Raw genomic sequence first — 134,091 nt, forward strand, 5'->3', positions numbered from 1 at the left:
GCCTAAGTTAAACTATTTTCAAGCATTAATATAGTGGATTATCAATACAAATTACAACATATCTTCTTAGCTGAGTATCACTTTCTAAAGGATGTCATTAGGCACACTCAGATTCATTTTCCCCAGTAGACAGTAATTTGGTATTGCATTTCTAATAGTCTACCACATTTTAATTATTTTTCATTCATATGAATGTTGCTAGCTTTCCCTAACAATGCTAGTGCTGCCCTTCAGAAAACCATGACAAATTTGTATAATTAGTAAGGCTAGGACCTGAAGAAGTAACAGAAACTTATTTATTAGGCCCCATAGAAAATCAATACCATCTTACACATACAATGCAAGTTTTGCTCACTGATATCCAACGTCCATCTGCTAATGAAGGACTAAAGCCAGACATGCCCTGGAATCAATCACAGTTTATTACTGAATTCAGAGGAGGTAGATTTGGGCCTATACCAAGTAAAAGAGAAACCTAATTTTTCTCTGAGGTGCAATTAATTCTGCAGTGTGATGTGGACCAGCTCAATCAGCTCTGCCTGTTTCCTAGACATGAGAGTGCCCATGACCATGCTGTAAGTACCAGCTAACAGTGTGACAGCTGAACAGTTTGTTAAGCAACAGCCAAAGCAGGAAATGCACAAGGCTATATCCTGGTGATATGACTGGACAACATAAATAGCCAAGCTGGAATTAAACTAGGCATTGTATGTTTATTACAGAAAGCACCGAGGCTTTCCTACTAGCCACAGACAGGGTTTGTGCCTCACTCCAGGCAGGTATTGTGGCTCATGATGCATTTGTACTGCATCTGGCAGAGAGAGTCTGTCGTGTCACTGTGACCTCTGTAAGACTCTGTGACAGGATCCTTGGAGAGATCCCTGCCACCAGCACAGAAAGCTACAGAAAGGACAAACTGAAAGGCTGAACCAGGAATCAGGAGTGCAGTAGAGTACTGGCACGTGCTTCAACCATGGGATACTAAATAGACACAGTGACTGAGGTTTTCAGAGGACCATGAGAAAGTCAAACACTTAGATATATTTTTGTATTGTTTTTTGCCTGCAAAAACAGGGAAGGACTAGTGGCTGATATTCCACTTCAGGCCAGAGCCTCACACTGAAATAATGAAATTCTTGCTTCACTACTCAAGCAAACAGACCCAAGAGCATTTTTTCTAAACACAAACAAAAGTGATGGAAATGCAATTTTGTTGCTGGCACACAGCCTTCATGTGTATTGCACCCATTACTTGTGCTTTTACAGGCTAAAAACAAAATATATATAAGCCTACATAGCTGTTTAAGGTCAATCCTGCCAGGCTAACAGCAGGGTTTTCTCTGACCATCTATTTACCACCTATCATTGTCATCTGTATCACCACAGGAGAGTATCTTCTCCTCTCTGCTCTAAGTGCTTGCTGTTATCCTCTGCAGCACCAATTGATTTCCCAGTACAGATAATAATAAACACCCGTAACAGTTACATAATCCACCCGCAATTTTCCAAGAGAGGACATAAAAAATTATGCCTGTGAAAAGCAGAAACTTTAGTCTTCAAAAAATACTGTGTAATTTTGGTAAATAGCCCTAAATGTATAATTCAAGTGTAGAAATGGGAACTATGCAATTCCAAAGATTCGATAGTTGTTATGCATCTTTTAGCTCCAGGCCACTGAGTGAATGTGGACTGGGTGAGTAGTGACAGAAAGTTACTGTTGTTACTGCCTGGCAGCCAAGGGGAGAAGAGGTGGTAGTCCATCCCACTCAGGTTTGCCACAGGCTGCTGACCACAATACAAAGACCCTGGACTGAACAATGTGCACAGATTAATCATCTGACATCACTCTGATCTGGGAATTATCCCTTTTGAGTGGGGTAGATAAGCAATTGCCCTGCATGGCAAGTAGTCTTACTATTGCTCTTTCTATATTTATCCTAAGAAAAATGAGTACAGGCAGACCTGTAGCCAGTCCAAATTGTCAGAGTTTGGGTCATTGATTTCAGAGTGTTTATCATTGCTTATGCTGCTGAGGAGATGGCCCAGCAGGGTTTATATACATTGATGGAAGCCAGATTTTTTGTGAGCGTTACCTATACTTATATCTCTCTGCTGTAGATTAATTCTGCCATCTTTTAGTCATAAAATAGGTTTCTCAAATTACTTGAAATCAATCAATCAATATCCAGTGCACTGGATTCTTTTCTACCCTCTTACTATACTAGATTTTATTAATTTTACAGCACACTGGAGTAAAACACATGGGTTTAGATTTTTGAGATTGCCTTATGGTATTTTTGCTGGGAAAGTTGGGTAAAGGTTTTTTGTTTGTTTGTGGGGTTTTTTGTCAGTTTTCTTTTGTTTTGTTTTTCTGCATTCATGAATCCAGTCTCAAATTCTGATATTCCTGTCCTTTTCAACCTTTAATAGATAAGAACAGGACACACTATAGTATATTCAGAGTTCCCATTTCACTGCAAACTACTAACCTGCTTCTATAAACCACGTAACTCATTCTGCTGCTAGTGGAAGGTATGTGTCCCCAACAAATGATATACCAGGTATTAGTGGTGCTAAACTCTAACTTATAAAAAGTACACCTGTCATTACATATTTCAAGATATGGGCAGAACACCTTTTTTAACTGCCTCGAAGGAAGCAGCACAGGTGCAGTGCCATGCTTAAGAACAGTCATTTCTGCTTCTTCACATCACATGAACAGCCATAAACAGCCAGTGTAATTAATGAAATTAACTAAAACCTTCTCCAACCTGATTTGAGTATTTAGTTAGTCAAAGCAGTTGTTTACTTCCCATGTGACAAAGCAATGGCAGTTGCTATAATTGATAAAAAGTAATAATAAATAATTTTAAGAATATGAGCTTTATGAATGCTTACTGTATGTCTGAACAACAGATTTTAAAAACCCCAGCTCCTCCAAACATGAATGTATAACCGCATGTTTCCCTGCCCTGAGTTTCTGCATGCGAGCCGTAACGCCCCAGTGGCTCAGCTCTGCTCCGGGCTTGAGGAGGGGACACGAAACCCACGTGAGTGATGCTCTGGCCAAACTCCCCATTTGTGGCACACACCTGAGGCATGCACACACACAGAGGTGTGGCTGTGTTTTCAGCGCTGTAGGGCACCCGAAGACAAACTGGGGAAAGGGCCTGGGGAAGTGGAAGATTTGCATCTCCTCGTGGAGGACGTGGGGTGACGACAGACCCAACACAGAGGCCATGTCTCATGGCTGGCTCGTGGTCTGCACTGTTATCAACCTGAGCAGCACAGGTCAGCCTGGCAAAACAGCACCATGTTTACCCTTTGGTATTCCTAAATGAGATGTTCCAATGTCCCTTTTCCATCTTTGCAGCTGCCATTTCCTATTTATGCGGTGCCACACGTTTCTCACCTGCCAAGGGCCTTTAACTCACAAAACATAAAATAAAACCACAAAGCATCTCAACCCAGCTGCAGCAACATGCATTTTTTCATCATTTACTTGGTTCTATTTTAAGCAAAGAAATATTTCTTTGGGGGAGAGGCACAGGGACTTATTGGTCGGATGACTTCGGTGTCAAATTGGCAGATCATACGTAACCTCCTCAAAGCCCCTCTATTTCTGAGTACCCCACTTTCCCAGTGGCTTAGCAGCCTGACCTCCTGAAGGGGGATTTACTCAAGTAACATTCTGCTTCTCCCAATAGCATTTTCTCTCACCAACACCCATCTTGTCAATGAGTAATTCTATGACCATTAGTGACTCTGGCTTCACAGTGGACCAAATAAATGTTTTGTGTATTTGAAGAAGATCTGGTGCATTTGGCTGGAGCTGCAAATAAAATGGACTGAAACACAAAACCAACTTTGGCTTCAAGGAAGAAAGTTCAGTGAAGTAAAAGTTTGGTGACTGTAACAGAGGTTAAAGTTATTTGACCTAGATTCGATTTCACCTTGAAAGAAGGGCAAATTGAGAACATGCAAAGACTTGAAGAATAATTCCAAAAACAAAAAAGGTACTTTATCAGATAAACATTCACATTAATTTTTATTCAATCTCATTCAAGGAAATTGTTTTTTCATGCAAACAGATTATGTTAAGATTAGTTCTGAACTCCTAGAGAAAGAGGCTGGTCTCTGTTTCTGAGCCATGACTGAATCCTCAACAAGAAGAGGACAAAAGAGAGGTTTTGTGGCACAACAGCAGACAAATGAAGAGCCTACAATCCTGGGAGGGGACTGATAGGGGCAGGCCTGAAGGCAGGCAGAGGCATCCCCATCTGCCTATCAAGGGAAGTCTGAGGTAGGGAAAAAGCAAATCTTTCCATCATGGTTTAGTGTGGACAAGAGAACCTTACACCCAGCTGACCAAGCTCTAGTGTAGGGGCCTTCTCTTCCAGAAATAGGTAGGCTCCTAGCTGTGGCCTTGCCATAGAGAATACCTGCAAAAAATACTACAAATTGTGTCCACCATACATTGGGATTAAAGAGGGAAAGCTGTGACATAGCTCTGATTAGTCCATGACTTTATTCTGCTTTTTTTTGCTTTGCTCTTCTTTTCCTAAAGTTCTCCACTGTTTTTATTTCTCCCTCTCTCATTCAAGCTGTATTTGAGAAACCATTCCTCTCCATGAACTACAGTGGGATTTGGCTCAAATCCTGCAATACATTTGCAGCTTGTTAAGTTACTAAACATACTTGCTTCACAGTCTTTGTGCTATATATTGCTTCATCAGATGAAACAGTGATAAAATTTGATCATATGGTCTAAATTCAAGGAAGGCCAATACTCTGCCCTAGTCAGAACTAGCCAGCTGAGCTTTTTGGTCCTTTGGAAAGCTGGGCTCCTCTAAGTACAGGCTTTCACTGCTGGTAAGTGGCCAGATTTACAATACAATAAATTACTTGCTCCTAGAGAGAACCGTAATGGGATAAATAGAGTGAATTCTTTACTGTCTGGAGGCAGTGTCCGAAAAAAAAACCCTTTTCATACAGCCTGATATGACTAAGTTAGTGTTATTTTACAGGGATACATGCATTTTGCACGATGGCTTACTTTTAAGAATGTTTATTTTTTCAATAGTGATCTCTATGTTACTATCACTATTAATCCAGGTAAAGGAAACTTGTGGCTCACAGTCCTTTGCCCATATCAGTCCTCATTCCCAGTAAATTGAAAGCATGATGTGAGTTTAAATTTATGGCTCATCAAAGCCCATTATGTATGGGAAAGGTTTTTTCTCTTCTGATTTAACCTAATAAGTAACCATAAAGAAGCCAAGAAGGAAAAAAATGGTTCAGAACAGGTTTCTCTGCAGTAAAGACTCAAAGACTGTGAAAAGATTATGCCAGTATCATTACCAGAAAATAAAGCTAGCATAAAGAAATAATGCGTATTTCAATGCTTGAACAGTGAGGTAAAAATTAATTAAAGAACCTTGCCCATTTATAAAAGATGGTGGGCTAGTCTAGTCTCAAATACATCAACGTGAAAAACATTGGGAGTTTAAAATGAGTGCCTCAGCTGGTGCTTTGGACAAAGACTTTTAACCAATAATTAAATTAGTAAAATCATGAGTTAAATTGTGGGGGGGGTTTGGGAAGTTTCTTTGGGTTTGGTTGTGTTGGATATTTTGTTGTTGTTATTGCAGTGGTTTTTGGTTTTTTGGGTTTTTTTTTTTTGGCTGGCTGGGTTTTTGTTAGTTTGCTTTAGGTTGTGGGGGGTTTTTGGTTGGTTGGTTTGGGGTTTTTTTGTTTTGTTTTGTTAAATTGCTAAAATACTATACCTGCCCTAAGACACCAAAACAGCCTCAGTGTCCAAGAAACTAAGTGCTCACAACCATAACATGTTGGCTACTTCTGTAGCTTTGTGAAGGAGACCTCGCTGGCAGGGTTAGGGAAGGCTCCAGCTTGGTAGTTCTCAAGCTAGGATTATAACAAATACATGGAGACTTTGATACCTCTTTCTTGCTTTCCTTCCCCCTTCCTTTTCTTTTAGCTTTGGTATCAAAGACCTTCACCCTGTAACACTTGTTACTTGGACTTCAGAATAAATGCATTCAGTCCCCATGAAACCCAGAGAATACACTGCATGTGGGTTGAGTGAGCAGGGGAGCACACTCAGTGACAAACAACTCTCATGCCTCTAACAATTCTTCCTAACTGCATCTGCACATCTGTCATTCATCTCTCTTTATATTTGCGAGCAGCTTTATGAATATCTAGGCCACTAAGCAGATTTTCTCTTCAAAACCTGTGGCCCAAATTCTTAAGAACACACATTATATCCCCTTAAAAGGACAGAGACGAGTGTCTGTTTGTTTACATTTGATTAGAAAGCACAGCCAATGAGCTGAATTATGATGCATTTGCATAAGAAACTGTGGAAATCTGCTTGATTAGGAGAAAGAGTTCAGTAGATGTTTGTTTTCTGATCAGTACCTGCCCTGCATTCACCTCGCCTGATGATGGTTAATTCTGTAAAAGTATAAATAGTACAAGCTAGGGAGTCAAGCCTAGAAGCCAGCAGCTCTGTCCCCTGCCTCTTCACATCCAAAATGTCTCATGTTAAAGAAGACTGCAGTACAGCTACTTAATTGTTCAGCCACTTAAAGGACAGCAAAACCAGTTAAGTATTTCTGAACCCTGGTCTTACATTTGCTGCCAGTTCTCTAAAGAACTTCTTTTCACCTTGGAATACAGTCTGGAACAGTAAGAGACCCCACAGTGAAACCTCACACACAGGAGCACTTAATGAAACTAACACTCAGTGGTTTAAGAAAGACAAATTGTATAATGCAGTTTGATTGAGAACATCCTATGAATGGATGGAAGGATTTTTTATACTGATAGCACAGGCTGGGAGTGTGCTCACCTGGTTCTGTTCCCTGGCCTTAGCTAATATCTTCTAGCATCACTCTGGGCACACTAATTATCTCCTGGTTACATTTAGGAAAAATCCCAAGAATAGCTTTCCAAGCTGGTTTTTTCTTCAGAACTCTTGATGTGAAATGATTAAATCAGGATTAATGGTGTTGCTAAAAATACATACTTGTGCAGTCACAGGTTGTTCAGTCCAATGCAGAAAAAAAGGTTAAATTATACAACATAAGCAGAAGTTCAGCATAGATGACCATAACAGTCCCTGCTGGACTTAATATCCATAAATTAATGTATGACAGGGGATAAATGCAGTGGGACATAGTGTGATTACTGACTCCAGCTCCTGCTTGCTCTGCTATGAAGCAGCTCATAAGCCAAGCAGTTTACAACCCCCATGCATCCCTGATGAAATACACCATCAACAATTGCTGCTGGGGTACAGGGCACTGAAAAGCAACGGAAGAGGCTACATAATTTTATTATGCAAGAACATGTGTATTTTGGTCACAAAGGTCGGGGTAAGCAAATCTTCAAGATGGAAGCAGAAAATCAAGGGTTAGAACAGAATTTTCCTGTCCCTAGTGTTACATAAGTAGCAAACATTTGGGATCTCTTGTGCTATCTTTTTTTGGCTTTTAAAAACCTTTTTCCTTTCTTTTCTTTGAAGCCTCAGACACTGACTGTTATTCAAGTCTGAATCAAAGAATGGTTTGGTTCGGGAGGGACCTTAAACATCATTGAGTTCCAGACTCCCTGCCATGGGCAGGGTCACCTTCCACTAAATCAAGTTACTCGGAGCCTCATCCAACTTTTCCTTGAACACTTCAGGGATTGGGCATCCACAGCTTCTCTAGGCAACCTCTTCCAGTGCCTTCCCACCCTCACAGTAAATAATTTCTTCTTAAATCTAATCTAAATCTGCCCTCTTTCAGTTCAAAGCCATCTCCCATTGTCCTATCACTAAAACAATGAAAATCTGAACAGGCTAATGGTTTAATCCTGAGAGGTAAACTTTTAAAGATATGGTAGATTGGATGAGTTCTTTGTCAAAAACCCAGAGACTTCTTTGACAAAAGAAATTTTTTTCAGTGGGAGCTTTTAGGTTTCAACTGTTCTTCAAAAGTAGATCAACCAGTGCTGACTTAAGGCAGCGGTAAAGCTTCCACGTGACTTCAGTAGCCCAACCCTTGCCCACTGCTCTTATTCCATCCACCCAGCACAATGAGTCAACTGATTGCATTTAGGAATTTGCTATACACCTGCAATTTATTGTGCTGTCATCTCAGAAAGCAGTATTGTTGAAGAATGACATAGTCTTTCCTTTAGAATTTACTATCCCAATAAAATTATTCACCCAACCTCCAGTTCCTAGAAAACTCCACAGAGGAAATAAAATTCTAAAGAGGATCCTTTCTTATCAGCAACAACCAAGTAAAAAGTGAATCATTGCACAGGCCTCAATGCGAAATACAGATGGCCTTGGAGTGGCAATTAAACTTTAAAAGTTCATGTTTCACAGAAAACATTAAGCTGGGTAGTTGGAAAAGGTTGCCCCCACACTTTAAAGCATTTTTTTGTTTTAATGTAGTTACCAGTTGTTTCAGGATGCCAGGAGGAGCCCACCCAGGGCAACTGTGATTTAGATAAGGGAGATGTGCAGTCACACACCAATGGCTGAGTCAGGTAGTGACAACACAGAAAATCCAATCCAGCCTTTGCTTTGAGTCTGGCATGTGTTAAAAGCCACCTCCCAAGGACATGGATGACACAAGGCCATGATCTGCTATGAATGGTAAGGGCTGTGAATGAACACCAAACTGGTTGGTCCTAAGCCCTCCATCCACGAGGCTCAGTGTAGAGGGGTAGGTTTGCCAGGACTGAGGAGGTCCATACTCCCCTTCCCATGCTGTTAGTGCCGGCACAGCACACACCCTGTGTGACTCAAAGGGAAAGCAGCCACACCACGGAGCAGCTGCCCCCACTGCTCCATCAGGAATGGGGTGCTTTACAAACACTGATGTGCAAAGACCCACAGCTCCTTCTGGTATGGATTTACTACTCCATTCAAGAGTTAGCAAAGTTAGACATGAGAACTCAACAGCCTTAACATTCTTGCAGTGCCTCACAGTTAGTGTCAAAGGGTTTTGAAGAAAAAACATCAGTTTCAGAAACTTGAAATCCCACTACCTATGAGATCCAAGTCCACACCAGTCCTCCATTTTTTTTAAGAGAGAAAGCTCAAGCTTATTCAGCTATTCAGTTGAATGAGTAAGGAATATGATTTTCACGAGTCTTTACAGAATATACAGAAATCAAGAGCACCATCCAAATTTTGCCACTAATTTGCTATGGTTAGGTCACTTAAACTCTTCATTCTCCCATATTCTTGCCCATAAAGTAAAGCCAATTCTAATGACTGCTCTTATTGCAGAAATACTGCAAGATTTAATGAGCTAATATTTTTCCAGCAGGGGAAATATGTAAAATACTCAGCAAATGCTGAACGTTATCACTAGTGCTGGAAAGCTCCCTTTTAGCTAAGGGAGAGATAGAAAAAAATCTGTTTACTGAGATGGAACCAAAATTGAAATGTGTTGAATTTTTTTACAAATTTTCACAATTGCATGTTCCAGAACTTGCTTAAAACCCCAGACATTTTGAAATCACACAGCCTTTTTGCTGCTTTTTGAAACTACGAGAATGACTCCCTCATCTCCACAAACACACTTCAATCTTGCTTGTACTGCTTCTTCACATACAACTTGCCATTACATATTTTAAAACCTCTATGCCAAGTGAAATGAATTAGTTCAAAAGTCTTACAGAAAACAGATTTATAAATGTGTTTTATAAATGCTGTGTTTCAGCCTTGGATGGTTTTTCTTTGCACATTAACAGATGAAAGCTACCAGAAATGATTACAAAGCATAGGGTAAGAAACTCAGATAGTATAAAAGTACTCTTCAGTTGGCTTGGGATGACTTATACTTTGAGGCTCTGGAAACAAACCAAGAGGAAGCTTGCCAACAGAGCTTTTCCTCAGCAACCGTCTCTTAGAGAGGCCATTGCAATCCCAAATAATTTCCTCTATTAAACCCCTGTTCCAGCTCAGGAGTTCCTTCCTTTTGCAGTAGCAATGGGAAAATGCAACCAACAGCATCAGACCCATCTGTATGAGTAGTTTAACTACACAGATCCATGATTAGTATTTCAATTTGTGCACTGTGTTACCAAAGAAGCTTGAGAGCCAGCTTCAATTCATAAGGAAACATATTTTTCAAAGCCATCTGAGCCGACATGTTCACAAAAGAACACTATCTGACTCACTGAAATCAAGATCCTCCTCAGCAATAAAAACCTGGGGAAAGAGAGGATTTGCATCTTGCCCAGGATGTCACCAGGATTTGCTCAATGACAAAAGACACACTGATCACTGGCAGCCTAAACCCAGCACAGCAGGCATCAGCAGTTAGTCCTGTCCTTGAAGATACTTTAGATGTGTTCATAATTTCCCTCATTTCACCAGTTTCATTAAGATGAGACTGTTCACATCAGTAAACATACACATTTGGCCAAATAAGCTAGTATGATTAAGGTTACCCTCTGTACTGGAGCTTCACTGCTGCCAGAACATGCAGCTCTGTGCCATCAGCTGCCATGCTTTTGTTCTCAGTACCCCTGTGTTAACACACAGTTAGTAACACACATGCAGTAAGTGATGGCAACTGACAGGGGAGGTGCCTGAGGCATGAGAGAAACAGCAGAGTGCTCCTCTGCTGCCAGGATACAGTCCAGGCTTGTGGTTTGGGTTGTGGTCATTAAGGAGCCCAGCAGATTAATATTTTTCTTTATTTCTCCCTTCACTGTAGCATTCAATTTCGCTAGGTTTATAGCTTGCACAGAAAAATGTACTGCTAAACACAGATTAGAAAAATATATACTACATACAGAAAACCTGTAGGGACCTTTCAACATCATTTCTAGACGTCATATTTTTCTGGTAATAAAACAACTCCTCAATACCTTCAGCTGTGCATGGTGACATGATATAAACCCAGCACACTCATATCAGGGAATTTATCTATTTCCATCTTCTTTCCTGCCACCAGCTGTATGAGAATCATTTACTTAAAAGCAACTTTGGAATACAAGTATTTTGACCTCAAGTACATCAAAACACCTCCAGGCAACCTCCATGCAGGATCAGCTGAGTATAGACCCATTTCCACCATGACATGAGGAATAATGTCATTTGATCTCAGTCTTTTTATCTTTTCTAATGCTTTTGTCTCTTTTGCCTACTCCTCCTGTTACCTGGTGTGCAATATGCACCTTAAGAGATCCAGGGTACATTGTCTCAGAGAAATAGCAATTAATTATTAAACCTGTCTCTATAACAGCCTGCCAGGTGTTGAGACAATCTGTAAGCTAAGCACTGATGTTTATCTCTGTAACACGGCACTACTGCAGGAAACCTGTCAGCTAAACTGCTGCACAAGCCTTTTCATTTTTATTCATTTTCATTTTTTATGGAATTGCCTTACAATGGAAAAGTGCCTTTTGGCACAAAAAAAGAGACAGTCTGTGATTAAATCCTCCCTTATGTCCACTTCTGGGCAGGCATGTGTCACCATGCAAAACATCACACTGATTTCAGTACTGTCCTTATCACCTTTGCTGTGTCAGCAGTCAGGAGCTGGAAACCTGGAGCCAGGTTTAGATGCAGCACTTGCATTTGCAAGCCAGCTCATTTCTTGTGGGATTACACATGTCTACACATCATCTGACTAATTTTAAGGTTGTCCATGGAAGGGGAATGGAGTGGGTGAGGGCTGAGAATCTGCTGCCTGCAAAAAAAACCACCCCAAAACTGTGGGGTGAGATTTTGTGCCCTGCAGATGCCAGATGAAGCTTTGGTGATTAGATTTCCTTTGTCTGCCTTTATCAGTATTATTACAGGGTTTTTTTACATGGTCTATAGTAACACATTAAAAATCCCTTTCAGGGATCTAAAACTATTGTCCCAATCACAGTGCAAACAACCTAAAAGTAACTTAATAAACACTAGAAGAGTCCAGGTTTCTTATGGGTTTGTCTCCTGTGATTATTTGGAGGCACAAACTGAGGCACTTTCTTGGTGCCTGACTACTGCATCTCCCTTATGAATTTTTTGGTATCTACTAAGATAAAATGTCTCTGCTACTTTTCTTTCTGGCATGTGACTCCAGGGTTCCTCTCTGCTCCAGCTGGCTGCCTGCTTTCACAAAACTTGCAGGAATTCGATTAGCTTTGAGCCCACTCTCCTGCAGCCAAATTAAATCAACTGGTGTGTTCAACAGTTATCTGAGGATGTACAGAACAGGATCACCCTATTTGCAGAGGAAACCTGACTAGTAATTCCCACTTCTAAGAGCTAAACACTTGCAATGGATGTATGGAATAAATGGGAAAAGGAGAAGATGGCAGAAAGGCCAAACTTGGGTAATAAGAAGCCGAGCATTCTATTGTGCAAGAAAATGAACATTAGTCACGGTACAGTGCTGACACCTGGCACCAGCTTTGCAGCCAGGCAAGGCCTTTAAAGGAAGGATGGGCAGCCAGGAGGGAGGTGGCAAGGTGGCATTTTGTCCCAAATCATCTTATATATGCAAGGCAGCATGGTGGGGAACTCCACTTGCAGGGAACTTGAGGGAGATGTATAAGCAAAGGTGGTTATGTCAAATGAGCAGGGATGAGCTTTCTCACCCTGGATCCAAGTGCTGATCCAGGGAGACTGACCTGCCTCCAGCTTTGCCCCATTCACCCTGGCCTTGGCCTGGGGACTCATCTTCCAGCTGAGCACCTCATGGAAACACTCCTGCTGCCTCAACCCAAATGGAGCAAGGGGAAGCTTACTTTGAGCAGGTGGAGAGCTGCTGCTGTGGGAAGTCAGGAGACAGTAACTTTTTGCATTGATTGCAAAACGAGTGTCTGCCACATTCTCCACAGGGCAACTGGTCCTGGGGAGGGACTGTGTTTTCAGGCACCTTCTGTACAAAAGTGAAATGCTTGCACTTTTCAGTATGAGGAAGGGAAAGAGAGTTAATGTGTGTTGAGAGACATCTCAGTGTGTTTCTGGTATTTTCTGTGTTACAGGAGACATCTGGGCTCTCACCTTTCTGCACGGGTGGGTACTGGAGGTTTGGATGGAAAGAAAACCTGAATTTAAAGCATTTCTGTAGCATGTTTTGGCTGAGTGAAAAGCAGCAGCAAACAGTTGCTGGTGGCTGAATGGTAGGAAATGTAGGCCACAGTGACAGAGACAGGACAGACTACAAGGTTCTGTGAAGCTAGGACTACTCACAGGTTTGACTGTTTCATGTATCCATAAGGCAATGTCACACTTTCCATTTGATCAAGTGAAGATGAGCCTGGAATAAATAAATGTGAGAATTATTAGCTGAAGCAGTAACAAATGAGTAACAAATGATTTTTTGCTGGCATGTATGCTTTGCCCCTAGAAAACCTGCTCTTCTTCCTCTACCTGCATCAAGAACAGGAACTGTCTGTTATCAGTTCTTTCCCTTTTCTAGCTCTCTTCTGTCAGAGCCACCTTGTTAAAGGAGAGTTTTTTCCCCGCTGGCTAAGCCTGATGCTTTAAGGCCCGTGAAGGCTTTAAAGCTGCTTACAGATTGCAAAGTGACCTTTTTTAGACTTCAGGCTGGGATTGACTCATGTGAACTCAGAGTCCCTGAACATAGGGAGCAAATTGTCTTTCATATTTCTAAACTGTCAGACAGTCATTAGTTATAAATAATAAATGTCACGTGGCTTGAAAAATACCTATCCAGCCTATTTAAAAATACTTAATGCTTGTGGTAAGTTTTTTATCTCCAATTATTTTTATCTTAACTAGTGGTTTCAGCCATTGGCCTCAGAACTGCCTATAGGAAGGAAGGAGAAAGGGTAATATCATACATTATACTCTTAAAAGGTGAAGAGAAGGGGTAAGCAAAAAACAGAACTTGGATGAGACCCAGGAAGAATGAGGATGGACTCATCTCACCATCCCTGGATGTGTTTAAAAAAAGACTGGATGTGGCACTGGGTGCCATGGTTTAATTGAGGTGTTAGGGCATGGATTGGACTCGATGATCTTGGAGCTCTCTTCCAAGAGTGATTCTGTGACTTGTGCATGCATTGGCCATCATGGTTGCAGTGCTTTGCAGAAAGGCTGTGCTTTATGCCTGCTTGTTGCCTGACACCAGGCAGGGAGGTTTTCTGCAAGCCCCATCCTCAGCATCTGGCCTCTGGGAAAGGCAGGACAGGAGGCAGAGCAGGTCCCCACTCCTCCCAGCTGCACCCCAGTGCTGTGCCAGTCTGCAAGGCAGGCAGGGATACATATCCTGGCTCCACGTGAACACAGCATGATTCCTCTCTCCTCTCTCCAGTTCACTAAGCTCTCATTTCCTATGCCTCTGCTAGCACAGTTCAGTCTGAAAAATAGTCTTCGTAATGGCCAAGCTTGTTTGCTTTCTTCGGGGATGTTTATTTAATATCTCCCCACTAATGAGTCGGGTTTTTTCTGTGATCCACAAGGCATCAATATTGCATGTGCTCAGAGACCTGAAGGCTAAGAAATACATGGATGCTAAGCACTGGGTATTTCAAGCGGCAAGTGCTTTGTTAACAGCAACAGCTAAACAAGCCAGGGAACAGCCTGAACTTCTGGAGTCAAAGCGAGATCAAAGCACACAAAGGTTAATGGGCAAAATGCCACAGGAGCCATTCTGCAGTGGGAATTTATTATTTACAAGCGTACCAGGAAAAGACTGCTTTAATCACTAGATTATGCTAAGTACTTGCCAATTTTAATACAGTAAACCACTATTTTTTCCTACTTCAGCATCAAAAAACTTCCCTTCTTAAACATAGAAACATATAATCAGATTCTTATTAAATGCTTTCCCTCTCCTTCCCCAAGCAAAGCATTAATATTATTATAACACCATCAAGACCTCTCAGAAGAGGGTGCAGAGGATGGGAGCAGATTTTAGCTCTTCCTCCCTGTCCCTATCCTGTTTTGTGCCTCCCATGACTATTTGCTTGGAGGCACTTGTCCCATTTGCCTGTGCTGCCCCCTGGGTTATTTTCTCCATGACTTGAAGTTGTCCTCTGAGCACAGAAATCCCCTGATGCCCTCCCCAGTAGACCTGTGTACCTCAGTTGCCCAGCATGCTCCTTGGACAACAACTTTGCCAAAACAAGGCCTCCAACCACATGGCCCTGGTGCCAAGGACATGCCACCCAGAGAGTCACCCCACAGCCAAGGGAAGCTGCTGCAGGAGCAAGGCAGCAACCCTGGCTCACCATCTCCTGAAAATGGCACGTTAAAAATTCTATTGTGACTTAAATGGTATTTATAGACACTATCAATCACAGAGGCCCTAAATGAATTAAATCAAAACTTGTTTAAAACCCAGCGTTCTTCAAGACTCCTAAAAACAGCTCAAAAAGATGCTATCATTATAGCCCTCTCCTAAATTTCATGGTTTCAGGCAGGTCTCTGATGCTCAGCAGGGCTTGGTTTACACTGAGGCTCAGTGCCTGACACTGGTATCCATCTAAAAGGGGAACAGAGACAGCAGGAAGCAAACTCAGACTGACCCTTTCTGTTACAGGGAACAGGGCTTACAGTTCCCTTACCTTAATGAAACAAGAGTCAGTGGTACAACATCAGTACAGAATCAGTGTAGAATAAGCTAGAATCAGTCTCACAACCTTCAAGATTGGTAAAAATCAAAAGAGAGCACAAAAACAGAGCTCTATCTCTAAGCCAAAGCAAACAGCTGACCTCTTGCTCTGTTTTTAAACTCCAACCAGCCCCTCCCAGTCTTTGACCATAACTGGGCACAGCTGGGCGCCCGCTGCTCGCCTCCGGCCCGGGGGAGGTTGAGGCAACAAACAGAAAACATATGTGAACTACAGACCTTGATAAATGAGCTGTATGCAGTATTTTTCATTCTTGATGTGGTGGCATTTTAGGCAGTGTTGGAGTGCTCACAGGGGTGCAGTTTCTTTGGTTAAAGCTTGCTTTTTGGTGATCTGAACCTAATTTGTGCAGCTGTAGCAGATGTCCCATGGCCAAGGACACAAGGGTAGCAGCAGTATGACAGGCACAGCACCTCAGTCGTCAGTGGATATATATCTTTATTATCCTGAGTTTCACTCTTAGGTCTAAAACGAGTTACTCTCTTGAGTTTGGGTTTCCCTGGCTACTTGTGTTTTTATTTATGTTTACCAATTCATCAGTGCTGCTTGCAAAAATAAGATAGCACTTACAAGCTATTCTCAAGGGAAGAAGCATTTTACATTCTGAATTTTACTAGAGCAATTGTAGTAGAAGCAGAAATAAGGCATAAGTAAGTGTGTGATGTTGCAGTAATGCTGCTTATTCCCTGCATAACTAACCTGCAAGGGCGGGGGAATATTAAGTACCATGTAGGCCACTCATTTTCTTATTCATGCAAAACTTCCACTGCAAGTTTAAGCAATGCCTATACCTATCATGCAATGGGGTAATGTGATGCAGTTTGCTTTTTCTCATTAATGTAATTTGTTTCCATCCCTTCCTCAACCCCTCTTTTTTTTTTTTTTTTTTTGGTTAACTCTTCTGCAGAAAGTCAAACCACAGGCAGCTTTCTTCCATGAACACATCCAATTAGTTAAGATTGTGGATGGATTAAGATTTAAGACTCCACAGAAATGCCTGGATGCAAACCCTTTACATTAGCTAATTCTTATTCAGAAACAAACAAGGATGGAGGGCAGCACCACATTTAACTTGGGAACTGGTGGGTGGAGACCACCAGATAATTAAAGATCTCTCTTTATCACCCTTGAAAAGGGAGGGTCAGATAAGCCAGGATACGACCCATTACTGGCAAGGACAGGTATGTAGGTCACCGTGTCACATGGAGAGACACACCAGAACCAGAGCAGCAGCCTGCACACAGTGGCCCAGAACAAGGAAGAAACCTTCAGAAAGAGCTCTGCCCATAGATCAGGGAATAGCAAAACAAAGGAAAACACCATAGCCAGCTCTCTTCTCCCTCTGGAAAGACAGATGGTCATCTTGGCTGCTGCTAAGAGATAGCTGATGAAAAAAAAACCTTTAATGAAGAATTCCTAGGATTTTTTAGGGCCAGAAATAGGGAGGTAAACAGGTGCAGGGAGTATGCAGACAGCTGCATGTACAGCACGGGTGACTTCTGCTTGATCCCACTCCTCCTGGAGTTCTTTCATCCAGAAAAACTGTTAAAGCGAGAAGGAAACAAAGATTTCTCTCCTAAGGTATGGAACTCAAATGAGGCAGATGGCAGGACTGATACAAAAGTTTCAGGCATTCATTTTTTGGGAACAGGTTAGGAGAGATCTGAATCCAGTTTCAGCAGGGTGAACCATCAGCTGGTCTGCAGCTCTGGCTGCATAGCTGCTACTGCTCTTGGAAATAAAAGTTGCCAGCATACACATGCCAGTGGTCAGTCAAAACTGATTGCATGAGAGAATCCTGGAGAACCAGCTACCCAGCAGGAGTCACTAAGGGCAGAAGTGCTGACAGTCACTTCTCCACTGCTTTCTAGTGATGGCTATGTAAATGCATGTGACTCCAGGAGGCACCATGCTTGTCACCTGCCGGGCATTTCCCTTGATTATACGCTGTTGCAGTAGTAATAGTATCTATTACTATTCCCCGAATCAAGACGTGGGTATTTCAGGACACAGGATTTTAAATAACTGTTTATACAGTAACAGCTGGCTACAATGAAGTCATCAAGTGTTTCTGAGGTTACTTAGTACTGCAGAAAAATCGAACAAGAATCTGCCTGAGCTCCTTAACCATGGCCTGTGTCCCAAAGGGTGCCATAAACCCCATGAAAGTGGCAAGGGCTCAGCATTGCAGCAGAAGCTGCTTTGGGTGCTAGCAACCCAAATTTTGGCAGCCTTGGCTGTAAACAGCTTGAATACTGGGAGAGAATCTGCAAAGCCTCTTTTTTGATGAGGATGATTAAACACTGAAGCAGGTTGCCTAGAGAAATGGTAGATGCCACACCCCTGGACATATCCAAGGTTGGGCTGGACAGGGCTCTGAGCAGCCTGATCTGGATGAAGATGTTACTGATCATTGCAAGGGGTTGAACTAGATGACCTTTAAAGGTCCCATCCAGCCCAAATATTCTAAGATCTCAATTGCATCAGCTCTTCTGTCCTCGTCAGAGAGATACTGTTGCACTCTCTACTTCTGCTGCTACCACCTCTGAGCAGAATGCTGCCAGTTTATCAAGAATATCTGCCACAAACAGAGCTTATTAGAGGATAAGACCTGTCTTGTGTAAATGTTGAGTTGGAAATGGATTTTCTTTTCACATTGTAATAAATCTGAATGTTGCAACCCTCTGGAAAATAATTGTTTAGGATTGATCATAATGGAGAAACAATTTTTTTAGAGCCTGCCTCTGGAGTTTTTGTGTCTTTATGAAAACAAACATTTTATATGGAAGAAGGAAATTTCTTCTAAAAGGTCCCCAAAAGTGAAAGCAAGACACTTCACTACCACCTAAACTTTGCAAAATATGAATCTCTGTAGAACTGGGTTTTTTTACTGGCCTGCAATAGCTGTAGTTGGGTATGGTTTTTCTGTCCGATTCTAATCAGTATAGCAATATGCAACAAGATGTGCTGAAAAATTCTATCACATTGTATGGGCAAAAATGTACTTATAATGTGTTTGCAATGACAAAAGAATGAGACTGATAAATGTAGTTTATTTCACTCTGGGGAGGCTGGTATGAGAGATCTGCAAAGGCTCATGGGACCCAGGTGAGCCTATGCTGAAAGAACTGCAGGAAGATCTGTACCATCAAATCTCTTCTAGGGAGCAGCAGACAACAGGAAAATATTAGATTAGGGGCAGAGTGGTCATTTTGAGCAACTTTGTATTTTAAATTGGCCAGCAAGCAGAAGGCTGGGAGAGACCAGGAACACAAAACCCAGGTTCCAGTATTAGCAAGTCAAATTGTGAACTGACGTCAGGAGCACGGTGATGATTATGTCATGAATTTCACAATATTTGGTGCAGTTTCCTACAGCTCTTGCTCCTGCAACTCTGTAATTACATGAAAATTCCTATTCCCATTTAAAAGTAAATAATATTTCCAGCCTTGAAAGTTCAGAAAGCATTAACCAAGCACTCCAAACCTAAAAAAGTAAATAAAAAAGCACATCGAACGAATTATTGAACTGCCCCCAACTCTCAGGGTTTTGCAGCAGACAGTCCATGCTGTGTGATGGTCTGAGTTGAGCTGATAGTGCTAGCTGCTCAACTGCAACAAATTTGATTTTCTTGAGAGGAAGGTGACTAAGGGGGTGTCTGTTTTTAAAGATAAGAGGTTAAAATACAGTGGCAGTGCGGCTGGTAGGAAGGAATAGCTGTAATTTTCATGTGGCTTTTTTGGTCTCTGTGAGAGATGGAGCTAGGAGAAAGACTAAAAGTAGATACTAGCATACATGACAATCTTTACTTGTTCCGTATCTCTTTCATATATTTCTTACATAGCACTACAGATGATTTTGGACACCTGGGGAAGGCAACACTAACTGGGATATATATATATATACATGTGTGTATATGTTCATTTATGTCTGTACGTCGGTATTTTAAATATCTGAAACACTTTAGTCACCTTGGGCCTTATAAGAAGCAAGAGCAAAAACATGCAAGAGGTACCAAAATAAGAATGCAGCTGCCACAAATCCATCTTTAATCCTCCCTTAATTACACGGGCCAGTGGGGCCTTAATGCTGAGACAGCACCGTGCTGCAGAGAGCTCTGGCAAGTGTAAAGGAAGCAGCAGCACCTGATGATGCAGGACCATACAGGACAGTGGGAAGTGAGGGCTGTAATTAGGAAACCACATTTTTGTGAAGCAGGCAGCCCAGTGAAAGCAGCTGATGAGACCAGCTGACTGCATTTCTATTGACAATAGCCTGCCAGCATCATTAATATCTGTCATAGTTTCCCCCCCCCACCCCGACCCCAGCACATCTCTGAGTGCATAGAGTGAGGTAACCTCCCCACACCATAATGACAAAAATCCTCAGTGAATTGCTATGCTGAGAACTGCCCTGGATTTCTGTGTTGTGATGGCCACTGTGTCAGGGGTGTGTGGGGGGAGAATTTCATCTCTGGGCTCACCTATGGCAAACAGCCAAGAAAGGATGGCTGCATCCTACTGCTGCTTCACACATGCTCCCTCATGTGTGAAGAACATGGAGCAGATACAGAAAATACAAGCAGGCAGTGAGAGATGCAGAGGAGTAGACTACGCTCAGTCCCAGCAGAAAGATAACAACAAATGCAAGGCGCTTCCACAGAGCTCTTCCTCAGCAGGCTTCAAATGCTCCTCACACACTTTAGTGAATTCATCACTCCTGGTTCTTCTGAGAGGGGCAAAGTCTGATGACCTGTTGTCCTCTCAGGAAGACTGGGGCAGAGGGAGAGAGCAAGGTGCTTCTTTGAGGCCTGACACATGAACAGAAAATGAGTCTGCTAACTTTCAGTGCTTAATTCTGGAAAATTTAGCTTATATGCCTCAAAAAGACTTTTGAAGACCCCTGACTGATCTATCCCTTCCATCTGGTACCCCATACTTTTTTCCTCTCTGAGGATAGTTTGCGCAGTTTGGCTTGGAGAAGCTGACAGCTTCTCTGTGTATGCTGATGGACTAGCCCCCTGCTTTTCAACTTAGCTGTTAATGCAAGTGGAAATACATCCAGAAAGAAGCTTGCCCTTTTGCTGCCCTTGATGCACCCAGACTGAGCCTACAGCATCTTGGGTCTCCAGAGCTCCCCGTCTAGCAGCTTGTGAAAACACTTTGAATTTACTACCCTTTTAACCAGCAAAGAAAATAAATCTTCCTTGCCATAAATGCTAATGTTGGTGCACTGAGAAATCCAAAGGGAGGCTGCAGAGGGAGAGAGAAACATTCCCCATGCGATGATTAAAGTGCCAGTTCATGAAAGCTGACGTCAGCGCGTGCTTTCAGGGTGGCAGAGCACTTTGCATTTATCCTTTCCTTGTTTGTGCTCCATCTGGATGGGCTCCAGTGGAAAAAAAAGGAGGGAAAAGGAGAAGCTAATGCCTTTCTAACACACTTCTGAATTCCTTCGGTTTCACAGAGGGAGCAGGCTCTGAAACATCTAGCTTCTGCTTTCCCAGTTCAGTGAGATAAAAGAAACCGAAGGCAGCTGGTGCTCGGGCCAAACTAAGTCATAATTAGATTGTCAAAGCTCACAGTCAGCTGGGGCAGCTCAAAGGAAGACCAAAGGAGAGCACACGGGTAAATAAAACCTTCTTAGGATTTGATGACTTGCAGGGACAACCCTGTTTCCCATCAAGAAGATTCATCCCAACTCACAACTGCTTTCATATAAAGTTATGAAGTTTTAAAACTCAAAAAAGCTACACAAGTAAGCTACAGGTTTCTGCTAAATATGGTCTGGTGGGAAGACACCCAGCAGCAGTTCCCCAGCTCCATGGTTGGGGGAGAGGATAAGCCTAGCCAGCACTAGGCTTCCTATTGAAGCAGATTTCCCTTCTCTAGGACAGAGCAGCACAGGGAGTGCCACAAATTTCTTCCATAACTTTTTTTTATTTCTGAACTGCTTTTGGAGTCAGTGGGAAAGGCTTACCCAATCACTATGGTCGCACACATGCTGCAACTGCCCCAACAATTACACTTCAAGGTTTCTTGCTGAAGATGGCTATTGATAAATTGTGTAGCAGTGTGATGGCTACACACTGGTACTGTCAGCTAGCAGGGATGATGATTGTGCACGACAGTAGTTTTGGTCTGTGGTCACTCTCACAGCTAGCAAAATTACTTGGTACAGCCAGCTCATGTTGATGAATACAGGAGTTAGCTTGGCAGTGAAGCTGCCTCTTAAACACTGAAATAACAGCTTTGCATTTACTGGAACTATTCAAAAGAAACAACTTTTCTTTCTCTTCAGACATGCTGATGATTCAATGTTAGTTCCTATTCAAAAGTCAGGATGGCAATATAAAAGAATCAAAAGGTTCCAAATCAGTAATATTTTTCAACTATATGCTTTCAGCTGAAAAGTAAGTCAAAAGGCAGACATCCTGCATTGCTGAATGTTCTGAAACTAAATAGCCTTTGAAATAACAGTCTGAAATGAAAACTTGCACTTCAGTTCCACTTTTGCCTTTCATTTTTCTTTCCACAAGTAAAAAATGAAAGATAGACCAACAGCACAAGAAAAAAAAAAATCTGTTTCACCAACCTAATTTCTTCTCAATAGGATCCACTTTTTTCAGTTCTGGAGGACATACCATCGCCATGTAAACAGATCTGAGATCGGATCCCTAAAAATCCTGACTCCTCCTACCCAACTCAACGTGCAAGGATCCCTTCAGAGCTTGGAGCAACCTGCAGCCTTGCACCTTGCAGGCGGGAGGTGGAACCTGGAGCTGATTCCTGGGCGTGGGAATGCGAGTGGGAGCACGCTGGGAGGAGGGCAGTGAATGTCCCTGTCTCCATTCCCCACCCACGATACCCACGGCCCCGGCTTCCCCCGCAGCGCTGCCAAGGCCCGAGTGTCAATGGAGCCTCGGGGTGCAGCTGAGCCTCAGTGCAGTTCGCTGCTCCCACCCCTCTGTCCCCCCTGCAACAAGCTGCCAATATTTTGCCGTATTTGCATTCAATCTAAGGCGAAAAATAGGCGTTCAGCTGGCACAGCCACCAGTCTCTCTGTGTTAGTGATCGAGTGATAAGTTGTACAGTGGTTACACAACCGGGCTGTGTCTGTGGAGCCAGGACTGCTGGGTTTAATCTCCTGCTCAGTCACTGACTCATCACATAGCCTGGAGAACATCGTTTCACCTCTCTGCACGTAAATTTCATCATCTTTAGTTGGAAGGTAATAAGGCTATCTCACAGGAATGTTAGGACACACAGATTACCCTCATAAATATCTGTAAAATTCTCCAGATGATGCTTTGACAAACGCAGTAAGTTTGCTGTTGTTGAATAAGTAGCAGCGAGGGGAATGTCCTAATTGTCAGGCTGGCTTATTTACTTACCTTGTACCATAGATTTCTGGCAGCTGTGACAAAAGGATGTCTCAGGTAGGGGAAAGGGTGAAGATATTGTTTGACTACTGCAGTAAGAGCAGCAGCAGGAAAAGGTCAGCTCAAGCCACAAAAACAAATACGTGATAGATAAATGTGATGTCAAAGGCTAAGTGGCATTTGTGGCATTTTCAGCTCAGATGCACAAGAAGCTTATGCAGATGACACAGTGATGCAATACGTATGTCTAATCCTGTTAACCATGTTCCACAAAGTGACTTGTCATTCTTCAGAGTACACGCTGAACCCTGGGTTTGGATTTAAAAGCATTGAGATAGCTGAAGTTCTGCTTTTGTGCCTTCCTGCAGGTGTTATTTTTCTTGCCTACAGTGAGGATCTCACTGCCTGCCCTCCACCCGGGGCTGTCTGGGAAGCACAGCCTGGGTATGTCAGCACCTCTGATCCCCAGAGGGTCTGGGATGAATGCTCAGGGACACGATATGATTCATGCAGGCACTCAGTTTGCCTGTAGGATGTTTAGTAGCTGCTGCAGCCTGGGCCCTAGAGGCTGTACTTGCACACAGACAAGGTTTCTGAGGGTTCCAAAGTCTGTGCTGAAGTAATAGAAGATGGTTGCTGAGAGAGCTAAGGAGAGAGGCAACCTGGAAACTTTCGAAAGATGCACCCTTGATTTTTGTTGTCTAATCTTTCCCAGCTGTGTCCTCCCCATTTACTCCTAACTCCTGTGTTTTCCTTTGATCTGAAAGCTGATTCAGAGGTTACCTGTGGGCAACTGGCAAGTGCAGGTAAATCCCTCGTGGGAGGAGAGCTGTTGAACCAGGCAATTCCTGTGTCTTTGACCAGTGCAAGAACACAGAAAGTATCTTCTGCCTCATCCACCCACTGTGAAGCCCTTACACAAGGCCCAGCTTCCCTGCTGTTGTTGAACTGAACCACTGCTGAGCAACCTTGGCTGCTGGTTCATTTTGGGGATTCTCTCCTGTCACTAATCTCTCCTAGCAGTACCTAAGCCCATTGGGGCCCTCAGGTGGTGCTTTCTGTCACCTAAGCAACACAAAGGATAGCTAAAGGGCTTTCCTCCATGGCTAGTTTTTAACACCATGAGGAATTTTTATAAAATCTTTGATGGTTAAGATAGAGATACTTTCAAGGTATCATACCCCTTTTCTTCAAAGCCATATTAATTTTACACTAATGAGAAAGCACTCCTAGATGTCTGGAAGCAGCTGGTTTCTCCAGCTGAAATAACTCACTCCAGGGTCAGCCTATGGATCAGCAGCACCCCTAGTCCAAAGGGACTATATATCATATAATGTATATAAAGATAGATATATCTCCATATATTATATGTACTATAAATCCTTCTTGTAGGGAAGCAGAAGGCCTTGAAACTACCAGCACCTTACCACAGAAACACATTCATGGATGCCACGCTTCATCCAACAGAGAACATTAGCACATTTTTACACCCAACTTCTACAAATCCTGCTGAGGGCCTGCAGCTAGGGAAAATCCATCCAGTTCAGCAAACGGTGTTTTCTCAGTGAACTTAATGCAGTTATGACTTCATCATGAGTGACAATTTCACAGATCACAGAACTGGAAAGACATAAAGAAACTTCCTATAGCCAGTGAGTAGTTCCAACCACCCCTTAAATAAGCTCACCTGTGTTTAACAGGATTTATTTTCTAAAACTGCTCAAGTCCTGTGCTTTTTCTGTCTTTTCCTTTGGGGTACTATTCTCTCCAAAGGTCAAAAACAGAACAATTTTTTGTTTCTGCTTGAATGGTCACCAAAACCATCTGAAGTTAACAATTTTCAAAATGAGTATGAGAAATCTACCATTCTCAGAAAGATGGTGAAACATCTGATATCCACCAAAGTGAAGTGGTGGCAAGGACACTTAATTGGAAGATACTCAGCATGTGCTAAGTTAAAGTGTGCCAGTCTTTCTTGTTCCTTCTTCCACCACCCCCTTTTTTGATACAGACTCCTGGACTCCTGCTAGAGATGCTTCTCAGGACTCTGGTTGAGCAAAGTGGGTATTTGGAACAGAATTAGTTTTAAGACAATGATTCACAGGAACATCCCTCCCTGTTTTGCTCAGAGATCTATGATACCTAGAAAATCTGTTTTATTTAAGTAATATATGAACTACTTTATGGATAGATTTATTTTTTTTTATCCAGCTGGTCCCAAAATCCCAGTTACCTTCCTTCTAAAAATAAAAGAATGGGGGACGGGGAGAAGAGCAAGCATTGCAAACCTATGATCCTTCAATAGCAAATTCTTTAAATATTCCAAGGAGCATAAATCACAAAAAATGAAGAGCTGTGAAAATCCAGAGCTTTTTCTTTCTTTATATGGGGTTGTTTCACCTCAGTGTTTTAGAAAAATATCCCTCAAAGTAACAAAACTCTTGCCCAGATGTCCCAGGCTATCACATACTGCCTAGCTGTTAAAATTACATCATTTGTCATTAGCACGTCTCACCACCTAGAAGGTGGTGGGAGGAAACATTTAGCAATCTCCAAAGCCATGCAAAATTCTCTGCAGATGTTTTTCCTGAACTTTCCCTCTCTTCCCTAAGCTCACTGAGCACCTATACTGGATTTCAGGGCAAACTGACCCTAGACCTTACAAAGCAGAATGCAGACACTACCATGATGAGAGGAAGGTCCATCAGCAGTAACAAAGAAAGCCAAATTTAAATTCCAGAACTGCTGAAGCTGCAGGCAAATGTTTGCCAACACTTGTCAGGCTTCATCTCTTCCCTGTTTGAAGAACAGATTATTTCTCAAGACCAGGGAACAGTGTAATATTTACTCCCAGTATCCTTCTTGACCACCTGAGCTGTTGGCCAGTACCCACAAAGGTCCTTTGGATAGTGACTGCTCATGCGGGCTGAGCTGTGGCTCTTCTCCAAAGGAAGCATTCATAAAGCCTGCTTTCTCAGGGCATTAGAAAGTCACACAGAAGAGGTGCTTCTCAGTGGCGGGCAAGACTCCACTGGCCAAAGCAAAATCCACAGCTAAGATGCCATCCAATTGATCCATTTTTCCATACAGATCTGAAGTTCCTTCTAAGCCTCTCCTTTTGTGCCTCAGTAGGCAAACTGTCTATTCCATATTCACTGAGGCAAAACGCCATAAGGGCATTTGAAACCAAGGGCAGGTCATTACAGGAAAAAAAAGGAGGAATGGACAATGACAGGTAAGATAACTTCCTGATTTAATGTGACACTGAATGCAAAGTATCCAGACTTCATGGGTTGTCATTCGTTTCAGATTTGTGTTACCTTAATAAGCAGGGAGGGAACATTCAGCAGTAACATCTTCATGGAAATGATTTTGCTCGTGGAACAGGTGCAAACTGCATGATTTTTGATTCATGTTTTTTAATGCCAGTGCATTTCACCTCATTTTTTTAGTCTACAGAAGAAGAATGCCAGAAGATACTTCCACAGACTAAATAAAAACCCACCAGCTTCTGCTCCAGCTCCTCCTGTATTTGTGCATTAAAGCCACACCAAAGCTACAGAAACTAGGGTAAGTCTCCTGTTGCATCACCAGAACAGAGCAAATACAATTTAATTTATAATTTGATGTTTTCCCGGTTCCCAAAAGCATCAGTAAAGGCAGCATTTCTTACAGGGCTAAATGCTGCAGGGAACTGCAGTTCACCACCACTCAAAAGCAGAATCACCCAGCCTCCTGCACAAGAATTATTTCCACTCTAGAATCCTTCAGGATAGTGAATGAGCCAAGAGCCACCTTTCCTCTCACTTCCCAACTGACTGCACGTCTTATAATTTAGGTTAGAAGCTCAGAACAAAATTTAGCTTCCTTAGTGAGAAAAGGGGATGTTTAGTTTTTCTAGCAGGCGGTACAAGCATGAAACCCAAGAAGCACTTGTACCCATTTCCAGGCAGGACAAGCCTGATGTGAGAGACTGCAGCATTTTGTAACTCGAACTCATGCTCCAGGACTCCCACTCCACTTCTGCATGCACACATGATTTGGAAAGGTAAATCAGTGAAAAAATATAAATTCAGTAAAAACTGAACTACTGTTCTTGAGTTTCCTTTGAAATACCTCGTACTTATGAAAGGTTCTGTAGAGAACTATTATCTTTTTACTTCTTCCCAAACCAAGAGTTGTATCAGCAGTGGCTGTCAAAGTTCCCAGTAGGGAAGACGACTCACAAGAACAACATTTAGGGATGAGAGGAGATAGCAGCCTTTGGATATTTGCTCAGCTTCCTCACATATGAGGCTTGTATTTTTCCAATCTGTCTGAGACGTAGGTGCTATGGAATACACTGAAATCTTGTCTCTCTGTTGGAGATAGTGTTTGCTTCCATTTCCCAAGCTAAATAAATATCAGGTAGACACTTAATGACCCACAGTGAAGGGGGGCAGGAAGAGCAGCCTATGCTGCTGGAACAAGATGCAACTGTTTCTGGTTTACATTCTAAATATATCCCCATTTTCTGCTGCATGTAGAGCTCACAGACAGACAGCTGAGGATAAGACACAGGTAAATGGAAGTCCTACTATTAACAGCCCTACCTTTGAGAGCAGATCAAAGAAGAGTGCAACTACAGCCCCTGAAACCTGACTATGTAAGTTGTACTCTGCCCACCTCTTTTTACCTTAGCAAGGACACTGACAGAATTGAAATGGAAAAAGGAGAAGTCTGAATACCTTCTGCATGCATAAGAAAAAATTTAGGAAACCCAAAACACTTTCTTCTGAGAAACATTATAATTTTCTACTCATTTGCATTTCTGGAGTGGAAATGTAGTACACATCACAAAAAACTGCATCAGTGAAAATCTCACTTTGGCTTCAATAAAATTAAAAGGTAAAGTACTTAACATAGAAAATAAGATATTGGGAAACAAGGTCATGAGGATCTTGAGAAGAACCTTTTGTACTAATAGATCATTTGAATTGGCCTGCAGGTTTAAAACAAGGAAAGCCTAATTTCCAAAAAGGATGATCTCTGAACTCCTCATCAGAATTTAAAAAACAAAACAAAATGTGAAAAACAACACTGCAAGTTCTTTTATGGATAATATCCATAATAATTTATGGAGTCTCCAGCCTGGGAGACCTGAACACAGCAGAGGTCCCATGAGAAGTGTTGAGCCAAGCTAGCTTGCAGGTACTGCATTTTTGTTTAGACCCCCTTGCTAGATGCTAGTGAAGAACTTCACCACAAGAAGTCTCATTCTGGAACCAGCTCCCATACAGGGAAGGGCAGGAGGAGACAGGACTGTCCCTGGACTATTTAGCCCTGGAGGAGAAGAGACAGATATGGCCCAGTTCCACACCCAGTTGCAGATGGAAGGAGCCTGGAGTCCAAGGCTTGCAGAGTTATTCTACCTGTGCTGCCCAGCACTGCACCAGGGATAATTTGTGGATACAAGTTGCTCAGAAACCAGCTTAAAGATGTTTCCATGGCATTGTACTTGTAGAATCATGTAGAATCAATCACCTTAGCACCTTCAACGCAATGGTCTTACTGGAATATAACATGTGAAATTGCAGCTGCTGTTTATCTCCCTCACACCTCACTGTTGGGGAACAGCAGGCTGCAATCACAGACTTGTCTCTAACATTTTAAATAGAAGTTTATAAAAGAAAAGGACAAATGCACAATTAAGAAGCCAAGATGCATGAACAGCTGCTCTTGCTTTGTGCAATTGACATCCTGAGTAATAGTCATGGAACAGAGAATTGGACCCCAGAATGAAAAAGCTTTTGACACTTTGTCCTGGTTTCAGCTGGGATAGAGTTAATATTTTTCATAATAGCTGCTCGGTGTTGTGTTTAGGATTTAGTATGAGAATAATGTTGATAACAAATCAATATTTTAGTTGTTGCTAAGTAGTGCCTACTCTAAACCAATGACTTTCCAGTTTCCTATGCTCTGCCAGCACAAGAAACTGGGAGTGAACATGGCCAGGATAGCTGCCCTGAGCTGGCCAAAGGGATATTCCATACCATAGAACATCATGCTTACTATATAGACTGAGGGAAGAAGTTCAGGAGGGGCTGATTGCTGTTCAGGGACAGGCTGGGCTTCAGTCAGAAGGCAAGGAACAATTGTAGTGTGCAGCACTTGTTTTTCTTGAGTTTTATTCCTCTCTCTTTTTTGTTACTTCCCACTTCATTACTTCATAGTTATTATTCTTCATAGTTATTATTATTACATTTTACTTTATTTCCGTTATTAAAACTGTTCCTGTCTCAATCCATGGGTTTTACCTTCTTCCAGTTCTCCTCCTCATCCCACTGAGAGGGACTGAATGAGCAGGTGTGTGGTACTTAGTTGCCAGCTGGTGTGAAACCACAACATACTTCGAACTTCATCCTCCACCTGACTGGTCTGCAGAAGATAGCTCTAAAATGCATTACTGATCAATGTTATTTGGCCCAAAAATCCTTGGGCAACCAAGAAGCTTCATTCAAATCCAACAGGTTTTTTTATTCTGCTACTCTCTGTGTCACAGCAGAGAGCAGCCTCATCAGAAAAAGATGTTTGTTCCACTTGTGTTACAGAGAGGTTATTTTAATGTTGTTTTCCGTGTCAGCCTTACGTTGGTGCTTCTTGGTTCTTCTTCGTGACACAACCCAGCCAAGTAAAGAACCCACCAGGACCCCGGCTACTGCAGTCACAATGACAGCCCAGTAGGGGACTGAAGATTCCGTTTTCTCCGAGCTGAGTTCTGAATTTCCAAATCCACTATTTCTTCGCGTGGAAAGAAAAGGTTTCTCCTACAAAGGGAGAGCAAAGGCTTTATTGACCCCAGACCACTCAATGGGCAATATTCCAACAATATGCCACTGCCCCTTCTCAGAGAGAACAGTAGATCTTTAGACAATCAGCTGGTTTTGCCTTCTCTCTGTCTTAGCCCAAACACTCTCCTGCTCTATTGCCTGAAAACTCCAAGAACACAAAAAAAAGCAACCTCAGAATCAGGAGTGGTCACATCACTTCCTAATTTGCTTGCTGCAAACAAGCAAATGGAAATACATAGACTCATTAGAACTAGCTTTAATGAGAAGCTTTCCGCTGCAGTGAGGATACTTCTTTTTGTCTTGAATCTTAAGTAGATTTCCCTGTCTTCAACAAAATGGGAGTATATTTCAACTGTTTGGAACCTTTACAAAGATACTTTTTTAAAGAGCTCTACCAGTGTGAAGAAAGGAGAAAAAAAAATAGAGGTAATTAATGGAGAGAGCACCTTGACCTTTACTTACAGGGTTTGGACACCTGAGTTTTGATCTGTCATGGGTAAAGTTGTTGTAAGTCTGCTTTTCACCAACTGGCTCCAGCTAAAGAAGAGAAAAGCAATGTTAAACATAATGATGAATTTTTTTTCCTCTCAGACTCTCTGGATTCAGACAGTTACAACTTCTTATCCAGTCTTTTGTGGCTTGCAGTACCGAAGAAGTGTGGTAGAAGGAGCAGAGGAAAGTTTGCAAACATTTTAACACTTGTGAACTGAAGACATTAAGAATCTGATGCACTGGCTGCAGAATAACTCCCTTGGAAGCAAGGAGTGGGGTAAGTGTTTCTTCCTTTTGCATTGCTCTGACTACAATGTATTTTAAATGTTCGGCTAAAGCAAAGGGGTTCACTATTACACCCAGTTCTACCATGTACTTGTCTCAAATGGCAGTGTAAACCTCAAAGGAAAAAAACCCACATGACAGATGTCAGACATATTATTTGGCACGTTACTTTAAAAAGGTGCCTTGGTGTCATGGTGATAGAAGTTACTTCAGAAATGACAGTCACAGAGAGAGGATGGGACAATGCCAACCTTTGCAGTCTGCACTCAGACAAGAAATTCCCTGGGAATTTTAGCTGAAAGTGGGTTCACAATCTTGCAAGGAGCGAGTTAAACAGAGCCTTTTATATTATCAGTTGTCAGCTAAGTTGCAATAGCTGACCACAGGCTCACCCCGAGGCCATTTCTAACCCAACATAAACTGCGCCCAGGCTAAGAGCAGGCAGTTGTGCTTGGCTAGGAGTGCACATACCACCGGTTGCCATAGTTAAGCTAACGAGTAGAGGCTTGCTCAGTCATGTTAACTGAAGTGTTTACAACTGCTGTATGGACATGCCTGAAGTAATGACTTCAAGATTGGTCCATAGAGAACTGCAAAGTTGTCATCCAGCACTTCTGGGAACACAGCACAGAGGACGGCTCTTGCTTCTGCTATTGTCCATACAGGCATTTACTGTCCTCAAGGGATTAAAGTGTCAGCTGCATGCTGAAGAGGAACAATACAGCAACAAGCCCAACACAACATGGAAAAACCAAATTTTATCCGTAAGATTCTCATTTGAAAACTCTGAGAATACTTTCTCTAGTTCATTTTTAATAAAAAATTAAAAAAACAGAAAGAAGTTGGCAGAGACTGAAAAGTAAAAAGAAATGAACCACAGAAATATAACTAGGGAAGAGAAGAAAGCTAACAAGTGAAGAGAAGATGAGAAGCATAACAGGATGCCAAGTTTTGCTGATTGTTGTAGGGTCCTGATGGACTCTTTTATGACTCCTAATCTCTTGGTCCACCCACCAGCTAATGCAGTGAAGACTGAATTTGGTAGCTTCGTTGCACCTTAAAGGGAACAGCTCTGTTATTTGTATGATGTGTGGCTCATATCTCTCAGCATTTTGCTTGTGGTGCAACTGGTTCTTTGTAGATAATTGTAATTCTTCCCATGCCAGGGCACTTGGTAAGGATTCTGGCACAGAGCCCAGACAAAAGATGATAAAATGCAAAATTCTGTAACCACCCATGCTTACTTCATCTCTATGCAATCTGTTCTTCAGGAGCATTAGCTTCTGAGCTTTAAAGATGACAGTATCCTCAAGTCCATGAGCATACTGGACAAATTCTGGAAGAAACCCACAGCTCCTCTAGAGCATGTTGCCAGCATAGAGGCAGAACACAAACCAAACACTCTGTCCATGTGTCTCCTCACCTTGGCCAAAGGCCAGACAAGGTGGGTTTGGGACCAGTGGAGACCCCTTAAGACTACAGAGTCCTCTGACTTCAGAGAACAGAAGCACACTTTGTTTTGCACGAAGCCAAAAGGGTGAAGAACATTGTGGCGAGGCAGAGACTCGGTAAGCCACCCCAATCCCCGCGTCCCCCACAGTGGCCAGGCACAGTCTGGCCCTTTATGTGCACTGACAAGAATCCGTGTCATTTGGCCATCAGCCTGCAGCCTGCCGAGCTTTTCAGGGAACAGGGAAACAATACAGCCTTACAGTAAGCTTGCACAGCCTTGCCGTACAAGGACTGCAAGGGAAAGGCAGGGATGTGCAACAAGAACTAGATTTAAATAGTAAACAGTAATATCTGCAGTTGGTGCAGACTGGCAGATCTCTATGGGAGGGAATAGTTGTGCTTTGCATCAGTAAGAACCTGATCCCTGGCACCCCAGTAGAAAGCTTTGTGTCAATATCCTTATATGCGTAGGAAATGAGTGACAGTCTGGACAGAAAAAAACTCTGGTGGCATAGGAAAAAAGACTGATGGTGATTCAGGAATGACTAATGGCCAATAGGAATACCACATGGCAACAGAAACCAAATTTAAGACCACCATATGCCCAGGTACTGGCTCTTTCTTTTTTTCTTGAAAAAAGCCATGCTCAATTTGAATTTTTCCACATTTGCCTGAGGTTTCTGGCCCACCGTTAGCCCTCTTTAAGCTATGGAGTAAAGTGAAGCCTACCAGCCTGCTGTCATCTGGAGTCCCAGACAGGGAAGCCTGATGGAAAACAGGCAGATTTGCTGTGCGTGCACATATCAATTACTCTGAGCATTTGCTTTCATTGTACATTCTATGATCCTGGACCTACAGCTCATATGCTGTACTGGGTAATTGCACAGATTCCTGCCCTGCATTTTCCAGTCCTTATTTTCAAGCTCATTCTGAGGTATCCTGGAAGTTTCTTATCTTGCTCAAACTTCTACTTGGATGGAAAAGAAATTCCCCTCGATTTATGCTTGTTTCTTGTACAAACTAGGACCCAGGATTTCTGCTAGCACAATGTATTTGGCTACTGGAGTTTACAAGACAAGGCGAGGAAATGTTGTTGTGGCATAAAAATCCCATAGTCTTCATTCCAATGTGGGGAAACATTTCTGAAAGCAACTGTGACCGTGGAGTAATTGAGTCTAGCATGTGCCTCTGACACCTTCTTCCAACACCATTCGAAAGCTATCATTCCCCCCAAAATGACAGATGGAATGTGACTACAAGCATCATAAGTTTGATTTCAAGCCCCCATTAGTTTTAGTGACTCTTCTAAAACTGCCTCAGATACAAGAGTGGGTGGTACAACATATCGACACTATTAATGGCAGCAAAAATTCAGTCCCATATATGTTTTCCTGATAAACATAGCAGAATTCACTGAAGAAGGGCAAGCTCATTGAACAGACATTTTCAGCAAACCTACAGAACTGAATGTTTAACTAGGCTGGCTTTTTGTTTTAATCCAAATTATTTATCAAATCAGAAAGGAATTTTTCATTACATTAAGACTCTTGGGACTTCTCATTTGAATGAGCAAAGACTTACACTGTTTCATGCAATATAATAACTTTGGATTATATTCCTAAGCAATGCAGAATTAGAAGAACCTCAGAGTTGAGCAACCTCCCCTTGTTAGGACATCAGTTTTTTGTCTTGCTTACTCTTTTGTTTCAGACACTTTTCTCATGATCTTTTGTAGATACTGCTACCACAAACACATAGGAATCTTATTGATCTTACCATATTATTCCAGAGAGCCATGGCCATCTCAGCATAGCCTCTTACACTGAAATGAAAGCAGTCTGCAGCAAAGAAACTCATATCTGGCTTGCTGGTCTGCAATAAAAGCAGAAATTTATTTCTCAGCAAATTTTCATCTTTGAGGTTTGACATGTTATATCTAATAGTATACTGTACTTGATATACCCACTTCACAATTTTGGTATCTTCCTAAAGGCTATTGCCTTATTGCCTAAAGGCTATTGCTCATGTTTTCACTATGGAAATAAACTTAGGTGCTCCTGATTACTGCACCTTGAGACCTTCTGTGTAAGGCAGCCTGCTCAACTTCACACAGAAATTTTCATAGCAAAACTAAACCTATCATTAAGCCAACAGTCACAGCTGTTACAAGGACCCTGCCATTGACCCACATTCCATTTTGTACAGAACTGACAGAAAAGTGCTTATTATTGCTTTTTAAACTTCTTGACTCAGACTTACAACCCCTCAAGTGTTGAAATTTCTGCTGAATTTCATATAACAATAAAAACAGTGGGCTTATCCAACTGTGACAAATGTCTCTTTTAGGGGGAATTTGCCTCATCACTACCTGTATGGTGACCATTGGTCGACCTTGCAGGCTGACAGAAAAAAAAATGGGGATGGTATGAAAAAAGGATCAATACTATTCAAAACTGGATTGTTTTGATGAGGATTCATGCTGGATATTTGTATCCTTAACAACACAGCATACATAATGCTAAGGCTGGAGAAAAGAAGGAAAATCAGTGTTTGATTTCAAAGGCTGCTTCCTGTTCCTATGCTTGGATGAGTCAGAGATTCAAGTGCAGGTCACCATTTGAAGAAAACCTGAACACATTCCATAACCTAAATCGGGAAACTGTGGTGAACACTAACCAACCTCAACAAGGGAAGCAACATGCAGTTTAGAGGAAGTCAGAGAGTACCTAGTTTATGGGTGTATGCTATGAATGTTTCCTAAAGCCATTTTGATTCACAGGCAGCACTGTGAATCTTCTTGCCTTCTTGTGAGACCTCTTGTCTCCTCCTCTCTCACTCTTACTACAGATACCACACTGTGCCACTAGACTGCACAAAGAGAGGAAAACGCAGTCCTTGTGGCATGGTCCTTACTGGCTTAAGAGAAATCAAGGTACTGGCCCTTGCATAATGGGAAAGCAAAACAGGACTCACACTATCCAGGGGCAACAAGGTGTTCCGGAAGAATGGCTGGATGACAATAGCAAAGTCCTCCCGCTGCTCATAGCGGCCGCTGTTGATCAGCTGCAAGGCTTCAGCCTGAACGTGGTATAGTTAGTGAAAACAGAAGAGTTACTTGCAAGGCTCATCTAACATTTGTCAGCTATCAGAAACATGCAGCTTACACATCTTTCAGTGTAGGAAGCTGTAAATCGTTAGTGTAAGTCCAACTAAATGTTATAAAGCAGTCAAGAAAATGCCTAAGAAAATAATTTGGTTCATGAAGAAATTTTCATGAGGAAAAGGCACAGAAGCTGGATTATTTTTAATAAGAGTAAAAAATAAGAAGTATGAATGTAAATAAAAATATAAAAATCATATTGCTTAATTAAAAAAATAAAACAGAAAAAAATGCAGTTCAAACTTATTTATAGAAACCAAAACTGCACAATTGCAATGACATTAAAATTTGCAGAAAATTATAAAAAAAGGGAACAAGGCCAACATTTCTAGAAGTGACAAACGAGTCCAAAATGCTAACTTGAGGCTGAAGTGCACTTGATTTTTGCGAAAGGTGTGCGTGAATTAAAATAATACTTAAGCATTGAAAAATTACCTGCTGCTTTCAAAAATTATGGTCACAGACATTCCTACAAATAAAAAACTCTATCTCATTGTAACTTGCCAGCTTATGGGTATAACTGCTAATGCTCCTGGTCATATCTCAAAACATTCCTAATCCCTCGTCCTTAGTTCAGGAAAATGACCCCTCCAGTAGGCTTATACAAGCATTACCCAGGATGAATTTCTTGAGCTTTGTTAGATTCATTGGACAACAGCCACTGCCAGAGCCAGAATGGAGAACATAATGTGATGTGATACAGTGATTCCTGTATTCATAAGAACATCGATGGAAAAAGCTTCTGCTCCAATAGCTATTTACAGCTTCTGTTAATTTTGAGTGAATCTTACGCCTGAGGCTATGAAAAGTTACTCTCAGATGGCAAGCTGGCCTATGGTTGGTTTAGTTAATTTCTTCTGCTAAGAGTAACCACAAAACAGCTGATGCAAGGTCATTTGTCACTCTTGCAGTGACATGTTAATTCATGGGAGCTACTCATTGGACTCAGAACAGACAAACACATATCAACAAAGCAGCCATCAGCACTAAATCCTTTTCGGCTGTTGAAACAGCAGCTGGAAACAGAACTGGTCTCCAGCTGCATCCAGCTCAGAGCTGAGGTCACATCATAAGGCAATGTGGAAAGTCTTGCACTGCTACTAACTGGTTAGCTGGGTAGGGTTTTGATTAGGCTGTAGCTAAGTTGTTTTCCAGTTATCCCTCTCTGTATTGCTGAGAATATGCACAGCAGGAAGGGCAGTGAGGGAAGCAATATAAAGAGACACAAGTGAAGATGACCAGTTACAGAATCAATGCATTACCTGGAAATCTCTGTTAACTCTCTTAATTTCTTGTAATTCAGAAGAATTTTCCTCTGGATTTAAGAAACATGGGCAAACTTTCCTTTAATGAGAGAAATATTAGAATTAAAAGCCAGTCTAGGATAGTCTATTCACAGTTCTTCAGCACTGTGTGGCTGCTTCAAGAAGCTCAGGATAGGTGCTCAGAGCTCACATGCAGAAGGGAGAGCCACCTTGGTGGCTTAGGAATGGACAGATACTTCAGAAAAGAAGAATCTCTACTGAGTTACTTTTCAAAATGAACACCTACCACAGGCAGAAAGCTGCAGGATCCACAACTCTTGAGTCAAACACAAAAAAGTGTTCACTATGCCACACATTAGCAGGAAATCACATGTATTAGAGTAATAAGAAAACCCACCCCATGAATGGGCTTACAGCAGAGTTTCGGACATATGGAAGTTTAAAGTTAGAAAAGACAAAATTTTCTTGTAGTCTGAGGCCTTGCACCACTCTGTTTTATTAAGTTACCTTCATAACAAGAGGTAATAGCTTGCGCTTCACTGAAATTCATCTTCTAAGAATGTGCTTGGAATGAATATGAAGACATTGAGCAAGATCATCTATTCATTATTTTCCCTTTCAGTGTGTTCCTGTAGTTAATCACTTGTATTTTTAAAAAATCTGTGCCTAACTTAATTTGAATTCGTTTGGCATCACCTTCCAACTACTGGTCTTTGTTATACCTTTCTCTGCACAACTAAAGAGCCTTTTCATGTCCATTCTGATGCCTTTAAAGCACTGCTGCTTTCTAAAACAAGTCTCTCAACCTTCTTTGAGTTAAGATTTTGGTCTCCCTCATTAGGTGCGAGGAGCAGCTCCCGGCTGTGCTCTGCTGTGTGCAGCCCAGCCTGCACCAGAGGTCATCCAGCACCGCATACAAAGAGAGGAATGAGGGATGTCAGCCTGTGCTGCTGACCAGCACATGGCTGGGCAAAAAAGCCTTCGAAGTTCAGCAGTACAGCAATCAGATGTTGACTTGTGCTGTGTCATGCTGCCTTACAGCTGAGAAGTGAGAACTCTGCTATCTACAGGTCCATGATGTCTAGCTGAAGTATTGCAAGAAGTAATAGAAAATTGATGGGAACTAGTGCATCAGGTAAAGGCAGCAACGAAAGCAGCTTGGAAAGCTCAGTGTGGATGTCCTCCTGTAGAAACTGAGACTGAGCCAAAAAAGACATAACTTTATAGGTAAAGAGCTGTTTTGCTCACTTACTTTGCTGTCAAAGCACACTCTGAAGAGCTTGCTGTGATTTGACGCAGTCCAGAGAGCTCTAGCATCTCCACCATGTTGATAAAGACTCTTGGGAGCTGTGAGGATTACAATAAGCAGACATACAGACATCTTACAAATACCAGAACATGATACCACTACAAAGAGCGAGAAGTGCCCTCCGCAGGTCAGCAAGTCAGTGCAAACTGCACTGCCTGCAGCCAAAGGCATGTGCAAGGATGATGTATAAAAGGAGGGGGAGGGAGACATACAGTGGATGTCAGCCAAAAGAATTCCAGCAGCTAGTACAAACTAGCCAAAATGCTGCTTCACTCCCTGGGAGACTTCCATTTGCTCTAGGGTAAATGAAACTGTTCATGGTTGGTTTAGCCATGAAAACTGTCATGGTATGTTTGGTCCACAGCAAACCATATTGTCCATATTGTTGAACACACTGTTTTTCTGAAACTGCAGCCCTCTTTCTCAGGGCATTAGCTAGTACAGTCATTGAAATGCAGCACTGAAGAACAGTCTGACTCCAGCTATTTGAAAGATGACCTTGTATGAAACATAATCACTGACAGTCTATCAGAGGTGAGAGAAACATCAGTGTACTTGCCAGGAACATAGTTTGCTAGGGTATCTTAAAAGCTTACCTCCTTATAGAAAATATCCAGAGTGTCCTGAAGGTGCTTTACATACTTTTGCACTGAATAGGTTTCCTGTTTAAAAAAGAGAAGAGAAAAAAAAAAGAGTCAGTCTTTTTCAGGAACAAACAAGGTGATCTGTGAGAAGATATACCAACTTGATGCTCGTTTTTTTCTTTTGTTGGCAGATATCGTTCCAGATCAAGAAGTTTACTGGCACATAGACAGATGTTATATAGTGCTTGTGTTTTTATGCCATTAATGTGTTCCTCTAATCTCTAGAAAATCCTGAGGTTTCTTGGCAGAGCCTTTCCCTGATAATGACTATATTGATCACATTTTTGGATTCTGGATCCAAAAACGTGGGACCTAGAGCAGACTGGTTTGCCTTATTAACAGAACAATAACTTTTTTTTTCAAACTGCCTATTTGAAACTGAAGGCAGTCAGACCCCACAAAGCCCATAAGCAAAACAACTTTGTGACTATAGTTACAGAGGTGCAACTGTGGGGACAAAGGCTTCAGGCAGCAGCCTGTAAAGGGAAGAGCAAAAGAGAGAACAGTGCCTGGTCATTTCAACAAGCTGGAGTACAGACCCCCAGTCTGTGCCACACAAACAGTTTCACAGGGGATGACCACTGACAGCTAAAGAAAAGACATGTTTTTCACTATAAACTGATGCTATTATTTTGGGTGTCATTCTGAAGCAAGAACTGGGCATCCTCAATAATTACTGTGTGGAAATGTTTTCCAGAAGTCTTCACTTGTGTCCCCTAACATGCCTGAGACACCACACTGATTACTTTGTCCAGGTAAGCAGGGAGAGCTCTTCAGCTTAATCTTTGTGTTTTGTTCAATATGAGCAGGTTCCTGGTACTTAAATACAGCATTTCTCCAGAGCTGCAGTGCCCTGGTATTAAAAGCCGTGCACTTTTTCCTGATACAATACAGATGAAAGGGGCAGGACTTCTAAGTGCTTTTTAAACAAAGAGGAACTTTGGCTGCCTGAGAGAGAGAGAAAGACTTTGTTTCAGGGCTGGTCACCTGCCAAATGCCTGGATGAGCATGCCTAATTCAGAGATACAAACCTTGTCCAAGCAGTACTGGCATAGGTCGCTGCCTCCAACAAGGATGGTAATCAGCTTCCAGTCTTCCTTGAAGTTAATTTTCTAGTGGCACATAAAATAAACAGATTGCAGCATCCATTGCTTAGGCACGCAGAGGTAACATTCACAAATGGGGCTAAACGGGGCACAGACAGTAGGGCAGAACAAAGGAGGTATGCTGAGTTAAGCTGGCAAAAGAATAGCATCTCTCCAGGGGGAAAATCTGAACTGTTTGCTAGTCTACTGCAATTCACCTTGGCTTCTGTAAGGAAATTCCCTTCAGCAGACAAGCTCTGTCAGGGTAACCAAGCACGGAAATGTGTCTGTGGCAGCAAGCATCCCTAAATGAATGTCAGCTTGAGAACAGGGATGGACAGGAGAGATTTGCCAGCCATGGCTGCACACCGCAGGCAGCGTGGGGATAAAGCCATGTGGGAGAGGAGGCTGGAGTGACTCATGTAGCTGTGGAACTGGAGCTGCTGGGGATCCCTGCCAGCTGGGCAAGAATTACCCCGTGGCCAGGAGGGGCAAGGGGTGCCCCAGGGAGCAGACAGCTGGATTAAAATAGAAGAGTCCAGGAGGCTGGTGACTTCACTGAGCTCATATAAGGGCAGCTGCAGCATCCACGTCACCGCAAGCTAACAATAGGCGCTGCTGAGAGCTGGATCTCATCAAAACATTTTGTAACATTCAGTACAAAGAAAGGAATCAAAGGCAACTATTTTTAGTGTCGTGCATTTACATAACAAACATCTGCGAAAGGATCCCACAAATAGAGGGAGGGCCTGGGAATCACCCATAGGTCTGAATTCTGTCTTTAACTAGCAATTTGCTCAGAAAGACTTTCATGAAGAGGCAATGTTATGGCAGGGACACGCTCCTCTCCCTTTTTTAAAAAATGCATAAAAAGCTGTGAATAAAACAAAGCACGACAGCCTCTTCTATTCTATTGAAAAGCCATGCCAGCTCCCTTCACTCTGCCAAACAATTGGCAATGCAGAGTAACTGACAGTGGGGTGAGCATGCAGCATCCATCAAGAGTTCTGGCATGGAGAACCACATGCTTTGACAAATCCTGCTTATTCAGTGCCTTCCTTTCCCATTCAGTCTGAGCCAAGGAGCCCCAGGCACTCCCATTCCCTTAGAGGGAATGCTCTCCCTGAACCAACAGCTCACACCCAGACAGTCATCCAGTCAAATTCAGCCAACACTCAGAGCAGGGCAGCCTTGGGTTTCTCAGATTTCTTCCCCTCCCTGCTTTTGATGCCCTTTGTAACCCTCAGTGGAGTTAGCACAGCAGACTGGTCCACAATGCTAGATCTCCTACTAATTCTCTAGAATATTACGGTGTGACAGAGATTCATCCATTCCTGAGGTTACTGGTCACTGAAAAATTATTTGCCTGCTCAAAACCAGACTTTGAGAGGGCTTTTTCTCCTGCAAAGACTTCAGTAGTCCCTCTTCCCAGTATTATGGATATTATGACTCATGTTGGTCTGCAGGTGCCTGCTTCTGCAATTTTAACTCAGCCTTTATGACCTTCACTTTGAAGGCTGCTGCTCAACAAAGCAATCCTGTGATCTCACCAGAGCCTTCAGATTTCTCCTCTTCCTCACTACCATCCTTACACCTCCTGGCTGCACTGCACCCTACATTAGGGGTAATTCATACGGCACATTCATTTTGGAAAGCACAGCAGACAAGGACTATTCTTTCATCAGTAAAGCACTCTTCATGACTCAAGCATCCCATTATTACAGTCATCTCCCAGAGACCACTGCAGCACCGAGGTGTGGCCCGAATCCCACTTACTGAGCTGCTTCTCATCAGCTCCACCAATGCATGTGCTTGGGCTGGCATGTCCCTAGGAGAGAGAAGAGAAGATTTTACATCTTCTGGGTGCTCTAAAAGCATGTCACCTTCTCGATCCCCACTCCTCATTGCAGGGGATCTCAGAATCAGCAGAAATCAGTATAAGGAAAGTGATGCCTCAAAAGGCTGAGCAAACACTGAAGGACCAAGTTGCACAAGTGAATAATCTGATCTGAAAAGCCTTCAGCTGGGATGGCTGCCAAGTGGCAAGCAACTGATTATGAGTTCTCCCCATCTCAGAATTGGCCTCAGTGCATTTTGTTTGGGAAAAAACACTAATGGCCAGATGCACAGTGAGTTGCATAACTTGCTTCAAAAAACTAGTGGGGGAGTTTGGTGCTGACACAGAAGCTGGGCACCTAACCAGCCTTGCTGATCCGGCCTTACATTCCTATGGCTTGTCTTATGGCTGCAAGAGCGTGCTTACACTGTGGGACTGCCAGGCTTGAGAGTCCCAGTCCAGCTCTGGACAGGATGCAACATCCACGGGCCAAAGCACAAACCATGCTGAGACACCAGCTGGAAATGAGCTCCTGATACACCAGAAAAAGACTCTGCTTGAGCTGATAAGCCCTGCCTCTCTCTAGCAACTACACAAATGCAGTCACATTATTTGGATTCCTACAACCATATTGATCACGCTGAGTCAGCTTTGCTCAGGGAACCTATGAAATATTTAGAAGCTATACAGGCTTTGATAGTTAACCTAAATCTCTCCTGCAGCAGATTTAATGGTTGTTAAAGGTGTCACAAAAACGCTTTGGAAACCAATTCTGTGAGTATTCATAGAGCAGGCACAGTGTAAGCCATAGAAATTCTTACATGTTTTGATTGTTAACTGACTAGAAGATTTTTTTCTTTCTCATCAGGAGGAGAAAGGAGTTATTTCCCAACTGCTTTTTTTTTTCTTTGCACTGCAAACAGAGATAATTTTTAATGCCATTAGGGTAGCACTGGGCTTCTACTGATTAGTTTCAGGAACATTCTCTAGAAATCAAGGAATAAAAGACATGCTTCTGAATTTTTTCCTCATTATAGATATTGCCTGATAGTGAATTAGGAACCTGTACACTGAAGACTGGGCAGAAAAAGGCACTGGTTGAATTAGAAACATAACTAAGGCATTGGCTCAAAAATTATGGGCAGATATTGAATAAAGAAAGGAAGCTTGTGTCTAATTTAGAAAAAGAATACAAATAAATCCCACAAATACCAAATTGAATTTAAAAAATAAACCCCCAAAACTCACGATTAAAAACATCAGACCACAGAAACATGCTGAGTACCAGCAGGTCATCTGCATTCCCTCAACCCTGACATGCATCACAAAGGTAACCTGCCAGTCCATCACTTCTCACTCCTTTGCCTTTCTCGTTTGGGATTGTCCTCACCGTGCTGTGGCATTTCTCTCTGCAACGTTGAATCCAGCTGTTTCCTTAGAACTGCCAGTGGAGAAGCCAAAGAGGTTGGGATTGAATTTCTTCAAGATGTCTTAAAAAGAAAAACCACAGTGTTTAACCATTCACAGTACAACCAGCAGCGTTGTCTCCCTGCAGAAGCAGGAGCCAATTGAGCAGTGAGAATATGGACCTGTGTTTTCCCCTCATTCCCTATGACTTTACAGGAGCTAGACACATCTGCTTCCAACACTCTAGTTACTGTCCAAATTTCATCACTGCAATTATTTCTCTCCATGGGCCTGAGGAGTCAGGGCCTGATGGCCCAGGAGATGCATAGGTGGATTTTGGGCAAATCACTAGTCTTGAATTTAAGTGTCAGAGTATTTGTGGTTACTTTCTTTCATGTATCAGAAGCAGATACCCTGAATATGGCCCTCTACTTCTCCAGCTAGGTAATAATACTTGTGTCAGAGAAGTGAAATTTTTTCATTTTTTTAGATTTCACTGAAACTTTCAGTGGGGAAGCATGACGTGTGAAAACTGTTATTGCTACTCTGTCTGTAATGCTGTCTGAAACCTCTTTATAGAATCTCATTTATAATGCATAAATGAATTGCACCTTCTATTTTTCTTCAAACACAGTGATATACCTGGTACTAGGCAAAGCACATCAGATTTTATTACTGACAATGTCAGGTATTGTCAATGTGCTCCTCAGCACGGATCACATACAAATAGAGCAGCCATTGTAAACCAAGTGCCTTCCAATTTATTGTCATGTTGACCATTTAGTGGTTTCTATGGAAACTACAGGCCAAATTACACCGGGCAAAAATTTATAGTACTTTTAGATTTTTTTTTCCAGTGCCAGATAGCAACTTGAAATCATCAGGAAGAACCATGGCTCTGTCAACTATCCTGGCTAGATGGACTTCTAATTGTTTCATAATCCTTCATTTTTCCACAGACACTACAGCCAGTCACTAGAAAGCACAAAACAAAATAAGGGAGGAGCAGGTCTGCCATGAACTTCTGCCACCTTCACCACGTTTACTCCTAATTCTTTTGGTCAAAAGGATGATACATTCACATGCAGGTCCTGTGATGTGGAGGGGCTGAATCAACTTTACAGTTCATCAGGTCAGCCTGGATTTCAGCTCTCACTCACATGAACTGCTTGTACCCACAAGAGATGGACATCCCCACAGTTTTCAAGGAAAGAATGACCATTTCCAGATGTATCCTAGCATCCACTTAAATGACTTTCAGTGTAATACCCAACTTTTGCTTTTCTAGGATACTCACTGGGTAAAGTAGCCTGGATCTCCAGGGTCTCATCACCTCCAATACTACAAAGGCAAAGAACAAAATCACCCAGTAGGGTTAATCCTGCAGCCATCTGTCTTATTGTCACCATATGTTGGTGTAGCAGCCCAAGAATTAAAAAACAACCACCCTCTGAAAATACTTGCTTCAACCAGGACTAAGAAGATAAACCACAGGAGATCAGGGAAAGTTGTGAAAGGAAAACTCACACTGAATAAAGCAGGGCAGCACTAAGATAGAAGCTATGCCTTCAGGCTGGGAACAGACCATATTGGGAGAACCAATTTTTCATATGGACATGCTGGGAAACCTATCACAGAAAGGCATTATTTCCTCCCTCAAGTTGCTCCACATTTCCTTGCTGAAGCTACATTTACACACAGTTATGCACAGGAGAGACTGCATTAAATATTCATTAGCTACCTATTTGCAATTCTGCAATGCCAATTATGTGGAGCCTCTGCCTCTACCATTCAATACTTGTCTGTGTGCAGAACCAATCCTCTTACACCACCTGTGGCAGCCTCTCCTGAAATATCCCTGCCTGCAGACACATGCAAAGGGACGCAGAAAGAGCAAAGAAGACAATGTATACATGCACTTATCAACCACACGCCTGCCCATGGGGAGCAGGGAGTTTCCTTCACTCTAACATGGATATTGAGCTTCACACCCTCTGACGTGCATTGTTTGCCCACTTTGCAATAGCAAAGGTGTTTGGAACGTCTTCACTGGGAATGTATGCAGTGCTCTCCCCATGTTCATGCCAATCCACACTCACTCAGACCTCCTAGCATTAGACATGGCAATAGATAACCACAGCAACATTTTTAATAAGCTCCAGAGGGACTAGCAAAAGGCTAAAAGATACTGTGACACAGTACCGGTAGCAATCAGATTGGGTTAACACACACACAAAAAAAAGAAAAGTAAAAAAGAAGCAAGAAAAACCCACAAAAACAAACACAACCTACCCACACTATCCCCTGCAGCAGACACTCCTTTTCTCTTCCAGTCCTGACTCCTCCAATCCTTACCAAGCAATACTTGCTGTCAGCATCCCTCCCCTGAATTTACATACACAGAGATGCAACTACACAACCAGGTGACCCACACTTTTAGCTGCATGCACAAAAACCGAGAAAAAAACCCGACCATTTCACTCACCTCCAGGAAAGTCCCTTCCAGTCTGTTTGCAGGTCTGGTACTTTGGCTCCTACTGCAGTCTGGAAAAGATGGAAATAGCAATTGATAAAATACTAAAAGAAAAAAAAGCCCTGCAAATTTAGGTAAGATAGACATCATGTTGTGAAAGTGCTGAAGCCTTCTGGTAACATTACTCTGCATCCAGCCAAGCTTTTGCAATATCCCAGTTTTAGCATAAGTCATAGCATATTCATCACCACCACACACTGGCCTGTGTGTGGCTCTACATCTCCCATATTTCGATTTTCCATGCTTCTCATACACAAAAGGGACTCATCTAGATGCAGACCATTGAGCATCAGAGGAGATCAGATTGTAAGGTCAAGGACATAAGACTTTAAAGCTGCTACTCATACTATTTTAGCAACCCAATGGGACCCAGATTAATATCAACAGTTTTGTATTTGTTTGGGTTCTTCTCTGATGGAAAATGCTTCATATCCTGGAATTTCCAGAAGAAAGATGATCTTGAGAGACTTAATAATCCAGGAAAAAAAACCCAGTCACTGATGGAAAATCCCCATCCAGTTTTAGCTGTACATAAATCAGAGGAGCTGGTTCTTAATCTGTCAAGAAAACAAATCTTTGGTGTACAATCCATTTTTCCTCTCCTGGATCCAGTCTGCTACTTAACACACAGACTTGATGAGGTGTAGACAGGATTTTTTTTTGCCAGTATAGATAAGCATGTTGGTGTGTCTATTGCTTTCACTGTGCATTGGTGCTAGAGAAGTCAGACAGATGAATTCTAGCCAGTGACATGACTAAATTGATCAATTTTTCATTAATCTCCAGCTGTATCTAGATTGACACAGCCTTCCTTCCTGCACTGTGAACTTTCATATCCTTCATAATTAAATAAATACATAAAGCCATCAGAACAAAGACTTCTGTGCTGAATTTGAGTAGTTCACAGGATAGGGACAGACCTGTAGCAAGGTCAGCACCCTGACTTGCAAACAAGGGAAGGCGTTCTTTACAGTTTTTTAGTGGTCTCACCTAATTTTGACACCCGTGGGAGGTGTGAGTATTTGTACACGTGGGAAATACTCTGCCAGTTTTTCTGGCCCCCCCAAAATAAATCACTTAATAAAGCCCTCAAAACACCTTGCTGTGGCAGTGGCAAATGGCAGTGGCAAATGGCAGTGGCAAACGGCATTAGGAGAACATGCCTAGCTCAGCTCTTGAGACAGAGACTTCAAGCATCATAATCTGGCCCCTATGACTGGGGCTTTCTGAGATTTCATCTATCAAAAGAACCAATGTTTTTACAATAAGAGATACGTGCTAGAGCACGTATCTCACATTTGATGTGGGGGAAGAAAAACAGCAATTAATTTTAAGAGCCATGGCAATGGATAGGAGGGAGACTTGTAGCGCTTTACTGATTTCTTCTAAGAAAAGCTCAAAGCTTTGCAGCAGGGAGAAAGGCAGGATTACATCAGGTCAAGCAAAATCAGTTTCAGAGCTAATGAGAAGGTGCATGATGCATAATGAAGACATGCACACCGGCTTGTAAGATAAGCCTGATCATTTAAGAGCTTCAGACCCTTCAAGTCCCTCTGGACTCAACAGGAACAGAAGCTGCTAGAAGGAGCACTGGTTTAGTTCAGGAGTTAAGATTCATGGGAACTGTTGATGCAAATGTTTGCTTTCCTCCCATGCTAGACAAATCCTGTAGGGCTGTGAATTCTAGAACTTTTTCTCAGAAAACTTCAGTGCAGACCTGCAGTATCCCCCGCTATCTTTCTCTGAGGCCTTTTTGTTTTTGTGTCTACTTTTTGGTTTCAACCTCCATTTCTTAGTACCTGAAAAACATTAGAGCTTTAACTGGAAGACATCTAACCTAGGAAGCAACATCTGAAAGCAAAACTCTGAAATACAGAAGTATCAGAACTATCTCAAGTGGAAAGCACTTCCTCTTGCAATCAATTAGTTCCATGGGAGTTTTCGGCAAAATGTCTTCTTGCATCAAAAATATCAACTGCTTTAGCTTCGTTTCTTTCATGTCAGAAGAGACTATTCCTATAAGACAGCCACTTCCCTTTTCAAAAACTCTTGAATAAACTGTATGCAACAGAGAATGGGATCCCATTTCTGTCCTGGCCTGAACTATTCATTACTGGATTACACAAGTGCCCGTGTCACTCATATCCCTTCACGCTATTTCTCTGCAAAGGGAACCAGGTAGATGGCTTTTGCTTTGCCAAGCCAAAGCAATTTGCTTTCTGTCTGATGGTGCCTGACGTGACAACATCTCGGTAGAGATCAACAACTGCTCTTCTCATTCTAAATGTGGGAATTCAGCAGTACTCACAGTCAGGGAATCTCCAAGTGCTCCTACAGCTTTGATGTCAGCAGGCCGTAGCTCATGTACTGAAAAGCAGTAGGAGAAATGCAGGATTACTGACAGCTGACAAAGTACTGTTTAATAGAATAAACATGCAAGTCTTGGGTACCAATCTGATGGCATTTTTGCAGACTTTTAAGGTGGAAAAAGCCTCACATTCTGTGTGTCACCAAGGCAAAATGGGTGACTTCCTGCCTTTGCTTGCAACAGTGTATTACACTAACATGGAAAGAAATAGAACTTGAAACAGCTTAGGTAAAAAAATGAAAACAGACTAGATACATTTACAGATGCATACATTCAATCTCTTTTAATTGGCTTACATGTTTGGGTCATAGATCAATATTTCCTATTCAAAATCTCCCAGTAAAATCTTCAAACTACACACAGCACTTGCACTGCTTAGTCACTAACCCTGGGCAATTTTAATCTGCCATGTTGCTGTGTGATGAAAGATGTATATGATGCATGCATACAATAAATGTGATCACATTTATCCACAGAGACATACTTGCTGTCATGCAGAACTTACTGTTAATGGCAAGACAGACTTCTTCCCTTTGCTGCTAAATGCATCAGCTTCTATTGTTTACTTTCCATCTAGGATGTGCAATTTCAGCATCTTACTGTTTTCAGAAACAAAAGATGAAATTTTTCCTATGTGTGATTTTAGGTTAGGAGTTCTTTCTCACCTGATGTTGGAACACGACTGGATGGAGCATGATCAGGACACGACAGTTCACTGCCCCAATTCTGAAATGAGAAGTTACAAAATTGTTTCATCTTGAACCTAAAAGATAATGTGGAATTCATAGATGGTTTATATGTACAGTGAAGGGCAAAATCAAGTTAAAACATAAATCCTAGTTTGGTGCCTACGTAACTCAACAGTCTTTTACACCTCTTTGCAGAATACTATCCAAACAATAATTACTTCTGGTGACATTTTCTAGCCAAAGCATAAAACTCTTCCAAAGGCAAAACATTTCATCTTGAAATACTGCTTATAACAAAGTTCCATAAGGATGATTATTCTTTCCCTCTCCACTGCCTAGAAATTTTGTCCATGACTTACAAGGTGGGGTCTCCAGGTCTGAAGTCTTGCTCTGTCTCAAAAGACGTCAGATGTAAAAGTGAATAAAAATCAACAATAAAATCCCTGGCAAAGTTATTGTGTTATATTAATGTATTATATTATTAATGTATTATTATATTAGCTGGTGAAGGGATTGAACAGCAGTCCTATGAGGAACAGCTGGTGGAACTGGGGTTGTTTAGTCTGGAGGAAAGGAGGCTCAGGGGTGACCTTATCACTCTCCCACTGTGTGAAAGGAGGTGTGATGAGGCTGGAGTCTGTCTCTTCTCCCAGGCAACCAGAAGGAACAAGGGGAAATGGACTCAAGTTGCACCAGGGAAGGTTCAGGTTGGATATCAGAAAAAATTTCTTCACCAAAAGAGTGGCCAAGCATTGGAACAACCTTATATATTCTATAATTATATTATTGTTCCCCATGTACCTTCCCAGGAACCTATTCTTTCCCTAGAAACTTTCAAACATGGTTTGCTTTTACTGAACATAGAATTTGAAAAAAATCCAATTTTCAAAGCTTTAAAAGTTCCAGTAAAGAAAACTGTCAGGCTCTAAATAATTGTACTTTACCATACATTTTTAGGTGACATAATAGTTATTATGTATATCCCACCAGTTGAAGATATTGACTCAAACCCACATTGCAGAACACCTTAGTTCACCAGCAGAGAGAGCTGACAAATGTCTCCTCCTGCTTTTCAGTAACAAGCAACCATATTAGCCAGGAAGGCAGCAAGGGAAAAACTAAAATTGTTACAGTGGCCAGCCCTTGCCAGAGCAATGACAGCTGTGTACACTGACCTAAGGGCCAGCCCTGCCAGGAGCAGGAGGTCAGGCTAGGGATGTCCTGAGGTCCCTTCCAACCTCAATTACTCTGTGACTGCACAATTCTACCAGAGTAAAACTACATGGACCAGTGATCTTCAGAAAGTGTGGTTGCTGTTATAAAACATCACAACAAAATCATCTGTTCTTGTAAAAAAAAGTTGTAATAAGTATCAACCACTAAAGTCTGGTTGCAGAGGCTAGTAAGGACAGATAAGCTTATTTTTAGATCAGAATGTGTTGCTTTACCCTCTTCCTATACTTCTTTTCTTTATCACTTCAAAAGCTGTTGCTGTTGAGATTCAGTGGAAGTCCAAGAATTACCTATTAAAAGTGTAACTCTAGCTCTACAGATAAAAATCCCCTTTCAGTCCTGCAAACTATGACTTGCTAAGACAATAGCTGCTGTTCTTTGAGACCCTCATGGCACACAAAGATTTTGATAATTGGGTTAGTCATGAACACCCCCAGTATGTCAAACTAGCCCAGTTCATTTTGACTGCCAAACAAATAACTGCTCCATTTCTCCAAGTCCTACACCCAATATCTATTTCTGCAGTTTATTTAACACACCTCATGATAGTTGCTCAGTCATGGTGGAAATTAAGTCTTTGAAATGGGATTCCTATCACCTTTGTATAGGGTCACACATCCAATATGTTAAGGTGACTGCCCTCTACAGGTTTAACTTACTCGAGTGTAAGGAAGAACAGCGCCTCCAGAGCAGAATATCTAAACCTTCCTCAGATTATTTGGAGGTCAGGATTCCAAGATAGCTTCTCCATACTGTGAGGAACTCACTAACTGAATTAATTCTGCATTCTAGGTTACTTTGGTTACAGTTTTGATGTCATTTCACCAGTAGGATAATTAATTTTGTTTGACTTTTAGGAAAACATTTGTTTACACAATGAGAAGTGCAATGCAAGGCAGACTTCTCTTTTCAGAAACTGGTAATAGTTTATGTGATCTATAAATTCAGGATGATGTGTTAAGAGATGAGATGCAGCTTTGCCTAAAATGCAGCAAAAGGTGCAACAATTACCTCTATTGGCTCTCTAGTGGGCACCACAGGTGTGTAGTTGCTATTCCTGTATGTTCCCAGGAAGGGACTGTTCTGGAGAAAGAGGAAACAAAATAAGAGAAATAAGATAAACTAGGCAATAAGCATATGGCACAAACGATAGCAAGTGATATCAAGGCATCATATAACCAAGAATGTAATTGCCTGAACTATAAAATTAGAATCTGGACTTTGAAACCACACTCCTTCCTTAAAATTAATAAAATTTGTGTTTAGTACCTTAAGACAAAAATTACATTTGCCAGATGCCAATTGCAGTTTAACATTTTCCTCTCTCAACATTCCAAACTAGACTTTATTAGATGTTTAGTCCTTTCAGAAGGCACTGATGTAAAATCTAGATAAACCTGAGCAGATCTTCTGTGTCAGCAGCAGGGAGATGAAAGATTGCTTACTGAAAAGATCATTCTTCCCTGCAAGGGAGGCTGTAGAAATTTCATCGTTATTTTTGTCCCCTACTAATGCAGCATGCATTCAGGAAGACATGCACATCATATAGGCTAAAAAAATGCACCTGGAGGCTCACACACCTCAATCAAGAGAAACTCCAGCATCTGCATAAGGAAGTATTAAAAAGCACTAAAATTAGAAGGCAGGCTTTTATTGTACTTAAGGTTGCCTCAAAACAATTTTCCATGGCTACAGGCCATGGCCTTCTATCAATGATGTTTTTATAGCACTTGGGCTTACTAAAGGCTTTCCATTTCTTTAAAAAAATGGCCATATATCATTTCAAGGGGCATAAAGTTTTTCTTTGCCTACTTCTGAAAAGCAACATCTTTGAATAAGAGGGAAGGAAGGGAAAGAAGTATAAAATCCACATTATTTGGCACTGAAGAAGTTGCTGAGTTCATTTAAGCTGCTTGGAAAGAATGCTGGCTAAATGGAGTAGGGTCAATTTGAGCAAATCTGAGGACTTCTGAAATATGCTGGCTAATAACTCAGCAGGTTTTCCTTGTCTGACAGGATGGACACAATATGGACAACAGCTTCATGTGTAACTTGAATGCCTGTCTCCAGAACTAAGAAGACCCAGATCCCTGATCTGCTCAGTTCTTTGGCCTTCTTGTTGAAACTGCTGAAGAAAGGGAGCTAATTCCTGCTGCCTGCAGCAGTCATTTCCACATGCTGGTACCTAGCAACTGTCCTGCAAGTTCAGCAGCTTGTTTTGTAACTGCAGAAGCAGCTTCCAAGGAGTCTGAAGCATTCCTCTTACGGATCAGGCCAGGAAAATCAACCTGCCACTAATCCAAGAGATGACAGATTCTGGGTTTTCAAAGCTGCTGTGATGCCCAAACCTCACTGATTCTGATGGGAAAGTTAATGCAGCATATTCTGTTGTTTGCTTGAGCTGCCTCTGTGCTTCACAAACAACAAAAAACAGCCTCTGCTGCAACTGCAAACACACAAATCAGCATGTTGTCCATCAGTATTCAGGGCACAGCAAAAACAGCCATGGGACATCAGCACAGGTATATGAGAACACCTGCTCACTCAGAGGCAAACAGAGAACAAAGCTTTGAGTAAACTTATTCCACATATACCAAATCCCTGCTCTCAGCAGCAAGCACAAGCAGTACAGCTCCTCATGGCCAGCTTCCAAAATGTGGGTATGTTTACCTGAGCTGGACAGCCAAGGACGATGTCAGCTGAGAAATCAAATGAGTCAGCTTTCTGGCCTACAGGCTGTAACTAGAAACAAAGATAAAAGAACCTATTTTTCAACCATGTCAGCTCAAATTAAATTAGTATAACAATTCTAATTAAAAAAAACTCTGACATAAATATACCTTTCAAATCCATATAAAGATGCCTGTATTTACAGACCTAGATTTACAGCCAAGGCTGAAATGCATCTATTTCTCAGAAAGAACATGGCAACAGCAAAACAAAAGAGCAGCTCTAGAAAGAGGCTTAAAATGGGAAGTGGAAAGCTACAGCGGATCAGTTTAAACTCCTGGAGGATTTTGGCAGGCACATGAAGTATCTTGGAATTTTGCCAGAAGGCAAGGTCATAAACTTTCTTCTCTTGCATAAAAGACATTAAGAGTCCCTCATTTTTTTATAGCTAAGCCACATGATGGCATCTCCAACAAAAGGTTGTTTATGTGTAGAAGATAATACCAAATTTAATTAGAGGTACTGCTTGATGATTGCAAGCGATCATGTCAGCTGTTAAAATATTACCCCAAAGTATCTGGAAGTTGCTATTCAGGATCCAAGATACTGCCTCTGACTGCTGGGTACTCCTGCACTGCAATGCTAGGTAAAATGAGTTTGCTTAAGCAATCTTTAGTGACTCATCTTTATTGAGCTTCACTCATTTCCAAAAGTAGTAAAACTGAACTGAATTAAAGCCACTTCAATTCCTAATGAGACATTAACAACACACAGATTTAAAACAAACTTCTAAGTAATCTGTTTTAAATTGACAGATGCAGTTACAATTCTTTATTTGGTGGTTTCCCATAGCAGCCCATAGAAACATAATCCTTATTAAATGCTATCCTGCCTTGCATGAAAAAGGATGAAGACGACTTAAAGCTGCTCAGCTGAAGTCACAAAATGTCTGATCACTCAGCACCCCTCTCCTCCCCATACACTTTAAGAACCAAGAGATTCTAGGCAGAGAGCAGTGCCAAAGCCAGAGAGTTAAGTAAACTAGTTAAGGAGAGACAAACACAAGGTCCAGCATTATTCAGGCCTGAATTGCAATGCTTATTACAGAGATATTTTAATGGTAGTCAGGTCTAGGTGAAGATCTCATTATATGCAGGGCCTGTCACCTTACCACAGCATTCCACAGAGCCTTGGCAAGCTGAGAATGCCCTTTCTGGCTTGGATGGAAGCAGTCAGGTGCAAAGTAGGAGACATCTGGATTCCCATCCTACAAATAAAAGCATAAAGGACATTTGAGTGCAGAAAAATTCCCACACTTCCAATCTGGAGTTGCTGAGGCCAAATCAGAACCAATAAAGAGAGACTGATGTTACTTATTCTCCCTGCTCCATTGCAGAAAGGCTCCTGATTATGTGGCAATACAAACTGCACTTCAGCAGACCCATGTACTATCAGAACCACTTAGCTAGAGATGATTATGTGCCTCCATGGGCAGATCCATCCAGAAGCAGCAAAACCACCATTGTCAATTATGGGTTCTGTTCCTCTTCAGGTTCTGCAACAAGGGTGAGTTCCTCTCTCTGGCTCCAGTTGTCCTTAGCACTGGAACCACAAGCAACATTATGCTCTGCAGTAACTTCTGCACAGCTGTGAGCTTTGAAAGGGTCAAGAAGCAAGGAAGTATTTGGGGAAGGCAGCCAGGCTGACCAAGCACACCAGAGCAGTCTCCTTTCTGGACAAAGCTGTACTTTAATACAGGGTTAATACAGGTATTGGAGGACCTGAAGGAAATGGAGTTTGGAAATTTAAGTATCTTGTCTATCACATGAATACTGAGATTAGGGTCACTGACATGACCAACTATTTTTGGTCAGAGCAGTTCTTCCTCCAAACTTGAGCAGGTTTTGCTTCAGTATGGTTGGGCTTGCTTTTTAGAGGACTACTACCAAAATTTGCATCATATCTTTTTGCCATGTTTAGAGACAGAGTTTTCAGTTCAGGAACATCTGAATGTTGTGTGAGAGAAGAAATTAAAAAAGCATCCTGAACTTCTTAAAATCTGAACTAATGCTTGTGAGACTACAAAAAATAAAAAAGTTCAGAAATATTTTGCTTCTTCTGTTTTTATTTCTGTGTTCCCTACCCTCAGTACCAAAATCCCTAGGGATGACTTTTCATGGGCACCAGCTTCACACACAAACAAACAAAACAAAAGGTCTGTGAAGCTTTCAGCCAGTTTTCCAAATTCGTCTGTAGCAGCATCTTGACTTTTCAAACTTTCACCAGCTATTTGGAACATTTTCAGAATCAGTCCAGTTCAATTCTGCCAGAGCAATCCCTGCTCAATATTTTGTTCCATCTCTTCTCACTCCAGGTACACACAAAAATAGTTTCAGCTTTAGGAGAAGCTTGAGTCTTTTCCTATATTTGCAGCTTACTGGAACTTGCCATTCAAAGAACTGAAATATACATCAACATATGCATATGAACTACATAAAACTACTTCCACAAGATCATAGGTAAACTTCCCTTTTTGTCAGGCACAGAAAAATGAGTTATGTGGCATAAAGGGGAGCTGATGCCATAGTCTCCACTGAGCAATGCAGTTATGTTGCTTCAAGAAGTGTAACTTTATAACTTGGTCTTTTATTAATCATGCTGTATTTTCAGGAAGAAAACTATTTATGTACTTGAAAGAACATACACAAACAAACCTCCTAAATCAGGTTTTGACTCACTTTCCAAAACAGTAATCGATATTTACAGAACAATACATAAAACTAAGAACTGCTCACTATATGAAGAAATCTGTTGTACTACACCAAAAAGCAGCAACTTCTCATAAGAAAAGCACGGAACAAAATGAAAATATTTTGAATATAGTCTCTACAGGTAAGATACCTATCCTTAGTCCTTTAAATGCAGAAATCACCTTTAGATCATACCTGATCAAGAGGAGTCTCCAGATTTTGGAGGAAAGGCTGGATGACCACTGTGAAATTTTCATGAGTGTCATATCTGCCAGACTCTATCAATCTCTGAATGCCAAGCTGCAAGAAAAAAAAATCACCAGCAATACTTCAATGACATCTCTGCATCACAACTGTTTTCTTTGTTTGGGTTTTCTGAAGGTGCTGGAATCAAAAGGAAGTTTTACTTGTGAACTTAAATAGCCACAGACATTGGTAAAAGGGGGCTGAAGATGATGCAAAGGGACTGAGAAGGCTGGAACACAATACTGAAACTGTTTGTCAGAGACAGAGTTTTGGTGACTAAGCTCCTAACAATTAACCTCTACTAGGAAAGATAATTTTTCTGAAGATCTTTGCTGCTAGTTTTGGTCACCTGATAGCTTTGGAGAGCATCAAATGAGCTCCTGCTGAGTTCATAGTTTGGGTAAAATACGAATATGATATGTTGCTTGGTAATCAAGAACTCATCTCTACTGGAAATAAAGTAACTGTACCACTCTTAATAGTCATACCTGGTAAGCTTTGATGGCGTCCCTCACCATTGTTAAATTTTCTGGGTTTTCTTCTCCTGTGAGAACACAGCTACACAGATAACTGTGGGGAAGATTAGAGGAGAAAACAGGAATAGAGAGAGTTAAACATCTGATAATGCAGATGCCACCCTTTGTCATCCAATGCATTATGTCATCCATCACAACATGCATGTCAATAAGGGAATCTGTACAACTGTTTTTGTGAGAACATCTTATTGTTCTTGCTATTGTAATTTCAAACCTTAGTCTTATTTTCTGCCTCACATGAATGATACCACTTTAAGTAATTTTGGTTCCATACCCAGGTATATCAAAGTAGTGCACACTGCACAGAGGGTAGATTGTTTCATTATTTACACCCTGGCATCCAAAGGCCCTGCAGACTGACAGGGGTGCGCACCAGAGCCCCTGGGGAACAAGAAAGCAGGTCTTTGAAATATACTGCCTATTTTACTTCTGAGCTGATACCTTTCCAACCAACAACTCCTTTTGCATTCCCAAGACAGAGACTTTGTCTTGGTCTGAAAGGTCAGCAAAGAATGCAAATGACCCATCACACTAAAGCCTCTGAAAGAGGGGAAACCTGTCTACTCCTCAAATTCATCAAGTTCCTGCAAATCTAAATGTTTGTGCACTTCAACCCCATCTTGAAGAACCAGTAACTTTAACCCTAGCCTGTGAGGTCTCCACTTGGTACAGTTCTAGATATGGAAAACACTTAGGTCAAAGCCAAGAGAAGGAAATGCCATCAGGCAGGGTGATGTCAGCACTGCATGGGAAGTCCACAGGACTGTGCTGCTACCTTTAAACATGAGTTCAAATTATGACAGAAGCATGGAATAAGAATACAAACAGGACAAAAGGAAGTCAAACAAGCCTTACTCTGCCAAGTAAGTGGGGCATTGAACTGGAGGGTCAACAAATAGCTGTCTCAGAGGGAGGATGTCTACCACATCAACCAGACTCACCAGAGCTCTTGGAACCTGAAAGGTAAGTCAGACTTTGGCATAGAAGAAACTGGTTACACAGCCAGCAATGCATTTATTTTACCTCAAAGTCCAGCTATTTGACACCCTTTCCCTTTCTCCACCATTGGAAGGATAAATAAAAAAAAAAAAAGGAAGAATGAAAAAACCATAAATCTTCCATCAAACTCCCCCAACTCAGCTTTTGATTATTCTCCCACTCCATAGCTCAGTGTTACTATCTATCATTTCAGACTGCATCTCACTACTGCAGATAGACAAGACAAAAGAAATGTTTTTTGTAGAAGTCAACAGCATATGTTTGGTACCAGAATGAAAAAAATCCCTCACAAAATCAAACAAACAGAAGAGCTAGCATCAGTCAGTCATGTCTCAGTGTGTGCTAGAATGCTGGGATAATTTCACAGTACTTGCCTCCTTGTGCAGAATATCAAGAGTTTCTTGAATCCTTTTGATGTAATTCCCAGCTGAGTAGTGATCCTGATAGAAACAGAAGAGATTACTGTCAAATAGAGACACAAGGAATTTAGGTTGGGAGGCTGGAGAACCACATTAATTCACTTCCTTTGCTGCCCTACAACACTGTGGTCAGTAGAATGTTCTTGCTTCTTTCTAGAGACTGGGGATTTTAAACATAGCAATTAATCCAAAACATAGGGAGGCTTGGTGAAATTTTGGATTTAAAATAAACCTTGTTGAGTAGCAGCATATTTAACCCAAATCCACTGGGCCCTTCATGTAAAAATGCGGGAAGGAACCCAATCTGAATGCATGCTGAACAGCATAAACCAAGCAGCCATAAGCATGCTCACAGCCAGCTGATAAGCTCTCATAAAATTATGTGAAATCATTGCTAGTCAAGGTCATAGCTATAAATAAGGCTATAAAACTTGGCAGCAGCAGCAAAGATGCCTAGCAAGGCTCCTGCAGAAGAAGCACATTTCTCAAGCACAAGGGGTTGCAGGAGAATTGAAAATGCTCATAAGAAGTGAGCATATTAAAGGCAAGAGAGTGAGAGCTGGCAGTGAAAGGTGGCCTCTCCCTGCCGCCTGCCCACTCAACTCCCATGAGCTCCTTATGGCAGCCCTAAAGGCTTCTCCACAATGCAGAGAAGCATAACATTCAAATAAGACTGAGCACTGCAGCAGCTTCCCTCATATAAACAGCTCACCAGTCCCTAGCACCTCCTTACACTGTGAGTTATGGCGTGATGACAATTGTAGGGCTGCGCCGCTTTGAAGTACCACTGCCATTCTTGGATGTCTAGAGGCCAAGCTAGCAGCACAGCAGTTACCACATCAGAGGAGTGAGGCATTTCTTCCCTTCCATTTTTTGCTTACAGTCAAAAAACAGTAGCCAAAGCAGTGGTTCTTATCCTGGAGTAAGCCAGAGAAAACAAAACCAACCTACTCTGTTGCTGGTAACTTTTATATCAGGGTATTGCCAGCAACAACCCCTGTCAAAACATACAGTAGCCCATATATAACTCATGTTATCTCTGTGAAGGCTTTATGAGTTCTCTTGAGGTGTTTCTACACTGACACCACATTTCAGATAACCAGTTCCACTACTCACAGGGTCTTTGCAATAGTTGCAGAGATCGTTGGCTCCAATATGCACAGTTATGAGCTTCCAGTCAGCACTGAAGTCAATTCTCTGAGCAATAAAGAAGAAAAATAACGAGTCTGAATTTCTTTTAACTTTGTGATATGCACATGGTCATTGCAGGTGGATCTGTTGTGTGAAGCAACACCTATTTCTATTCATGCTGTAAGTTTAAAGGAGTCCCTGAAAACCTACCTGATCAGTTTTCATAAGACTCACAAGACGTCTTGCTTGGGCTGGCAAGTGCCTGGAAAGGAGGAGAACTAGTGAGTGAAAAAAACACCCGTATTGAGAGATCAACGTTACCACACTTCAGACATCTTAAGTCAAGTTGTCAGATATCAGAGGGGTTAAATGAGGACACAGTGCAATATTCACATTGCTGTGATCAAATTACAGGTTCACATCTTGGTAATAAAACCAACATCAAATCAAACTCGAATACAGATTTTACTCAAGTTCAGTAACTAATCTGGAACCACGAGTTCAGCTCCTATTACAGTGCTTAGCACCTAAAACAGCTGAAAAGCCAGAAACAGCAACAGTTGTAAGCAGAGGGCCTCTGTAGAGCTAGGCTGCTGCCAACCTATTCCTTGAAAACTAAAACAAAGGAATCCCCAGTCCCAATACTCAGCTGACCTCTTGAGCAACATGTCCCTGAAAAACGTAGATTTCAGAGCTCACTGTGCACACCCTCCTCATTTTTGTAGCCTGCACCCAGAACCAGTACATAACTGTACACTGTGTGAAACAGCTCTGTGCACACAATTTTTCCAGGGTAATTAAAAACCTAAGAAACCTTCAAGATTACTCAGATAAATTAAGATGACAACCTTGCTGTTTTTTAACAGCCGGGTAAGCACTCCCATTCTCTTTTTCTGTACAGATAGACAGATAGACAGACAGATATCTAAAGTGCAATGAATTTTGAGTTACTAGGCTGAATGCTTCAGCTTTGTTTGACCTGCCCTGACAGGTTGGTCTTCCAATATGCATAGGGAAGGGAAGAGAAAAGAAGGGGGTCAGAAAGCGTTGACCTTCCAGGTGGGTCTGTGGTTCAGGATGAGCTGCATCTCCCTCCAGCCTCTCGTTAAAGACACTGGCTGTCTCTCACTTCTGGGAGCATATCAGCTGACATTAATAAGCATGACACTTGTTTTGTATAGCAACCAGAGTATAGCTCCCCTTTGCAGTGCTTTGTTTACTGTAGGAAAAAAAGAGGTCTCTCACCACCCTTGTACAGCTGAATACTGATCTAACACTGGCATGGGAGCATCTGCTGAGGAATGAGCCCTGTCACATCCACTTGTGACACAGACACTGTGTGCATGTAGCAGCTCTTATCACCATTACCCTTGTCCAATGTCATAACCTACTTATTTATATCCCAGAGCTATCACAAGCCACAAGTGGTCACAGTTTCCTTTTGCTCTTACTGTGGAAACCCCTAAGCTAGGACATCATCTTCAATATTGATACAGAGGAAAACACTACTTATTGATCTGACAGTCCACAACATATTTGATTTCACATATAGTCAGTGAGGTGCTGATGCATCCTGAGCCAATGCAGTCAGCAAGATCCAGTAACATCGTGAATGAAGTAGTGCCAGCAATCATCCATCCTTGAACTGCAGTTTCAACCAAATTTAGATCTTGACCAATGGAAACAGCTTGCTAATGGGAAACACAGATATTCACAATTCCTGTCACCTCTTTTCTCTTCTCACTCCTAAGTTCTTAACTTCCTTTTTTTTTTTCCACATGAAATCAGAGACCTCAGCCAGGCTCTGCTTCAGACCATTATTCAGATGTCTCCTTAACACTATCATGTATTTAAGCACTTTGGCAATGAATGCAGACAAACTCAGAAACACTTTGTCATATGAGACCTGCATTACATTTTCCTCTAGTTCAATAAAGAGCTCTTCAAAGTAGCCATGGATTGCATTTTAAGAAACCCTTACACCTGGCTTCTATAAGCTGGTAAGGCTGCAAAATTATCTGATTTCAGAAATGTCTCAGCACCTCTGGAAAGCACTTTCCAAATTAGCACCATAAAGCAAGACAGGTCACGAAGCAATTAACTACCACCATCAGCTGGTGGACTTTTTGTTGCCCTGTGAATCACTGGAAAATGGATGGTTTTGGCTGCTGAAGAATAAATGCTGTATTGCATCATCATTCCAGGGTAAAATACCTAAAGCAGGAGAAACGTTTCCTTATGTTGCAATACATTTCAGTACTCAACTAGGATAAATTCATCTTCTCAGGTATATAAAGAGCTAAAACATTATAGACCAGAACCCCAAAAGAAGTGCCTCAGAGCTCAGGGATAGTATTTTACAGGACTTTACTTTTGCACACCTTTTTACAGATGGTTATGAGACAGAGAAACAACAGAAGACAAGTAGAAATCTAGCATCATTGTTATCTGTGTCTCCTTGCTGAATGCTTACAAAACAGGGTTACAAAACAAAGACAGCTCAATTTCACCATGTTTATCCAGTCCAGTCACGTGCAGGGGAAGAGAGAAAACTAATTGGTATAGATGAAGTAGGCAATTTTCATTAGACTAGCATCCATCAACTTATTTCAAACAGCTAACAAATAGCTATTTAATAGCAATGTCTCAGTTGCTGATAAAAGCTGTCATAATGGTGACTTAGGAGGTTGTTTATCCTGCTTCAAGTCCTCCCACCAAACCAAAAAGCCTTTTAGGATTTAGCTGATAAAGAATATGAGACAGGCACCTCTCTCCTTTCATGCAACAAGCAAAAGCTGGAGGTAATCTGGATAGATGCTGCAGACAGTAATAAATGCTCATTGATGGCTGATGCACAATTCACTGACATACACAGTTACATTCAGTCATCACCAGGTAAAAAAAAATGCCTTCTTTCAGTTCTGTGGGGGCTGTAGGATATAGCAGGGAACCTAGCACCCTATTTCTGTCAGGAAACCCAAGTATTTACTGAGATTACCAGAATGAGTCAGAAGTTACACAAGGCCTACAGGAGAGCAATAAAAAAACCTGACAAATCCTAATAATCTTTGCTTAGATACAGCAAACACAAACACCTCTCTTGGCTTCTGAACTTCACTTCCAAGACTCCTTTGGGAAGCAAGATGAATTTTTCTTTAAACAAACAAATTAAGGTCTGGGTAATAGCAATTCACAATGTCAAATCCAGGCATGGTCTGCCAGATTCTGTGCCCAAACTATGACTGAATTCAAGCAGCCATCTGTTTTGTTAATTAAACAGCACTGACTTTGAATAACTATCCAGGGATTTCTAGGATAAGCAATATAGCAAAGCTCAACTCATGCAGCTTCCCAGGTGTGACTAAAAGCAAAGAGCCAAATTCAGGTGACTGCAAGACATTACAATCCCTGTTATGTTGGCAGAACTGGGTCCAACTGCACCAGGTCTGCAATGCACCAAAACTCATGTATGACCATTAGTAATTCTCTTTTCTTAAGATTCCAGATTCCTTTTTCCCCCACCACTCTCCTGTCCTCTCCTGCTTGCTTATCCAGAAACCCTAGGTCAGAATTATGTAAGATTTCATCCTGTTTTACTCCTAGTTTCTCTTTACCAATTCATGTTCAGTTTCTAAAAACATTCACTTTCTCAGAGATTTATTGACCGATAAATAGATAAATGAATGGATGTTGAACAGGAAGAGTAGAAACCTCCAAGCTGTTTCTGCCAGTTTCTTGTTTGTGGATTTCATAACGAGGACTGTTAGTTTCAATTAAAAGTTCAGCTATGAAACAAACCCATACGTTTAACATGTTTTGAGCCAATTTCCACTCTAACTCAACTGGTTCTGCTTGCTCTTCAGAGCAAGTTGTGACAGCACATGAGACAGCTGAAAGGCAATTAGATGAAGCATCCATCACCTACAAACGTAAAACAAAAAGTTACATACTCAGCCTGTGCTCCAGGAACTGCCTGGTTAAGGAATGCATTGGAATCATTCTCACTCCCGGTACCAGTTGAGTAGCCCACGATTGTAACATTGAACTCTCGCAAGATGTCTGAAAAACAAAGGTGGCAATGAAGGCAGAAAGACTCCAGCTGCTCCTTGCCTGCAGGGACTAGAACACACCAGCACTGCCAGAGTTTTGCTCTCTGAGAGCACAGCTGCTGCCAGTCAACTAGATGGATTCAGCAAGCCTTGGGGAGAGGGGTCACCAGCTGCAGTGACTCAGAGTGTGCTTGCAGTGCCCTGCTCTGGCACCAGCATATGAGATGAGCAGAATTGAAGACTACTGTGTGCAGTCCTCTCTCATGTTGTAGTGGTTAAAGCCTAAAATAAAATTCTCAGTCATACGACGTTGACTTTGTGAAATGAGTGTGAAGGGTCCTTCAGCCCAGCCAGAGCTGGTTTGCAGCTAAAGCATCCTGGGTTTGCTGCTGTGCAAAATCTCATACTACTGACAAATGTGAAGAACAAAGCCTCAGATGCATGGTTCTGATGAAGTTCCACCATGTTCTCCACAGCAGTTTCCAAAAGGAAGTTGGGAGAGTAACTTACAGCTGAGCCTGAACACGGCCACATTGTAAACTATAAATCTACTTCAATCTCAAAGACTCAGTTTAACCACATTTCAATGAGGGCTTTATCAAATGGACTCTGTGAATCAATTAATTGCTTATTCTATTTATATTCCTGTTACATTCTGCTTAAAATAATGATCAACACACAAAAGAACAGTTTACTGGCCCTCTTCAAATGGAATTTTATTATTACAGCTGATACAAACTGAAACTCAAGTGGCTTTACATTAAAAATAGACTGAGCTATGTAAGGTTGCAGGTTTCAGATAAGAGAAAGTTGAAATTATTCCCTTCAGGTTACATGTACGAGTAGGGAGCTTTATTTACCAAAGAGGCCTACTCTATGCAAATATTTCTTTTGGAAAAAACGCAATGGAATATTTATTAAAAGCAAATGTTAAGTATATCATGAGCATGGACATAGCAAGGTTACTTAGAAATTCAAATAATTCTCACCAAAGAGTTGGAAAGGGAGAGGGGAAACAAGAAAGTAAGGGAATTTCTCTCTGTTCTCAGCTTCACTGATGAAGGCAACTTTTCATTTTTCAATCGTAGGATATTTTTTCTTTTAAAGGTAGTGCTTGTTAATTACACTAAAGCAGCTTTAAGATACTTAAAAGCTCTCTATAAATCTATCAGAAATGTATCCACTGCATCTCCTCAACCTTGCCATTTATATCTAGCAATGCATTTACTTACTAGGTAGAGTTGTCACATTCTCCAACGACTCATCTCCTCCAATACTAAAATGAGCAAGAAAAATCTCAGTTACTCATCTCTTACCGGACACAGACAATAAATAGAGTGAAAACCTGCCACACATCATGGGGAAAAGCAATGAGTATTAATTTGGTAACGATCATGGGGAAAAGCAAAGAGTATTAATTTGGTAATGATCATTCTATCAGAATCCATGGAGAGGACAGAAGTGGAAGTGCTACTGGGGAGAACAGGTGAAGTTCCAGTGGTAAAGATGCTTGTCAGAAAGATTTAATGCTCTTGCAGACATACAGAGGTATAGTCAATCATTTATCAAGTGGCACCTGAACACCTGACACAGCTTCAGACTGAAATGATCAAGCCTTAAGTACTGCAGATTAGAAGGTCAACTTTGAGGCCCATTCCAGCCTCATGAGGCCCCTCTAAGGCAACACCAAACACAGACAGCCCTTGAGTGACAGGAGAACTTAAGCAGTAGCTCCTCACTCCTCCTGCTTTCTGCACAGGGATGTATTTGTGCTGACAGGACATGCTGAGGCCACACTCCAGCTCACACAGAGGTATTAGTACAGCACAGAACTGCTTCAGTCAATATCCCAGAGCTACATCACAACAGCAAAACAATTTAGTCTTTTATGACTGCGTGTTGCCATATGCGGCAAAAGTTCTCTGGCCAAACAAACTATTTTCCATGACCCTACAAAAAGTTCAGAAATAGAAAACTTTGCGAAGTCCTAAAACCAACCAGTTCTGACTTGTTTTGTAGCTTTCCAACCTGACATCCCAACATAAAAACACAAACAGTTGCAGGCAGCCAAAAATGAAAGCATGGGAGAGATCAAAAATCTTGCTTAAAATCTACTGCTAAAAATGCTTTCTGTCAAGCTACCCTTATGGCAAATGCTGGATCTTGATACACCTTCAAGAAATGCTAGCCTGAGAAGTAATTTTTTTCAACTTTTGGACAGCTGAACGACCCAAACCTCATCTCTTCATTTTGGCCGAAGACTTACCTCCAAGACAGTCCCCGGTACTGAGTGGTCAGATCCTGGAGGGTGTCTGAGGCAATTCCTGTACCAGCCTGGACATTATTTTTCATTAACAAAATGAAATTAAAGCAAAATTACTAACGCAATAGTAACTTGTAATACAAATACATAAACAAATACAGTTTACTAATTTAAATACAACTACATAATTGTTTTATTTACTTTTTAATTGAGTGGATGTCTTCCAAAGCTTTAAAAGGCATCAGGCTTTTCCCAAACCTTTCTCCTGAAGAACACAACACCTTTCATAATTATTTACAATCATCATATTGTATATATGACACACCAAATGTATGATGGAGCCGTGGAACAAAGACATGGGTCTAGATGAGCTAAATAACTCTTTTATGGTTGCATTACTCAACAGTGATGAAAACATCTCAATAAAACACACAAAACTTTCTGGCTAATGATATGAAGCACTACATGAACTCAGCAGAGAAAATTAGCATGTATCAGAAAGAAGGACCACAATTCATACATACCAGTTTGAAAACCATTGTGCTAAATTGAAAGACTTACAGCAGAACTGGAACAAGGAGGAAGCACTCTCTACACTTACTCTGAAGAAAGAGGCAAGCTAGCAAATACACCCCTCCTGAAACACCTCCAGAATTCAGAAGCAGAGTTCCTGACAGCTGTGATTGTACAGTTTCATTCTAAATCTAGGAGCAGGTTAGTACTTCAGTACAGTACAAGACCAGGCAGCCTATTTGCTGCTACCTTAGATTAAACCACAATATTACATTTTCTTCTATGTATAAACTTCATTGAAATAACAGAAGATCGGTGTTCAGAATAACTATGCACAGGCCAAGTGCAGCTCTGAGACAGCAATACATCACTGCATGTTCTATGAAAGCAGATTTTATTCCCAGTTCCTACAGACTATACTTCAAAGCAGAAACACCTTCAGGGGCCTAGATATTACAATATAGCAACCACAACTATACACAGAATATCTTTCATTTGTTAACACTGCAGGTTTACATCAGAATGCTTCTATTTATTTCAGCAGCCTCCTGTGTGTAGGAGTTGTAGCAACATGTCTGCCAGGGAGTTGTAAAGGGCTCATGGTTTGTACACACAATGTGTTTGTTGTTAAGGCTCAGATTCAGAGAAACCTATGTTCCAATCACATCTTTCTGTCCAGTGTTTCCTTTGACCTGGCTGTAGAATTTCAATCTTTGACCAGTATGAAAACATAAGGCAGAAAGGCATAACTGGAATATAGGATGTCTGGATTTTGAAATCTATTCCTTCTTGACTACCAAGATAATCATCAGCAGCAAGAACAGTATCATGATCAAGAAATCAGTTAAAACAGACACAGTAAAATGACTGAATATCTTCTGAAATGTTTTGAGCCAGAGGGCTCCCATACTTCCTTATCTCATTAATGCTAAAATGATTAAAATGCTATTATCCAACACCACTTAGTTGCATTCTGTTCCTGAAAGAACTGAGGCTGAAGAATGGGCTCATTGCTCCATTCCTATTCAGAAAAAAACTTTGAAAACACAGTAACCTAAGCCTTGTGCTATGTCTCATTCATTTCAACAGCATCTGATCTCTTTTGCCTCCAATTCAGCAAACTACCTAGCCACCTTATTAAAGGATTGCCTGTGTTTTTGCCTGAGTTCAAAACATGTGAACACGTGTGGGGGGAACGGAGTGCTGAAGACTGACACCTTACTCAACCTAGCTACTAGATCTATTATCATCCATGAATGAACAGATCTTTCCTTCTGGGTACAACAGCTATTTCCCCTCCACTGAAGCGGGCACGTGTTTGTAGTTTTACCAAGAGAACAGTGAAAACACCATCTTCTTACCGTCAAAGAATCCCCAAGGGCTGCTACAATTTTCACATCAGCTGGCTTTAGGGAATGCACTGCAAAGGAAAGAGATACAGTTGAACCTGGTTAGGAAATAGCTATTTTTTTTCTCTACTGTGTATGTGAAATATGTCTTTGTGCATTATGAGGCTGTGTCACATTATTTTTGCAATATCCAAGTGATAAATCAGAAGTTCTTTCCAGCTCATGTCCTGTGATTGTAGCACCAACATCTGCATATTATTCAGTATTTCAATGGTTAACATTGCTACCAAAAAGACAGAAGAACAAGGAGCAAATAACAGTAACTGGCAAACAATATCCTGCACCAAAGTGAAGGTAAAACAATGCAGAATTACACACAGCAGGAACAGCACATTAAAGACTTTAAAAGACTAAGGAAAAGATCATATGAAGTTATTTGAAAAACTGAATACTGCTGAATTCCAGACTAACATGGATGAAGCTGTATTTCCAGTCTCTGTCCATGACATTTAGGTGGAAAAGCTTTTAAGCTATGTCAGCACTCAAATTTGTATTTTATCACAAGTCATTTTGAAGTTCTCCACTGGCAGTGAGTTCAGTGAAGCTCCTTAGTCAGAATGCTACCTTGCGTGACAGTGTGGCATCGTATCTGTTAAGCATCTGCTGAAAAACATGACATCCTTTCTGAGCAATGTTTTTCACAGCCCAGCAACCATTTCAGCAAAAAATTAACAGTCACCTTGAAGGACAGCTGAAGGCAATTCAACCTCTTAACATAAAACAGGCAAGACTACCTGAAGTTGCAGGAGGGGAGGATGGAGACCTGTCCTCACATAGCAGCTGGCTTCCATAATTCTAAAGAGAAAAAGAAAGCTGAACAACATTTGGCTAGCAAATACAGTCAGTAATAACTAGGATCTTCCCAGCAGAGGCCAAGTGGATAAACCAGAGCCTCTTTAGCATGCAATTAACTAGACAGGTCTTGGTTGCTCAATTCAGTAGTCATGTTCAGTATTGCTCAGAAGAGTGCAGTGTCCTGTACTGACAGCAGTGCTGTTTGAGCACATGTTCTTACAGGTGTTTTCTGAGGCATTTTGTCTAACTCAAGGAGTACTTCCCTGCTCTGTGCCATGTCCCCAGCCTCCCAGGCCCCTGATTTCCCCTGTGCTGCAGAACATAAGTCATTTGGTTACCATACAGGAACAGATGCAGCAGAGTATGCACGGTGATGTTGACACTTACTGGAGTTTGGTTAGGGTACGTGTAATTACTGTTCTTGTATGTCCTCAGGAACGGCTCAGCCTACAAAACAAGGCAACCTGAATCAATGTGAAGCATCAGAGGAACAAATGGAGATTTCCATTCCCTAAACTAAACCCAGGTATTAAAAATAAATGAATAAATAAAAGGCCTTTTTAAAATCTGTGTAACAACAGTGTAGATCTGGGTTGTATTTTTGCAACAGAAGTTACAGAATACTCTCAGGACCCTGCTCTGTGTGGCTCATAAGAAGCTTGTGGCCCCACTGCAGCGTATTCCCAGTGAATCTTGCAGAGCTATGTTGACTGATACCATCACTGCTCTGTTTCCCCCCACTGAAGCTCTTCCACTCAGTGTGGACATATGATGATCTTGGTTAGGTAGGCCAAACACCCTTCCCTTGTGTTTTGGCCAGCTGTGATGTGTGACCCTCAGGAAGTTTACTCCTGCTTGCCCTCCATCATCTCCTGGGTGAGCGCCCATGCTGCTCTTGGTGGCAGTGGCGCAAACTGTGTGGGGAGGAGCAGACCACCCTCACAGAGCTCCAGGCACTGGGTAAAGGCTCACACAGACCCCCAGCCCCTCCCAGCACCTCCACATAAACACAGACACCCTTGTAACTTACCTCAGATGGACATTTGAGGACAATCTCATCTTCCATGGGCTGACTGTCTGTCTTCTCCCCTACAGGCTCCAGCTAGGGGAAAAAGGGACGCACAGAGGAAAAGCAGATGAGTACCAGAGAGCAATGGGTGATGCTGTGCTGCCAGTCACTGGAAAGCACCCGTGCAGCACAGCAAGACAACTGCAGGGCACTGCACCAATGCTGGTGGCTGCCCCCATGCACTGTTTCTTCATGTGCTGAAGATGCCAATGCCCACACAGCTGGAATGTGGCCTGCTGATCAACGTGCCTGGCAGGCATCATCTTCCTGAGAGACGCAGCCTTAACACACCCAGCTTCAACATACCCCAGATTTACTGGGCTAACAATTCAGGTGACCTTTCTCCATATGATCACTCCTTTCCTTTGCAAACACAATTCAGAAGAGATATAGTAGACCTCTGGGTTTTTTTGCTGCCAAGGGCAGCTTGAAATGATCAAGGAGAGACCAAGACAACCTTTAAAAAATCTTACCATGTTGTTCCACAAAGCACGTGCAGCCTGGGAATGAGCCTTTTGGCTGAAGTGGAAACAATCTGGGGCAAAATATGAATCATCTGGCCACCCCTCCTAGAAAACAAGACAGGTGCTGTCACAGAGGCAGCAAATATGCAACAAGTTGTGCACTCTGTCTTCTCGCTTCCAGTGAGATAACCCAGCTGACTTCTAAACAAAGTATCTGCAAAGACCTCTGAGACAAACAGAATTAAACCTGGGGAAGTTAGTAACTCAGAACGAAGAGTTTTAAAACTCTTTAATATACTATTCCCAAAGTAATTAGGAATACCAACCACCATGACTCTGAGTACAGAATATCTGGGCACAGATATCAATTGTGTTCTTTATTTCCCTTGAGATTTAGACATTACAGTGATTTGAAACATATGGGTTTTCATACCAAAGGTCATTTACCAAACTACTGTAAAAGACTTGATGTTTAGGGAATGTAGAGCGAGTGCTTCCTGATGAAGACTTTGAACTAAAATATCTACTTCATGGCTGTCCAATTGCAGTACCCCAAATCATAGTCTGTATTTCTGTTGCCCAGTATCTCGTATCCCATAAACATTTTATGCAATTTTGGATGGTAAATGAATATATTAATTACTACTCCAAGGAACTGCTAGCTACATTTACAGCTAAAACAATTTTGACAAGTCAGTGGCATTGCACCAGGATTTAATATAGATGTGGTTTTCTTATTAGCTTTACCTGTGTTTTTGGCATTTCCAGATTAGTCATAAATGGCTGCATAACCACTGTGAAATCATCCTTCGTGTCATACCTTCCACTCTCCACTAACTGGCGGGTTCTCTCCTAAAGAGTCAAAGAAAAGTTGTCATTGTTCCTTCTGCTTGTTCAGCTCATCAGACTGTTCCATCCTTTTACCCCTCACCCAGGGAATGCCCCTTTCCTGCAGAAGCTCAGACATGGCTATGGTTTTCAGGCTGTGCTGTGCCAGGCAGCCACTGCAGCCGCCTGATTGAGACACTCATCGTGGGCTTCTTTGCAGAGAGGCAGCCTGGGGATGGCTGCCTGACTGGCAAGGACTGACAGCCTGCTCTGGGATTAGGTATTCTGTCAAAAAATGTCCTTCCAGAACCATCAAGGTGTTTTTGGTTTGGCTGACATGCCGTGCCTGAAAACTTGTTCCTGAGTTACCATGCTGTTTGATTTAACCTGATTGTCACTAACATAACTGAAAAAACCTGCTGGCTCTCTGCCATACTCTACTTTCTACAGCTCTGTAACAATTATTCTTCTTATCTATTTTGTTAGTTTAGTGAAACAGAATTGTAAAGAACCTAATCCTACTTTTTTTAATCACCACTACAAAGATATCATTAGAATGAGTGGAAACTGTTCTCCACTTTCAAACTAGCCTACCTGTGGTCCCTTGATCAACATCAGGATGACACTGAACTTCTAAAAAATGCAGTGTGCATGTGCCTTACCTGATACCTTCTGTTAAAGTAGATCAACTTCTTTAACTCATTGGAATTGTCCTTAGGGTTTATGACACAAGGGCACAGCATCCTGTGGGATAAGAGCATGGCACTGAGATTTGCTCCTCCTTTTCCTCCCTTGCTTCTCAGCTGAAAAGCTGCAGGATTAAAAGCTCTGAGAGGGATTTCTTTCCAAGGCCATTGAATAAGAGCATTACCTCTCACCCCTGAGTTTCTTCATAGCCCAAATTCTTGAGCAGAAACACATTTATAAGGCATAAATTCATGAGCAGAAAGTGAGAAAAAGCTTCCATGGAAGCAAAAACCACACTGTATGTCTTAGGGTTGTAGTTTTTTTGAGATTTTTTTTGGGGTTGCTGTTTTCTAAGGTAATAAGGGTTCTCTTAGCGTTGTTGTTTTTTGGGAGTTTTTCTTGGGTTGCTGTTTTCAGGGGTAATAAGGTTTTTAGTCTTCTCTTTGCTCTAAGTGTTACACACTAGAGGTAGAGACGACACATTGAGTCTGCTGGTGCACATTTCTAAGGTTGTTTATTCTTCATTATCTCAGTCTTTTTTTAACTCTGCCAGGCACTTCTCTGGCAGGGTACCTTATTTTAGTTCTTTCTCAGCTCTGCAAGGTGTCTCTGCAGAGCAGGACACACGGCAGACTGGGCGGATCAGAGAGCCCCGCACCTTATGTACGGTCCCCTTGACCCAACCACTGTCCGAGACACATTTTTTATTTACAAAATTTTACTAATACCTATTACCTATACTAACATGTCAGTTTTACTCTAAACTAATCTCTAAAACTCAACTCAGCACAAGATGGGGGACGAGAACAAGAACAAGGAAGACAGGGGCCACTCCCCAATTCCTCCATCTTGTCTCTTCAGCCCCATATGCTAAGAATCTTAATTTCTATATTTATATTCTACAACAAACCATCCACTACTTATTTCAAATTCTTAGGATTTGTGATTCTTCCTGCATGTGAGTGTTCACTCCCATGGACAGGAATCAGAGTCAGTGTCCTCCTGGGACCTGTGTGGGTCTAACTGACCCCCCTGTCTTGATCCCAGACCCCCCTGTCCGGTCTCCAAACCCTCCAGGGTGGCCAGAGGGATGTTCTAGACTCCGACACGTATGCCCATGGCAAAGTTTCAGCAGCAGGAGTGATCTCTGTGAGGAGGGTCCAGGGCTGCCTGTTCTGGACACAGCCCCAGCAAACCAACCACAGGGTATGGCTGAGCCTCTCAGCCAAGCTGGTGGTGTCTCTGTGAAAACCTACCTAAGAAAGGGCAGAAAACACCAGAGAGGGAGAGGAGAGAACAGTGGGAACAAGCAAGAGGCTCCATGGCAGAACAGACACTCCTGGAAGGGACCACAGCCTGTGCATGCACATGACCGTAGGATTCATGCTGGAGCACAGGACAAGAGTGAGCAGGGAAGGACACACACCAGATCCAGACCCCAAGGCAGGCCTCACTGAAGAGACTGAGGGTACCCTGCAGCAGCAACAAGGGTGGGGGCAGAGATGCTTGGAGAAAAGTTGAACCTGAGAAGGAGGGACAACAGCTGCTTTAACTGTTCAACTTTTTTGTTTGTTCATTTCCCAGTACCTGAATTAGTAATTAAATTTTCATGCTCATGGACAACAAATAGAAGTTCCCCAAATCAGGTCTGTTTTGCCTGCAATGATATTTGGTAAGTGGCTCCCAGGTCTTTCTTTCAACCCTTGAATTTTCTTGCTCATTATTGTTGTTTTCTCCCCATGTTACTGGGGTGGGGTGAATGAGCAGCTGTGTGAAGTGCTTGGCTGGCACCTGTGGCCAACCCGCAGGAAAAGTTATTCTCCCCATCTGCCCAGAAAAGCAGAGACTGAGCTTTCTGAAAACAAGCAAGTCCTGCCAGAAGCAGCTTCAGAGGACAATGCTGGAACCTGTCTGAGTCACCAAAAGTCCACTCAGGGTGCAGACCTGCCCCCTCAGTAGTGGACTAACACTGATCTGGAAAGGATTGTTGAGCCATTAAGCAACAAGTGGTACAATTAAGCATCCAAACCATCTACTTGAGACACTAATTAGAGATAAAACTAATAATCAGCAATGAGATTGCAGAGACTGAAAATTGTTGAAGCAAGAGGAAGAGTTTTAAGTGCAGAAAAGTAAATTTGTACATACAACTAGAAAACGTGTGTCTTAGTGTCTTCTCTATTTTTACCAAAGAGTGCCCAACTGAGCTTTCTGTGCTCTGGCTGGAACTCACTTGCAGAGAAGGTGTGGACTGAAAAGTGGCACCTTCATAAGAAGTAATAACAGTGGGGCTCACATACAGACCCAGCAACAGAGACAGCTTATTCTAAATGCTGTGTTGAAATCAAAATGTAGGTACATGCACAGATAAAGGTGCTTGGTAGTCTGAAATACTAGATCCTTTTCTCTTTAAGAAAAACCTTCCCAAAAATCCATTGCAGCCTTCTGTGAACAAGAACGAGAGCTGTAACATAAATCATCTGCTAACCTCATGAGCAGTTTTGGGCAGCTATTGTTTTTCAAAGCATGCAGCTCCCGGAGGCTCGCTATGGGAAGCATCGTCACCAGGTTCACATATGCCCGTGGAACCTGCCAAGAGAACAAACAAATCCATAGCAAACTCCTGGAGCACACAGTGCTGGGTTTGTCCCCACACAGCCACAGCAGACCTTGGTAGCAGCCTGCTGATTCAAGCATTGTGCATTATTTATGACAGAGGTGTTCAGAGTACTTTCTCAATAATTAATTCCCCACACAAGCAATACTAAATTACAGCCCCTGCCTGCACTGCCTAGTTCTATTCTAAATGTTGATAGCTGGTCACTTAAAAACAATGGCTTCAAAAAGGTCCAAACAAGTTGTTATAGGTCTCACAAGACCCAGACACCTACTAACTCTTCAAGTATTCTCATCATTCTTTATGTGGAATATCAGAATCTCTCTCTTAATGACCACAAAAATAAACTTATTTGCAGTTTAAAGAACAAGCAAAGCATTTTCTACTCAATAATGTTTGTTGCTTTTTGTTATAATATTTTTTAATATTATTTGTCCACAGCACATCAGCTAGAACCAAGAACATCCTTATTCCTTTGGTAAAAAACTTTTCCAGCCCTTTTTGCATTTCACAAAGATTTTCCTGTGAGGTAACACCTCTGCATATAGTAGTACTTTGGAGATGAAAGCAAGGAAATAAATTCTTAACTAATAATCAGCAATTGCTTTGCAAAGAGAACAAAATCCTTGCTCCCACATACTAGAAAAGTTTGATTTACCTCTTTGTGAAGTAAGTCCAAAGCTATTTGTAGATTGTAGGTGTAGTTTTCAGGAGAATGGTGTTCCTGTTAAAGCAAGAGGGTTGAATTTTATTATTAGTTTACTCAGGCAGGGACAAGAATGACTAGCTGGAGTCTAGTCACAGTAGTGCTTATGTTTCTACCTCTTGGGTCAAAAGTAACAGAGTCATAAGCAAAATGGTCCTGTCTCTACTTTTCTTCCTTCCCATCACAGCTATCTCACTGGCAAGAAAAGATCTAGCAGCCACTGGATACCAGTGAGGGTGAAAATTCACAGGGTATTATCAGACATCACAACATCCTCAATTCCCAGGCTTGCTTGGGCTGGTCTTAAAAGCACAGCTAACAACTCATTAACAGGGGCCATATATAGGAGAGAACATTTTGTGTACAAGTAAGTTTATTTCTGCTGTATGGAGTATTAGAACATGTCTCCCATATACTCCTTGCCTGACACAAATAATAAATGGCAAAACTTAAGTGTTTAGCTGAGAATGAAATCACTTCATATACTTGTCTTTCAATGCCAAAATTTCCTTGTTCCATTTTAATGGTTTGAATTAAACCATTTGAATAAAACTCTAATTTTATTGTCTCCAGTAATCCAACATTTATTTTTTCACTTGTGGGACTGCAACAGTCACATAAACTTTCTTATGAGAAATGCCTGTCTTATTTTCAGCATTTTTTCTCTCTCATTTAATTTCAAGCAGAAGTTCATTGAGAGCCCCACTTGCCTACTTTATAGAAGCAGACAGCTCAGATCCCTAATTCATGTGCTAAAGTCACAGCTCACCAAGAGTGCTGTGATTGGCACTATTTGTACTTGTGCCACACAAAGATCACTGCGATCCTTGGATGCACACACGCTCTCTCCTCGCCACCCACTCCAGTCATGTGAACAGGCACTTTGTGTTTGGGTTGACTGCAGAAGGTAGGAATGGTTAATTTGCTCCTTCCTTGTTTTATAACCATCTTACTGTGCTGCTTTGCTGTCCTTCCTGATCCAAGATTAACCATGAAGGGTGACAAGCATGTGCTCAACTGCCTGTGAGTAGGTAACCCTCACCACCAAGTGAGGAGTCTGCCACAGCCTGTCACCTCCTCTACAATCACACATACCAAAGGCTATACATTGTATGGATGTTATATATATATTACATTACATATAATTGAATTAGCATGAGCTGTGCTTAGAACTTTTCCCATAGCACTGAAAATACCAAGACTTAGGAGTCTGACAAGGCAAAGAGGAGTAAAAACACTTGGCATTTTATCTATAGGAGGTAAAGTGACTATGCAACAAAAAGTTATCCTAGTTAGCAGCAAAACAAAGTCACAACAATGATGTAATTTACAGGTGTTCTGAAGGTACCTCTAACATTATCAAAACATTATGCTGAGCAACCTGAAGGACTCAGTACCATTGCATTCCAGAGCTGCACAATTAAGACCTACACTATCTCACCCACTGAGTTTCTCCCTCTTACCCTCTGCAATGCATAAAGACCCTGTGGCTTGACTGGCCCAGTTCAGGCTGCAGGGAACTTACTGGATTCTCGCAGAATTTGCAGAGGTCGTTTCCTCCTATGAAAAGTGTTATCAGCTTCCAGTCATTCTGGAAATCTACGCTCTACACAGAGAAGGAGTTGGAACACAAGTTTTTAATTAAGAAAAGGAGGGAGATGCAGGCAACATACTAAATACAAATTTCCCATTTCTCAGAGTACATGGCTATCATTCCCTAGGCATCCACAACAAAAACAAGTTTGTAGTCATGACTGAAGGTGTAAAAACTGCTATGATCTAAACCAGATTTACAATATCAATGGCATAATGGAAAACTACTTGCTTCAGAAAGCTACTGCTCAAAATCTATCTGTATGCTTTTCTTAGCAGTATCTTGTGCATACAGAGTGACTCCTCCTGCAGTCCTAGAAATATATCTTCATAGCAAAAATTATGGTATGTGTTTTACTGTGTGATAAATAATGCAGCTATCCTGCAGGTAAACCCTGGGGGATGATATATTTCAGACTTGCTGTGAGACAAACTGCAAAGAACAGTGGGGCAATACTAACTCTAACAGTAGTGGTAAAATATTACAGCACTTTTGGTTTCTGCAAGGATTTTGCACAGGGATAGCCAGCTAAATTGAGGTAATTATGCTACAGTAAATAAACACCTTAGCTTTGATGAAAGCTTCAGATATGCTCAGTAGCATGTTGAGGAGGATGTGCTCAATATTCTAATGCTATAATTTCAGTGCAAAACAGCAGTAAGAGAAACACCAATAGTGCATCAGCCTCCAGTGGTTTAAAACCATCTTTCTTCAAAGGCAGGAGGCAACATATCCCCACTAGTACACATGCTGTTCAGTAGTTTCAAAAAGTTAAAAAAAAAAAAAAAAAAAGAGGGAGAAACTTCCTCCTGCACTCAAGTGCTTTAGAAAGTGGGGGTAAAAAGGATCTCAAATCAAAGATATATGACCTCTACTATGAGCATGCTTTCTAGTCAGAATGACTTCACTAGTTATATAAAAAACATTTATTACCTAAATAAAAGATATTTCCATTAATTTCTATTAACATTCTCAGGCCAATACATTTGGCAGAGTAGTGCATAGAAGCTTCAAACGAAAATCACCCGACACTTCACTGTCAGTCGCTGTTCCTTTTAATTTCATTTCAGATGCATCCATCAGATGGAAATCTTGTTTACAAGAAAGTGAACCAAGAAGGAAGGTACTGCAAATATTTTTGCCAATATGTATGCACCACAGTATTTACACTAAACACGCACACAGATATCTTGAAGACTTTTTGGCTGCTTTCCAGCTGCACAAAAGGAAAGCCAAACTATTATAATGTAACTTAGGTCACCGATTGCATAGCACATTTGTCAAATTACAAACAGCAAACATTCAAAGCACAAGCTGAGGTGAGAAATATGCAAGCAATCCTCAACCTGATGTGTATTTTACAGACCATTAATCAAATAATTCCCAACAATAAATGTGTAAGTCAAAAATCAGATGATGGCTAGATGAAAGAGAGGACTAATTTGTTTTTATAGAAAACAAGTCCCTTCCTCACTTCACATGCTCACTCCACACTTTTTGCTACTGGAAAAGCTTGCCCTCAACATCCTAGCATGCATTGTGAAAAACCACCTGCTTACAAGACAATTAATAGCACCACAGCAAAATCCTCACAGAAAAAAAGGTTCTGTTATCTGACATGTGACACAGGTTGGCAGTGGAAGCAACAGCACTGCATTTACAGCCACTTGCAGTAAAAATGATGAAAAGGTTACAATTATATGGGTTTGATAGTAACTATCGTGCTGGTACAAACTCACTTAAGATTAAGCCATAGATCATTTTGTGGTGACTCATACTCTGCACTGGGAAATATGATGCTGTACCCTGCTGTACCTACAGCTTTAAAGTTTGGCATTCACTGTTGAGATCTGCTCTTGGTCTGTTAGAAACTAATGATGCCACGTCACTTCTTTCTAAAGATATGCATGACATGCTGAACTCACAGTATCATTCTTCATGCGGTCCAGCAGCCTCCTAACCTGTCCAGGAACATCCCTAAAAATAAAAGAAAAATAAAATCATAAAATAAATTAATAAAAATTTAAAGAAAGGATCCTGCATAGATAACAAGACAAAGAGGAAAGCTGACGAATGGACATCAAAAACCCCAAAACCCCAGAGAAAGTCCGATTTTCATTGAATGGAATATATGACATAGCCAACAAAGGCTGTTTGGAAACAGTGATGGAAAAATAATTAGCATCCAACAGGCACTGGACTCCTTTGCAAATGGTGCATAGTTACTCTTTTACAAACTATATAGAAAATGTACTTTTCTCACTATCAGACAGATGCTATCAACGTAGCTCTGAAGTGCATGTGTTCATACCAATGTTATTACATGGCCCCAAGGCACCGAAGTAGGTCTTATAAGAACTATTACCAGTGGAAAAAAAATAGGATATGAGTTGCACTGAAGATATTGCATGGTGATCTGTAGTTAATTCCCAGCTCTGGCAGACCAGGAATTAAACAATCCACAATTTTCTCAGTCTCTACACAAACTCTTGGTCCTGATGACAAGAGGGTTTGAATATACCCGCTACAAAGTGGAGATCTCTTTTGTCTGACTCACAATAGGACAGCTTTCTGAGTAGTGCTTGTAAAATGCTGTGCCTTTCTTGGCTGAAAATGTCAAAGCAAGTATCTGTCTTGTTGATAATTTATTTGATATAGATTAGAACCACTGCAAAGTCCTCATCACATTTCTTGGCCTTCATGCTACAGTTAGGATAAAGAAATCTTTGCCTATTAGACTTACTGTGCTCCTGCCAAAGTTCAGGGTTTGGGCCTTTTTTAGCCACAAGGAATTTTACAGAAAAAAATCAAATTTCTTTTAAATTTTAAAGTTTTCCTCTTACTCTGCACGAGCCCCGGTCACCGCTTGGTTGAATGCAGCATTCTTTGAATTCTGAGTTCCAGTGCCAATGGAATAGCCTACCAAGGATGGGTTGAACTCACGAAGAATATCTGCAGAAAGAGACAGCACCCTGAAATATTGCTTCCTGCAGCAGGTAACAAATGATGCAATAAAGGTTAGACTTCAGTAAAAGACCATTAAAAAGCTTTAGGAGACAGCTACAAAAAAAAAGTCCTCAACCTTTAAGTATAATAAACATGGAGAACTTCACCATACAACCATTTCCCTGCCTTCAAGATTTCTGAATTTCATGAATTCAGATGTCTCATGGCCTAACACGGCCATCTTGGCTAGCAATGCCATTTTGCCTGGCAAGCAAGGCTGGGTAACCATATACTCAGTCAGGAGAACCTCATGCCATCATGCCCTAACTGCAGACAGGTTGGAATCAAACCCTTTAGTCTGATGGCCCCAGATGTATTAACCCCAAAGACCTCAGATTCCCTTCTAGATCTTCGGTTACAAGCTACAAGCCTTACAAACACCTCAGATCTAAAATCTCCTGACCTTTAAAAAGCATGTAAAATCTGATCTCGTAATGTGATTCTGCCCCTGCCTAAAACAACTTTCCCATACAGTTAAAATAGTTTCTTTAGGCTATGAGCTAAGACCTTTGATTCATCTGTCCCAAACACATTTTAAACAGAACTTTTAAACAGAAATAGACAGAATTTTCAACCCTTTTCTCCTGTCTCCTTTTACAATAGCAGGTATTCGAATAATAAACAGCATTACATATTTATCAAACTTACAGAAAAATTGACTTACTTGCTAATGTGGTGACTGTGCTTATGTTCTCATTTCCTCCAACGCTGTAAAAAGAGAGAACAGGAAAAAGCGTGGTGAGGTCCAATGGACTCGGCAAGGCACCGGACAAGGTAGGAGAGTGCCCCCTTTTGGGTTAGCACCCATGTACAGGGCACGCTGGGGGCTCTGCGTGCCTGTCCCCGGGGGTCACCACGTCCCAGACACTCTCAGCTCCAGCAGAACAATCATGTTAGAAACCCTGTTCAGTAGCTGTCCTTTCAGCTCTTTCACGTATGTTCAAACCCAGCTGAAAGAAATGAGATTTCTTTTCAAGGCTGCTACCTTTGCTACAGCTGTACCTATTAAAATATTTATAGCTTCCATTTTTGGTTAACAAATCTAACAAAAAAAAAAAGTTTTAAAAGCATATATTTCAGAGTGATAAGTAAAATTAATACCTTTTCCCTCCCCCATTGCCTTCCCCCCACTCACATATCACTCAACTGGAAGCACACTACTAGACTGGTGAAATTCACCATTATGTCTGTGTGCTCTTTATTCTCCCCGATGCTGAAAAAAATACTAGTATACTTGTTGCCCAAAAAAAAAAAAAAAAGGGAATAGATTACTATTAAAGATCAAAATATAGCATGTTTGACTCAGAACACCTCTGTAGTGTCCCCTTAATCTGGAACAGATTTTGAAGTGCACTAATACCATCCCTGGAAGTGCTTGAGGCCAAGCTCGGTGGTGCTCTGAGCACTCTGCTCTAGTGAAAAGTGTTTCTGCCCATGGTATGGGGGTTGGAACCAGATGATCTTTAAGGTGCCTTCCAACCCAGGCCATTCTATGATTCTGTGCTTAAGCTTCTTCTAAAGTTGGAGTGACTTATATTGGTAAAATATGATGAACAGAAGATCAGCCTGACAAGTTTGGTGTTAAATCATACAGTTCCAGGTTAACAAGTGAGTGTGACTGCCTTTCTCCAGAGCTTTTTTGATCTGTCGAACAACATGCTGCATATGTAAAAGTCTGTATTGACTCATAATTGATAAACTATTCTCCATGATGTAAGCAATACTGGAAAAGGATCAAGGAAAGAGATACTGCACATGAAACAACAGCAGAAAAGATATTTTGTAGACCATCAATTTTAAATAAGACAAATGGGTGATGTTGGCCACACTGGGCAAGATAAGACAGGATACAGAAAGAGCAGGGACAGAAATGCAGAATGAGCAAGGGATGCAATGCGATGGAGTTTAGAAGACCCTGTTCCAGGGTCTCCTATGATCACGAGATTGCAAAAAATCTTCTTAACAAGGACCTCATTTTTCTGTGTACCCAGGTCTATTCCAGCCATGCTACATTGTAATCTAGATAACCACTAGTTTGAGTATTTTCTTTATCGTGAGTAATAGCCCAACCATCTGCCATCATGCAAAATGTGACATCAAATCCAGTTTCCACAAGCCTTCATTTGGTACAAAAACAACTATATTGATCAAAACTGAAGAAAATGGATTCTCTCCCACTGTGGGGAAAATTCCTGGGACTCACCTCCAAGAAAGACCTCGGTACTGAGTCAGGACATCCAGAACATCATGGCGTCTGGATCCTGCCCCATTAGCTGCCTGGAAGAAGAAGAGTTTACCTTCAGAAAATAAGCACTGCTACAGTAACTAGTTCTCTGACTGATCCTAGTGAGAATAATTAAAAACCATATTAATGACGCAAGCTATGTCATCTTCCCAAAATAGAACAGATCCCTGTTCTCAAGAAGATCAAAGACTGAAGGTATTTTAACTCCATTCCAGTGAATTACCCTCTTCTATCAACTGCATGATTAGATCAAGTGGGGAAAAAATTACTTGAGAATGTTCAAAATACTCATATAATTCTAAATTTACATAAGGAATAAATAAGGGAGCAGTGGTCCTGAATGAATAATTTATTATAATGTTCCTCACATTTAAAAAGCTGTACAGTGACGTTATGTCTTTCCTACTTTCTCCAAGGAAAAAGACTACTAGTATTTAATGTATTATTTAGCACAGAACATGTAGGAAACATGAATTATAATATGAGCAGTAAAGCAGTCACCACTAATTGGAGTATCACAACTGGTCTAGGGGTAATGAGATTACATAGCACTAGGATTTTTATTTTACTTTAACACTAGGAATAGTGTTAAAATACAAAAATTCTCAAGGCAAGTTACACTTGACACACCTAATGTTCTATTGCAATTTTAATCAAATATTTAGTTAGTTTGAATTACTATGGCTTTATAGGCTTTGGTATTATCATATATATATTTATCATATTATACAGATACACAGATATACACAATCAGCTGCAGAACTCTTTCTTTCTCTTCATGCTGCTTATCAAAAGCTTTCAGGGTCAATACCTTGGGAGCTGCCAAAAACCAGTAAAGAAAAGCAATTGTTGCAAGTCCACTCTAGCAGAATACTTCTGCTGCTGCACAATCTGATCTTACATCTCTTCCTTGTGTGGCACTCTTGTGGACTTTAAATGGGAACTGTGCACTCAGATTAGACTCATGATCTGATTACCAATCAGCCAAGGTGGAGTATGGGAAAAAAAAAATTGAAAAACGTGTCTGGCTCAACAGGGCGTAACTCTATGTATTCCTTTTCCCAGGTTAAAAAAATTCAAAGATTTCATTGCAAGTTTTTCATTGCTAGCTTTATCAGTGGCTATCCAGTGATCTTTACTTACTGTGAGTGAATCTCCCAGGGCAGCAATCACCTGAATATCTGCCGGTTTCAAATTATGAACTGAAATAAAGTAAAGGTAGTTTAAGGGAAAAAAAGAAACCTACAAATTGTGATGGTTAATAGATGTTTTCCTCAGAATAAGCATAATAAAGCATTGCAGAGACAGGCATTGATAGGCATTGAATCAGAAATGATTCTTGGTACCACAGCTGGGCAGCAGCTACAGTGACAAAGGAGGCAGCAAGATTCCAGTCTTGCATTTTTTCTTCCTCAAATTTCTTTTAACCGGTGAAAACTACTGAAAAGCAGGCACAGCCCTGGTGCCAGCACAGAGTAGCTATTTGGAACCATCACAGATTCTGAGGAAAGACAAAACCTACCCATGGAACTCCCTATGGGTTTTTGTACCTCAGACTGCATTAACAAGAGCCCCCTACATTTTTTTCACCCTGGAAATCAAGCACCTGACTGCCTCCTATCTTTTCCACTGTCACCTCTTCATTGTACATGGAAGATGCAGGTGCATAAACTTTCATCACCCTTGAGGTAGTGAACTCGCATCTTGCTATACAACCACTCACATTGTTCCAAAAAGACACTTAAAAACCACTGTCAACAAAGTGCACTTCTCCAAAGGAAAGAATACCTCTGCTGAGTAAACCCAGTTCTGTTCTTCTGCCATCAAACAAAGTAGCTCTATGATAAAAAGGGACAGTACTGTACCTGAAACTGGAACCGAATCAGAGGGAAGCCGGTCAGGACAGGGAACATTTGTTCCATAACTCCTCTCCTGCGAAGACAGACAGGGCCAGACTTCACACCAGTCCCACTATACTCTGGTCATGACAAACCATTTACATCTCAGAGCATTAGATTCATGAAATCCCCTCGTACTGTGCACACAACTACCCAGCTCAGCCTGCCCTCGGCCCATGCCTTTTGAAGGCAGACGCAAACTCAGCCTGCTCAGGAGCCGCCAGCCTGACGAGTGCAGCACAACTATTGCCTACTGCTGGGGCTGGTGGTTTTAGACTGTGAGCCATGTTGTGCACAGATATGCAACACTTGGTGCGCCCAGACCTGAATATATTTTGCAAGAAACTGTTTGAACATCCCTGAAATATCCTAGGACAAAACCATACTTCTGTCAGCGGGCCATGAGCCTGCCTTCTCTGTATGCAGTCCTGTATGTGCAGCCAGGGATTTGCCTTCCTGGCTCCTCTGGGTTGCAGCCTACTGACAGAAATACCCCCAAAGTCTACTGCTAGGGAAGGGATGACCATTGATATACCAAAGCAAACTATCACACAAGACTCAAAAGATGTGTTCTGGCTCCAAATATCTCTACAGAATTCCTTAGAGTAGGCTAACTTGCCTAAGGAAAAGATAACTTGTGTGTCTTGTCCCATTGTTCTGGATTGAGTTTTTATTTTTTAATTTAAAAACCTAGCAAAACAACAACAAACATAACCCAGTATTGCTCCTTACATCCTTAACACCTCCTACAATACTGCTATTTCCAAAAACCGGAATGGTAGGTACCATTGGCCCATGGCAAGGTCTGTACACCCCAAATAACCAACAAAACAGATGGCTCTATATTAAAATGTGAACAGAAATGTATATTACAACTCCAGTGATGAACAGGCCATTTTGTGATCTAGGCATTGTGTTCTCACAATGAACATCATCAACTCACTCTGTTCCTGCTTGGGAACACCAAGTTCTGCTCAAAATCAGAGTACTCTGACTTAAAAAAACACAATCATGGGTCTTTTTTTCCCCACATCTAATCTGAAGCCATATAAAAAAAAAAATCCATATTCTTCAGTTCCACTATGGCATAAACAAGACAAAATCAGACCCACACAGTAGCTGGATCTGGTCTAGTTTCTTCCATGGTAGCACTAAACAGCTTCATTTTCACTATCTTCTTATCCCAGGGAAAATAACTTTTTTATCCAGGTGTTTAACATAGGCTCTTACCAGTGAAGGCAAGATTCACTTTAGGCTAGCTGAACACATCTACCTTACTCACACTCTTACAGAACCCACCAAGGAGAGGATGTGCTGTTGAACATCTGACTATTTAATCAAGCATGAAAATAAAAAGTTGGAGTTTTGCATTTAGTTTTCCCAGGTAGCATTGTTTATTTAGGCAACAACACACTCTTCCCCAGCTGCCCCACCCCCTGGAATACAGCCAGTCCATTGATGCAAACAGTCCTACCATACCTGAGATGTTTCTTCGGTGTTTGATGTCCTCAGGGAAGATGAGTAGTTACTGTTTCTATACGTAAACAAATATGGATTTTCCTGCAGAGTGAAGAGAGTATGTTTACCAACGCCAGTGGAAACACAGTCAGCTGACGTTAAAGTCTTCTGGCTACATTTTCCGAGAGAAAAAAATCTTTACACTATTAATTTTTGTATGAACGTTGCCTTAGTGAAGTAAACAAGGTTAGATTTGAAAGTTAAGCCCTGGTCTGAAGCCCTGTCCTTGGTATGCTCTAGGTACAGCACCACTTTCTGCCTTAAACCTAACATCAAACATAACATAAAATTCTATTTCTTTGATATTTTAATTGCTGTTCAGAAGCTTTTGGATGCCAGTAATATCTTATCACTAGCAAATTACTGAAGTCAGAGCTTAAATGCAAAAGCACACAAGAACCTGTTCTTTGAAAATGAGATGCTCCAATCCTGACTACTGACAGCTCCAGGGACTAAATTAGTAAAAAACATGGCAGCAGAGGCAAATCACAGAAAATTGAGTTTATATAAAATACATGGATTCAATTTTATTGGTGACACAAATTTGAATACTGATAATGCACCTCATACCTGCAATTAATAAATTCAGATTAGCTAGATATGTTTTCTGGACCAAAACAATATCTGACAGAGATGATTTAACTAAATTGTCATAAGTTTTTTTTTTTCAGAGTGTCATCTGTAGAAAATCAAGACTCCGTGTCAATGAACTTTAGGAACATTCAGTTTTTAACAGTGCAGTAACTTGGGCAAGCGCACATTCCTAAGAACTTCAGAAAACAACAACAGTGTTTGAAAACTTGGAAATTCTGCAAAGAATGAATAAAATCACAGAATAACAAGGAAGCCCTTTTACCTGAGATGGACACTGGACAATTTTTGTGGCACCGTAAGGCTGCTTCTGTCCAACTGGCTGCATCTGGAAAGGGAAAGAAAGAAGAATTGTACAAGTGGTGTGTGGGGGAAGGAAGGGAAAACAGCAGCAATGCAAAGGCTCTAGTGCCTGATGTTTTCCATCAGGCTTATACACATAAATCTAAAAATATATATTTAGAATTTTCTTTTACCTATAATAAATGTTTATCTATGCATAATATACCACATGCATACCTACAAAAGCAAGGAACTGAAAACAAGTCCTCTCACGTGAGCAGATTCTCTTCCCATTATGACTAAAACTTCCATCCAAACATTAATTCGGCTTTTGGGAATGCTGACTCTCTAAGTGTTGATTGTTTATCCAACCTTTCAGAACTGTTTCATTATCTACACTCTCACACATGTTAGACAACACTAAAAGGTGCTTTCCTGCTCCATACAGAGGCTTAACAGCATTTATGTTTGTTGGTCTTCTTGGAACAAGATGGAGAGGAAATCATTGTAATGAAAAATTATGGAATTATTTGGAAAATAGTGACAGCACAAAGGGGCAGATACCAAAAATAATCACTTCACCTGTTCAGGCAGCTTGCTGAGTGCTAATTAAATTGCAATCACACACAGAGGAATTGGCTGAGGGTTTAGATCCCTCAGTGCATGTCTGCTCAGCTTGGCACCAGCAGCTGCCAGGACCAGCAGCCTACACAAGAGACGGGATGCAAGGGACTGGAAAATACAACAGCAGCAGGCTTGATGTCACCAATATACTCTGGGCAGAAATGCTATATTCTATTTTGATTGTTCCATCAATGAAAATAATGGGAAAATTTAGAGAAATAGAGAAGAGGCTTACAGAGTTTATATTCCTTGAGAGAAACATTTGAAGAAACAGTCTGCTTTTTTGAGAGAGGGCAGGAGGGAATAAAACAAATTTCCCCAAAACATGCAAAATAATGAAGCTCAGAGAAAAGATACATTGGGATACTTTCCCATCCTCCTAGGATGAAACAAAGTAGCTATTTAATGGCATTATTAAAAGAAAATACACTTCCAACACGTAATCATCCCACAAAACACGGGATACATACAATACATACAATTTCTTGACTAGAAATTAAGTTCAAACAAGTATTAGACACTTGCATGTGTTGGGAGTTGGGTGACTAGAGCAAGTTTCTCCAGGAGGCAGTAAATTCCAGATGGCTCAGACACACTGTTCACCCAGCAAAGGCTGCCAGCTCCCATACAGCTCAGCTGCACGGTCCTGGCCAGGGCATGGGGCACAAGGGCTGTATTGTGGCCACCAACCCTCCCCCAAATTCAAGCACATCTGTCATTCAGGCCACATGGTGTGGGTCTGCTCTGGCACTCAGCAGGTTCCAAGGCAGCACAAAGCCCTGAAGACAGAAGAGAGGCATGGGCAGCCTCCTGCCGTGCTGTTCACTTTTGGTTCTTGCCTGGTTTTAGTTTCTCCTTTGGTTGCAGGATAGGGTTGGGTTTTGTTTTCTGCAACACGAAAGAGCGCCAAAATACAAGAAGCTCCTACTCTTGTGAAGTTCTTTACATACATGAATGGAGCTTTGTCCTCAGATATATCTCCAGAGGTAAAATTGATTAATTTTGGCAAACGCCTACAACCAGGCTCTCTGTGGAAAACATCAAAGCTGTCCAACTACACAGCCAACCTCTCTCAGCTTTTCCAATGTCACTTAACTGACTGTTCTCAGGTGTGTTTAGCATATGAATTGCATGGTCCAAGAGAGTTAGAAATGTTTTGGTCAAATATCCAGCCCTGCCTAGGACAAGCCCTTAGGACATGATGGCTCAGCTCCTTCTCAGTCAGGCTGAAGTGCAGCCCTAAGGCCAATTGCCACTAGATTGTCAAGGTTTTGCCCTTTGGCCAATAAACAGGTAATTATTCCAGGAAAGAGGTTGGTACCAAGCCTCAACGTAAGGTCAGGACAGCCTGGCAGAGAGTAGAAGGAAAACCTCTGAATGTACTTTCATTCTGCAGTGTTTCCTGATCCACAAGTCATGATGTTGATTTCCTATCAGGTCCCAAGAGTGCATTATGGGTTCTTTTTTAATTTTTAAAGAAGTCAGCATAAACTGTTGGCTGGATTTCCCAGTAGAACTGGAGAGACCTTTATCAGGTGAGGACACCTGCTAGTGCTTTTCATGCTGAACTCATCTTTCATACCTTCTTTTGCATCCCGTGAGAATACAGGCAGACAAGGCAATCACAGGCAGACAAAGAAGCAATCCTGAAAGGTCCCTCTCTGATGATTGCTAGCTGTACTCTGAAAAGTCCACTTAATCACAGAGAAGTCAGGAAAAAAGATGGCAAAATGAGTTGAGGGGATTGTTACCATTTCCACATTCTTCCTTCAAACCTGTGGCAAGATGTGGGTTTGCCACATTTTACTCCTCCTCCAGCTCACCTAGGCTGTCCCCTCACTAGAGGAATCACCTCACACTGAGAAAAAACACTGAAAATAAAGCAAAGTAGGTATTTGTCTCCTTTATGGCAATGTTTTGGTTCTGGTGGCTCCACAGCACTCTCACTGCCCAACTCTAGGTAACTGGCCCTGATGCAGCCAGCCTCGAAAGCACAGCTTCATTTTGCATATGGTTTTTCATCTCTGCTATTTCCACAAAATGCTCCTGGGCAAGCAGAGTGACAAGAATAGAGTAACATGCCACAGAATGGGTTGCTCAAGGACAGAGCAGAGGAGGACAAATAAAGTCTGTGCAGAAAAGGTTGAGAGACAGAAGAACGAAACAGAGGGCATCTATTTTATGATGGAAAAACTGGGGTAGGAGCTGTGACATCATGACAAGGAATATCACAGATAACAGCAAAGGAGATGAATGGACCCAGCATGGCTGTTCCAAGGTTACCACTGCAACAGCTTATCAATTTTTAACTCCTTGGCTCCTACTAACTAACTAAAGTCCTTTTAACTTTAACTAAAAGATAACATTATTTTATTAAAGTGACTGTACTATTCTTCTAGATATATCATCTGGTGGAATAGAAGCCTCTTCCTGCAAATTCTGCTTCTTTAAATGATCAGGGCTACAACAAATATTACTGCTTGAATTAGCATAAAAGAAAACAAGAACATGTCAATAGGTATGTATTTATTTTTAAATGTGGTTTATGAAAAGGTTGTTGCAGTACAGACTTTTTCCTTCATGCTCTAGGATAATTTGGACAGACACAGGAATGGTAGGTACTCTCCAAGGAAAATCTTATTAACACATGACTCAAAACAAGAAAAAAAGTCTTTTCTATTTCATCTAACTTAACTGGCCATTGAAGATTCTTTTTAATTAAAAAAGATATTTTATGTGTTATAAGGTTACTAGGAAAAGAAACAGGGAACACTGAAAGCTTCTAAAAAGAAACAGTAAAATCAACATTTTACCTAAAACAATGCATCTAAGGGCATATCCAAACAGTAGCATCCTGCTTAGCTCTGTTGAGTCCAAACCCACATACCTACTTTTTTGTCTCATAAATATTGAAAAGCAACTCAATGTCTTCATTTGCCCCTATAATCAATTTTAGAGTGCAAACTCCTCCAGTTGTACATGCATACACTCAGTCTCACACACACAAATGCTGTGTGTCAGTACCTCAAGCCTGCAGTGGGAAACAGCCCCCTACAGGACTGGTCATGGTGTTCACGGTCGAGTGGGTCAAAAAATTCACATTTCCTTCAGACAACCTCTCCCACTAATAGAAAGCTGGACAAGACATCTAGCTCTAGAGGACATAACAAGAGTTCCTCAAGGTTGTTTCTACCTTTCCACTACGAGCAACAGCAGGAAAGATGATGGTTGAGGAGGAGACAGCGGTATAAGAGTCATTAGTAAAGAATGGTGGGGATGCAGGATAGAGGACAGAGCAGACAGGAGGATCATTGCTATAACCTCAGGTTAGGACAAGCCTCAGTCATCCTGTGCTGTGCTATCAAACAGGTAAGATTAGCAAAAAACAGGATCTGTCACAGCTCATTTACTCCATGAGGCTTCCCAAAGGGCTACTTTGAAAACCTTTCTAAAAAGTTCTTAGTAGAAAGTAGCAGCAGAATGAGATTTGTCTTGAAAGTGTAGGGCATTCAGCATTATCCAAGAGAGCCTCCCTGCACAGCTGAGGATAGCAGTCATGGGATAATTCTTGTATTCCTCCTTCCCCTGCCTCTTTGCTACTGAAAGCCTGGCTCATGCAGGGTTGCTACCAGGCATCCAGACCAAGTTCAGCAAGAAACAGTCTCTGTGGAGCTGCTTACCATGTTGTTCCAGAGGCCCACAGTCATGAAAATATAATCTTCCAGAATTTCCATCTGGGTCTGTGATGTGGTAATTGAATCATCCTTGCCCTGAAGGAGAAAGTACTTTGAGCATCATAAAATAATTAACAGTATGGAAAGATGAGATATTCAGTCACAAAAGTTCCCAATCTATCAAATAATATTCATATCCACAAGAAATCTTTGGTTTTCTTGCCAAAGCCACTTGCCACTGATCCCCATACTACTGGTGTATCAAGATAGAAAGATACTGGTTTTGTAAATGATTGTTGCACATCAACAGGATAAGAAGAGCAGAGCAACAACACAGCACGATCACAATAGTGACACGGAAGAGCAGGAAGACATAGATGTGAACACACGAATCATTTGGAATAAACAACATTTCTGCTAGTTTACACATGCATTTAAAGATTAGAAACATGCAGAATTTTAAATGAAATGTAACTGTTGGAAGAGTTTGGAAGGTTACACATGGTGGCCTGCAGGCTTACCACAAATCAGAAGAAATAAAGAATACACCTATGACATATGATGGTATTTAAAGAAATTATAGAGCAAATTACTGACAGAAAAAGTAATGCCATGAAAGTTAGAGGTCTGTTATTTGCATATGGACCAGCCACCTACAAAAAAATGCCTGGCAAAAGATTGCCCCAGCAGCAACAAAAAGATTTTACAACCTAGCAAATCCTTTCTTTTCCTGGAAGAAAATTTTTTTCTCCCAATTCACTTTGTTCTGATACTGAGTTGAGGGGAGCAATGGAATTACCTCAAATTCATAGAGCTATAATGATGCTCAAAAACCCAGACCATGAGTCACTACCAACCTATATTACAAAAAAATACCTAAAGTGATGGATTTTGATACCTCACTCCAAGTGAGCCATTCTCCAGAAAGTAATATTCTTCCTCTTCATTGCCAGATTTTAGACAACCTTGACCTTTCAACTTGCCTTTAAAGATCACTTATGACAAAACCATGCCTGATATCCCAGGCAATCCCATCTTCACTCCCTACTGCCTACACCAGAAAAAAAGTCTGTGTTCCCAGACTCACTGCAGGGAAATAACTGTACTTTCCAACATAGTTTACAAACACCTTCACTTTTGTTCCTCTAACTCTTTTAAATACTTCACATTATCCACATTTTGCTTTTGATGTCTAACAGATGAGCATAATCAGGGATGACTATGGTGATGACTACAAAGATATGGAAAAGTGAGCAGCATTGACAGCTTCCAGACACTTGGGACTTTAGGTGCAGAGGTGCCATCACTTGATTTATCCTGGAGCATAGCATTCAAAAAACACAGGACCTCTGACTGGTGCTGTTTAAAAACAAGTTCCATTCTCAGGAGTTCTGTGTCTGATCCTGAGGTGTGTATGTCCTGTGCCTGACTACCGTTGTCTTCCAGAATTACACAGCCTAGGTCAGGAAAGTCTGCTGAATATTGCACTCAGTCTCAGCAGACACAAACCAGAAAGAATGGAGCAGCTTGAGTTTACTCACCAGACTGAGCAGCAGATTTCTTCCTTGGAGAGAAGGCTGAAGAACAACAGTGAAGTCCTCCTTTTGATCAAACCTCTCAGACTCCAGTAGTTTTTCCAAAGCATCCTAAATAGACAACCATTTAATGAGATAAGTATTATTGGGTAGAGAGTGTAATCTATGTTCAATTCATCAAGGCTTAAAGTAAATTTAAATTATCCCCATCCCTAATGAACCACAGAAATAAAATTGTGTAATCCAACAACATAGACAGTAATTTAATGAAATCTCGTTACACAGCAACTGGAAAATCCTTGTAGCTATGAGAAAGATAGTTTACCATCATTTTCTTTGAAAGGGCAGAAAGCTTAGCAAGGCAGTGAAATGTCATGTTTATTGCCACCCTGGCTTGTTTAAAAGAAACTAGCACAACTGTCTTTGTCTTAACAGGGTATTTCCCTCTTCTAAATCATGTGGCATTTTACTGGACAAGATAGATCACTTCTCTGGTGGGATATGAAAAATCTTAGGTTTCTAAAAGTTAGACATTTAAAACGTCAAGAGATACTAAGATCACTGAGATATAGAGAGATCTTATTGCCAATATTCCTGAGGTAAGAAATGGGATCAGGATTGCTATGGATATGTGGTAGAAAGGCTGTTACTCAACTTCCCCACCGCTATTCCTCCCTTAACTCCTTGCTTCAGGCCGGTCTGGAAAATGAATAGAGTCAAACAACACAGAAGATGCCATACCTGATAGGACCACCTCAGTATGTAATCATGTAATGTGGAGTGTTCAATATAATTGCACTGATTCCTGCCTGGATTGCTGCAGAAAATAATTAAAAATATGAAAGACATTATGAACTTCTGATAAACAAGGTGGATAGCATGAATTCTTTTAAGCCACTTACAAGTACATACTAAAGAGTAAATTGTTGTATGTGTAAAAGAGGCTACATGGAACACACTCCTTCTTGATATAAACACAGAATGATAAATATTCCCATATCCAGAGCTTTGTATCTCTTTTTGATTTGAAAGCCTAGTCAGTTGACAAGTATGCCAGACTTAGATTAGCACAGGATCTCACAAGCTAGCAACATGCTCAAGCTTAAAATAGCAACTGCACCGGTTTTCAAACATTTCCCTCTCTACAGTCACAGAGGAAAACTGAACAAACTCAAAATACTTCCACTGGAACCTTTTCTTTAGCATTTGGCACGAAGACATGCATCTAGAAACATGGGTGGAAGCTGCAGAAGGTTATCCATGCTAAAGGATGACTGGTACTGTCAGATTTCTGACCTGCAAGGTCAGATGGGTATACTGCATATTTTTGAAGCTAGCTGGAGAATTCTGAGAGTTCCCAAAGGTGTAGATGGGAATGATATAAGATATACATAAGATTAGTCAGGTTCCACCAAAGATATACTCTCTTGAAATTTCCTGAGTGGACTGGAACCAGAGAAAGTTTCTGGGGGGCTTACAGATATAAGCAATAAGTATGCATCAGGATCCTTTTCACAGAGCTCTAGCTAAACCCATAAAATGAGAGTTTTCTGATAAAGTGCTATTATCACTGCTGGTGAGTGAAAGAAACATGAACTCAGGACCAGAATCTTATCCAAGCCTAACAGAGGAACCTCATAAAACATGAAGAGAGTTACATACCTAAAAATAGGATACATGCATTGCTTTTAGTGCAGACACCTCTAGTTAGTAAGAAATTAATAAAGGAGGGAACTTTAAACCCCATTATGTCCCAAACTTCAATGCCTAAAGTTAAAGCATGGGATTGAAAGCGTCAACCACTATTATCCTCTTTGAGTCTTGAAATTTCTCATTTTGATAATGATTTGTATTTTTCTCTCAAAGTACAGTTCATAATAACAACTTAGCAACAAAATGCTGGAGGTCCTGATCTGGGACTGAGGCCATCTAACAAACTTGTGGGAACTGTGTTTATCAACCAGATAAACATAGCTACAAGAGCATGCTGACAATAAGAAAGCAAACTGCCTTAAGTACAAAAGGAAATATAAAAATTCCTCAGAGGAAAAAAAAATAGATTTACTTAATTTTATTTTTAAGACCTTCAATACATGGCAATGCCCATATTCCTAAACACATCTTTTCCACAATTTCTCACATCTTTCCCCTTCATGTTTGTGCAGGAGAAATAAGCTAGAGTGCCCCACACAGTCACTTTTGACAAGGAAAGTGTCTCCTCTCCTTGTACTTGTTAAGTACATAGCAGCCAGACCTCTTCCCCCATTCCATCAGAACATCTCCAAGGTTGTATGCTTGCAAAGCTTGTGAAACACTCCAGGATGACTATATTAGTACACATGGTGTCCTATGCCACGAGTACAGGGAAAAAATAATTACTGTGGAGTAAGATGAAGCGTAATCTCACCAGCTGTAAACTACTCCATCATGACTGCTCATGTGCACACGCCTACTCCAAACTAAATCGGGACACAAACTACTCACGCTCGTGTTACAAAGCACTGAGAAAGACAGATAAATAGATGCAGTTACCATAAGGAACTGACAACTTGGCTGTTCTCTACTCTGGCATACCCTAAGCCCAAGTAGTATCTTTCCAATAGCTTAATAATGTCCTTTAAAATCAGTTGCTCGTTTTGATATATAGAAATTTAAACTTCTGAAGCACCTACAGAGCTTCTGATGTAAAACTTGCAGAACAAAAGTATCACTGAACAAAAAACTGGGGGTAGCAAGACTGTGCAGCTTTGTGACCATAATCTAAGTGCTGGGTCTGGCTGGGATGGAGTTAACTTTCCTCACTGCAGCCCATATGGAACTGTGTTTTGGATTTGTAGCTAAAACTGTTGATAACAAACCAGTGCTTTGGCTCTTGGTGAACAGTGGTTGTACAGTGTCGAGGCTTTCTATTTTTCCTTAACTCTGTCCCAATATTTAAATATGCTGTCCAAATTGATAGGATTAAAAGCACTAGCTTCCTAGTAAAAATATATCTTTCTTAGAGAATATATCAGAAGCAAAGGGAAGACTTAAAATCTCTTACATACTTTTGTATTAAGAGCAGAAAAACAGCTCAGCAGATTGTATCTCAGTCATACAGTCAGTGCATATACATAGCTATTTGTGGAACACCAGCAGGAAACATTGACAAGAAGTTAAAGAAACCTGTTACCTGGCATTACTGTAATCTTGGCATGCAAGAGAGGCAGTTGTGAGCTCAGTGGAATCAACTAGATTTACAAAGGCCTTGGGAACCTGCAGTAAGAAAGTAAAAATTATTCATGCTAGATTTGCAATTAAAGATCAGCAAGCAGCAATTACAGTAAATTACGTTTACAACTTCACACATATTACCTCTGGCCTGGGATTCTGCTTACATAAAATCCATGATCTAAGGCTTTGCCAATTCTGTCCTGAACCCTGCTCCTATGCCTGCTATCTAGGATCATCATTTATGAAGTACTTGTGACCATGGTTCCTTGACCGAGACACAGCAATTCATTTTACATAACCAAAATGGCCACCAGCCAACTAAACAGAACTCAGATGAACTTGGGACTACCATTTTTGTGGCAATACAGCAATGCAAAGCTGGGGACAAAACATTCTGTGTAACAGCACAAGCACTCTGCAACCCACCACACCTCTCCCCCATGCAGAAAGCAGCTTTTCATTTACATAATGATATTTCACTTTTACAAGTGCACATAAACAGATTCTGGAAATAATAGTGGAGAGAATCTGAAGAGAATGTGTGGGTGGAATTTCCCCCATACACAACATCTGTCAAAATCAGTTGGAGAAAAACGAGTGGTTGTGGTCTGAGGCAGCCAAACTGTAGCAGGTTTAGAATATGCTGCAGGCCTTCATTGCAGCAAAACAAAATTATTGGAAAATGTCATTGAAATAATTCAGTTAAACAGTTTATAGTCTACTTTAGTAGTAATCTATCCTCATCTAGTCTACTATCATTAGTAGACCAAGACACAGCACAGAACACTTCCCAGAAACCATCCTAGATAAGCAGATAATTCTTAGCTCAGCCAACTAGAAAACCTTTAGAAAGGCTGAGATTTTTAAATGAATGCAAAACAGAAAAAAAAAATCTATTATTTGTATTTTAATGGATGTTTTCCCTGGTCTGTAAAAGGCATCACCAGGTATTTAGCAGCCTGTACACTACCTAGGTGATGCACACCAGTAAACAGGTATCAGTTACTTTCACCAAGAGCCCTGTTACACATAACTTTCAGACCCAGACAGATGTACTCCAATTTTCACAGAAAGACTGAGCGGTACATTAGCTTGTGTTGCAAAACAGAGCAGTTACCCATCCATCCTTTGTGTTTGCATGTGTCAGCTTTTTAAAAACGGGAGTAAAACACTTAGCGAAAATAAATGGAGCCAGTGGGTTGAAGTCAATGAGGCTGGTGTTCTAAATCATGTGAAGAGTGGTACCAGCCCTAGTCTAGTAGGGGAGACTGGAAAAATACACAAAGGATTCAGCTATTCGGGGTTGAGGAATACATCTTACCTCCTTATACAAAAAGTCTAAGACAGCTGTAAGTTTTTCCAGGTTTTCCAATATGCAGTCCTTCTGTAAATGAGATGAGAAAGGCCATCAAAACTAGTAGAAAAAGCAGTTATCCATTTCCTAAAAGTGGCAAACTCTGTGTACTGAGCTATGTACTGAAGGGTTACTAAGAAATACTCTACTCTAAATTCAGCCTTAGCCAGCAACAAGTAAATAACATGAGAACCAGTCTTATAATTTAACTGCCTATAAATAGGCAACTTGACATATAGTAAAAAAAGACAGGGATAGGGAAGAAAAGTATTTTTATACTTGAAAGTGGAAAATAGTTGTTATACTAAGACATCTCAGACTAGGAATTAATTAAGTACAAATGTTCATGGCAAATTAAGTACAGATGTTCATAAATACAAAACACATTGTGTGCCAGGAGCTTACATCATTGGATAGAGGCATCCCAACATCCCAGACCTAACTACTCCTTTGGTTCCCTGTGGCAGAGAGCAGAGTATGGGAAAGGATCTTAGCTACCTGCCTTGACTGCTAAACCACCCCACAAAATGCTTACCAGTTGTGTGGAAGCATAGGAGGAACATGGGCTTTCAGCACTAAAAAAGACTGTGATCAGTTTCCAGTCATTTTGGAAGTCCATCATCTGGAGAGAAAAAAAATAAAGGAATAGGATGACAGCTGATCTATTTCCTACTTTCCTTTTTCACACACAATTTGCTGTGTGTGAGAGAGAAACCAACAACGAGTCCACGGCCCAGCCCTGGCCATCTTGGTCCCTTCCATTTGACAAGCCATCCAGCTTTTCCTTAGAGGGCACAGCAAATGGATGGTTAGGCATCAAATGCTGCAATTAAAGCTGCACACACATCTACAAAAAGCTCAGGATAGAGCCTGAAATTGTTGCTGCTGTAGAAGACTCTATTGGAAAAGATGGGCATGGACAGCTTAGCACAGAACTTGATGTTTCTTTCCATCACCGTTGCAACTTGCCAGCAGGGTTACTCTACATGAATTGCTGAGAAGGGGTCACACTAGGGGGGCAAAGACTGGAATAAAAAATCTGAGAGCTAGAGCCCTGCTCAGCTGTGCTGTGTTTATTAGGCAATGCTGTACAATCCTAAAGAGCCTTGGTTAGAACCACACAGTTCCACAAACACACATGCTAAATCCCTGTAGAGCAAAGAGGCAACAGCAGAATTGCCTTGGCAATTATATTTTCCCATTACTTCAAGACGATTTTACAAAATAACATCATGGTTAAGAATAAAGGAGAAACGAATGCTTAAAGCTCCAGGATGGGATCTAAAAAGCACTCAGCCATGAATGATAATTCTAGCTCTCACCAGCATCAGCCAAAGCATATCTAGGCCTTTATTGTCCTTTCTGAAAATATGTTCCTAAAAGACCAATAAGGAACTGAAGAGACAAATACTGAGAATTATTATTTTGGGTTGGCTTCTCAGAAACACTGGCACAGTTACAGAGTGTAGCTAGCAGAAGTCTCACATCTTTAGCCAACAAAAAACAAACACATTGGCTTCCCTACCAAGTTCTTCAGCTGCTTTGACAAAAAAGGTGGGATCCTTTCAGAACAAAACTCCGCACTTGAAAGGCATAGAACTGATTGTTATTTACAACATAAAGATTGCAGTCCATTAACCTTGAGAAATGGCATTTTCTGTTTTAAAAAGATTTCTGAGCGCTGTTTAAGTATTAAACCCCTTTTCTGCCTTTTTCTGCTTCAATACCATGTTTTCCAAGTTGTCCTGTGCTTTAAACAAACCTGATCCACTTTCATGAGCTCCACTATTTCTTCAGCTTGATGCAGGAGGTCTCTGAAAAGCAGAAAGGAAAAGAGAAATTATGGTGGCATCAGTAAGGTTAAAGCTTTGGCTGATTTTTACCATTGAATCAAACAACATTTGAGGATTCAGGTTGGATTAATCTTTTCTCTCCTAAATGTGTTAAGATTAGGCAACTGACTGTGCTACCCAGAGAGCTGTGGGTGATTAGTTCATATTCAGCTATCTGACTTTCAGACATGTGCACTTAGATGAAAACAGCAGCTTAGTAGGCACACCTCAACTTCTATTTGAGCCAAAACTTTGTTCTGCAGCTATAAAGAGACCCGATGTTAACTCAGGTGATACAGACCCCAAAGCAGGGCTTTGTTCCTCTTGATTCTGACAGGTGCCAACTGAGCCACACTGACAGCCTCTGCCAGCACTGAGCCTATTCTGTGCCCAGTGAAGCGCTCCAGCAACAAAGGCTTCCATCCTTGCCCTTGCCAGCTGTACATCAACTCCCAGCCAAAAGCCCTCAGACTCACCTGGCCTGAGTGCCCGGTGTCTCTCCCGCTGTGCCAGGCGCAGGGGACAGACGCAGGACCGAGGGATTGAAGGTGCTGATGAGAGCTGAATGACACACACAGGTTAGGCAATTTCTGCATCCTACAGACTTCTACTCTGTTGATTCACTAAACACAACGGAACTAAAACAGCACCAGAACATGTAAAGTCTGAGGATCCCTTGGGAAGCACGAGAGCTATGCCCAAGCACCTCTTCAGCTGTTTTTCTTGGTTTTGTTCCTCACTCTCTGAAGTGAGGGCTTCATGTCTGAGTTTGCCTCCAGACTCAGGTGAAAAACCTCCATCCCCATCTCATGTCAGCCACAAGTATTGTAGGTGGGCTTAAATAGAGGCAGCTGTAGAAATGAAGCTACTGGGAAAGGCTACCCAGGGAGACTCATAAAACACCAATGTGTTGCCATGTTTTAAACCTCTTTTACAGGGAACTGGACGTCACACCAAGGAGTTAAGGTACTAGGAAGATGATTTAGATGGCAGGACCAGCTATATATTATGCAGCATTTCAGTGGGCATGAAAGTTTTACTTCCAATACCCTTTAAGCAAGTAAAGGCTGCCTTCAGAGACAGCCAACAGGCAGCAAATCCCCAGATGTGGCACATCTGTGGCAGACCCAGTATAAATCCTAAGCACATGGCAGCAAACCCACACAAGATTCCTCTGGGTCAGCATGGTCCACAAGCACACACCAGCAGAGACTGTGGGTAGAAATAAGAGGCCCAAAAATCCTGTTGGGCATTTAAGAATCTTGCAGCAGTCTGTCACACCCCTTCTTCACTGCTGTTTGTCTACCCAGACAGTCTCTTTAAAGCCATCACAGACAACTGTGATGGCTTTAAAGCTGGCTGTACTCATATCCCCAGGTACACCATTCCTCAGGCTTCCCTTACATCCCTGCAGTGTGCAGTGCACCTGCTCTGCAGCCCAGCAGAGTCTTGGCGCTTCTGCCAGCAAGCTGTTAAATTAATTTGCTGAAGTTTTAGTGTGACAGCAACACGCACCTGCTAGAGTCGCCACGCTTAGTTCAAGGAAGTTCTTTCCTGTGCTATAGAAAGGGAAGAGAAAACAGGAAGTTCCTGTTATTCTATTTCTCAAAGAAAAATTATATTACAGCACAGCCTCAATTTCGTATTAGTTATGCTGCATCTCAGAGTGAAATTCATGGCAGCTGCTGCAAGTAAGAATGGGGCCTTTCTTTTCCCAAACTGCCATATCATCAGCTACTGCTGAGTAAGAACATAGTCTCAGATCGCAATTTTTTGTGTCTCTGTACCCTCTGCATGTTGCAGTACTTGTGCTTGCTTATACATAGGTATAAGTGATGCAGAGGCCTCTCCGTGTATACCCACATACAAGTGGACACAGATGTTTATGCAGCCATTAAAAAAACTTAGTATTTTAAAGTTTATCTGTGCAGCACTAAATCCTCATCTGGGATGCTGTGACTGAAAAGATCCGCACAGACCTGCAACTACAAGTTTTAGCCATATGTTCACTCACTGATTCAGATCTGCTAAAGGGGCATGGAAGAAGGAGATGGGGTAAAGCCAGTTCATGAAGCACTGGGAATCAGCCAAGCAGAGGACCGGGTATCCGGACTACTGGGTTCTTTCTTAGCTCTGACAAATCCCTGCTTTCTAATCTCTAACTAGTGAATGATGATATTACTGCCTAGGATTTATCACACAGCAATGATTCTAATTCAAGAGTATTCCAACACTAAAGTAATTCAATATCCTGCATAAGCACAAAAAATTTGTTTCCAAAGGACAGGTAAAGTTTCAGTGTCTCAAAATCCTTTCTATATTACGTAGGCTTTCTCCTACTCTCTATGAAACAATAAAAAAATTGTTTGGGCCCAACTCCTGCACTGTGATATTACAGAGATTAGGATAATGAAACTTATAAAAGCTAACTATTAATTGTTACCTTTGGAGTAAATCTTCACCAGATCCTGGTGTCTGTGAACAAAGAAGCAGAATAATATTAACCAAAGTGTAAACTAGACCTATGTATGCTGTTCCCCCACTGCGTTTCAGTCCTGTTAGACACAGTGGTTTTCCACATACTGTTCTTCATTTTGTTGTAATCACTCACATTTTTATATTATTTTCCAGGACTTCCCTATTACAGCGCATTTTCATAATCTGGTAATCCTTTCTCAGTTAATGCTTTCATTGATGATTTTTTTACACATAGCTTAACATAGAATTGGATTAGCTGAAATTAAATTCCATAAAACAAAATGCTGTTCTAGACCAAATTTCTTTGGACCTACTCCTTTTCAACAAGGGACATAACCTGAAGTCATTTACATAATTTACAAAGAAGGCACTCCAAAGGGTGTCTGTTAAAAAGAAACAACATCGAAAGAGGCACTTCACTGAATTCAGAGAGTTTGACGAGGAGACAGTGACAGAGATGTTTGCTCTAGGAAAGCAAACATTCCTTAAAAGCAGATCATTTACATGTCTTTCTATGACACCCCCACAAGCAACAAAGACACCCCCACGAAGAAGGCTTGCTCCAAAGGGCCATGCACCTGATGTGCGTGAAGCACCTTTGCATTCAGGACAATAAAATTTTTTGAACGAGAGAGGTACTCACAAGGAGTCCAGAAGTGCTGATTTTCTAAAGGAAAAGTATGATATATTGGTGGATATCATCTCAAATTTGAAAGTTGTTTTGTAATAAGGGAGACTTTCTCCTATTTTTCACAGTTGCAGCCGCTCCAGTGGCTATCAATTTTTGCTCTACAGGCATTTCTGTGCTTCCTCAAAGCTTGAGAATTGTGGTTAAATGCTTTTAATTTGGCCTCAAATCTGTTTCAGATATACATTTCCAACTATTAAGACAAATAAAGATCATCCAAATCTAACTATATTATTACAGGCAGGAGAATTTTACCCAATGATCTATACATCAGAAACATCTTTGTGATTTTTAGAGACCTTCTGCCTTCTAGGTAGGAAACCAGTTTCTACAGAAAACACTTGATGAGGTGGAAAATCTACTGCATTTCTCAATAATTTGTATTTGTTCCAGTTTGAATTTTCCCAGCATCTTCTTCCAGTTATTCAGTCTGTTATGCTCATTGTTAGGAAAATCCATGCACTCTAATCAAATATCATGGTTCTCTGCAAAGCACCGCGATCACATTTCCTCCTGCACGAAGTCAGCTGGCTATTTTTATTTCAAGGTATACTGGAACACTGAAAAGCAGGTATTTCCAGTCATTTTTTCACCAGAAGTCTTTGATGCTTGTGGAAAGACTGAAGTTCTGAACATCCTGAGACCCCAAACTACATCATCAGCTGACTTCATCATCACAGCAGAGGAAATGGGTCACGTTCAGCACATTTCCCGCTTGTACTCACTCTTTGCAAACTTCCTATTGCAGTGACTGCTTTAATGTCAGCTGGCCTTAGAGCATGAACTGCAGAAAAGTAAAAGGCTTCAGGTTACAAAATTCCCCAACACAGTAACCTTAAAATCAAGGTACATTTGCCAGTATATTAAAACATAAAGTTGGCTAAAATAGTAACAAGTCTCTAGTGATCGCTTTGATTGGAGGTTTTAAACTAGTCAGAAAGCATGAGAAACTTTCTCAGGTGTTCAGTAAATACTTTGGGTTTTTAGAGGCACTGAAATGCTCAACCAGCAGCAAGAAAAGATCAATAAACACTGCTGAGAATGATTGAAGTAGTAGTGGCATACCCCAATCACCAGCTGAAGAAGTAAAGGTAGAAAATGAATCACAAGTGGAACAAAAAACTAAGGAGTTTATAGAGCCTAGCTCCACTTCAGTCAATCCCATACATAGGCATCCCTGTACACAGCTCATTTCTGCCCCAGCCCATTCTCAAATAATTTTGTGAGGGAAAGCCTCTGCAGAGACAATATCAAACACAAACCTGAAGATGAACGGGTCTCAGGGAACATCACCTGCTCACATGAAAACTGCAAGCTTCTTAGAGCCTTAGACATAAACAAATAAATATGGTTGATTGCTTAAATCTAACAAGGAAAATTGTGGAATGAGGGGTCCTACGGGCTCCATTCACACATAGAACCAAGATTTTACTCGTGTAAACAATTTCAAAGAACAATTACACCTCTGTTAGAAATACAAAGGAACACAGATCTGGACAGCTCCATTTTCAGTTAACTCTTCTAGAACCTGACACTTTCTGCTCAGTTTTTTAATGACTGCCACAGCACTGGGCCTGAGCAAACAATGAAATGTGCTGAACACATCCTGCCACATCCATTGCTGCAGTAACTGCTTAATCTGGAGAAGGTTGTAAGGACAGCTACTGCAGGCATCTCTGTGTGCCAAGGGGCACCCAACTGACACAACAGAATGTTACATCTCCAATATGCAACAGGAAAGGCAGAATGAACCAATTCTGGCTCCTTAACAGCACCTGGCCAGGTGATCAGAGAAGGCAAGGATGGGAATGATGTTATTCACTCAGCATGAGACAGCTCAGTACCAGTAGGAACATTGTTTAATGCCATCCTATATCCTTATGGTAGGCACAGCCCGACATCAAGTGCTTTAAAGGGACATCAAAGGCAATCCTTGCCTCCCCAGGTGACTTGGCTAGGGGTTCCCTCGTCACAATGACCATGAGTGGCTCTCTGACCATCACCAATACCTAAAGGTGAAATCTGGATAGTGACAAGGGCCACCACGGTCCCCACACACTCCCTCCAGCCCTAGCTGGAGGACTTTATTGGTGCAGACACTTTGCACAGTTATGAAGCAATGAAGAGTTTAATTCTGTGTTTCTAAAAGAGCAACAGAGCATCTAGGAAAAAGTGCTAACCACAAACAACCTACGTAAAGGATATGCAACCTAATAACAAACAGTGCTCGGAGAAAACCTCATTTCCTGATTACTTTCTGTAATCTTGCAGCTGCACTATCACATTGCTGACTCATTGGCTTTGCATTTCTTCTTTGCAGAAGCAGCTTAGAGCAACAAGCTCTATTCTTTCTTCTGCTGCTTGCCTCAAAGGAAGTAACATCTGGATAGGTAATGACAGGTATTGAAAACAGAAAAAAAAATGAAGTTGTACTCATACTTTACCTCTAGTGTTACATATTCTTCTTGATCATCTGCATTACCTTAAAAACATTAAAGAAAGGGTTATGCAATATTTTTTTTACCTTAGGGGGAAAAAGCTTCACAAAACTTAATATACCTAAAAGCACAGAATCCAGTGAAGAGGCACCTTTCTCATCTGCCCTGCTTTCCAAAGATGAGGCTCATCCCAACAAGCAAACATATTTTCTTTGATTCTCCTATGCTAGAAAAAGCTTTTAGCTGTTATAAGCAGCTGAGATCTCTTGAAGTTAGTAGAATGCGATGGATTTATAGCAGCAGGTGATGAACTGCTTGTGGATCATCTCAAACAACCCCATCCTCCACAGGCCTCCCCTACCTGTTTTCCTCTTCAGCACATTTCATATGCTGCTGTAGCCTTATTCTGTCCAAATTTAGAGTAGTTTGAACATGTACAAGGTGAAACTCCTTAGAAAGGAGCCATTCACATTAATCTACAGCTTCCACAGTCAGGGAGCAGCATGATGCAGTTGAAAGTTTGCCATAGTGATACAGAAACAGCTGCAATTTCTTCTCTAAGTAGAGTGTTGGCAGACAAAATAGCCTGTGGAGCCAGGAGTCAGGCCTGTAGATGTTTCAGTAAACATCATTCTCTTTCCTTAAGCATGCACTTGGATTTATACAAATCAATTTTGGTCTATTCTAAAATTTACAAAGATAGCCACAAAGCCTAGGTCAGGTAAACTTCAAAACACACTCTCAGCTGTTCTTGCTTGCCCCACTGAAGCCATCCACACCCAGCAAGTCTTATACAGAATTAGAATAATTGTCCTTCAATAGTCAGGACCTATTTTTGGTATATTTAGCCCTGCTGAGTACTCCTGGCTTGTACACCTTTATTTCCATGTCAATGGCAAAGAGCTGAGCCAGCTCAGTCCAGCAGGTGAGACATCCTTGGCTGTAGGGCAGCCAGTGGTGCAGGGAGATGTCCTGGCACGGGCAGGGGGCTCTGGGCAGCCTCTGGGGACACGAGCACCTGTGCACAGCGGTCAGTGCAGTGACACAAAGCCACTGCTGCTCCCCATGACTGCCTGAGCCCGTCACCTGGGCCACACTACATGACCATATTCAATAACTGGCAGCAACTTCTATACGGGAGTTTTGTTCCCCTACTTGGGTTTCAGCCATGAGCTATTTGCAAATTTATCTTATTTTTACAGTACTCTGTAGAAGGTTGAGACAGTTTCCTGGCTGTTATGTGACATATTTTTAACATTTCTGTCTGTTCAATCTGTTTTTTGATGATGCTTTACTCAGGGCAATAACCAGAATCCGAACTCTGTTTGGGATGTTGGAGGCAAAAGCAAAGGATGAAGGACTTGTCTGCATCACACAAGTCTATTGCAGGAACTCAGTATCTGAGAACTTTAAGACTAATTGCAACTATATTTGAGAATAGCTCCTTAGGGTCCATTGAGAGAGAAAGAGGATCCCAGTTTCCAGGACTCAGGGAGTTGGAGAAACAGTTTTAATGTGTCAGACTGCAAATCTATCTAGCCTGGGATTTTGCCTCTGACAATATCCACATGCAGATGCTTAGGCAAAGAATAAGGAAAATACGGTTATACTTCCATTTTCTATGCTCCCAGCTATCTGTACTATCGTGCTCCCTGAGCAAGCAATTACTTAATGTTGAAGAACTCCCTGCCATCTTTCTTCCAGAGATTTGTCTATTTGTTTTTCTAATACTTTAACACTTCTGGCTTTCCCCAAGACCTGTGGCAAAAGATGTTTGCTTCATCACTCAATTACATGTTGAAAAAAAGTACTTCTCCTCTGTTAATAACCTGATTGTTTCCTTGTTGCTCTTGTAAAGAGTAGTCATTCCTCTGTTTCTGCAAAATTTGCCATTTTGCATGCCCCTGTATGTCTTTAACCTATCCCTTCTTTTCCAGGCTGAAGTCAGTTTCTTTGATGTCATGTTGAAATCTTTTCCTAAGCCTGACCACTCTCTCCCTTTATCTTCCTCCTAGGTTTTACCACATCTTTTTTGAGATGAAAAATCCAGATCACTGTCAAGATGTAGGTGAACCATGGTCCTGTACACAGCAGCAGCAATGTGGGTTTTATGCTGTGCAGCCACTAACTCCTAGAATAATTTCTCTCTGACTATCACTATCACTGATGTCTTTAGACAGTTGTGTTCTTGGGTCAAGCAGTATCTACTCAGAGTTCACCATAACACACACATGGATAACAGCAATATATAAGGAGAAAACTTAGTCTAAATTTTCATTCTGAACATCCTGAATAGCTTTGCAAGTTAGAATACACCCTTATCCAGACCACTTCTGAACATGTGCAGAGCCCACATTCCAACACAGATCAATATGAGCATCCAAGTTAATAAAATGGACATGTTCATATTTCTGCTTGGCTCACTCCCTTGGGTAGATATCATCTAATCCTGGCAGTTCCTTTACTATTTGTCATCCGTTTGTTCAAGGATTTGGTTGTTATTCCTTTTGTCCTCTGTGCTGAAAGGCTTGGAGTACAAGGCCTTTTTTAAGCTGTTATGCAAGGACACCAAAGAAAATAAGAATTTTTCAGACTTCAGCCGTCTTTTATACATTAGTCAGTCCTACAGATTTCATGTTTCAGAAGAATTTGAAAAAGGATTTATTGGTTTTCACTGCTTCAGCAGTGATTCATTGTTTATCTTCAGATTAATTTTTGGCTTGGCTGATTAAATTTTAACCTTTCCAGTTTTCTTAAGTTTGTTTTGGATTTACACTTTACATAGGATGACTTTTTAAACTCCTGCTACTCCCAGTATTATAGTTACTCCCTTACTGTACCATTGAATAATTCTAACTTGTATTTTCAATTTTCTTGACATAAAAAAGGAAGTATTTTTCAGATTATTCTCCCAAAATTTGGGAAAAAAGATTCTAACTTCTTCCTCCCTTGCTCTTACAGTTGATCTGTTTCAACAAACAATTCTTATAGGTTGCTATCAATCAACATCTTTTTTCCTGGACAAACTTTTCAGAGGAACTGCAGCCACCGTGTAAATTTTTCCCTAAATTAAAAAGCTCAGATGTGATAATTTCTTCTGATTACTTCAGGAACCAAAACCTCCTAACAGTTTATTATTTATCAAAGCATCTTCTAATCCTCTGAAGATAGTGATCATCACAGCCTACTGCTAAGTTAAAGCACTATCAGTAGTTACCATTATTTTCTTACGGGCAGAGACTTGAAGCACAGAGCCAGTAAAGCCAAAGAATACACAGCATTTTCAGTCTTGAGCACCAACAAAACTGTCACTGGCACCAAACATGGATTTCAGAGACCCAGTATAGGGAACAAGGGCTCCTCCTTACCCTGAATATTACAGAAATCTGAACAATGCCTGGAATGCCAGGATGCTGACTAACTGTTCACATAACCATCTATCACTGGAAAGAAGATGATCATAGTTATAAATTTAGAGAAAATCTCTGTTCCTTGCTTAAATTTCCGCACTATTTTGGCACAGATCTCACTGCTAGTCTAATTATTTGGTGATGTTTCTCTCACCAGAATGCTTCAGTGCCTCAGACACAGTCTATCCCCTGAACAGTGCAAACCAGTGCATACATCTTCATCAAAAAATGATGAAACATGCCCAAAACTGCATTTAAGATCACAGTTTTACTCACAGATTTTCTTCATCCTGCTTCTAAAACTCCTGCTATACACCCACCTTGCAACAACTAAAAATAAAGGTTCCCAAATACTGTGCAATGCAAAATTTCAAAGGGCCTTCCAAAACTTACCTTCTGAGGAGAGCAACCAAAGGAACAGCACACCTAATAATAACTTCATGGTAACCACTTCCATGAACTGATAAACCTGGGGTGCTGTGTGTTAGATGTTAAGGCTGAGAAGAAAGAAATTCACTTCCTTTTTCCCCTTTATATCTTAAATTTGATAACTCAGCAGCCATAAAACTTATTAGCTTCTACCTTTGGAAAGCAAAGTGACGATGATATCTCATTTCATTGCCCATCCAAGGGTCAAAGAAGGGGCACAGCTTCTCTCACTTGTTCAGACAGAGCTGGCCATTTTTCAGGGGAGTTCTCAGCAAATATAAGGACCAAGATTACATGAGTCAGCTTCCAGCAGGGTCAAGGCTCTTTCAGGCAATACATAACACATTAGTTTGGCAGTAGCCTGTCTCTGCCAAGCAGGGAAGCAGCCTCTGCTCCTGAGGCAACAAGGGCAACTGAACCCTATGTAGCAGCCCACACCCACCCAAAGAGGAAGGTTGTGCTCTTCCTTTTGTGTCTCCTTCCCTACCTGTGCTCCTTTCTTGCCTTCAACCAGGCTCATGCTGTGCCTGTTTCTCTCCCACTAGTTCCTCTTCTGGCAGATTTTCCTTCACTGGGTTATGCCTCACCAATATTTGCCAAGACAGAGCAGTGCCAGGCAAAGCAGGATCAGTAACTCTGCCCTTACACCGCACAGGTCTCCAAACCCCCTGCTGTGACACTATTACAGTAACACAGTCACTTCTGCAGAGTCAAAGAGCGTGCAGAAATGCCAGCTAGATTGTGATACAACACTGCCCAGGGAGACTACCACTATGCCTCAATTACAGTGTCAGGTCAAACCTCTGAAGAGCAGCCTGCTGTCCTCACACAGAACAGCAGTGACCCTTGGCCTCTTCCGAGCCCACGGACACCCAGAGACAGCTCCTACATGAATAAAGGGACTCTGCTTAAGGGCTTTAAATGCTTAAATAAGCCACTCATACACCCAACTCAGGCAGTCTAACCCATCTTTCAGAAGGGGTTTTGTTTATTGTGGCTCTCTGTTATTTCATGACAGAAATTTGGCATTCTTTGAAGGAACACGTTGGAGGTAGATATTGTGCGCATTTCACTTTTCAAAAACCAGGAATGCTATATTAATTCTGACCATGAACAGCTATTGTTCAGAGCAACATGCAAGGAGAAATGTACATAGACAGGAAAGCATTCCTCTACCCCCTGAATCTCACCCACAACTCAGCAAAAACATACCAGCACGAGGGGCATCTCACCTCAGACACGGCTGCATGTTCAAGTCTGAGAGTGCCGAGCTCATTCTGCCAGGGGATCTCACACCTGAAACACTTTGACACCCAAACTCCTTTAACCAGTAATGCAATGAAAGATTAAAATCCTACTCCCTCTCAGGGCACACCACCACACCAGCAAAGCCTGCCTGGGCTGAGCTGCAGTGGAAGTCCCAAGCACGTGGTCAGAATGAGGGAGGTACAGGTGAGGCTGCTCAGGACCATTATCACCTCTCAGTCAAGGTGGCATCGCACAGTCTCAGCATGGATGGGTTACCTTTGGTGGGTTTCATTATTACATGCAAGGGTTTGTGGCTGCTTCACTCCTCAAGGGAAAGCTCTCACTATCAAAAGTCTGAGAAACACACTTCTTGAAGACCTGGAAATGTTTAAAATCCCAGAAAACCTCTTCCTCATTGTACACCAAGCAAAACATGAAAATGAAGGTAGCATTAATTCATTCATTTGCCATAAACCACAGATCCAAGAGGAAGTTTAGCCTTTAAACACTGTGACATGCTCCAGAAGCAAAACAGCATTAACTTCAAGGCTTGTAAATCTCTTGTAAACACTCCTTCCCACCACCAAAGCATCAAAATAGCTCCTAGACTGAATTGCAAATAACAAATGGCAGCAAAGATCAAAAAGGTTTGCAAAAGGGAGAAGAGAGAATTTTTGATTAGATGTAGAAGGTGTCAGAGACAATTTAAAGCTTTTTCATTACTGCAAGGGCAAAGATAGATGCAGCAACTGAAGGCAAGGAGAGTTCCAGACCATAAACCAGCCCTCAGCTGACGGTATTTAGGAATACCCTAGGGAACTGCAGCCATGTAGCTGATTACCTAATGATCAACACAGAACATCTTGTGTCTTCCCTAAAGTGCCTGCAGCTGCTCAGGGGGGACAAGCAGCTAGCCAGGCGTGGTAGTTAATCCTGCTGGAATCGTGTGAGTCTTCTTGTGGCTTGCCCTGGATGGAGAGGGCTCATAACACAACTGGCACACAAGAGCCTTGTGTGAGATTTGGTGGTAAAAAGCAGAAGTTTTATTCCTTGGCATGTTCCTGTTCCACAAGTCTACAGTGCAAAACACACACACACCAAAAAAAAAAAAAAAAAAAAAAAAAAAAAAAAAAAAAAAAAAAAAAAAAAAAGCCAGCAACACTCAAACAGATCCTCAAACACAGGTGCTAAAGTATATTAGCCAAACTCTGATTCATTGCTACATTTTTAGGTGGCTTATAATATACCTAAAGCTTCACCTTTCATACCTGATATGGGAGGCACAGCTGGGAAAGCCATAGGATTTTTTTAGCATGTCTTTAAAATTTTTCCTTACCTCCTCTGTCAAACAGAGCATTTTCTGGCTATTTCTTTTGTTCATACAAAATACCAAAACCAAAAACTATTTCAACCTAAGTTCCCACCTATAAGATTACTGTTCTAAAATACAATAATGAAGGCATGGCTGCATATTAAAAGAAGAAAAACCCCAACAATAAAAACAAACAGACAAAAAACTCCATAGCACTCAATCACTCATAATTAAACCCAAGATGCTTGTATTTGTACTGAGTAAGTTATGGAGGCAGCTTACTCAATTTCTAATAAGCAGAGGCCACATATCAGTGGATAATGTAATTGTATCCACAAAACTATCAGATTACACGGGCATAGCAGAGGACTTCTTGTGGAAATACAAAGCAGACCCAGTTTCCATTTCATCTGAAGACAGAGCCTGTCTGTGACATGTCACTGCTTCAGCTAATCCTACTGCCTTGACAAGGCATTAGATCTTGAATTCTGTATTTAAAAAGCATATCCCCGAATTATTCCATCTAGGAGGCGCCCATCTGTGATGGGTAGAACATGACAGTGCAACAAAAACGTTAGGAACAAATCACATCCGACAGCAAGACGTGTCATGCGTCCTTGGGATGTTGTGCCGTTGCCTCCTCTTGCTGGGATTCACGCTGCCGGTAAATTTAGCGCATACTCTGGACCTAAACAGAAGATCTTCTTCCACGGGGCAGCTCAGACATGCAGCAGAGGGCGAGGAGATCAAGTGAGGCCAGGGGCAGCCAGGGACATGAATCATCGGGCAGCAGCTCTGCGCAGCAGCCAGGAGAGCTGCACAGCTTAAAGGAGGCTGCTGCCACCTGCTGGAGGGAGCGCAAATCCTCCAAGGAAAAGAACACAAACATTAATGTGGAACTGGACAGCACCGTCTGCCTATGGTCAGATTACTGAGAGTAGGCAAAAGGCCTTGTAATGCTCAGCTTTTAAAAGCTCCGGTTTTTGGAGCTGCAGGTGAGGAAGACAAAAATTATTTCTAAAAGGTCTTTAAAAAAGAAATCTTAGTAAAAAAAATATGCAAACACAAGGCCTCAAATACACTTCCCTAAATTTTTCTAAGCTCAGGGCATGGGTGGACTCTTGACTTTTATAGTTAGGATCTGCATAGCTGCTATAGAGACCGAAGACCAGGCAATAAATCTGGAAATAAGGTCACCACCACAATTACACCCATGTTTTGGATGAGCTATGAAGCAGTGCTCTCCTCCAAGCACCTACCAACAGGCAGCAACACAACAACAAAAACTCCAATCCAATGTTAATAATTGAATGAAACTTGAAATTTCTTCCTTGTGCCTTAAGTAGGGCACAACCTCTCACACGAATTGTGTGATTGCTTGCTGAGAGCACAAGCCCTTTAGCCACTCATCTGTGGCTGGCACCAAAGTACAGCCTAAAGTCCATCTCCACAGACTTCTCGGTGCTGCTGAGAAGCTGGTGGTGTCCAGCCTGCCTTTGCAGCCCATGTATCTGCCACAGGTCCCTCAATCCCCATTGCCTGTCACAAAAACACAGCACGCCCTTTGCAGCAAAAGCTGGAACTGTTCCTCTCTGGCTATTCTAGCAGCTTCTGGGCCTTTGGTACAGGCGAGCTGCAGATCATGCCACAGGCTGAAATCCCCCTAGCTCCTAGGGGCAGGAGTCCCTGAAGCCTGATAACAGCTGCAAGGCTGCTGATGACTCTGAACAGCCAGGGAACAGCAGAAGCCAAGATTTAAAGATCTGTTGTTAAAGACTCTTTTTACTGACTTTTCTGTATTGTGAGGATTCGTTTGAGTCTGTAAGCACCAGGATGCTGGGGACCAGATACTTCCTGTGGCCTCCTCAGTTGGCCCCTTGGTTATCAAATCAGGAGATAAGGCTCATTTCTGGGGAGCCCTGTTTACAGCCACAGACTTGAGAGGGTTCACCAGCACTACCACAGCCCTGAGAAAGCAGTGCTGGCAGGAAGGCAGATAGAAAAGGGAAGCAGTCTGCCTGCCTCTGATAGACAGTGATGGCATTTGATGGCAGGCACCAGAAAATATGTGCTGCCTTCCCGTGTCTCTGGGTGAGTTCATTGATGCTCACATGCAAAGTACCTAATTCCCAAAGATTTGCATGGAAATCAGGCACCTAAATAAACACTGGTGTGAACTGAAGTCTCAAAGCACTGTGGTTCTCTGTAAACTGAAAACATGAGTGTTCCCTTTCTCCCATTCTTTTCCATTAAGCTATAAAATTCCCAAAGGAGTGCCAACTGTTGGTAGTTGAGGCTATTTGTACTCATGCCACAAAGGGGCTCTGTTTTCAGCCAGAGCTGTAACTGCAGCAGCCAGTGTGGGAAGCTCCTGAGCTCTCTGAAGCTCTTCACACGTGAAGGTGCAACTCTGTGAGGTCAGCCTGTCTAGGTGCCACGGTGTCCCAGACTTGCTAGACCATCTATGCACATCCTAAAAATCCTCTCTTTACCTGACTCCCCCACAGAAGTTCGTTTCTCAGCCTGTCTTTACGCATCAAAAAACGTATTCCTTTGACCTCAGTGAGCCAGCCCCAGATGTGCTATATTCCTTTTGCATCACTAATACTTGTGTTGCTCTTGGAAAAGAGAAGAGGCTATCAAGCAGTAGCACAGCAATTGAGACAGGGAGAGGAGGTCAGGCTGGTTTTCCTCATGTGGGATGTAACTTGTCTGACTTTTCTGGTTGCATTTGCACCAAACTCTTAAAGACTTTTACACTCCACAGCCCCCAGGGTTGCTCAATGTTCATCCATTAGCAGCAGAAGCTCCTGGAGCCAAAGCTCCAGGGGCATACGGCTTGGCGTGCTCCCTTCACATACTTCACACAACACAAATTGTGGCAAGCATATCCTCCCATCCAAGTGTTCACTGTCTGTGCAATGCCCTGACCTGTTTTGTGGCTAAAGGAGCCAAACATGGGCTGTCCAGGTGCTCTGTGTCTTCTTGCTCACCAGTTCTTTCCCCCAATGAGTGGAACTGCATTGAGACGAGCCTGTGGGGAACAGATTCAGTGCTTAGAGAAGTGGGCTGAAAGGCCTTTGGGCACAGACACACTTATTTTACTACGGGACCATGCAAGGCCAAGCAGCTGAAGCCTTCTGTAACTGTGAAGAGGTGCTTACAGAAACTAATTTTTCTTTTGTGAGGCAAAGAAATCACAGGAGAACAGCAAGCAAACACCATCAAGTCAATCTTAAACCCAAGGTCACACAGAGCTCAGCACTCCAGAAAGGGAAGCAAGTAAATGGGCATAAAATAAATAGGAGGGTGAGCATACAGAAACTACGGAAGCCAGACTGGACTAGGAATATTTACAGTGCAGGGCAGAAAGGAGTCTCAGTGCTCTGGCTGGAGAGCATGGCCACGTGGCCTGAGTGACAAACTGTGTGTGGAGGGTCACGCCTGCTCTAGCCAGCTGTAACTCTGGCAGTTGCCACCAGAGGACACCAGATTCCTGTGTTTTCACTCCTGAACACAACGCGTATCCCGACCCTTGGGCTGAGAGTGGGGGAAAAATGTCACGGCCGTGGAGCTGTACCTCCAGTCCTTAGGATGAGAAGTCCAGGCCAGGGGATTCTTGATGCGACCTGCATTTGTCCAGGTACAGCATCACATCCTCCCTCACAGTCAGAAGCCAATCCCAAGCTTGCACATTTTCAGTGACTGCATGCTTTGAAGACCAGAAATAATACAGAAAATAAGAGTGATTCAAACCAACGCTAGATGATTGGAGACCAAAAGCCACTGCCAGCTGAACAGATGCTCTTATCCCATATTTCAATTGAAAGAGCCTTCCAAAATTCACAGCTCTGCCACACTTCATCCTGACATTTCAGCAGAATATTGCAATAATGCCATCAAGTGCTAGAGGCCTTTGTTTTTAAGATGGAAAGGCTGGGTTCTGGAATCAGCTATGGGTGCAGGCATGGGCCTGTCCATAGGATTTTCTGAACAATTAACGTGCACATTATTATTTCAAGTGATCTCAATAAATTGCAAAAGCTGCTCAGAATCAACTGGATAAAATTCAATACAAACACAGCAAAGTACTATGATTGGGAAGGAGAAATTAGGTGCACAAATGGATGACTTGGAATAATTGGTTAAGCAGCAGTACTACACAAAAGGATCTGGAGGAATTAGAGTGGATCATATTATGAGTCAACAGTTTTGTTGCAGTTGCAACAAAAACATTTCTTTTGGGATATATCAATGGAGTGTCATAAGTATGCCACAGAAAGTTATTATCCTGTTTTACTCCAAAACAGCGCTCACTAAGGCTAAGCTTTTGCCAAATTTGAGGCACTAGCAGTTTCAGAAAGATGGAGTTTGAGTAGACCAGCCAGCCCAAACAGAAAGCTTAAGAAACCTTAAGGAAAGCTGGATGGACAGGGGGAGTTTTCTCGGGAGAGAAAGAGAAGAGTGCTCTGATTTTGCAGGGAGCTGTTCTAGCCAGCAGCAATTGCCATGCATCTGTTTTCCCTGGCAGCTCAGAAGAAAGATAGGCAGAGGGGTCCCAGATCAGTGTGGAACAAAGGCAGACACCAAACCTGGGACTAGTTTGGGCTGCATCTCAACAGGCATCTCTTCTGTTTTTCTTACATAAGAGGGAAGGTATGCAGGTGGGGGATGGGAGGGGTCACGAGTTTTGATGTGACTGTCAGTGACAACCTGGAAACTTGCTTTCAGGTGAGGAATGGTCCTTTTAACACAACAAAGCGGCACACCCACGAGTGCATACACAGACCACACCTACAGGAGCCTGCTTCCACAGGGTTGTTTGTACTGCAAGCAAAGGAGAACATAAAGATTGGAGACGGAGCTTGCTTTTAGCCCACTCCTCCCCCAGGTCAACCTGTCCCTATGAATAGAACAGCAATGCTGTTCACATATTACTGCTTTCTGTGGCTCCTGGGGCCCTTCGAGGTCCTGCTAATATCACTGCTGTAAGATTCCCAGCCCTTAGACCTGGTTTCCACCAAGCACCTAAATAAATTTGGGCATGTCTCCATTGAGCAAAGGCCATAAGCTTATGCCTACACTTAAGCACAAGCTTTGGAGCATGTGTTCCATGGCTTCTGCAAACAAGGCCTTACAAAACATAGATAAAACAACTTTTCATTTAGCTAAGCTCAAACGCTTCCCTCAAACTCCTTGAATCTACCTCTGCTCTGACACTGAAAGAGATGCCTTGCATAAGAAGACTCCCTTGCTTCCTCTCTGCTGTAATTCATCAGCTCTTCCCTGCTCCAGGGCACGTACCTCTAGGGACAGATGAAATCTGTTCCTGTTTGTTACTAAGCAAAGCTAGATCTCAACAGCAGTGATAAAGGCCCTTGCACATCCTAGCTTGCTTTCTGATACTTCCCTTTTCTCTGGAATTCGTGCTCCTCACCCGCCCTTGCTCCCTTCCCCCTTCCCTGTTTGCTCATACTTCTGGAAAGATGACTGAAGGCTAACCAATGAGTAAGACACTGCTGCACGTCATCGCCTGTCTGCTGCAAGAAGGGGTGAACAAGTTCGTTTGTCCACAGGTTAAAGCGAGGTTGCCATCCTAACAAGGAGCATGTAATTGGGAGACCAAGCAGTGGGAAACCTGCCCTCTCTTTCCCTCTTGTCTGGAGCTTTTAATTTCTGTTGTTTTCTTCATTGTGTACAGCACTTTATGCCTGCACAGCATCTTTCAAGTGAGGATCTCAAAGGGCTTCACAGACCTTAATTAAACCTCATAAATCCCTAATTGATAGATGAAAATTCTGAGTCACAAAAAGGTGAAGTGATGTGCTCATGGTGAAGCAGTGAGTCAGTTGCAGAGCTTGGAGCAGGGCTATGGCAATCCCAGTCCAGTACTCAGCATCTTCCTCACTTGCCAGACTCCACAGAAGACTTGGACAGTGAGTTCAGCAGCTGCCTGATGCAGCTCCCAGTGGCCATTCTGCCACCGGTGGGGCACAGCCATCAGTAGCATTTGGTTCTTGTGGCACCAGGCTGGCTGAGGGTGGAGGCTGGGCTGCAGGACTACTGAATTATGTGGGAACAGCCCCAACCCCAATGACTGTCACCATGAAGCCAGTCTGGAGCCCAGGGCTCAGTTAATGGCTATTTCCAAATCCCAAGGGGGCAACCACCGGTCCCTTCACCCTCCCCACGCGGTGGCCTGGCAGGGGAAGGGCCCGCATGCCCTGATATATGGCTGTACAAGCAATGCTATTATCCCTGCCATGGAGCCACAGGGACACAGTGCAGTCCGCACCCAGGGAGCCAGGCAGGCACCCAGCCAGCTCCTGGCTGTCAGCTGGCTTCCAGCAAGTCCCCTCTTTTTCCCTCTGCTTCCCTCCCAAGCCTTTGTTTCACGCCCACAGCATGCAGGCAGGCCGGGGCCCTCCCGGCTGGGTGTCTGCACGCAGCGGCCGGGTCCGAGCCTGGCGGGGCCGGCCGGACAGCACAGCCCTGCCCTCCTCGGTGCCGCGGAGCCGGTCCCTCCTGGTGGACATCGTCCCAGTCTGCTTTCCAATTATAGCATTGCAGGGCTGCGACTGTGTTTAATTGTCTGCGTTTTATAAACACTAAACGGCCTTGGCTGACGCCCGAGTTAATGATCCCCTGCAGAAGCGACTTTGGCCGGCCGGCTCCCAGCTGGGCCCTCACCACGCCCACCAGAAAGCGTCAATTAAAAAAAAAGATGGGAGAGGATAAAAAACACAGAAACACGACTTAAAAGAAGGTGATGCACCTGAGGAAATGACACATCCCCCGTCCTGTCTGCCGGCGAGCTGTGATGCCGCTGCTGAGCTGGGCTTTCCTGAAGGCACCGAGGAGCGGTGCCTGTGCTCCTCAAGCCCCTGCTGAAGCAGCCGCCCACGCCTCACGCCCTCTCGGAGCCATCCCAGCGCCCGCCTCAGCCAGGGTCCCACACGGCAGGAGCTCTGCAGCAGGACAGACAGATCTGCTCACCGACCGTGCCAAACCTACATTGCTTTCCTCCAGGTTTTCCCCTCGCTTCACATTAGAAAAGGGAAAAAGCCCCAACACAGCTCACCTCAAAAATGCAAACAGAATGAAAACTCCCGGAGTAAATAGCCAAGGCTTTTATGTTAATGCAAGAGTCATTGACAGCATCAAAACAAAGGGAAAATCTCTGGGTCAAATTTGCAAATGATGTAAATAAGCCTATTGAGTTTCAGTGAGGGGCACAGACTGCCATACAGTATGTATATAGTATATAGGTATATGTGCTGCCCTCATTCCCCTCTGCTACCGCATCCCAACTCACTGGCACAATGGACACTGGAAGGGGAGCAGATGACAGACACATCAGTAGGATTTGTACATATCACTGCTAAAGCTCAGCATTTCTATTTTAAAAAGGAAAAAAAAAAAAAAAAGAAAAACCCAAACAGGGCGAGAGCACAGCTGCAAGGCGGCTTGGGTAATTGTGCAATGCTGGGAACTCTTAGGTAGTTAATAATTATACTCAACCTTCGGTCTAGTTCCTAACAACACCCCTAGGCGTGTCGCTCTTACAGAATAAGGGCACACGCCCTGCTGTGTCTCCTTGCTTAACAGGAACACAAAGTACAGTAGTAGGAGGTGTTTCCTTGAACTCTGAACAATTGGACATTTAAGGATTAATTACTGTTAAGGAGCTTTGGACTGGCAAACACACTAACTCAGCTCTTGGCTGCGTCTCCCAGCCAAGTTCTCTCAGTCATCCTAATTAGACATTCTGATACCATCTTTAATTATATGATCTCACATGCTCTATTTTTTTCTTATTCTTCTTTTTTTTTTTTGTTCTTCTTCTTACCCCGAACCCCTGTCTCCTGCAGCACGCCGTGAGGGCAGAGCACGGAGGGGTGAATTGGTGGTGAGGAAGGCGCCGGCCTGGGAGTCGCTCCCCTCCAATTCTCTTGGTGCAGCAGCAAGACCATGCACTGTTGGGACCCGAGGCAATCGGGACCCGAGCTCCCCACAGTGCTGAGAACACCCCAGGTCTTTCACAAGAGGGAGGAAAGCACTGAGCCTGCCACAGCTCCCTCACTGCTGTGGGCAAGACGGGACGTATACTGTATTTGGCAGTATTGACTTCAGCCTGGCTGGAATAATCCTGTGCCGAGCGATACCCCGCACCAGCCGCAGCGAGTGCTTGTGTGTGCGCATGTATATACACACATTTGCTCTCCTGTACACGCCTTGATCTTATTGAAACAACAGGAGGAGCATATTGCACATTAATAATGTTTCTTTGTAAACATTGCATTGCTGGGGCGCCGCTCCTGCTCCCCAACATGCAGCACCCAGTGGCGCTGTGGGCCTGGCACCCTCCTGTGCTCCTTGACCCAGGGCCTGCCAAAAGCTGCTGAAGCTGCTTCGCATTCAAGCTGATCCTGTCGGACTGCAACATCCTTCCTAGGAAGGGATCTGGCTACATGCGAAGTCAGTAACCCACATCACCCTTTTTCTGTGTGCTGTCACTGGCTGCCCGTGCTCCAGCAGCCCCCCTTCCCCAGATGCAAGGAGGGAAGTTTTGGGCTGCGTGCTTTCAGCTGAAACGCTGCTCTGCTGAGCTGGAAACTCGGTGTACCCTGAGGTCAGCCGAGGTTCACTAAGCTGGGGAACTCCTTAAATGGTAGAGTCTGAAAAGCCATCGCCCTTTGTTTTCGCAAGCAGCACAGGGAGAGGATGGGCGACCCTTTCCTAAATCCTGGATTCCCAGCCTGGTGTGAATGTGAGGGCAAAGCGGCAGCTGCTCCCTGCTTTTCCCAGCGCCAGCCTGCTCCCTGGAAATGGCTCCAAGATCCACCCCTGCCTCTACCTGCCCAAAGAGCTGGTTGGCCTCAGCCGGGAGGCCGTGGTTCGCCTCACCTCTGGCCATGTTCACCCCACGCTCCTGGGACTGGTGAGCCTGGCACAGTCCTGGTGAGCCTGGCACAGTCCTGGCAAGCCTGGCACAGTCCTGGCAGGGTCTCTGCCCTGCCTCCTGCTCCAGGGTCGGGGCTAGCCCATGGGCATAGGGAACCACTGAGCGCTTCATCACCTCCTCCAGAATCAGAGGGGAGGAAAGGAGGCCCTGACTGTTCCACAGGCAGGCAACAGTACCCCACACAGGGAGGAGGCCTCTCCTCCTGGCTCCTAGGCGTTCCTTGCTGATTCAGAGTCAACATAATGGGGCTGAGATGGCGCCATTGATCCTGCTGGGCAGGCGGAGCCGCTATATGGTAGGGATTATAATGACTTTATTCCCCGTGGCATTGGGTCACAGGATTTAGCCCTTTGTACAGCCCCACAGTTAAAGTCTGCCTTCCTCCTTGCCACCAGAAACGTGCCACTGGTCCTGGGGAACACAGAAATGGCAACAGCTTCACAAAAAACCTAAAGAGTTGTAGCCATGTGACAAAATAAAATCAGAATTGGAACCAGATGGTCACCGGGGTGGAGGATAGACCTACCCTACTAAGGCAGCCAACCATACTACCAGGAGGTCCTTCCTTCAGTCCTCTAGGACAGGCAGCCCTATGCAATCAGGGACCTCCTCCAGCCAGGTGCCTCTTGGAGGACCTCAGGTTGCCAAGACCTTCACTGTACAAATCCTGCTCTGTGCCACAGACAACCACAGGACAACCTTGCTCCTCGTAGCTGCCTGGGAACAGCCTGGCCACAAGTGACTACAGCTCCAACAAACCCCTCACCTCCACCAGGATAAGAAGAGCAGAGGGAGGAAGATCATCACTCCAGGATGAGCACCCATCCCAGCTGCAGGTGCTGATGGAAGAGGACACCCAAGGTCAAGGGAAGCACCTGAAGCTGATGTTTTGAAAGCATCACTGTTCTTTCCTATTCCCTCCCTTTTACCACAGGCAGTGTCACAGGCAGATCTTCATTTCCTCAGCTGCCAGAAGCAGAGAATGTAATTAGATACCAGTATGGCCTCAGAACACTGCTCAGAGCAGAGATTTAATCACAATCCTTGTGGCTCACAAACACAGTGTTCAGTCAGAGGCTACAAAAGGCAGCCAACGTCTCCCATCACCCCGTGACCTGTAGCAGCCAGGGAGGAGTGGAGGGTTGCAGCCTTTCAAGTCAGCATCAGCCTAGAACAAAGGCTGTGGCAACCAGCTCCTGAGGCATGAGGCCGTGGTGCTGCTCACTGCTGGTCCTGATGGCCTGCCCAAAGCTCTGGCTTTGAGGGGTCAGGTCAGGGCTGAGCCTCGCTGGACCATAGGGCAGTCTTAGATGTGGAAGGCTCATGAGCTCACCTTTCCCCTAGATTATTCACGGGCCTCTGGCATGCGGCCTCTAAAGCCCACAGGTTGGTGTCTCTTTCTTGACCCTCATTAACATGAAACAAACAGTTTCAAAACTAAATCAAGTACATTTAGGAGCGGTAATATGATGCAAGCAACTCAAACAGGAATTAGTGAATTAGAGCATCCAGTGCTTCAATAGCTTGAGCTACCCAAAGGAAAAGAGCTGACCTATTTCCTCCCTTTGCCCAAACTCAGCATCTCCTGCTGTGGCGGTTCACATCAGTAATCACCAGCAGGAGAGTGTGTCATCATTACGAGCCACTGCTGAATTTGCCTGAGTCTGGGAGCCCAACCAGGATTACAGAAACGGGCTGGGGGGCCAGAGGGAACTCTTTGCTTAGTTAATGGATTGTGCCTGATCCATGAGCTCACCTAGGATCACCAGCTCTAGATTCTTATTTACCTTTCCAGGGAACTTGAAAAACTACTTTTGTCTGAGAAGGGAAAAACGGTAGGGGAGCCTGCAAAAGGCAAATAGGTAGCAGTTCCTGGCACTGTCTGTGGACTTGCAGAGTCATTTGTGGGATGCAGGATCTAGATCACAGCCATGTAAGGCCTGTCTCCCTCTCTTTCCCCATGCTCGTCTGTGGATTGGAGCATGCAAAATTAAAAAGGAAATCTGAGACTCACACTGCAACAAGCTGAACAGTTTACATTCTTGTCTGCCATGATAGCCTCCTCCCAGCTTAGTCCTTATCTGTTTGACCTTGCATAGCCAGCATCAAAAGGCTGATATTTAGTACAGAGGAATTCTGGGGTTCAGATGAGATAGCACTGCGGGGGGGTAGGAAATATGCTCACAATATGTTCCTTCAGGACAATGTGGAATGAAAAGCAGAAACACAGAATGGTTGAGGTCGGAAGGCATCACAGGAGAGTGTCCAGTCCACCCTTTTGCTCACGCAGGGTCAGTTAGAGCGGATTGCTGAGAACCATGTCCAATCTAGCTTTGAATGTCTCCAAGGATGGAGACTCCACAAACTTCCCTGGTCAGCCTGTGCCAGTGTTTGCCCACCTTCACAGTGAAAAAGTTACTTTCATGTCCTCTGTTACAAATTGTGACCATTGCCTCTCACCCTGTCACTTGGTACTATTGAGGAGAGTATGATTGCATCTCCTTTGCTCCCTACCCCCATCATGTATTGACACACTTTGGTAAGATCCTCCCCTTAGCTGTCTTTTCTCATAGCCAAATATTCCTGGCTGTCTTGGCCTCTCCTGCCAGCCTTGCCCTGTCTTCATCAAGGAATATCCTCCTGAGGTGTACTGGATCTCGCTACACTGGAACACACATGAAAAACTTTCATTTAAACCTCAGCCCTATGAGAGGGTGCCAGCAACTTCCACCCGTCTGATAATCCATCTACACTGTTCATTGTCCTGACACTGGCCAGGCACTGCTGAGTGGGGGCCTTACTAGTGCCCTGTGAGACTGAGCAGAAAACACTTGTTATGATGACATGAAATTTCAGGACATAAAGACATCAGTAGACTAGGACCATATAGTGTCGTCTTTTTGGGGTTTTTAATGCATAATTTTTTCCACTTTGGGGGATCTGATGCAATAACCACGTCACCATTTTTCTCTGTCATATTCTTCCCACATGGCAGTGGAAATATCACTTCAAACCAGTATTCTGGATGCCCTCCTTTCCCCCACACTCCCACTCCAGCTCTGCTTACCATTAAGCTTTCTTCAGAATTAATACACGTTTATTCTTTCCATTGGCTGCAGAATTTCTGCAGTGTTCATGTAGCTGCTCCTGCAGGTTCTAGATAAAATGTTAAGTGTGAAAAAAGAAAAAAACCCCAAAAGCCTTCATCTGACAACTTGAGATCCTCTGGCATGATATATTCAGGCAACTCCTCTAGGCTTTCTCTTGCCACAAAAGCTCTGTTCCAGGTGGGGAACAGACCAGGCTACCCACACGTGCTGCTTGGAGAGAGGAGCCAGTGCTTCAGTCAATAAGAAATATGACCACAAGGAGAACTCCAAAGATGAGTCTCACATTCTGGGAAGGGGAGAGGCAAAAGAGAACGGGGAGCCTCTTTTCATTCTTGTACGGACTAAAGACATCATTGGGATGTATCCTGATCCTGATGGAAGAGTTTTTGATGCAGATGTCCCTCACAACCTTTCAGTACAACTCTGCCTACCCTGTAGTAAGATACAGACCACTCCCTCTCATCACAGGGTTAGAGCATTGCAGGGTAGAGGGAGGATGAGCCTGTTTCAGAAGGAGGGGAAATTCCCTATGTAAAGTGATCTAAACCAAGATGAGGATGTTGGGGAAAACATAATTTCCATGTCATTGTGGTAGAATTTGGCCTCCCACAGCTAGAAGATTGGTGGAAAAGTTTGCTCTGCTGTGCAATTTCATCCTACAAAACCAAGTTACAGTAACTGCTGTGAACGTTCTGGGGTCCACAGCTAATGATGATCAAAGGCAATCACAGCCAGTCACTGCTGAGAGAAAATCAGGCAGGAGGCTGGGCCTTGCAAACAGCATTTGCAAGAAACATGAAGCCTTTCTGAAGGGTGCTGTCAGCAAACAGGAGCTTAGGGAGCAAGAACGTGTCCTCCTGTTAGCCTTTCTTCGGGAGGGGGCGGAGGAGGTATATACTGCCAAAGGAGCTGGTTTGACAAAATCGAGGCTGGGTGCCTCTGTGCAGCAGCATAATGGGAAAGCCCTTCGAGAGGCAGGAAATCCTGGAAGCACTCCCGTTGGAGAAGGCTTGGATGCAGTTGGAGATCAAATGGGGACTCCTCCATGCCTGAGGCCCAGTGGAGATAGATATTAAGAGATGATGCTCCTCTGGCATATTTGCTTGTAGTTGCCATGCTCCCCAGAATATCTGCTCTTTCCTTTAGCCATACCAGGACAAGTGCATCTAGAAAAAGCTCCCCATAGGCTCTCCCTTACCCCTCTGTCATCCTTGACCCTGCAGAGAACCCTAAGGCTGGGTCCTGCTCTAAAGCTCAAACCCTCCTACGCTGATTTCATGTCAACTTTCCTACAGTGTGGATTCCTGAGAGCTGAGCTCATTCCACACAGGCATGTGCATGTATTCCCTCTTCTGCTGACTGATACCTCCAGCATTCCCTATAACTTCACAAATAGTTTCCATACACTTTATAACTTAATCCAACGTCTCTCATCTCCTTCCCCATAGAACTGTGAGAACACAGTGGTAAAAAAAAAAAAAAAAAAAAAAAGGAAAAAGAGGGTAAGAAAACCACCCAAGGGACAGGGACCAGCAGGAAACCAGAGCAGACATTACTCCAAAGGAAGTCCATGAGTAAGAAGCTTGGTCTAGTGCCAGTTTGGCAGGCCATGATTCACCTATCTCCTCCCCACCAATGTTTCATTTTGAACTTGAATATGACATCCTCCACTCCTAACCTGATGTATTTGAGTTCCTTCCACTCCAGAGGCTGGAGCTTTTCCCAGGCAAGCAAGGGAATTCCATCTTAACCTCCCCCTTGCTGCCAGTGAAGCAACCATGCTCTCCACCCCAAGTTTTCAGACCAGAAACTTTGACTCCTGGTTGAGGAGATTTAAAACAAACAACAACAAAAGTCAGCACACATTTTCTACCTCTATCACTTTCCTTTTTGAAGCCAAATTGAAAGGATTAGGGCTTCATTTGCCTTTTAGCCCTAGTGGGCTGCTCTGCTAGCCTCTGCCCCATCTCCCATTGTTGCAGGTAACAGCTGTCGGGATTCCAGCTGCGCTTACGAAAGAAGCCTTGAAATGTGCTGCAACCAGGCACCTGGCAATGCTGAACCCATTTGTTCATAGTGAAGGAACATGCGAGCTTTTAATTGTTCATGGCAAAGGGAGCTTTTTAATGACTTCAATCAACAGAGAGAACTCCAGTTAGTTCTTGCTATACAAAAGTGTCCACAATGTCATTAAAACGAGATTTACAAGTGTTATAACTCTCAGCAGCATAGTCAACAATACAGCCAATCAGTACAACTGAGCACCAAAAGAGAAGGGGGGAACACGACACCACCGAGGAACTGGATGAAAAGAAAGGGGTATGGGGGGGGAGAAGGTGCAGAGGAAAAAAGAAAAGTCATTTTTTTCTTTTCAGTCTAGATTGATTTTATTCTACAAAATGCTACTCAGTTAAAATTGTAAAAGCAAAATCATTTTAATATGTTCTTTCTTTTGTAGCAGCAAGCTTTCTCTAACAAGCTTTTTGTTTTAGTGCAAATACTGTAGGCCTGGAATTCAGTAAAATAACAAGAACAGAAAAGAGACAACACCAGAGAGAATGCCTCAGAGCTGAAATTTTTCAGGACTGCAAGAACGACATCAAGATCACTACGAGCAAAGAAAGGTCCCAGTTCAGCAGTCATCTTTAAGAACCTCTGTGGCAGAAACTATTTCACTGCAGACAGGCAGTAAAAAAGAAAACCCATGATCTAAAACTTTAGAGGAAAAAAAAGATAATGGTGCCCCCAAACCTTGAACAATCCTCATGGTCACCTATTAGTCACTGAGACTTCATTTCACTACTGACACCTGCTTCACAGCAGCAAAATGCCACTGATGCTTTCAATTTATCCCACGTGAGTGGAATCAGAACCAGGCCCTTTCTGTATCTGAGGATCTTAAAGCAGACTTTAGTGACATAGTAACTTACCGCTCTAATAAAGATGCACTATCCCTTACTGATGTTACTTTGAACTACACAGTATATCAAGATATATACAACAGTTTATCCTCTCACTGAGCAAAAACAATTTGATACCTATTTCCTACACATTTTAATATGGTTTTAACATCAAGTAACCACAAACAAGAAAGTGGAATAACCCTTTAATCATACAGAATAGGAGGGGAACAATTAAGTAAAACAGGATGGGATTTTATTATTATCTTGTATTCTGAGATTTGTCCTGAACTCCACCTACTGTTCACAGAGGAATGATAATGCATCTTTAAAAACATATCTCTTTTTACATTTTATACAGACAACAAAACTCAGATTCTTTTATTTAAGGGATCAAAAAAAATATTAGCCTAAAAAAAAAAAAAAAGAAGATTGTAGTATTTTTAATGCTTTCTTTATTATATCCAAGTCTTGAACAGAAAAAAAAAGATGTAAACATGATAAATAAATAAGAAATAAATGTATATTGTTCCCCCCACCTCTTAACATGTTTGACTTGGCCTTCCTAATGAAAATGAACTTGTGTCATGATAATAAGATTTCTTACATTTCAGAAGTCTGTTTTAGAATGAAAAAAAAAGGCAACAAAAAGAAAAAAAAAAAAAGGCAACAACCAAACACCAGGAATGTGATTTGGGAGGATGTTAAATTAATGGCGGGCAGATCTGCTGAAGCAGGCACAAGACGGCTGCCTGCCAATAAATAATAAAGAGACCAGGGAGAGGGGAGGTGTCTTAGGTTTGTTTTCATTTTGTTTTTTTCTTTTCATTTAGGATGAAGGCCAGGTGGATCCTACATACAGTAAGCAGCAAAATTAAAGGTTCAGATGAACTAAATAGATCATTTAAATAATAATTATAAAAACACAACAGAGAGCTACTGTCCCCAGCATGTTGGTCCCAAATCCCATCACACCACAAGTGATTTGAGACTTACCCAGTCTCCACATCTACTAGAAAGGAATATATGAAGGCAATGCCACAACTGGGAAAGGAGGGATGAGGGCAAAACTGGAATGGCAAACATCACCTAGAAGCTGAATGTTTCCTTCAATGCAGCTGCTACTACTCCTCCCAGTTTGGTATTGATTACTTTAGGATGTTAGAAGAGGCTTTGTTAGGCCAGTCACCAGGGGCTGACCCATTACCAGCTGAAATTCCCTGGGCCTGTTCCTATTGACTTCAACAACTCTGTCAGCACTGGTTACAGCAGCTCCCACATCCCCACTACATGCAGAACATGGAAACACTACATTTAGGAATCAGCAGGGAAGGTACTCATGGAAAAGAACATTTTGGGGATGGGAAGGACAATCAGTTCCCAAAGAGCACACCAGAAAACATGAAAGAATGTAGGGCCAGACCAAAATGGGAGTGAAGTTGTTACTTGCCTGCCAGAAACTAAAGAAAAGGCTGATCCACAAAATACAAAAGGCCAGAGACCAGTGATCCCAACACAGACATTCTTTGAGAGACTTGAGGGAGAAAACGGACAGGCACAAGGTATCTGGGGCTTTTTCCAAACAGTAGAAAATAATCCTCTTTTTGAGCAGTTTCACATGGCTCCTGCCAGTATCACAGGTCAGGAAAGGGGAGCATCTTGTCCTGTCTCTGAGCAGGTCAATGACCAGGCAGGAGGCAGTGGACAAGGACCAGCTGGAGCTCCTTTTGGCAATGATTCAATGACCAAAAGCTAAGGTAGGTTTTTGTTGTTCCACCAGTTAGATCTGAGGAGACACCTGACTTCCTGAAACCCCTACAAGGGGTGGATGTTCCTGACCTCACAGAAGACAGCAATCCTGGTCAGCTAGCCTCAAAAGTAGCTGCATCATGTTAGGATTCACCACCGCTTGTCAGTGTTGTGTTCTCCTCAAAAATGTGTGGAAATGCCATGCAGAGATGTTTTATTAACAGTTTCAGATTCTCAGTCTGGAGTGGCCCAAACTATTTGGTAAAATGCAAACAGAGAAGCTGCAGTTTCACCTTAAGTGGTATCATCTACATAAAACCCTAAGAAAAGTGGATCCTCTGTGCCAACTATGGGAAATTTAAGATCTACGTTATTAGAAAGGAAGTTTTGATGTACATGTAAGGACAATACAACTCCTTTACTAATTTTATTTACTGTGTGAGCTCCATTTAAAACCTCTAGCACCAGTATCAAAATGGAAGTGTTTAAGCAATATAGAAAAAGCCTGAATCCAATCAGCTTTATGAAGCAAAAAGATCACTCACACATTTCTGGCAGGTTTGGTAAACACCTGGGTTAAAAATAATAGTTATAATAAAAAAGCCAAAGTCCACTTTTAGAGCCAGAACAGTGTCCCTTTGAAATTATCCAAGGAATGGGCAGTGGCCAGAGTTCAAGGGAAGTCAGCCCTGCTGAGTAAAGTTCCAGTTCCACGAGTCTGAACCCTATAAATTCCCAGTGGCGTTGGTGGGGACTGCAGCAGTTTTGCATCTCGTACGACTAGCCCCATAATTGTATGTTGCATTTCTCCAGGTCCAGCCTGAACAAGAAATGCCCTGGTTTTGGCTGATTAAAAAAATTCATATACATATATATATATATGTATATATATATACACATATATGTGTGTGCATGTGTGTGTATAAAAGAAAAAAAAATCACACCAAAATAAATGGCTGCCACCACAGCTCCAACAGGCAGGACCAAAGAGCTCTCTCCTAAGCAGTTTAGCTGGCAAACTGGGCAATCCTAGTGTGTACATGGTCATGGTCTGCCAGCACCTTGACATCAATAGGAATTGAGCTTGGCTCCAAGAGGAAATAGATTACTCACATTACTGTTTTCAGTGGTGAACACGAGCACTGGAGAGCTTGTGCCCTCTGTGAGCACTTAGCAGTAGCAGTCAAGCCCACAGGCTAGAGAAGGAGCCAAGACTAGGGTAAGACCGCTTTTGTTTGATTCTTTGTCTGCAGGCCAATCAACCACAACAAAACAAGATCAACTGTAATGCAAAGAAAAACCAGAGGCCAAAGACCAAGGTGCAAATAATGCTAATCGATTTTCCGCAGCTGTCAATTTGTCATTTGCCAGAGCTTGTCAGAAGCTCTGCTTTAGTTCAAACAGGTCAACACTTTATCCATGCCATTCCTGCCTGGTCAGGAGGGGGGTTCTTGTGGCCTGTGCTGTGCTGGTGGACACCTGCTGCTTTGTTTCCCAACAATGAAAAAATCGGCCAGGGTACAGCCAGCTAACTTCACCATCTCAGCTGCTGCCAGTCTCCATCCTAGATTTGTAGGCATGTGGTGCCACCTCTTCTTTCTGTAGCACGTTCTGCAAATATGGCCAAGGGGAGGGGAAGATTTACTAACAGGAAGAGATCAGCCTCTGAGTCAGGAGCCCTGATGGGCAGGAAGATGTATCACTCCCTAGACAGCAGGCAGCCCAGGAAAAGTAAACAACAAGCAGACTTGATATCCAATGAACTAGGGTAAAACCCTGCCAGTGACTGCTAAGTGCCAGCCCAGCAGCTTTTCTGGTGCTGCTTTGGCCCTGAGATGCTAACTTGGTTTTTTGAGGAGCCCAAGGTGATAAATACAACCACATTTTTAAAAAGAAAGGCTTCCACATGAGTCTTCTGCTGTCTCTGTGCCCTCAGGCTAGAGACTACAGCCTCTGCCCTTCTTGCTGAGCCCTTGGGCTCTTCTTGGTCCCCCTATCTCCTGGTCCTCCCAGGTGTCATCCTCCTATCTGGGCACCCCTACATGTTTCCCACAGCTATTCCCAAGAGGAAAGATCCTAATAAGACTTTAGAGTTCAGAGCAACTGAGTGAAATGTAATGGGATCGACAACACTGGAAATAATAAAGCAAAGAGAGAGAGAGCACGCAAGAGAGAAGTTGTAAGATCAACTAACCAGAATGATTTAAGCACAGAGCACAACCCATCAGGTCAATCCGCAGAGGAGAGGGACGACTAGCAACTGTCTGCAGCTCGCCTTCAGTCCTGGCCAGGAGTGCTCCTCAAGTCCACTACAGCCACAAAGAGGTCTCCACAGGCAGTCCCTACAGAGGGGACATCACCCTCTCCAAACAACCCTGGCGTGTCAGTCCCACCCTTGCCGTTTCCTGCCTCCAGGGAGCTCGTGTTGGTCTCATTCTCCTTCCTGGAGCTGTAGCACTTCCCCATCCTTGTTCTTGCTGCCCTTGTGCTTGAACGATCCTGTGCCTGTCTCTAATCCCATGGAGGGGGCTCCCCCCATGGTGCTGTGGGGGATGTGACACACTGGCAAAATGGGGGGCCGCAGGGGGATTACAACGCCAGCAAGGTGGGAGAGTTCAAGGAATCTGAGGACTGGTCCCCGCTGCTGCTGCTCCTCCGGTGAGCTTTGGAGCAGGACTCAGAAGGGGAGAGAGGAGACTCCTGATCCAACACGTTAGGGTAGGTGAACACCAAGTTGGAAGAGCCAGGAGTGATGGCTGGTGTTGAGGTCACCACAATGGGAGTGTTGAGTGCCTCCTCCCCATAAAAACCTCCAGCAATGCTGATGGGCTTAATGACAGACCTCTGGGCTTTGTCAAGGACCAAAGAGGAAGATGGGATCTCTTCCTCCACAGGCTCCTGCTTCACCACCACTGCTCCACTTGCTCCAGTCCGAATGCTCTGGAGGCTGCTGGATGGTGGGCTCCGACGTTCCTCAGGGCTGATCTTGCACACAGGGCTGTGAGCCACCAGCATAAACTCCAGCTTCTCCTTCTCCTTCTGGAGCTCAGCAATCTCCTTTTGCAGCACTGACTTCTCCTCCTCCAGTACTTCAGTTTCCTGCACACAAAAGGGGAATAAATAAATAAATAAAATAGTAAAGGCTCGAACTACTTCTCACCTGGAATAGGGCCACCAAATCCAGACCCCATCTGGCACAGGCAGATACACCCCAGACTCTTCATGACCAAGCAGTCACCAGGTCATTGCCAGCTGAGCATCTTGAGTTTCATGTGTCTATTTGGAGGATTCCCTAACATCACCAATCTAAGAGTTATAAGTAATCTCATGAATTTGCCTTAATCTTCTGAAGACTAGTTTTTGCCATTGTGCCTTGGCCTGTGACTTCAGTCTTCTCCCTTCCTCTCTGCCTGACAGACACCTTAGTAGAGGACCCAGATCTCATCCCATTGTTTTTTTATGTTAGGCCAGTATTACTCTTTTCACTTTGACAAAAGTTGTGTATACCAGTCTCTAAACTGTTTCCATTTTGTTTCTGAAGTGCATATTCCAGATACAGGTCTGACACTTGTCCAACTCTTGCCCAAAGGACTAACTGGGTTACCCCTTGATGCACCCTACAATTAATACATTTACCTTTCCCATGGTCACATCACACAGATGGATCATAGTCAGTCTGGGAGCAGTTAGGACTTTCCCATGTGAGGAGCTCGTAACTCCACAAAACTCACACTTGGCCTTTAGGATATGATTTCCCACTATGCATACTCCTCTCACTTCTATCACTTTAGTCCCAACATCTCTATAGGATGTCCTGCCTCCCCTACACTCAGAACACCTCCTAATTTGAGGCAGAGCACATTTCATGGGTGTGCTTTCCCTGCTGGTGTTCTTGTTAACAAGATCACTGGATAAAACCAGGCTGGTTCTTGACCAGGAGCACTGGAGCCTTTGCTTCAGCTTATTTCACACAACCCAATCTTGTCTTCTCTTCAACCAGTGCCCTACTTACCCCTTGCTTCTTATGCTCAGCTCTACCTTCTCCAGCTTTACTAATTATTACTTGTACAGCATCAGGGCAAACATCTCTGTGGTGCTTCCTTTTTGAAGGAAGTCAGTTACTACCCCACATCCCAAGAAGGAGTAAACCTAAAGGCTATAGCTTTGATAGGCACATACAACATCTGCCTTGTTTACTATGGCTTTCAGGTGATCCTACCTCTTTAGTGCTTTTGTCCTTACAGTCTGCCTTTGAGGCACAGAGTGTCTTTTATTTCCACTTATGAAAGGTAACCAGAGTCAAGGAGACTTGTGCTAGTTGAGAGGCGAGAAGGGAAGAGAGCTCCTAGGACATTTTGGGCACTCAGCAAAGAGAATTTTAGGGTCCTAAGCTCCAGGCCCAAGTCCCCTTCATCAGCTACTGTTGATGGAGGAGCAGGACCTCTAGGCAGCCTTGGACAAGGAAGGCAGAGTGTGTTTGAAGCAGCTTCCTCGAACGTGCTGGTGGAGGAAGAACAATGCCCTCGGAGCTGGTCAGAAGGGAGGGCGACACGGCAGGACAAATGTGTGCAGGGCACGTACCGCCTGGAGTTTCTCTGTCAGCTCTCGACGCCTGTTACGACACTTAGCAGCTGCCAGCTTGTTCCTCTCTCTCCGGATCCTTCGCTTCTCTTCTTCCTCAGGCGACAGCTGTGGGCAAGTGCCAAGAAAATCCAATCAGATCTGAGCAAGGCATTCCTTTCAGTTTGTGAGGATTTGACCGCAATGCAAAGGAAAAAAGCCTGATCCAGCAGGATGCTGAGCACTCCCCCTCGTCACTGGTGTCAGCAGAAGATGAAAGCACACAGTATCTCTGCCTGCACCAGGTCCTAGCACAAGGGTGAGGAGAAGGAGCGGGGCACAGGGAGAAGATTGTGTAAGAGGACAGTGAATCTGCACCAAGGCCAAACAGATAAAAGATGCTCTGATTGTTTCACAACTTGGGTGGTACGTTAAGCAAAACCAGAGCACGCTGTTGTGTAAGTGCCTCTTTCTTGAAAGAAAATATCTGCTGCTTCCCACACAAAAATAGTTGTTCTCTTGAAGGTCGGGATGGTGTATAGAGGGAGACAGGGAAATCAGCAGAGCTCCCATGAAGTCCATGAAGCAACAATGATTTATACCACCCAAAAATCTGACCTCAGATTTTTGAGCACTCAGCGAGATAACCCACTGCTTCTTGCATCAGCAGGCAAGGCTTCAGTGATATCAAGGGCTTCCTGAGGCCAGCTGACATCCTCACTGATGTAAATCAGGAGCAATTCCATAGAAACCCATCCAGCTACACTCTTGCGAAACCAGAGGAAGTGAACAGGAGCTCACAAGACCTGGTCAAAGCTATGCCTAACTTTTGAGGTTTGAGACAAGGTTTTACAAACCCCAGCAGCAGCAGAGAGGTTTGTGCCATGGCCAAAGCCAAGGCGCCAGTACAGCAGGGCACAGAGCAGGCGAGCGTGGCCCCACTCTTCACTGTGGCACCCAGCATGTGAGAGCCACGCCAGCAGCGCAGTGAGGAGACCCAGGGGACGTGCTCAGCCCTGCACTGCAACCTTGTGCCCTACGCTTCAGCCTCCCCCAGCACGTGTGTGCTGCAGGGACTCCGGCCTGGTGACTGTAAATGAAAGCAAAACTCTGACACCTGGCAAAGCACACGTCAGATCTCACAGACTGCCAGCAGAGAATGGAAAGAAACACTTCTTCAGAGAAGCTTGAGTTTTAATCTCTTCATGGACTGTCAATGTCACAAATGAGACCTTCACAGTTTTACTATCTTTTCTTTTTATTGTTAGTTTTACTCCAACCTCAGTCTAGTTTGTTTTGGCTCGCTCTATCTCCCTAATTTTGATGCTTGCAGTTTCAGTAAGTTTACTTCAGCCTCTGGGCATTCAGCTCGCTCATTTCTGCTTTATTCTGATCTGATCTGTGCCTGTGATTTCACCTGCATGTAACATGAGCTCCTGGATGCTCTCTGATCAACACAAGCAATTCTAGGACTGCAGGACACAGAATTTAGGCCCAAAGGCTTTTTCCATCAGCAGTCACAATGTCCATCCCAGGGTGGGGGGTACCTCCATTCTGCTGGGCAGCATATTTCCCCCAGTAAGGAGCCCCTGCAGGCACTGCTCTCCCTGCCACAGCTCTGCCCTCTCACTTCCCACCCCATATGAATGCAGGGTAAAAATGCATTTACACACAAGTATCTACAGTATGGCAGTTGCATTGAGCGTGCACACAGAAGCTATGCTGACTTGGGGCCTCAGTGTACAGTTTTTAAGAGACCTTTCATGGTTTGGAAGCACAGATCTCATTGAAATATGTTTGGAGTAAAATTTCTGCTCCAAGGGCCTTCAGTAATTTAAAAATTATCTGTTTCGGAGACTCTACTTTGCAAAAATTGCACAGGCGTGGCAGAAGCCCCTAATCTGGATGTTCTTAACATTTTCCCAGGTCTAAAAAGGAATATTCCATCAGTGGTTGCTGGATTTGTTCGAAAGCGGTTGGATTTGGCACTCTTTATGCCCCTGCCGTATGCGTTATCCATAGCTTGTCCAAGCCCAATACGTGCATTCACTGTCAGGAACGTTCATCAAAACAGGCTCTTTTCATAAATGTTACAGAATGTTTTCCAAAAAGGCACTCCGATGTGGTGTTCAAAGCACCAGCCACGGAAACCTGAGCCAAAGGGCCACAACAGAGTGCCCGGGTACTGCCTTAGCACGTGTCTAATCAAAAGGACTTGGCTTTGAATGACCCACAATGAATGGCTTGCAAACAAGCCACAGGCCAGGAATTGCTTGGCAGGCATCCTTCAGCAAATAACTCTGAACAACAAATAAAGCAGAGAATATGGTGATCTCTTCACGGCCAATTTGTGAACACAGAGGCAGCATTTGTCAAACAAATTAGTTGTTGCTAATTATTCCTCCAGTTCTGTGAGACTTTCTTTGCCTTTGGACACCAGCCCTGCATGCAGGGAACAGGGAAGTAGCTCCAGCTGGTGGAAAAGGCTGGCACGTACTGAACCACCACAGCTACCCCATCCGCCCTCCCAAAAATGGGTCCTCACTGCAGCCATTCCTGCTCCCCACACAGAGGTATTGCTAAACTCTAACTCCAACCTCTTGGGTCTAAACCAGACAGCAACTCCACAGAAAATAATCGGACTGTGAATCAAAACAGATGACGTAGAAGTAAAAGTAGGGCTGGTGAGTCTTATTAGAAACAGACCTCACGCAACAGCATGCATTCATGTCTGGAGGGTGGCTCACTGAACTGCTCTGCAGCGACCCACACAAATGCTGCTTGGGAACAACCTGGGGAGACCGAGTTCAGTCAGATCAATTTTTTTTTTTGAAGAGAAATCAGCCTAGCACTGTGAATAGCTGTTCATCAGACAGCCCTGGAGAAGGCTGATTCTTACTAAGAGAAGAACAGCGGTGCTGATTTCCAGAAGATGAGATGCCTGCACCTAGCCCACCAGATCCAGAGTCCCAGCTTGATAATCCCATTAGGAGGTTGAGCACAGGGCAGCAGTGGTACAAGCCACTCCGTGCCAGTCATGAAAATACCTCTGGGTTTGGAGCAGAAAAATCTCTTATGGGATCCCCCACAAAACTGCTGCAAAAAGATCAGGCAATTTCAGGTTTGTAATGGGAAGGTGGATTTAGACCCCAGTCATCCAGAAGGCTCCTCATGCTAGAGTTGGGGTGCTCTAGGGAAGCTGTTCCTCCCTGCATGATGCTGGCAGGTACTGGGGGTATTGCACAAATGGAGACTGGAGCACTGCTAGCAGCTACAGAGCTGACAGAAAACACTAGCTGATTTAATTTGGAGTCAGACTTGTCAAGGACCTTACATGAAAGCTGCTCTGCTTTCTTGGAGGTTTCCTTCTGCCTGGAGTGGCAGAGACACTCAAACTGAAACCCAGGGCGCATCTTCAGAGTTTCACCCGCTTTTGAAACCAAGCCGCAATGCGGGCCGGTGATGCGAAACGTTTGATGAAACCAACACTTGGGTAAATCTCACCATATGATGAGGAGGCAGCAATAAAAGTCACCCTCCAGCTTACATCCTCCACCACCTAAGAAGCCCCAGCACGTGTACAGCACCAGAGATGGACCTCAGCGCTCCCCTGTGGTGCTGGGAGCTCTCACGAGGGGGTGAGGGGAACCTCTCTGAACTGTTTTCAAGGCACTCCCAGCTGCT

The 134,091-nt window shown here is 42.5% G+C and overlaps 2 protein-coding genes across 3 annotated transcripts in view; both read right to left on the reverse strand.

Annotated features, from left to right (window-relative positions):
• Positions 1-29,163: 29,163 nt before the first annotated feature.
• PLB1 (phospholipase B1) lies at positions 29,164-117,478 on the reverse strand. Its single transcript, XM_063390833.1, has 59 exons — positions 115,899-117,478; positions 112,055-112,157; positions 102,731-102,768; positions 101,549-101,612; positions 101,012-101,070; positions 99,564-99,595; positions 98,636-98,679; positions 97,597-97,681; positions 97,051-97,102; positions 95,824-95,910; positions 95,256-95,318; positions 93,894-93,976; positions 91,463-91,538; positions 90,728-90,832; positions 89,193-89,282; positions 84,872-84,934; positions 83,977-84,057; positions 82,465-82,531; positions 81,743-81,801; positions 80,558-80,631; positions 79,019-79,062; positions 78,192-78,300; positions 77,274-77,325; positions 75,280-75,360; positions 73,707-73,772; positions 72,920-73,020; positions 70,407-70,488; positions 69,664-69,768; positions 68,926-69,021; positions 68,414-68,485; positions 67,771-67,830; positions 67,323-67,383; positions 66,541-66,599; positions 64,670-64,737; positions 63,636-63,679; positions 62,305-62,413; positions 58,565-58,616; positions 58,340-58,420; positions 57,179-57,244; positions 56,661-56,761; positions 55,758-55,839; positions 55,219-55,323; positions 53,445-53,540; positions 52,274-52,345; positions 50,615-50,686; positions 48,347-48,407; positions 47,622-47,680; positions 45,266-45,324; positions 44,078-44,121; positions 42,764-42,863; positions 41,313-41,364; positions 39,483-39,563; positions 38,404-38,469; positions 37,751-37,845; positions 36,496-36,577; positions 35,047-35,151; positions 33,850-33,945; positions 30,307-30,381; positions 29,164-29,820 (listed from the first exon to the last, which is right to left on the reverse strand). The coding sequence occupies exons 2-59, from the start codon at positions 112,080-112,082 to the stop codon at positions 29,599-29,601; spliced, it is 4,383 nt and encodes a 1,460-aa protein (XP_063246903.1). The 5' UTR covers positions 112,083-112,157; positions 115,899-117,478; the 3' UTR covers positions 29,164-29,598.
• Positions 117,479-125,858: 8,380 nt separating this feature from the next.
• Positions 125,859-134,091, reverse strand: part of FOSL2 (FOS like 2, AP-1 transcription factor subunit) — a 15,087-nt gene continuing 6,854 nt past the window's right edge. For both annotated transcript variants that reach the window (XM_063390837.1, XM_063390838.1), the window contains exons 3-4: positions 130,429-130,536; positions 125,859-128,946 (exon numbers count right to left, since the gene is read on the reverse strand). In XM_063390837.1, the coding sequence (XP_063246907.1) occupies positions 128,437-128,946; positions 130,429-130,536 (618 nt within the window). In that variant the 3' untranslated portion in view covers positions 125,859-128,436. The remainder of the gene's footprint in view (positions 128,947-130,428; positions 130,537-134,091) is intronic.

Source organism: Prinia subflava, chromosome 2 (assembly GCF_021018805.1).
Source record: "Prinia subflava isolate CZ2003 ecotype Zambia chromosome 2, Cam_Psub_1.2, whole genome shotgun sequence".
Classification (NCBI taxonomy): Eukaryota; Metazoa; Chordata; class Aves; order Passeriformes; family Cisticolidae; genus Prinia; species Prinia subflava.

Bases quoted from the DNA above. Each gene is read 5' to 3' on its own strand.
- PLB1 (XM_063390833.1), bottom strand. From the start codon at position 112,082: ATGTTTGGCTCCTTTAGCCACAAAACAG. The intron at 69,769-70,406 runs GTAAGGCACATG...TTGACTCTTTAG, and splicing joins ACTTTAACAGAAGGTATCAG to GAGAGAACCCGCCAGTTAGT. The intron at 58,421-58,564 runs GTAGGTTTTCAG...TTTATTGCTCAG, and splicing joins GTCTTATGAAAACTGATCAG to AGAATTGACTTCAGTGCTGA.